General features: G+C 32.2%; 3 protein-coding genes across 7 annotated transcripts in view; 2 read left to right on the plus strand and 1 right to left on the minus strand.

Moving 5' to 3' along the window:
• Positions 1 to 2,133: 2,133 nt before the first annotated feature.
• Positions 2,134 to 76,424, minus strand: LOC129225112 (ATP-dependent RNA helicase DDX1-like). The gene is made up of 31 exons (XM_054859671.1): positions 76,307 to 76,424; positions 69,929 to 69,980; positions 62,483 to 62,546; positions 52,201 to 52,333; positions 50,343 to 50,387; positions 50,097 to 50,183; positions 49,638 to 49,721; positions 47,857 to 47,933; positions 46,518 to 46,590; positions 43,830 to 43,906; positions 43,517 to 43,570; positions 43,346 to 43,406; positions 40,778 to 40,836; positions 39,276 to 39,299; positions 35,335 to 35,387; positions 31,764 to 31,824; positions 25,797 to 25,868; positions 23,181 to 23,207; positions 22,190 to 22,279; positions 22,060 to 22,110; positions 18,254 to 18,328; positions 18,084 to 18,143; positions 17,908 to 17,959; positions 14,614 to 14,760; positions 12,643 to 12,734; positions 12,454 to 12,526; positions 10,114 to 10,186; positions 7,013 to 7,055; positions 6,829 to 6,927; positions 6,060 to 6,180; positions 2,134 to 2,558 (listed from the first exon to the last, which is right to left on the minus strand). Exons 1-31 carry the CDS (start codon positions 76,320 to 76,322, stop codon positions 2,428 to 2,430), a joined length of 2,226 nt encoding a protein of 741 aa, XP_054715646.1. The 5' UTR covers positions 76,323 to 76,424; the 3' UTR covers positions 2,134 to 2,427.
• A 261-nt stretch (positions 76,425 to 76,685) lies between these two features.
• Positions 76,686 to 116,197, plus strand: LOC129225218 (RNA-binding protein 39-like). Of its 5 annotated transcripts, none has more exons than XM_054859791.1 (17): positions 76,686 to 76,837; positions 82,610 to 82,687; positions 86,831 to 87,053; positions 89,642 to 89,697; positions 89,800 to 90,006; positions 91,434 to 91,514; positions 96,192 to 96,218; positions 98,956 to 98,988; positions 99,084 to 99,119; positions 99,985 to 100,102; positions 101,759 to 101,851; positions 105,537 to 105,734; positions 106,755 to 106,820; positions 106,900 to 107,104; positions 111,393 to 111,528; positions 112,362 to 112,546; positions 115,941 to 116,197. In XM_054859791.1, exons 3-17 carry the CDS (start codon positions 87,036 to 87,038, stop codon positions 116,024 to 116,026), a joined length of 1,545 nt encoding a protein of 514 aa, XP_054715766.1. In that variant the 5' UTR covers positions 76,686 to 76,837; positions 82,610 to 82,687; positions 86,831 to 87,035; the 3' UTR covers positions 116,027 to 116,197. The 5 variants fall into 5 exon arrangements, with proteins under 5 accessions (XP_054715766.1, XP_054715763.1, XP_054715765.1 ...); XM_054859788.1 differs by having other exon boundaries at positions 86,831 to 86,894; XM_054859790.1 differs by lacking the exon at positions 82,610 to 82,687 and having other exon boundaries at positions 86,831 to 86,894; positions 87,011 to 87,053.
• A 13,028-nt stretch (positions 116,198 to 129,225) lies between these two features.
• LOC129225254 (histone acetyltransferase KAT5-like) overlaps positions 129,226 to 144,179 on the plus strand; it is a 77,157-nt gene continuing 62,203 nt past the window's right edge. Inside the window, exon 1 of the mRNA XM_054859835.1 lies at positions 129,226 to 129,395. Within this exon, the coding sequence (XP_054715810.1) occupies positions 129,348 to 129,395 (48 nt within the window). The 5' untranslated portion in view covers positions 129,226 to 129,347. The remainder of the gene's footprint in view (positions 129,396 to 144,179) is intronic.

The following is a 144,179-nucleotide window of genomic DNA, read 5'->3' on the forward strand; positions in this document are numbered from 1 at the left end:
ATGACATTAGTCTGAAATAGTTTGTTAAGTAAATAGAAATAGCTCTTAAGTAGATTTAATGTTCAACTAAAATTTAAAGCGATCTATTAAATAATTTATATCACATCAAAAGACCCATTCAGAGAACGTTATCATAACTAACATCTTAATTCAAACTTACTGAATAAGTTATTGCGATAAGTAATGAATAAAATTAAAGATGGAACAGTAAAACACAAAGGAAATTACTTACTTCAAACAAATTCCAAAAAGTATCTCAAGATATGAATAACTAATTTTTGAATCCATAACTTAAAAGGGTGACAAAAAACTTTTGAGAAAATTAAAAATCCTATTCTATGGAATTTAAAAAAAAAAAAAAAAGGATTTATTAAACAAATACATTGCAATTTTGTGTAGAGAACTCTGAAATGGTTGATTGGCCAAACGAATAGCCGAATAATCTTTGCTGTAGGGTTGCCAAAATTGCTCTGTCGCGAAGGTAAGGTAGCAGGTTGCCAGAGTGAAATATTTATCAGCCCGCGACCCGGTTACCGTAATTATACTAGCATTTTTTATTAAGGTTACAAGACAGAAGACCATTTATAATCTTACATGCCAATCTCACTTAGATCATAAACATCCTCAAATTAATGTATATTAGTTCTTTGCTTCTTTGATTTTATGAGTTCTAATAACACACTCAAAATAAAGTTATATGTGTAGTAGTAATATACATATATACATTTTGCGTACGAACTTGCTTTACTTTCACTTTTAAAAGCCTGCTTCAGTTTCAAATCCCGGTTTTTCGATTGCACTATACTTGTATTGAATAAATGGACAGAATTATCGGCGTCCTAGGTCGTAACACAATTTGGACATCTCACATATATGTTTAAGAAAAATGGTTTTGCTTCAAAGATACTGCATAAAAACATATGAAAACACTTTCAAATAATTAAAAATTGACTTTGAGGATCGAAAAATACCTTTAAACATATAAATCATATATTTAGTTCTCAAATAATAGTATTGTCCAGATCGTAACTTTTGGACATTCATCAAACTTCCAACTTCCTTTTTTTCTAAAATCGTTTACAAAGTAAATAATATGTCTTTACTTTTGTAATTTGTGGAAATCATTATCAAAAAAATTATTCAGTTTGAAATTTATACCTTTTTTTTTAATGGTTCATTTGCTCAGTTCACATTTTGAATGTCCAAAAAAAGTGACTTTTACCAGAGGAAAAAATTTTTTTAAGGGTATTTGAAGAGCATTTTTTCCATAATTTATGTCAATTCTTATCTCCGTACAGTATTATAATTTAACTCAAAATTTTTTGAAGAAATTATAATGAAAGTTATTTGGTGCTAAAGCTTCAAAGTTGAGGTCTGTGTTTGCTCCCACCTTTTGAGAACTACCCATCTGTCATAGTAAAAATGGGAACTACTCGTATCATTTCAATAAAAACTTTTAAAATTTTCTTTGAAACTAGTTGTAGATAGTATTCCAAGAAATTCGAGCTAATTTTTAAATTAGTATTTTTAAGTCGAAAAATATTTTTTTAGACAAAAAAAAAATCGTCCCTATTTTCTCAGATCAATTTTAATACTATTTGTAAATTGTCTTCAACTTAGCTAACTGACTTTCATGTTTTGTCATTAGTTTCATACATATTTCTTCATGAGAAACGATAGTTTTAAATTTTAAATTGAATGTTTTTTATTTACATGGTGATTTTTTGAGCTTTCTAAAGTCCCATTCAGGGGAAAATTCTGTCTGTGATAGTCACTCAAGCGATATCCAAAAGGGCATATTACAGGTTCTAGTTCAAACACCCACTGAAATTCAAAAATGAGAGTTTCATTATATTTCAAAACTTTTGAAACCTTTGTGGCATGAATAATAAATTTTGCCTTAAACAAGAATTCAATTAGAAATTTCTGGAGAAGATATTGATAACTTACTTGCTCATGAGATGCAATAACAGATATAAATCTTCACCTATGTATCAAGAGTTCTTGGTTTTCATGGGAACTTCATTTATTATTAGATGTAAATATTAATCACACACAGAAAGTACTTCAATTTAAACATATTATTTATTGAAACTGTTCAAAAATAATACAAAACACTGCATTTATCTTTTTTTTTTCAAATAGTTACATTAAACTAAAATGAAAAATAAGAAAAACTCGTAATAAATAAAAACAATTCTTTTGGCTTTTTTTTTTTACTTAAATACTTCTTGGAATAAATAACAAAATAACATTTTAGCTCATATCAAAAGAAAAATAATTTATATATAATACAAAATAGAATCATTTGTACCTTGCTTCGCTGACCTGTTTTTATTCATAAAATTTTAAACTAATGCAGAAGTCATAAATTTATAGTATCATTTTAAGCAAAATTTCAAACATAGAAATATCCTTTCCAGCTATTTACACTTTTAGAAATGATTTATCCTTCACACAGTATCTCTTGATAAAGTATTCCTGTGCAACCATTTCCATCTGAGAAAGGAGAGAAACAGTTGGAGCCATTTGAGCAGTATGTGTTTGATAATTGCTACCTGCAAATAAGATCATAAATTAGGTTTACAACTATGTATTTTAAAATTTTGTAAAATTTGGTAGAAATAATTAAAAAAAAATAATCAAGTAAACAAGAAAATATTTTCAATTTTTTTTTTCGAAAAGTTACTTTTAACTTTTGTTACTTTTTTTAATTTACAGTTTAACTAGTCGTACCCACAAATAAAGTTAAATAAAAAGCTCTTTGAACAAATGCAAAAGTTTCCTCCCCGCTCTGAAATAAATAGAAAGATTATTTTTTTTTCTCTATTAGCCCCCCCCCCCCCCCAACTCAAGGCATTTTCTCCTATTATACTTAACATAGCAGGGTTGTGGATCACTACAAAATAAAACACAGGGCTGCCACTGAGCTGTCCTCAAAATAGTCATTTTAGTAGCTTCTTAAATGTAAAATAGTCTGCAAAATAGTCGCAAAACAAGGAAAATAGTATCTTAAATAGTATCCCATTATTTGTAAATCGTATTAATTAGAGATGTGCTATTAATCAGGTATAATCGGCTGCTTTGCCAATTATTTATAATCGACTAATTTCTGTCAAATGATCAGCGGAAAAAATATTTTCCAAAATAATTTTTTTAAGCATACCTTCAACAAGAAACTATGATTAATACATTTGTTGACAATAAATACCTAATTTTCTGGAAACATCACTATAGCATGCATTATGAAAGTGTACAGAGTAAAAACAAAGTGCGTAGCACTAAAGGATTATTTAATTAGTGTAAGTGGTTGAGATACCCTCATGCCAGATTTTGTACTCCGTACTGAATACTTTTTTTTTTCTTTAATGATTTGTTTAAAACCTTTATTTTGGCCGTCCTTAGTTAGGTTTTTCCATCGGCCATTTGAAACAGAAAATAATCGGCGGTCTTTGAACCATCATCCAACTCGGTCGAGTCCTAAATCTAATTCAACAGCACATATAAGAGCTTAAGGCGCATTGTGAAAGAAGAATAAATTAATTTCTACCAGCTCAATGTAGCAAAGAAGCCAAGTAGAATTTCCCTGCTCATTCCTAGTGTCGATTGACGTCACCTCCTTTCTACCCGCGTTTGTGTAGGAAGCAACGTCACAGCACTTTAAAAAATACAAATACAAATACAAAAGTGACGACCAGCAACAGGCTCTGGGCCCAGTTAGACTGGTCCTAGTCAATTTACAATCCCCAGTGAAGATCAATGGGCCCTCTTAAAACTGTCTACTCCTTTGCTCATTACCACCTCTTCCGGTAAACTGTTCCAAGGTTCCACTACCCTGCTAAAATAATTTTTCCTAATATCCATGTTAGCCTGAGATTTAAATAGCTTAAAACAATGACCCCTTGTCCTGTTTTCAGTGCTAAACTTTAGCCCCGTAACATCTTTTGTTTTAATAAATTTAAACAGCTGAATCATGTCCCCTCGGTCTCTTCTTTGCTCAAGACTGTACATTTTTAGCCTTCTAAGCCTGGAATCATAATCTAAGTGGGAAAGTCCTACTTATTAGCCTTGTAGCCCGCCTTTGAACCCTTTCCAATACATTAATGTCTTTCTTAAGATAAGGAGACCAAAACTGAACAGCATACTCCAAATGGGGTCTTACCAAACTTCTATATAAGGCCAGAAGAACTTCTTTTAGATTTATTTGAAATAGATCTATTGATAAACCCAAGCATCTTATTGGCTTTGTTGCTAGCAATGCTGCACTGTTGGCTAAACTTTAAATCCTGACTTATTAAGACCCCCAGATCAGTAACTTTGTCTGCCTGACTAATGACTGAACCTTGAAAATAATAACTTGTACACTTATTTCCATGTCTTAAATGTAGCAACTTGACATTTCCCAACATTAACAGCCATACCCCCATTTATCAGCCCACTCCGTAATACGATCTAGATCCTCTTGCAGCTGATTTGCTTGTTCTTCATTTTCTACAGTTCCCATAACTTTGACATCATCAGCAAAACAATTCATGTTCCCAGAAATATTTTTGTGAATATCGTTCATAAAGACAATGAACAAAACAGGCCCTAACACTGATCTGTGAGGAACCTCGCTTAAGACCTCACTCCAATTAGAATAATTTCCCCTTACAACTACTCTTTGTTTCCTTCCGGTCAGCCAGTTTTTTACCCAAATGAAAGTTTTCCCTCCTATTCCTATATCAGCTAATTTGCTAAGTAGAGCAACATGCGGTACCTTATCGAAAGCTTTTTGAAAATCAATGTAAACAACATCTACAGGCTTCTTATTGTCCAAAGCCATGGTAACGTTGTCATAGAAATGTAATAAATTAGTTGCACAAGATTTACATTTCCTGAAACCATACTGAAAACTAGTCAATAGATTATTAGTCTCTAGAAAATTTACTATCTTAATTTTCATCAATGTTTCAAAAATTTTGCAAACCACCGAAGTTAGACTCACAGGTCTATAATTTCCTGCACTCCCTTTACACACCCTTTCTTGAAGAGCGGTGTAATGTTAGCCAGCTTCCAGTCCTCTGGCACTGTCCCCGAATTATAAGAAGCATTGAAAATGTTTGCGATTACATCTGCTAATTCCTCTGCACATTCAACTAAAACTTTCGGATAAATATTATCTGGCCCCGGAGCCTTAGTCTCTTTAATTTTTTTCAAATGAAGTAAAACGTCATCCCTGGAAAATACAAAGTCCTCAAGCTGTACTATACCTTGTGTCTTGTTGGTGTCAACTGTTGAGATACAGTTATCGTTAAAAACACTCGAAAAAAAAGTTATTAAGAACATTAGCAATATCACTATCGTCCTGAATTAAAATTGGGGACTGATTAAAATCATTTAAAAAATAGTTAAAACACCGTTTTTTGGTTTAAAACTGGTACCAATTGACATATTTTTTAATGTTCTTTTAATTTCAGGCAGATTTAGAAATCATGCAACTTTTCTTTTGTGGTCAAGTGTTGATCAATACTTTAAGAAAAGAATGGGGTGTTGCCATTCAAAATTTTGAAGTTCTTTCTTGGTAATTGTATTTGAGCACTGTGTTGTAAAATCATCGCAATATTTACCTTCAAACAAGAATGTCTGAAATTTTGGTTCGATTGGTTAAGCAGATAGGCTGCTAGGGTTTCACATACAGGGGAAGTTTATTTTTTGGGCACTCCAGTATGTCTGTATACATATAAATTACATTTGATTAAATAAGTAATGGAGACAATATTATGTTGCTATATTTTGTTTAAAATATTGTGCAGTTATCAAATTGAAAAAATAAACAAAAGATGCACAACCAATGTTCAGTGGCATAGGGAATAACACGACTCCTCGCCACTGGCAGGTAATTTTTTAAATGTGGAAAACATAATCTGTGAAGGAATCTATTATTTTTTTTATACATTGTATAGTATTGGATGATTAAAAAATATTCTTGGCTGGTAAGATTTCCAACCCCCCCCCCCCCCCCCCGCCCTGGACATTACCATAAGAAAAGAAGAGACAATGTCAAGGAAACAACGTACCCATTTGTGCTTTCTTCTGTCCATAAACAACTTTTCCATCAAATTCATCAGAGGGAACTTTAATATCAGGATCAACTTGTTGAATAGTGCAGTTCAAATGTTCTTCAATATCAGCTAAATACTAGGGAGGAGGAAATCATTACTTACTCATGATTTTATTAAAAAGAATGAAACTTAAAAATATAAAGGAAAAACTCAACAGAAATGAAATTGGAAACAAAATAACAATGCTAAAAATGCAATTCTGTTCTGCAATAAATAAAATGTTAATCTTTTCTGAAACGGTTTTTATTTTGAAAGTAAAACAAATTTTTTCTTCAATAATTCAATTTTCTCTTTTTAACAAGTCGAAAAATAAATAAATTTTGTCTGTAACCATTACTAGGCTTACAGGCAAAACTTGTGAGGCATAGTAACTTCATTTAAAGCCACCAAGCCTTTTACTTCTTTTTGCTTTCAGCTCACTGACAGAGTAGCTTTGATAATAGGCTGAAGAAAAAAAAAAGAGGCTAATTTGCCTCAAACAAAGCCACCATGCATCAAGGGGTCAAAAGAGACGACTAGTTTTCAAGCTCATAGATTCATTTGCATTGGGCACAAAATTTGATATAAAGGTTACAGACAATCAGTCATAAAGCATCAAAAAGTCATTACTTATATAAAATGCAATCATCACAGAGAAAAAAAAGGAGCCCTAGAACACTTCTCAAATTTCTGCTTTATTTTCTTTCAAAATTAGCATTTTCTTACCAAGAAAAAAACACTGTACCTGTGGTTCATTATACCATATGCAACATCCACCTTGATCAGTTAATCTAGTGTTCCAGCAATTTTTACCTCTATTTGCGCAATTAGAGTGATACCAAACCTTAAAAAAAATATAAAAAGATATAACTACATTAAGATAAATAACCATAAGATATAACAAATTTTAATAAAATATCGAATTTTACCTTTTCTGGTACTGCAGAAACAAGAGATATAGCTAATCCCATTCTGGAAGTACAAAAAAAAAAAAAAAAAAAAAAAAAAAAAAAAAAAAAAAAAAAAAAAAAAAAAATTAAAAATAACTACTGATTTGAAAAAAAAAAAAAAAAAGCTAGCATATATACAAATAAATAATTAGCATAAATTCAAAATAATAGAATATCAGAACTGTTTGAACAAAATTTGTCCCTTAGTAGGGAAAAATGAATGCATGCAAATTAAAAAGACTAATACTTGTTATTCCTGAATGGTTAAATCAATTTAAACAACTTTTCAGATAATATTTTAACAATTTATGGATCATTAACACATTGGAAAAATAGATAGAGTTTTTGTATGGGTCAAAAAATTAGAATAATCTATTCATTCAATGTGAATTTTAAAAAGTAGCAAAAATATTTGCATACCTGTTACCCTATGTATATAGCTTGGGGCCCGGATAATTTTACGCTCTTTTAAAAGCCTTTTATTGCTCAAAATGGTCGTCAAGATGATAAATAAGAAAAAATGAAGTTACATACTGTATCATTTCTTAAAGTTAGAAAAAACACCATACAACTCAATTCAAATGAACGCTTTACAATCTATGGTACGCAAGATTTTAAAGAAATATAGAAGGAATGACCAACTAAAACGTAACCGAAGTAAACAAGGTAGAAAAATTGTAACACCTGGCAGAAATGAACCCAAATTAAAGTAAATTGTCCAAAATAATCGTTGAAAAATGCTTCTTACGTCCATAAGTGTTGGAGAGAATGTATAGTTATTTTTTCCACGCTAACCACACTTGGACAGTTGCATAAACTGCAGTTTAATATCGGATCTATGAAGTAAGACCAAAGATAAACATGAAGCAGCAACGTGCACCACTCTCCTGGAGCAAAGAGAAGCTCAAACAGATGCAACACAACATGGTTGGAAAGTACTATATTCAGTGATGAATCTTTTTTTTGAAATATCTCTGAACGAAAAAAGGTGTTCGGGTTTGACGTTTAAAAAGAAAAGCGTATGAGAAATCTTGTGTATGACGTTCTCTCCATTTTGACACATCTTTCTTGGTTTGTGGGTGCATGAGGGCTGCTGGAATTGGGAAGTTATATATATCATAAAGTAAAACAATGGGTGACTTCCGTTGTTTATCAAAAATACTGCATAATACTTCATCTGAGGCACAGCAGTTACACATTTTATCTTTCAACAAGATTCTACTCCGGGTCACATCTCTAAATCGACTCATAGATTCTAAACAGAAAGAGGAATTTTGGTATCAAACTGGTCAAGCAACTCTACCAATCTCAATACAATCAAGAATTTGTTAGTACCGTCAAATCTAAAGAAAGCGGTTCAAGACCTGGTGCCTGCCAACAAAATTGAGCTCGTTGCCGCATTGAAGAGGGTATGGAAACTGTCAGAAACGATTAATGTAAGCAGGTGGTAGAATCCATGTGAGAAAGGATTAAAGCATTGAATACAGCAAAAAATGATGCATTCTAGTATTGACATTGTTTCTTTTGAAAGTATTTTTTCCTTTTAATTTGAATATTCTAATTTTTTGACTCAATATAAATCTTCATCACTATAAACTTTTGGATTATTCTGTCTAAGATTATTTTCAATTGAGTATATTTAAAATGAAATGCACACTTTAAGGTCTAAGAAAGGTGGCACATTCATTTAAATACCTAATTTGCACTTATATTTGGTTAGAATAAACTTTTTTCCAAAAAGTGGGAAGTATTCTATTATTTTGAATTTGGGTTGTATTATATATGTCTAAATGCTTTGTGTGTGTTAGTGTTTATTAACCATTCCAGCATACAGTTGTTTATGTATTCCAACACTGTTTTTCAGCATCATTTTATTTTGATTTATTTAGTTACTTATTTTGCAAATTCTTTTCGGAAAAATATTCCTCTTGGGAAAGAAAATAACTCTAAGTTTGGTGAAACAAAATACTTTTCATTAAAAAGTGCTGTGTTTTGTCTATGCATCTCTATTCAACACTTTTATGCCAACTCACCTTTAAGAGTACACCAACTCCAGATCATGGGGTCCTTGGCATATGGCATAGTAGCAAATGTTCAGGAAAAAGTGCTTCTGATGTTACTAAATCAAGGATTTACTTAATGAGCCTTACAGACTTACAATCAAAAAGTTAAACTATCTTCCACATTTACCAGAATCTCTCCAAGTGTAAGATCAAAAATAGAAAAATCAAAAACCAAAATCTATAACCTATACCAACAAGCCTACCCCTACCCTACCCTAGTACAAAAATCTAACACACCAGTACAATATAATAATAAATGTAAATGCAGAGGTGTCCACCCCCTAAAAGCAAGGGCACCCCCCTCCAAAAAAGCTAGAGCCCCCTAAAATAGGGAAAAATACCCCATAAAACACCCCCCCCCCCCGGTGGGCACCCCTGCAAAATGCCAGAAATTTAAATCATTTGAATCAAAAACAGTACTCAATGCTAAAGCAAGTGGATTGTAAACTAACAGCAATTGTAAACTAACGGTTTTGGAGTTTTTCCCCATGTAATTTTATTTTTTCCTTAACTTAAATACAAAACAATACTCAATTGATTAATCACCTAAAAAAATATTTTTCAATTAAAATGATTTTGCCTATAGCAAGAAAAACATGCGGAATGAATTTGTTACACATGCCAATAGTTTTTAATACTAACCATTGTGCCCCCATTTGATTCAAATTAAGAACTCATTGTGGTAGATAGGTAGGTGATCTGTGAACAACTTGTTTTTAAATTTTTTTATGATGCAAATGGATAAAAGAACACAGAGAAAATTCGTAGTGAAACTGAAATGTTAAAAGGTGAAAGGGGTCAGATTTAAAAAAAAAATTGAACCTTTAGGGACTAGAAACTAAAAAAAAAAAAACGTTTTGGGAAAAAGGGACCAGTTGAGAGTCCTGTGCACACAACAGATGCAACCGATACTTATTTAAGAAAGGAATGTCTTTGTATTGTTTTTTCGTTAGTCCTGTTTGAAATTGTATAAAAGAAAAAGTCATTAAATGATATAATATTTCCTTAACAGCATACCTTTCAGCTCTACCTACTCTTCCGATGCGATGAACGTAGTTATTCTTTTCATCCGGTAATGTAACATTAATCACTAAAAATAAATAGATTTACATCAATAGAATTGCTTATCTTAATATGGAAAAAAAAAAAAAACTTTCATAGCAAACATGTGAATTATGTTTCTAACTTTAAATTATAGCTCAATTTTGAGATGTATTCCAAAGAAAGAGGATTACAGCAAAGTTCATAGATACATTTACTAGAACAGATCTGTTTAAACAAGAAAAACGAAGGAGACCATTAAAACCTTAATTGTAACAGTACCTTCAAAATAAATTTAAACTGACAGATGCATGCAGCATACAGCAATACATTTTTAGATTTTGAATTATATGCACATGCAAAATGATCTAAAACATGGGACAAAACTTAATGTGATGATAAGTACGAATTGAACTAAGCACTTTTCACCACAGTTTACTACGTCTGACAAGAAATGTAAAAGCATGCAATGAACACTCCAAGAAAAAACTAATGAATGAGAATAGATTACAAATTTATTTTTACATTCCAGAAGCTCACAGTTATAACCACAAAACATTGAAGTTTTCAGGTTGTCAATTCAAAATATTTCTTTGTGGTAAAGCTTTTTTCTTTTGCCAGTCTAAAGTCACAAAAACTGTGTGGAAATGCTAGTACATACCTTTTGCAGTCTAGGCAGAGGAAAGCAGATTCATGTTAAGAACATGTTTCAACTGAGAATTTTTTTTAAAAAATGTTTGCTATATATGACAGTTGATGTCTTGAAGTACAGATTTAGAAAAAAACAAAACAATATTTAATGAAGAATAATTATAGCGTTGAGTCGTAGGAGCTGCTACTAATTCCAATTCCCAATTCAGAGTTGTGAAGGAAAGATTACTAAATTCAAACTGATCAGTGCAGCAAAAGTAAATTTCACATAACTTTTTGGTCAAAACAAACTGACTACAGACACTTTAAAAAAAAAATAATAATAATAAATAAACAACAATTGGGATCTCAAGATATGCAGGAATTAAATAAACTACTTCTTGACCCAATCAATGTTTATTCAGAAAAATAATGGGGTAAAACAATATTAAATCCTCCATTAAAACATTTACCTCAATTTACAAACCAATTGTTCTGAAGGAAAAAAAGGGGATGGCATTTGGAATTATACAGTTATTTAGTTTGAAATAAGCTGTGGTTAGACACATCTAAGAAGGTTCTTCTGTCTTTATATAGAAGTTTGGAAAACTTCATTTGAAGTATGCTGTTCAGTTTTGGTCTCATCTCAGGAAAGGTATTTCTTTATTGGAAAGGGTTCAAAGAAGGACTACTAGAATAGTTAAGGGACATTCTAAGTTAGATAGTTAATCCAAACTGAGTTAGTTTAGATTATACCAGACTTAAAAAGCCTAAGCAAAGTCTTTATGTCTAAAGCTGTATATCTAATACTGCGACGATCCATATAGATGTATCTCCAAATGAGACAGTGAGAAGCAAAGGCATGAAAGTGGCAAAATTAAGAATTTTGAGGTTACCAGTAAAAATGGTACGTGAACCTCTCCCCTGTCTTAGGGCAACAGATAGTACTGGTAGCCATGGTAGGTGCTGCTGTAGAGCATGATTTTGAAAAAAAACTCAGTGAAAGCCTACCTAGGAAGTTATTTTTATACGCATTTTACTCAAAACTTGAAAATGTCCACTTACATCCCTTTGCTTCTCACTGCCTTAAATGATCTCTATAAATATTGATAGTTAACAGAGTATCTTTACTAACAATAAAGCTGAAAGTCTGTATGTCTAGACCTTGGGATGTCTGTTAATCGCATAGCGCCTAGACTGTTCGGCCGATTTTCATGAAATTTAGCACAAAATTAGTTCATAGAATAGGGGTGACGACTAGAAGCGATTTTTTGAAAATGAGATTTCGCTCTTCTATTCAAATTTTAAGCCCATTTTACCGAGCTATTTTCATAACATGGAAGAGTAAATTACCATAACATGGACGAGCAAATTACCATAACATGGATGAGCAAATTAACAAGGCATATTGGCGAAAAATTCATCATCCATTATTTGTAAAAATACTGGCAAACTAAATGACCTTTTAATTTTCTACTACCGGCAAAGCTGTGCATGTACCACTAAAATAAAATAATAAGGGCAATCTAAAAAATTTTTATTAACTGAATTTTGAGATAATGAGTGAAATCTCTTCGAGCTTGAATAAAACTTTCCATTTTTGATCACAAGCAATAAAAGATATCTATCACAGATGTATGAACGAATTGCAGTTTTTTTAACACTACAAAGAAAAAAATATTTTACCATAAGGTACACCCGAAACATCAATACCACGAGCAGCAACATCTGTACAAATGAGAAATTTCACATCTCCTCGCTGCAACCAAAACAAATAGAAATACATAAATGAAAAGAATAATAACAATAAAAATTAGTGCACAGAAGAAAAAAAAAAGTCACAAAGAAACTTCATCAATAGCTCTCAGATTATACCTTAAATCTTTCTAAGTTTTCTTTTCTTTCAGGTGGCTTCCTATCTCCATGTAAACACACACATGAATAAATATTATTTTTGTTACGTGCACCTGAAAACGAAACCCATGATTAGTAAAATTTAAACATTAAGAAAATATCTTGAAGCAGAAACAAGGTACATCTGACAGCAATTCAAGGACAAATAACACAAATATAGATTCAAGTATTACATTTTGACTGTAAAAACACAATAAATACACCCTTTGAAATCTTTAAGAAATACAAACACAGATCATTGAAGCGTTTTAGAGCTAGGAGCACATTTAAATGCTGGATGTTATTACATTAAGCTTAAAGTTTAAATTTACAAATATTTAAACATTTTTTACAAAAAATATAAAAAATTGTGTTTGAATATTCTAAACAATGAACCAAGAGCTCTAATACCTATATTATCTATTGATGTCAAAAAAAATTGATTTTTCATAATTACAGTAATTTTTTGAAGGAAAGCCATGGTGTTTATGCATTTAAAAGTTAAATTTTCGGAAGTACATCCTTTCGGTCAATGCAGCGATTACAAGAAACATTTTTTTATTGACCCAACTTTAGACCAATATTTGTACAGATGTAGTTAAATTTCAGATATAGTAAAAACAGATTTAAAAAAAAAACTATAAAAAAACTAGTCATAAATGTGGATTGGGTTGTTTGAAACAGTGAAATAAAATAAATTATAAACTATCTATCACCACTTCAGAGCAACAATAAGCCTGAAAACAGTAAGATATCCTACTTCAGCTCTGAGGCTATGGTATATCTGAAACATTCCAACACCTATGATGTTCCACATTTCAATACCACTGAATCTGCTCATACAGCTACTCGAGTTTTACCTTCTAGTCTGCTCTGAGCAGGTAAACAGCAATATTTGCGGAAAGGAGATGTTTGAAGAAACATGTTTTGAATTAAAGACTAACAATAGGGATATGTTGGAATTGGACTTTTTTTCAGCGGAAACCAAATAAGCAAGTTTGTACAATAAAGTGCAAGTACAACAGATGACAAAAACACAAAAAAAAAGTGAAAAATGTACTATTCTTTACCTGTGTATTTGCTCACGTCAGTAGTGTTCAGAGTGACTACTGCTTCAATTCAAATAATTTTATTAATGTATATAACATTTATTTTTCCAACAAAACTACATTTCTGTAACAGTAAATATTTATTTTATCTTTAATAGACATTGCAACTTGCAGCAAGAATATTTCAGCTCATCACAAAAAATCTATTATAATATAATGATTCATTTTGCTTTGATAATAACTACGATTTAACATTTTTCCACTATGGAACTAAAATCTGATTTCTGAAGAAATATGTTTGTGCCATATCTTGAGTAAATTAAAATACAGTGAAGCACCGTTTATACGTTTCTGAAGGGACTGTATGAAAAAAGCGTACAAATGAAAAAACGTATAATTAATATAGGTTAATGTATATTAGACTATCCAGGGACCAATTTAAAAACGTATAATTGATAAAAACATATAAAAGAGAAACGTATAAACGGTGCTTCACTGTAATTTGCCTTTTTGCAACTTATAAAAGTGTTATTTCAATATATTTCGAATATTTACCTTCAAACATAACAAAAAATAGATTGAAAAAGCGACAAATTAAAAAAAAAAAAAGACAAAGGTGTCTAAATTTTTTTTAAATGGTTAGTAAAATGATAAAAGTAATCTTGATCCTGCTTTTTTTTAGTAGTTCCATTATTAGAAATGGATGTGGCTGCCATTTTTAATTTTATAATTATGCTTTAAATCTTTAGTTTAATGAAATACTTTGATTTTTTTTTTCACACTCTATAAAGAAATATCACAAGATTTTACTACAAAAAAGGGGGGAAGGCTTAAAATATTAATAGAAAAATGATTCAATTTTAGATAACACAATCAAGTCTCGGAGAATAAATATTACACTCACCACCACCTAAAGCATTAAGATGATTTTCCATGTTATCACAGTCAACTTTGGTTCGGCAAAATATTATTCCTTTATCCATTTTATGCTCATTAATTGCAGTAACAACGTACTCTCCTTTCAACAATTTCACAGCTTCTGACAACATTTCTGAAAGAATTTAGATAATACTTTAGCAAACCGCACATTTCCCAAATGTAATCTAAATGCCTGTAAGACCAAAATACATGATTTATGATTTAGAAAGAGATTACGAATTACAAACATACACAGCATCCCTTAATATATTTCAGTTTTTATTATTAGTGAATCCTCAGCCAATGAGATATTCCTGGTAACAAAAGAGCTAACCAATTAGCCAAACAAGGATGTAAACTTACACAGCCTCTCCATGCTTTGCCTTACAGCCAAATTTCGTCTGTCACTATTAAGGTTTCCAGTACTTTTACAAAAACATTATAGGCTTTCAATGCTGTAGGGAAGGTGTTGTGCAGCCTTCTCCACATCCCTGTCCCCATGGATCTTCCTCAGCAAGTTTTTTCTGTTAATTTTAGAATTTCCAATCAACATGTCGATTGGAAACGTCAATTGGGAATGTCGTCATGAACCTTTGAAACCACCTCCACCATATAGGCATCACTGACATACCAGACTGCTCCCTGTGTTCTTTGGGTGAAGCAAGGAGTGCACTCGGAAATTTTTCCTAGGAGGGGCTAGAAACTTTTTGAGGAACTCTAATACATGAAGTGAAAGGCAAAATTTGGGAAATTTCAACAGCCTCTCCTCTCCAAGATTCATGCAGTTTTTTTTTTAATTTTATATTAGTAAAGTTCTATTGCACAGTTTTATTTTAACTATATGCCAACTTTATTTCATTTCAGGGAGGAATAAAATAGTGCTCTTTCCTGCTCTCACACACAGTGCTTTCTCTCTCTCTCTATCTCTCCTGTAAAATCAGTTTAATTTTGTAAATAATAAAAGACATACAGCAATCTAACTATGTTCAAATTAGGAAAAAATTGGAATAAAGAAAGCTGCAGGGTCATTTCACAGTAATTTAGACATTTATGTAGAGTCCATAACGTGACCTTTTTTCGCCATAACTTTTTAATTTACTGTTTGATTAGCATATTATTTTATTTTGAGCTTTTCCTACCGACACACCAACTCAAATTAAAATATTTTGCAAAGCAAACAGTAAATAAAAAAATTATGGCAAAAAATGTACCGTTACGGACTCTACATAAATGTCAAAAATACCCTGAAATGACCCTGCAGCAAATATTTTAAGAAAAAAAGGAACGTCAGTGGTGGATAAGTCTCTTAGGAAAAGATTTTTGCAGCAGCCGTATTTCAAGAAAAGTAATTTTCAACCCTTTTGTAAAACTTCCTAAATTGAGGGCCAAAAAACGCAATTTTAGTCCTTCTTGGTCTAGTCAAGTGTGTAATAGTCTTTTCTGAATTCCTACTTATCAATGGGTAGGGCTTTAGCCCCCTCCTTGGGTGCTCCACTAACTGAAAATGATCTTTTTAAATTCCACAGCTTGCGCCCACAAAGCAAAGATTTTTTCCATTTTACCTTTTTTTGACATTTATCTTTCAAAGGTTGCTTTGCATTGGGCTGCAAGAAGGGAGATGGTCTGCCCAGTCCATTCCCCGATGTAATAAAAACAAAAGTTTTTATTACATGCAAATATGAAAAAACTTAACCTTCTCAACACAATGCTTCAATTATTTATGAATATTTCCTTTTAGTTTTAATTTAGAAGAATAGACAATCAATTATGACAACAAACTAATGAAAAGGTGAACTTCCTGAAATATTTTTTCTTAACTACAGCACTGAGAACATGATTAAAAACCTTTTCATTGCCAAGTAAAGCACTTGAGGAAGTAGCCCAAGAAAGGGCTACGATATTCATTTTGATTATTTACTGATTTACATGCTCATTCAAACTGGATATATTCAATGACATTTATTTCTGAAAGTAACCTTACAGGAAACATGAGAATTCAAATAAAAAAATTATTAGTTTTAGTTTACCATAAAACCATTTTTTAAAAAAAAGTACTGTTTTTCGATCAGTGGTCAAATACGTATGCTAGTATCCAAAGGGTTGTCACAATTAAATATTAAATTGAAGCCTATCAGTTAAATTATAAAACTTTTACAAAAAACAAATATCATGTAAAAATGCTTTTAGAATAATGTGGAAATAAGCATTTCATGCTAATTTTAAATGGCCTAGTATATTTTTACACTCGCTGGTTCTATGGAGCAATCAATTCTGTTTTAGGATTCTTAAAACTGATTATATGTAAGATGTCTTTCTTCTTAACCTGACATGATATGAGCATGGCTGACATAGCAGGGCAAAGTCAAGTGTTAGAAATAATGAAACTTGAGTGAAAATAAAAATGAATTAACGCTACATTTTACCGGTAAGTGAGTCAAAGAAGTGTGCTGTAAAGCAGGGATATTCAACCTTTTACAGTTTGGAGAACCCTCTGATATTACTGTTTTTTTTTTTTGAAGAAACCTCATGAAAGGGAGGGAAATTTTTTTAATGATTTGGCTTTAAGAGCATTTTATTGAAAAGTGTTTTGGTACCTGGAATAATTTTATTCTCTTCATTCAATATTTATTTGTAATTCTGTAAGCAAACTGCCTTCAAGAGTTTGTTCCTTGATAAAAAATTAAAATTTACATAAAATTTTGTACTTTGATTAGCTATCACTTGCAGAACTCATGTCAAAGTGCCAAGGACCAACACTACGGTTCTGTGGAACACAGGTTACAGTCCAAAATTTTTTAGTGTGTAATAATGCTGATTATATGGTAGCTCATTTCATGCTGAAGTAACATATCAATGTCTATTGAAAAATTTCGAACTTATCATTCTTTACAGTGCATTTCTTTGACTCTCATACAAGTAAAATGTTATTGGAAACTAAATGAGTTGCTAATTTGTTTTCACTAAAGCCAGTTATTTGTCCTTGTTTAACGCCAAACTTGCTCATTTGGTGTCAGTTCTCAAGAGGACTTCTCAAGAAATGTTCTCCACTTGTAAATTACACACTATTTTCAGTATCACACTACAAACTTTTTTTTTTCTTCAAAAGTTCAGAAGGTGAGGCTCAGCAGATGCAAACGACTCTGAAATTTTAATCATTCAAAATACCTAATTTACATTTTCAAAAAAAAAAAAAAAGCCAAGTCAAAATTCTTTTACATTGAAATAATATTTGCATTTAAAGCTAAGGATAAAAAGAGTAATAATAAAACATTCAACTAACCAGGAGTATTGCTTCCATATCTAGTATTATCTTTGGCATGTACTTGATCAGTCTAAAATAAAACCATATTTAAAAATTGCATAAGTAATTTTTAAATTTTTAAAAGCCCAATTAAAAATTACCCAGAGCAAGTTCACATTTTTATACATGAAAGAAAATCATCTGGGTAACAGTACCTGGATTGGTCTTTTTAAACTTTTCCAAGATGTATCTGTTCTTGGATCAACTGTGCACACCTAAAATAATTTTTATCTTATGCTTAAAAATCTCTAAAAACATCAATAAAGAGAGTTACATCTACAATGTAAACTTCAACAAACAACAATTAGCAGAAAAATATGCTTACAACATGATGCACAGTTTCAGGCACACTATCCTCACCCTTTAGATCTACCCAAGTAGGAAAATGCATCAATCTCTCCTAGAATAAAATATACTTAGGAGTAAGTTTTATGAAAAAAAAAGTATAAATGATAATTTCATTCATAGCAAACTTCTTTTTTAAAAAGTTCTGAAAGAGCATTACAAGCTTTATATGTAAAAGTTGTCATATGTGACTATCTATCTATATCATCACTACTCCTGGTGAACGACAGAAAACTCAGCATCGAACCAGGTATCGATATATTCATAATTTTGGCACCATGTTTAGCTATGTAGCATAGTTATGAAACTTTAATTAGCGGAGATATTGATTAAAAACAATTAAAACCCTAACTGTTTAACCTGGCGATTCTTCAGAGCAATTTTCCTTTCTTTCAGAACACCTTTCCCCATAATATTCCCTGTCATTCTGGCAAACGGCCATGGGCAAGTCACTTACGGAGCAAAGTTTTTTTTTCTCTCTCTTTTTCTACTTAGAGCAGAAGTTATTGAACAGTTCAGAATCGAATGATTTTAGAGCTGCCTTGCAAAAAAAAATTAATACACTGTTTATTAATTGATGTACTGACGCAGGCGATGTGTTTCTTGATGCGATAATGTTTTCATCTTTTCCTTTGAAAGAATGCAATTTACATACCAAAACTGTCATTTAAATTTCTTTCACTAAGCAAAGCCAAATAAAGTACAGTGCTGAAGGTACTGTACTTGAGTACTTTGATAGAACAGAGTTGTACACCAACCCACCGGGGGCACATTTTGCAAACCGCCATAGAGGCCAGTGCCACAATGGGCTAATCTAGCCACCTTGGTAGCAAGTTAAATTATCTATACTAATATTATAAAGAAAGAGGGTGGATTTTTGTGTGTTTATATGTTCGAGGTAATCTCCCGCACCACTGCACCTATTTGAAAAATTCCTTCACTATATGAAAGGTGCTTTCTTACTGAGGGACATAGGCTATAATTCGAAAAAAATCCATTTTTTTTATTCCAATTTAAGCCCAAATTTCATATAAATTCCCCAATATGGGAGTGAAAAATTACTTGCAGATATTAATATTATATATCGTTGAAAAGGGTAGAATTTTCAGCATTCGAAACAATTTGTTTCAATGCTCTAACTCAATTACGGCAGGAGTAATTTGCATTTTTAGCTCGAACTTTTTTAGGCTTAGCTGAAATTTAAGCACTACTTTCTTTATTAAATTTATCAATAAAAAGAGAAGGAATTGTCCCACAGTTTTCTTTCTTACAAAATTGGAAAAAGCGACATTTTTTACTCCAGATCTCTCTCGACCTATGGTCGAAAAACTTAGCTTCTATCTTCAAAGGAAAAAAAGTTACAAGCGTTTTTAAATCAAGTTCAAAAATCATTTTGATTCAGGTGGTAAACCATTTTATTTTTGCGTTTCCACGGTTACGCTTTTTTAATCCATTGTTTATTTCCTTATTTTGCATTTAATTCCTTACTTATTTTATTTCGTGTTTCCAAAGTTAAGCTTTTAAAATCCATCTTTTGCATTTTAATTTCTTAAAAGTATTTCAATTATTGTTTTAAAGCAACCGTAAACGTAATTCATTGTTTTGGCGATTTATTTTGAAAGAAAAGCAACTTTTGATTTGTTTTTATCAGAGTGAAATTTTTGACATTTTCTTCTTTTTTTCTGATGATGACTTTTGAATGTTCCACGGGATGTTTCTTTTTTGGTTAGATGGATAGATTATGATAGCATGGTTGCTGGGCGAGTTAGTTTGGCGATAAACATAAACAATAGAGAACAATAGAGTGGTGGAGTTATTTTTACATTTGAAAGATATTATTTGATGTCTTTTTTTGTTTATTTGGTGAAATATTTTAAATTGCAGTAAAAACTGCTTCACTCGCTGAAAAGAGTTTAAAGCAACTGTAAATCTAATTTAATGATTTGACAAAAAGTTTTAAATTCCAAAGAAACTTTTTTTTTTGTAAAGGTGTGTAAGCACATTATACAAAGAAATGATCATTTCACATCAGACGGGGAGGGGGCGTCAATTTTTTTTTTATTCAATGGATTTCCATTAAATTTTTAGCATGGACATCACTGTGCGGGTACTGTTAGTAATTTATAAAAATGCCAGACATTTTTCATTGATTGAAATTTTATGATTTCATTAAAATTTTCTTGCACTAAGCAAGGGGGGTTCTTCAAAATAGGTTTTAAATTTATATTAATTAATTTTAAAAAGTCTTTGGTTAAGTATTCAGACAGGTAATTTCTACAAATATTGTGAGAAATTTAGTAGTAATAAAAGAGGTAGTAAAGAAACAAATTCATTATTAAATTTAACATAATGGTGTTTCATATGTTTTTCTGCTTCAGGGTTACTAGCTGAAATAGTGGCACTTTCAGCACTAGTGTGACAGCACATGATGTGTAACCCTCCACATCTTCCAATATTGAATACCATTAAAAATGAATAATTTTGTTTCATTGATTTTTAGTTTTTATTTTGTTTTTCTTGACAAGTTTTAAAACTTCCAATTTTTTGCAAAAAAAAGGGGGGGGGGGTTTCCTTGATGTATTTGGCACAGACTTATTTTCCCTTGGAGAATTTTGCAACACCCCCTCCTCCCCCTTTTTTTGCAAAGCATTGTTTTTATTGTAAGAACAATAGCTTATTGTTATATCACTCTTGGTGAGGGGCAGCAAAGAATGCAATGTATCTGAAAATGCAATGTAAGCAAGATCATTAAAAGTAAGGATTCATCTAATGAACAAGGTAATGGCAGATGCACATCCAAAAAATTTAATTAATGATTATCTTGGGACAACTTTCTGAGTAAAAATAACAAAAGGAAAAATTTACTGAACTTATCAATTGCTATATCCATACTTAAAAAAAGAAAGAAAAAGATTTTTAAAAATTTCTATTGTTTATCGATGACATAAGAACCCTAAGTCATCTGCTGTCTTTTAGTTTTCCAATATTTGTTATTCACCTGATATTAATGACTAAAGATGCACTAATGGCATTGTGATGTGATTCAACTTCAATTGTTCATACGTGAATGATATAAACCCATTGTTGAAAGTCATCTTCACTTTTTTTTCCCTCTTCACTTCACCCAACAACTTCACTTGCTTTACCAAAACATCAACAAATCCCTGTAAACACTACTTTGTTCATTTTTCATCTGTAATTTTTGACTGACTTTTCAAAATAGTCAATGGATTTATTCCTGCACATGCGTCCAGTGATTTATACATGGCAGTATTTCATTTCACATTCTTTAAAGAGGCTGAAAAGCATTCACTGCTGCGCAATAGTTTTTGAAACAATTTGATTTGGCAACTCAATTTAAAAACCATAAAAATGCCTTGGTTTGAATTGGCTAGTAATAAGTAATTTAAAATACATATATATTTTAAATACATTGTCTGATTTTTTTTATCCTAGGATATAAGTTTCTTCTCTTCCACCACTGATCTATTAAATTTAAAGCATTTGTTTGGAGTTTTTGTCTTTTGTTTATTCTAATATTCAGCTTTTTTTTAAAAAAATAACTAAGATCTATTGTTAATAACGAAAACTATTTCGCAAGTTCAAACTATGCACATTTGTTTTAGAACAAAAATGCATTTGTTCTGATTAAAAAATAAAAAAACTTTTGAAAGTAGATACAATTAAATGAGCAAAGATATTTTATTAAACAAAATTATTCTTACTAGCTATCATGAATATGACTTCTACAGGAATTTTTAAAAATAAATAAGAAATATTACTTACAGCTAACTTTTTTACATCAAAAGAATGAAGTGTAGCTGAACAAACTGTCATCTAAAAATATAGGCTGATTTAGAACATGTAGAACTTTAACTGAAACATAGAATTAATATGAAGAACACAAGGAACTTACTTGCAATCGTTTTCCATCAGGTGTAATCTTTGGTATTTGTTGGTGAATTCGATTTATTAATTCTCCATAGCCAGCTTGAAGTAAACCATCCTACAAAAATGTTTCATAATATAGCAGCTTGAAAAATCAACAAGATTTCAAAATATAGAAAAATCCCATTGCAGTGAACTTCAAAGGATTAAAAATTTTGTTTGTTGTAACATGAATTTCATTGTAATAGAATTCAATCAATGAAATAGAGAGTTAAACCAGACTGAACATTCATTTAATTGAAATGCATGTTTCATTGCATTGGGATTTGCTATAATGAGATTTTACTGTGTAGGTTTAACAGTAATGTAGTAATAGCTTTTTAAAAAAAAACATTTTTTTTTTGTTTTCACAAAATGAATCTAAACGGTTGGGTCAATAGTTGTACAAAATTGATGTTGCATTATTTGCAAGTGTAATGGATGTAATTTTGTTGATACAAGAAACAGATAGGCCTTTAAAAAATTAATAAATAAAAACTAGAACTTCAATGAAATGCACTGCTATACAAAGATTAATGAAAAATTGTTTTACAAATAAAAAATACTAGAGAAAATTTAAAAAAAAGAAAAAATCAAACTAAATGAAAAACAAAATATTCAATATAATATTATGTATCACAATAAAAAATAGTACTAAAAAGAAAAATATGACAAATGCACAATTTTCAAAAAAAAAAAAAAAAAAAAAAATGCATAATAACAAACCTTTTTTGCCTAATTTGAAATTCAAAAACAAAATGAAATTTTCAGAACAAAATTGTGTCAAAAATATTACCTTAAAGATGAACTACTATTATTCAAATGAAAGAGGACAGTACAAAGAATTATTCAATATTAAAAATAATTTTCAAATCCTATCTTTACTAAAACTTTAATTAATAAGCAAACGTTTCACAATATCAAATGAAAAGTGACATAGAATAATTTTACAATAATTTAAGAATAAAAAAGGTACTTACAGCTTCATCCAACACAAAAAAACGAACCTGCATTAGAAAAAAAATTGCATTAATGCTTGTATGTATTAAAATATAAATTAGGAAAAAGTTTAGCGTATGCAATGCAATCTATTATAAATAAAACTTACAGTAAATAGAATTGACAAAAATTATGGAGCAAAATAGCCAAGTGTTAAACAAAGTAATAGAAATACATGACAACTAAATCATTTTAAAATCATGAACAAGAAATTTTAAATAAAAATTTTTGGTAATATAATCGACTCAGTAGAATCATCAGAGATTGACACACATTTTTGATATTGATTGAAATATTACAAATTGTTTTTTAAAACATTTTGAGCTGTGTTACAATATTTTATACACATTTTAAATCTTAGCTCGCTAAAAAAAACATTTGCTTTTTCTTTCTTTTTTCAATCTTTTAACTGTCTTTGATAAAACTCTTACGCTTCACATTTTCTTTTAGAAAAAAAGGGAGGGGGAAGAAAGAGATAGAAGGGAAAGGGAAAAAAGAGCTGCAAGAACAAAAAAAAACACTTGATTTAAAAGCAAGAAACATGAGAATTGATCATCAAATTAAAGGAATGCAAGATCAACTCCACATCCCCCCCCCCCTATTCATGTAATTCTCCAGCAGTTTTAAATAACTAATTAATTAAATGCTTTTTAAATAATGCATGCACAAATATACCAAACACATGTAATTGATTTTTAAAATGCTCACTTTAACTATGAAAAAACTTCATTTCATCATTTAAAAAAATAAAATCTCATGCTAGTGCCCTTGATTTAGTTTGGAAAGGGAACTTTTCAATAGCAGATGCTCGTAATATTTGGATAAATCGAACAAAAGACGAAAATTCATATGGGTTCTTAGGAAAGAGGAGTGACATAGAGAATTAAACAGGCATTACTGATTGTAATTTGCTCGCTTATATGCTTCATCTAAATTGCTAGTGATTGAAATTATCATGTGCTTTAAGAAGAAAGGATCAGAATTTTACTTGCAAATATTAAACTAGATTTTGTACCTTAGGTACAAAATCTAGCTTAATATTTGCAAGGTAACCTATTATCACAGCTCTGAAAAACAAATTAGCCCCATTTCTTGAAACTTATTTTTCCAAATTTTTCAATTAGGGGAACGTGGGGCAAAGTGAAATGGTTAAGAAGACTGAGATTTTTCAAAATGAAATAATTGGAAATTTGTTTTTAAAATTACAGTACATAAAGAAAGAGCATTGTATTTTATAATAAAACCTGCATTGAAATAGTACTTTTATTCTTGGCGGTGAATTTTTGCTTTAAAAACAAAAGTGGAAAATTTTCATTTTATTTTCTCATGGGCCTAAGTGAAGTATGAAGTTTTTTTGTAATGAAATGTTTCCTATTTGATTATAAAAAATATTTTTGATCAAATGAATCACAAAAAAAAGGTTGAATGAGTAAATGAAAAGATGCTGGAAAAAATAAACGAATAATTAAATAAATAAATAAATTAGTGTATGAAGAATAATACGAGTGAGAAAATAAGTAAATGAATGAATAAATAAGTGAATTACTATATTAAGGTGTGTTAATAAAGTAACAAAAAAATACACAAGACATTTAATAAATGATTGAATAATTAAACAAAAATTAACTATTTCACTTTGCCCTGCATGTACTTGTCCAATTGTAAAAAATATTCAAAATACAAATAGGCTTAATATTAACTAAATAAATGTTGCATAGAATATTAGAAGGTCTCAATGTTTCAAATGTTAACTACAAGAACTTTATCATTTTATAATAACAAAAATTAACTTACAAAAAATAATTACAATATGAGTATAATTTTTTGAAAATTGCTTATATTATCATATTCTATGATTTTCAGAGTTAATTTCTTCTTGACTGGAATAGGCTACATGTGTTACTACATAGATAAAATATTAATAGATAGGTGGCGCTAAAAGCACAGTAAATATTTCATCATTTCACTTTGCGTTACATTCTCCTACTACATGGTGGATCAGTTAACAAAATATGAAAGTTTCACGAACATTGCTTGTTCCTCGATGCATTGCCTGCTAGCACTTTTGTTCGAAGAATATTCTAAAGTTTCCCATTTGTGCACATTGAATTGAGAAACTGCTTAGATTTTATAAATCACCTTTTCTAAGGAGAAACTGCAGGGTCCAAACAATGTAACATTTGATTTTGAATTGAGATAATATGGTAATTAAATTGTGCTTTGGTTAACAACTAATTATTTTCTCCATGCATTTTCTATTGCATGTCAATAGCTAATTTTTTGTCATTTTATGAGTTTTTGCCAGTTTCTGCCACAAATATAGCAGAAAGTGGTTTTTGCCATTCCGGTTTTAACCGGTTTATACCAGTGGTTTTAAATTACCTCGGCAGAAACTTGCCAACCCTGTTTAGAACACCATCAACTAAGTTTTCACTTTCTTTTCTAAAAAAAAGGATGAAATGTGAATACAGCAAATTACTGTGACTAAATTACAGGTTTCAGAAAGCTAAAAATGAGATGGAACATTAAAGAAAAATAGGTTTTCATGCAATGGATGAAATACATCCTAAAGTGGGTAGAGAGCATGTATTCTTTACCTGAGCAAGTGATAGTTGACCAGTAGAAATCAAATCTTCTAATCTTCCGGGAGTACCCACAACAATATCAATCTATGTATAAAATTTCCGAAACATATAATCTACACATTAAGAAATCCAAATTCTTAAGATTTCAAATAAGTATTAAGAAGTATAGGAACAATGCAGATAAAAGACACTATCACGTTTAGACTAAGAAACTTTTCAGCATCTCATATTTTGAATGAATAATATGAAACACATTTATGTTGCAAAATAGCAGTAAAAAACATCTAGCAGCAGCGCCACTAGGGAGACATGAATTATGTCAGATAGGTAACAGGTAAATATTTTAAAACTCTTTTATTTATTTTATCTCAAACTATTTTCAAATCGAAAACAAATTAAATAATAATAATAATTTGAATTTTGACAACTTAAAATTCAAATTATGTTTTTCACAATCACGAGCGTGTGTGTGTAGGCATGTGTGTTTATGTCTATGTGCAGGCATGAGTGTGTGTGTGCATGGTAGGTGTATGTGTGTGTGCAGGTGTGTAGGTGTGTGTATATGTGTGTGCATGTGTAGGTGTGTGTATGTGTGATGGTGATTATGTATTTGTGTGTGTGTGCAGGTGTGAGTGTGTAGGTGTGTGTATGTAGGATATCGACGTAACCTGGAGACTTAGCTCGCTATAGGAGCAGCATCCAGAGGGGCCGGTCGACGGTGGTGCTGCAGAGGGAGGCGGGGGGGAAATAAAATCATAGGAACGCCATTCAAAGGCCAAGTGAGAACAATAAGCACTGTGATTGCTCAATAAAACATAAAAATTTCAGTTAGTTACCGCCCTATAGCAAGGGCTAATGCAGACATACTGTTTGATATTTTAAACTGCGACCTTCCTCCAATTTGCACATGCGTCAGGTCACTTCTTATTTTATCAAATTAGGGGAGATATTGATAAGAGAGATAACAAATGCGAGAGGATTTTTTTTTTGTTTTCCGTTGGATTGGCTGTTTATTTTAGATGTGTTGGTTTTTTTTTTTAAATTTATTCTCCTTCCTTATCGGTAAAGCAGAAATGCAGCTATGGTGCATTTTCTTAATCAAGCTCTCACCCCTTTTTGAAATAGAATCATTCAACGGTGCTAGTCGTGGCTTTTGCGGTCGGACAGTACATGAAGTACACTGCCAGCTCAGTCATTCCAGCTGAGGACTGCAGTTTCGTGCTTATTAGCACTCATCAGCCCACCATAGGAAGTGACTGAGCTGGAGGGCCTTGCCTGCAATCTTTGAGTTGAACCAAACCATGCTTCGGTCACTCGTCTGGTAAGTGCTAATTCTTATATTAGCTACCAGTTTCTTTGGCACTCTTGGCTTCCTTAAGTGGTCTACCACCTCCAGTTCAGTTACTTCCTATGCTGGGCTGATGAGTGCTAATAAGCACGAAACTGCAGTCCTCGGCTGGAATGACTGAGCTGGCGGTGTACTTCATGTATAAAAATTTACTTATTTATTTTTAAATCTAAAGACTATTTGTATAATCTTGATTGACAATAAAAAAAATGAAAAATTTGAAAGAAATAACATGTGGTGCGTTTAGCCCAATGTTACTCTGTAGTGCATACACTGGAGCTTAAATACTTTAGTTTATAGTTTAATTTTTTGGTCTTTTGACCATACTCATTGAATCATTTACAGCTGATGAGCTATGGATTCAGCCTTTTGACTTTTTCTATTAAATTGCTGCTTGTATTTTCCTTTTTCTCATCATTATTTTTCTTTAAAAATGTTTATTTGGCTTGTATACTTTATATATTTACTTGGCTTTTTAGTTTTGCTGTGTTGAGCATCTATAGGCTTTGGTGTAGTCTTTTCAATATTCTTCACTTATTTTATAATTATTATATATATATATATATACACACACACACACACACACACACATATATATATATATATATATATATATATATATATATATATATATTATACAATTTAATGTCACACTTGTAGGTAGCACAATGGCAAGTGTACTAAACAACAACAAGAAACCCAAAAGAATATTAACAATGTAAATTGAAAACCATGTAAATGGGAAAAGTTGAACAATATGAACATTAAGATAATTAATAGAATGGGCGGTAACTGCTACGTTTTCGAAGAGCTGGAGCAGTTGGCATATTATAATAATTTGCAGGTTTCTATAGAGGTCAGTAAAGCACAAGCCAGCAAGTAATTTCATTTTTATCAAATTAGTAAGAATTTGCTTGCTTATTTCAACTGCGTGGTAGGCTTAGTATTGGCTGACATTAAACGAGTATTATAAAAAGTGACAAGTTTTTGATAATAACTGACATGTACTATCCAACCCCCTGCTCTGACCTGCAAAGAAAGAAAGCAGAAAACTTACCCAATCTATTAGAAAAACACGAAAACGTAAAATATTGGTCATCCAAGTGCAAGAGGTCCAATTTCATGCCAGTTCTAAGAGGTAACCGAAGGCTGTGCATCCAAGTAAATCCCTTGAAGAAGGTTTTGAGCGCCCTTTTATTATTAAAGCCATCCAGTGGGCCTGTTGCCATTCCCAGTTATTTGGGCGGAGACTATAATTGTTGATGTTTTATAAAAGATTTCTTAAATAAATTAAAATAAAAGGTAAAATTGGCGGGATAAAAATTGTGGTAGTACAAATTCGGAGCAAATTTAAAACATTGTTAAATTGAACACTGTTGTTACATATCTTGAAAAATCTACTTAACTGTCGAATTATTATATTAATAAAAACTTTCTTATGCAGATTGCTATACCAATGTTGCATACTTTTATTAAAAAAACTGAAAATTATCCTTTTTATCGTAGATATCAGTGATGAGTCCAGAATTATCGATTTTAAAAGAAATAGCCAAAAACTTAGCAGATTGTATGTAATCATTGGCTTTATTTAATTGTAAGTTTTGTGGGTAAATTAGATTGAATTTCTCTTCCAAGTTACTTTTGAAAATCAGGATGTCGTAGATATATCTAAAAACAATGTGTTTGTTGAACAGTATATTTGAATTCATAGAAAAATATATATAATTTGGCAGCCATGCTAGAGTGATTTGTGCCCATGCCAATTCATGGAAAGATAAGAGGCGCTTAAAACCTTCTTCAATGGAGGCATTTACTTGGATGCACAGCCTTCGGTTGCCTGTTAGAATCTGCATGAAATTGGACCTTGTGCACTTGAATAACAAATATTTTGCGTTTTCATGTTTTTCTAATAGATTGAGTAAGTTTTCTGCTTTCTTTTTTTGCTGGTCAGAGCTGGGGGTTGGATAGTACAAGTCAGCATTATCAAAAAACTTGTCACCTTTTATAATACTCGTAATGTCAACCAATGCTAAGCCTACCATGCAGTTGGAATAAGAAAGCAAATTCTTGCTAATTTCATAAAAATGCAATTACTCACTGACTTGTGCGTCGCCGAACTCTATAGACACCTTTAAATTATTATTATAACATACTAACTGCTCCAGCTCTTTGAAAATGTAGCAGTTACTGCCCATTCTATTAATTATCTTAATGTTCATATTGTTCAACTTTTCCTATTTACATGGTTTTCAATTTACATTGTTAATATTCTTTTGGGTTTCTTGTTGTTGTTTAGTACACTTGCCATTATGCTACCTACGAGTGTGACATTAAATTGTATAATATATGTAGTATACATTTATTACTTTAGCTGCATTTGAGCTGGCTAAATGTAGAATATTTCACTTCAAGTTTTAATAATTACACGTATATGTATGTATGTATGTATGTATATATATATATATATATATATATATATATATATATATATATATATATATATATATATATATATATATAATTAATCTTCAAAGTTTAAACTACTGTTGTGACTTATCATAACAACATCTTACTACTATTATATATGCGAAAGTTTGTCTGTATTGATGTATGGATGTTTGTTACTCTTTCACGCAAAAACTATTGAATGGATTTTGATGAAACTTTACAATAATATAGCTTATGCATCAGAATAACACATAGGGTAGTTTTCGTCCCATTATGGGGGGCAAAACCCGCTTAGGGGGGCAATTAAACACAATTTTCGTATAAATTCTCTAATATGGGGATGAAAAAATGCTTGCACATATTGACATTATATGTCCATCGAAAGCTCTGATTTTTCTGCTGAAGATGGCACCTGTTTGAAATTTCTAAGTAGAATAAAAAACGAGTTATGAGCTTTTTAGTTCCAGGTTCGAAGGCTTTCCGTAACTCATTACAATATTTAGTGTATCATCTCAACTCCCTGTCGATAACGACTATTGTTGCATTGTTGACTATCTTTGCTTTTCGTGACTGTTCAAGGCTTTTCTCAAGTCAAATCTTGAAGTAAGATTTTTGCACAAGATTGGCAAATAATACATGGATTTGGCTGATTTTTTTTCCATTTTAATGCATTTTTGAGGCAATTAATGGTTTTTTTTTATTTATTTGTATTGACTGGGTATTTAATCGATCAGCTGGAATCTAACCAAATTTTTTTTGTGGAATCATTTCAATAGCTAAGGCATTTGGCATTTTTTTCAACTGTCGCTGTTTTTGAAGCTAAAGACTACGCAATACTGTTTCTCGGTTTTCACCATGTCACCATTTCTTTAATATTTCTTTTTTTAAATTTGTTAACACGTAAAATAATTTGCCAACTAATTCGCAAAGTCATAAACAGTGCAAAAACTTCCATTACTTTGTCTTTGCACACAATTTCAAACAATTGCCAAATTTTTACTGTTTATTGGAAACATTTCGGGTAGCATCATTGTTGACCCTATTTTGGGACGATTTCTACGGTAAGAAGTTACACATTATACAATAATTTAGATTGCCGGTGTAGCGCTGGATATTATGTATTTGATGGAAATCGGGAAGGGAACTGTTTCACTTTACTTAAGAATAGTTGACCTCACTCGAATTGGATTTTTTGGGAATTACCCAAACTGACTTCTTTACAACTCCTGAACGTTTTCGTGATTTATTTTTTGTGATTAGGTGATTGGTTTCTTCTCAGTTTTGCCAACATTTCATTTATTCCCTTTCCCCCTAATTTTCAGTTTTAATCATACCTTTTGATACATTTAAGGGGGCAGGTAATTTGAAATGTCGGCAAAACTAGAAACAAACACTGTTTTGGTAACTATTTGACCTCTGCCTGTAATGACCATTAACTTGAATCAATTGAAAAAAAAACTTCATCAACGTGAGCGAAGCCGCGGGCAAAAGCTAGTTTTAAATATATCTCTGCTTTTATTTTTGACTTTCAAAACATACTTCTAGGCTTATGCATTTTTTTCTACTTAGTTGTAACTTTTGTGATGATACGGGAATGCTTTTATTCAGAATATGGATGGTGCTGGCGTTCTTGTATGGAATACAAAAACGCTAGGTCCCATTAGATGGAATTTCTTTCCTTTTTTTTCCTCGGCTAGTCTTACTACCACCACTAGGTCTGTCTGTAAATGATGGGGTTATCATGAAACTGTCAGAAGACATATTTTTAAATGCAGCAAACAATTAAAAGTTGGTTAAAATATCTATGCTTTAAACTGAATGGGGTACACTCTACAACCATTTCATTTAAAGCATCAAAATAATAAAAACTAGAAAAAAAAAAATTAAAATTCAGAAGCTGGGCCCTTCAAGTTGATTTGCTTTGTTTCGGATGGATGTATCTACATACTTTGCATTTGTATTGAAGGAAAATGTACTGAGGAATGATTTTTTGAAAATAAATGATCTTAGGATGAGTAGGGACCAATAACAGTACTTAAAAAGTTGATTGTAATGTCTTTTAGGACTAAAATAGCATGATGGTACCTTTAAAAAAGTATATATATATATTATATATCTGTGTGAGTGTGACAGTGAACATTTATTTTTCATTGAGATCTGAAATGAAAATCAAAGTTACTTACGCCACTTTGAAGCTCCATAATTTGTTCTTTAGCAGATACACCTCCAATAATGAGTAATTCTCTACAAAGTATACATAATGATTAATATAAAATTCATACCATTGTACGATTTGCATTTAATTTCTGATAAATGTTGATAACTTCATAAAATATCCCCCTTTTGTTTTTATAGTGTGCACTACAAGCACACACTATAAAAACAACACACTGCACACACTGCAGTAGGAAAACTGTATTAAAAAAAATATGATAAAAGCTAATTGTCAACATTTAGCAATGTGTTTAGTCTAGAGAGGTAAGTTAAGGGTCTAAATGCATGACGGGTAATAATTATTGACGACTATGTTAGGCAACAGGCTGTCATTTAGAGGGTTAAGCAGAGCCAACTCCCCCTCCCAGACTAGGGTTTGGGAAATTAATGTATTTATATATATGTGGGTGTGGTTTTTCTTGTTTTTCAATATAATATAGAATATATTCTTTTTATCCCCTTGAATATATATGAAATGACAGGCATGTTGGCCTAATTTCCATGAATCTATCACAAAGTTTGAAAACTACTATTGAGATGACATTTGAGTCACGCCAAAAAAGATAATGCCTACAAACTGGTGGCTAAAATTTAGTACACCAGTGAGAGTCTGTAAGCAACAGTAGTCAGTGGGTAATCTCACTGTCAATGAGAGAACATCTAAGTCCAGCTCAGTTATTGGCTAAAACAGACTGCTGTGTCTATAACAAGGACAAAACTGCAGTCTCTGGATGTCATAACCGGGCAGTTGGTATATGTTTGTAGTTCTGCCTTAGCCCTGGCTTGGGCCAGCAAGTTACAGCTAATCAGTTTTATTTGGTTTGCCAAATTTAAAATTTTGAACAATTAATCTATGTTCACTATGTTTTCATCTATATAAGTAAAACAAAGAATATATGTGTATTTATGGGTGTATGTACGTTCCCTATGCAAATTCAGTTTACGTCGGATCTCAACTAAATTTGGCAGGGAGGTACTTGTGCACCTGAGAAGGAATGGAGAGGGGTTTTCAAACATTGAAAAAGTACCGAACCATTCAAATTTTAATTTTAGGATCAGAAAATGGCACTTTTCTATTATAAAAAATGCTTGCAAAAATTAGAATAAAATATCCATGGAAACCCCTGAATTTTCTTTATCAGATAAAACTTGTTGCAAGGTAATTAGAACGTGAAATACAACTGTTTTTAACTAATATCACGCTAAAGTGTAGGTAAGCCATCAATTAGAAATCCATTGTTGATTAGAGTCATTGTTGAACAGTGCTTTAATTAAAATTGATAGTGTGAATAAAATAATTGAGAAGAGAGATCTGTTGCCATTTTTTTTTTCAACTATGAACAAATAAAATTCTGGCTTTTGTTTGGAGGCTTTTCCTGTAATCGGGGGACTTAAATTTTTTCCTTTTTGATTTTTTCCGCAATCAGTCTTCTTTAAGCATATGAAAATATATTCACTTCTTTTTTTAATTAATTTACATCCCTGAAGTTCAAGTTCACAGTGGTGAGAAGTCACAATAGCCACACCTAGTTTTTTAAGCAAAATCCATCTTATTGTTTTTCAACAAAAATTTCACAACTCTTTTATGGCTGAAAATAAACAAGAGGGCTGGCTCCCTTGTACCTTGGAAAATAAAATTTGATGACATAACTGTCACGTGTTTATGACGAATGGCATTTTGTGTTTAGGTAACAGAGGTGAGAATTTATTGTGTGAAATGACTCCTTATCAAACTAAAACACAATATTAAAAAAATAAATATACTTAAACAATTAGTATCTGAGACACTTGTGAAAAGAATAATAAATAAATAAGTACATACTTTTAATTAAACAAGTTATTAAGCAACATTTCCAGTTACACAAGGGATGTGACATGCCACAGAAGTAAGAATTCACATGTTGTGAATATGAACCAAAAATATACTAAAATAAAAATTCTTATTGAAAAATTGTTAGCAGGTTTAAATAGATATATTTTTGATAAAATAAAAAGGTATTATTAAACGAATTGTTCTTCAAAGTTTTTTCTGTAAAAGGCATGTGAAAGAAAAGTTACACTTTTTGAAGAATGGCCCAGCTAATTTTTAATAAAATTGAGCTTTGAATTTCCTCAGCATTAAAAAGTACTTTCAGCAAGAAATTTTAATGCATGCAGGGAAAAAACAATTTCTATGCATGATTAATGGAAGAAAAATGGCCATTCACTAATCAACTTTTTCTGCAATATAAAGCTGTTTTTTTTTCCTTCTTTATTTTTCAATCTTAACAAATTTGCATAATATTTTTAGCACTATTCAGAAATTTAACGGTACTCGTTAATTCCAAGTTAAAACTACATTAAGGAGAGAAATGTAGTACATTGAAACACGTTTCAATGGTAATTCTTGAAATGTAGGAGTACAGAGACACTAAATTAAACTCATATGTTTAGCACTTACTTTTTCATAAAGAAAAAAAAGAAGAAAAAAGCTGCAAGGAACAAGGACCAAAGACTCAGTATCAGGCAAAATAAATGTTTTTAAATGTTATTCCAGATAAGTATGTAGATCTTCTCTACAAATTGCCAGATTGATGCATTACAAGTTTTGCATGTTTATTAACAAAATTGCTCCAAAAATTTCTTGAACTGTGCTAGTACAAGTGATTAATTAAGACTCTAGATAAAATTAAATGCTTTAAAGATGAACAACTTTCTAACAATTATAAATATTCAGTGCAAATTCACTTTAAACAAAAAAAAAATCAATGCAAAAAAAGGGTGTCCCAAAATTAACGCAAGATTTGAATTTGCCATTTTTGCAATAAATAGTTGGCAACCCTGAAAAAAGAACAATTTGACAGCTGAGAGTTTAGGGTAATCAAAAATGGAGCGTTATACGATACAATAATGCGCTTTCATTATTGAACAATTGTTACAAAAATAATGAAAGTTGAGGCTGGTCAAGCAGTTACTGTTATTGGCACTCGGCATCGCAACACGGTAATGCACGGGTGGTTGTGGGCTTGTTGACATAGATCTTTGAATTCAAATAACCCCATAAGAAAAAATTTAAAAATGTTAAATCACACGATCTAGGGTGCCAATTCTGATGACCGAAATGAGAGAGTACACGACTAGGAAATGCCTCATGCAGTAATTGAAATGTTACACTCTCTCTAGCTGTATGGTACAATAACACCCCATTTTTACTAACCCTAAACTCTCAACTGTCAAATTGTTCTTTTTTCATGGCTGGCAACAATTAATGGAAAAAATGGTGGCAAATTCAAATCTTGCGTTAATTTTGGGACACCCTATATAATTAAAAAATTATGTCATTCTTTTAAAAGACTTTTAAACTTATCACATTTGTATAAAATTCAATGGTTATTCATTTTGTATTTTCAATGTCACAGAGATCACATTGAGTTATATATAAATATCACAAAACTTGTTCATCATTACATCATTAGGGGAAAAAATCATGCACATATGTTTTATTAAAAAGTTTTAATATTTAGCTACAACATTTACACTACAGAACTGGTTAAAACTTACTTTACAGTTGGATTATGAAGGAACTTTTTGAAGCTTTGAATGCATTTTAAAGTCTAAAGGGGGAAAAAAGTATTAATTAGTAAAATATTCAACTTTTTTTTAACTGAACAATACAGAAGTAACAATTTGAATTAAAATGCATTGAAAACAACTGATTAAAATTAAATATTATCGCCTAACCATTTGTAATACATCGTTAGTCAAACGTGAATTATCTTTGCTGATGTAGCAAAAGGTAAAAGCAAATATATTTACCTTTCATTCAACTCCTTTTCATTAATTGTAGAGGAAGAAAAAAGTTGCATATTCTATCTACATTCTTTGCATTAAAAATTAAAAAATAATAAGAAATAAAGTAAACCAAAGTAGCTGCAGTAGCAACTGTAAAATGATGCTGGTATATTTTTATGTTCCTGTCGAGAAGCTCATTATATATATATATATATATATATATATATATATATATATATATATATATATATATATATATATATATATATATATATATATAACACTTTTAATGAACAAAAAATAAATGTGCACAACTTTTAACAGTTAACAGAAAAAAAAATTCTCTTTCACTGGAGATCAATGAAACTCAAAAAACATCATTGACAATAATAATGATAACAATTAAATGTTTCGCAAAAAAATCAAAGCATTAAACACATTTTTTAAAAAGGCCGTTTTCTGAAAAAAGTTATTCATCTAACTGGAAATCATGAAGTACGGCAAAAAAAAAAAAAAAAAATCACTTTTGAAAATGATAGCACATTTTATTTTGTATTGATTAATATGCACTTGCTTGCATTAATGATTTTGCACATTTTGAAAATAAAGTTAAATTGAAAAACAGGATGCATAATAGAAATTTCAAAAAGACTCCTTTTCTTTAAGATACATGCTAAATGCGTCTTAATCTACTTTCCTGTCAAAGGCAAAGTCAAATTCGTTTATTACAAGCCTGATTTAATGAGAACCCTGAATCAATAACGAAGTCAGAAAGATTTAGTTGGCACAAAGATTTAGTTGGTTAACTCTGTGGGAGTTCAAATCGTTTTGGATGAGAAAACTCTATATCATCATGAGCAATATTTCAGGAATTATAAAAAATTCTATCAACTGCTGCCCTGCAACTCAGTTAATCTTTTTGAAAAATGTCTTAAACTCTTTAAAGTCAACCATGAAGTTAATGATGAATTGCTAATCCAGCAAACAAGTGAGAAGCGTACTTTTTTGGAAAAAGTTTACTCAGCTAGGAGTTGCAGGGTAGGACACTTGTGTGCAGAGATCTCTACCACCAAATTCTACACGTGTTTTCCAGACTATAAATTCAAGTTATCAAAACTTTTAAATCAAACTTCTGCAAGTATCTGATTTTTATGCTTTTCGACAGAAGAAAAAAATAGGAGCAACCTTACAAACAAATGTAAACATACTCTTAACTTTATTGTACAATGAACAGGGAAAAATTACTAAGTTACATTAAAACATCAGTTGTTTACATAAGGCTTGATTGAACATTTCACATAAGAAGCAAATCACTGAGGAAGAAGTAGATGATTAGGAGAGTTTGGTAAAGTAAATTGAGAAGCAGGAGAAGCATTTGAAAACTTTGCGTACCAACATAATCACTTCAGAGATATCTACTCTTTAGAATATTGTAGCTGAAGTTTTTCAGCTAAAGCAGATGAAAAAAAAAAGAATGAGAGTGATGATAACGACAAATGTGAAGAATTTCAAGTTGAAACATCCCTAAGACATTTAAACGCTTAGGAGTGAACAAAAAAATTGAATTTCTTCCAAGCGAAGGGTGCAAATCTTGATGTTTTTCAAACCATGAGTATATTTTACAAAGAATAATAATCCAAGAAAGAGATAAAATGACAGTTGAAACCAAATTCTTTGGTACTGTACAGAAATGTACAAAGTGGTCTGAAAGTGGGGGTATTTATATTTTTTCAACTTTATGTTCGCTATGAGTTAATGATGGTTATAGAGAATCAGGCCCGGTTCCTAGGGTAGGCGACTGGGGGGGGGGGGATGAGGCCGCCTGGGGCGGCAGATTTTAGAGGCAGCAAATTTTGAAATTGAAACTTCTTTTTTAAAGTATGAATATCTGTTTCAGCGTCATAAAATTCACTACTTCAATGCTAAAAAAATAATAATTTAGAGTGGGTACCAGTATTTGGATACCCAAAACATACTTCAGAATTTAACAAAAAAATTCAATTTAATTTTAGAGGTGGCAAATGGCCTGATTTAAAAGTCTTTTGAAAATATTAAGAGCAAGAATCTGAGAGAGTGTCACACTTGTGATTCATGCTATCTCAGATTTTCTCCAAAAAATTACCAATTGAAATTACCAATCTTATTAAAACCTTAATCCAGAATTTTTTGTTCTGAAGTTGAGTTGTTCAGTTTTTATGGGCTCCTAAAGGTCAACGCGCGACAGCAAAAATTGAGCGGATTTATAAGACATGGAACTTGCTATGAGCCACAATTGTTGCCGAGAACAATTTACCTCCAAATTCTTTTTATGTATGAAGAATAGAAGGTTCAAACATTACAAAATGAAGGCTAAATTTATGGCAAGTTATTACCGCAAATCCAATGAAGGTCACAAAAAAGCTTTTCAGTTGAAACGGCAAAAGTACTGTTGCTTGAAAGGACTACTGATGTTTATGATAAAACTTCAAGATATCTGTATACCAAGCACTAACCCATAACTAACAACATTGAAAATAAAAGGGGGTACACCTACTTTTAGAACACTCTGTATACTTAAAAAATCAAGTATGCATGGGTTTTTATAATTTTTTCACAAATCCGTTTTTAATGAGCATTTGGTTACAATGAGCAAATATCACTGTTTCTTTGAGCTCATTATATCTGCAAATGCGACTGTATACAGTCAGACCTCGATATAAGATCACCCGCATATAAGATCACTTCAGTAAAGTCCCGACTCATTGAATAGGGAATGTGTGTTATGGATTATCGGATATATGGTCAGGTCTCAAATACCGCTATTGCTTATAAGGTCATTTTTGTCTGACTTTCTTTGAGTGATTTCAATGCCTCACTGATTCAGTTCCACAAATTTCCCCTAGTACATGGTCTTTTATCGAAAATATACCATCTGCCCAACGAACCCCTCAAATTCTAGGAAAAAGGCGTGTAGAGACATTAGAATGCTGTAGAGAGAAAACGACTGAACTGAGTAGGAAGGATCATTCACCCCCCCCCCTAACTCAGGTAAAAAGAGAGAGTTTTGTTTCCCCAGGCTGCTTACTGTTGGTTCCTATTCATGCTTTGTGGATTGAGTATAGCAGCTATTAGATAAGGGTCAAGATCAATAGAGATGGCTTTTATCAAGGCGTACAAATTTCGAAGACAGGTCCCCATAGTATCACCTTTTCCATTGTAAACACATGTCCATTCTCGACCAGCAAACCACTGGAAATTATCTCATTCAAACCGTTTTTTCACTTGTATTAATTTCTGAATTAAAATTTTAACAAATAATTTTCTAATTGCCAACTAATTTCATTAATTTTAATCGACTCAACTTAATGAAAACATCATAATTTCATCAAGTGATATAGTATTGAGAACATTATAGTTTAGTATTTGTTTGTTTTTTTTTTTTTTTGATAAAAATTTATGAACCAGTTATAAGGTCACATTCTCAAAGTCCCGAGGGGTGACCGGTGACCTTATATCAAGGTCTGACTGTATTCAAAAAATCATTTAAAAGGTCTAACTCTTCCTTTCAAGTATACAAAACTAAAAAAATAAAGGACAAGCCTCACAAATTAGAAGGTGCTTGTCAAAAATCTTGAAATCTGGGGTACCCTCAAATCATAAACATTTATGATAATACAATAAACAAAACTTATAGAAGAGACAATTCAAAGAAATAATAAACAATCACTTACTTGCTCAGCTAATTCTCTTGAAGGCTAAAAAAAGGGGGGGGGGGGTATTAATAAATACATATTGCAACATTTTTTACTTCAGATTTTTAATTTTGATTTATAATTAGGGTAACAGCACCGACAACCGACAAGAGTCTAGTAACAGACAGTAAGTTTTGACTTAAATAATAAGAATTTTAGGCGAGTAAAACTGATGTTGCTGTGGCCCATGAATATGGTGCAACCATCTAATGTTATCAGAATGAATTTTATGAGCCAGTTGGTTTTTCAAGGCAGTGGTGGAAGGTTAGGAACAGACAGCAGGAGGTCAATTGGTGTTTAATTTTCATTTGAAATAAATAAGGCTTTAGTTTTAAAAACAAATAACTTTCGCATATTTCGAAGAGAAAGAGAATTTTGTCCATTACTCATCCTTTCCTCATCCAATCTGTTACTGGGTATCATCGGATCTTTCCGTGTCTGTTACTGGAAATAGGACATTCTTTCGAAATTAAGCAAATAAAAATAGAATTAGCTAATTCAGAGGATCCAAAAGCAGCCAAACGTTAGATGAGATGTAGTTGCATGAGAGAAAAATAGTCTTAAAAGTCTAAATATATAAAAAGGCTCAGGAAATTGAGTTAACCTGAGAGCGATGTCTTAAGCATGTCTGTTACTGGTGCCGTTACCCTGAATTCTTGGTAAAATTAATGTTAATTAAAATTATGAGTTTTGACAATGTGAGTCAAACATATACATAAGCAGCAATTTTATACCAAAAATAAACATTAAAATTTTTCATGTAAAAAAGAAAACTATACCTAACTGAGAAACAAAAAATGAATAAAAAGATTTGTACTAAAAAGTAAAAGTATAATCACCAATATTAAAAAAAAAGACACAAAATTGCAAAAAAAGAAAAATATATCAGACATGTTAGAGTTTCTCAATGCAAAAAGAAGCAGACTTATGAATGTAAAGACATTTAATATGAGACAATGCTTTTGTCAAATATCTGTACTTCCATTAGCACTTTTTTTTTTTTTACACTGGAAAATGAATTCCTTGTAAACTTGAAACACCTTTCCCCAAAACATGGATCTTGTAGCCATGAAACACGGCACTTTTGAAAATGTGTGCTTTCTTTTTGCTGTTGGCTATATATTTACATAAAACTGGTCTAAATAGAGAACACATACAGGGAATACACAGTTTTCTCAAAAGTAAAATAAAAAATCAATAAAAATTAAAAAAAGAGAGAGAGAGAACACAATCTAGTGCATAAAAATGACTTGTTTTTCTCTGTCCAACTTAACATTAAAGTTAGTTTAAAATCTTTTAAAGCATCCTATAAAAAAGTTAAGTGATTGGTAAGTATTACACAACTTAGGTTGAGAAAAAAAATCAGGCAAACAAATTTCAAACAATAGGGTGAAAGTATGAAATGACTCTTCACTCGAAATTTTATCTCAGCAATTTAATTTTAAGCATAACATCTAATACAATAGTATTTAAAATCCAACCTCAATAATGATTGCTTGAGGAGCATTCTTGATATTTTTCACAGGACCAGATGATTCTCCTAAGTAAACAATATTTTTTTAGGAATGACAACATTTTTGAAATAATTATCTCTCTCAAAATTAATAGAAGACTATTATCTGACCACAGATTGTATGGAAAGACAAGCATCCATTTTACTACCAGAAATGGACAAATCTATTATTTTTTATCGATTCCAGCTTTTGCGGAAGCAGAGTCACATTCAAATGAGCACAGTACCGGCATCAAATTTTTACTTTTCCCCCTCATTCAGATTGATTCGTCTTATCTGGACGTTTGAAAATTCCATACAATCCGTGGTTGGACAGTATTACTAAGAATAATTTTGAAGTTAAGATACATTGCTAAAAATGTATATGAAATTTTGTGAGCACAGATTCTAAGTCTGAAACATCATAAAAACTAATAAGTAGGGGAGGGTGGCCCAAAGCGGGTAGGCTTTTGAAGAACGCTCGAAAATTATAGTTTTTGGAGCGGGTAAGCATAAATAATTGTGATTTGGTACATTTGCCAATCAAATATGAAGTTATAAATGATTAAAATAATTGACTAGCTATCTGCCACTATAAAAAATACATGTAAAAAAGTTGTACTTATCCAATTTAAAGTCAGCACATTTGTTTATAAAAGATAAAGAAATAACTGATTAAATTAAAAGACAAACTAATTGCCATCCTAAAAAATAGCTTTTTAAAGTTATGCTTATCCTATTGAATTAGAAAATCTTAGTTAGATAATTATAACCTTAAATTCAAAAAAGAAACAAACGAAATGACTATCGTAGTTAGTAGGTGGATGGTGTCGGAATATTGTAATATTATTGACAATCAAAAAAATAATCTGGTCTTCGACTAATGACAAGTTACAAAACTTCATTTTTTAAAAGAAATGTATCTTTTTTTTTTTTTTTAAAGCCTGGTCACGCAATGCCGCTTCACTTCTGCTGTGCTGGGACTAATTAAAACTTGGGGGTGTTCATGTAAACACGACATATGTATGCATCGCCGCTTACATACCATAGGGGAAGGGGGGAATGCAAAGGCCTTCCCGCTTTGGGTCACCCTCCCCTAAGGGTATTGTTAAAAATTATGTTTTTTTTCCTTCGAAATTTGAAGCCTTTTTTGGCAATTACAACAGCATGAGAGTGATGGCTAATTGCAAAGGTTCAACACTGAATGTAAATAGCTGGATTAAGAGAAGGAATGACTATTGGAGCAATAAAGAGATAGCTTCACCATTCACCTCCACAACTTAAACACTAGCCAGAAGTGGAGAGAAATTTTATTCAATCTCCTGTACACATAGTAACTACTTATGACAAATAACAGAACTTCTGGGCTCACGAATAAAACAAGTACCATCCTGTATCTATTCAATGGTTCTGTTTATGGATTCATGCATTGAACCCTGGACCCTCTCATCCCATGTAACCACTAAGCTCACCGTGATCCCCAAAATATGAAATTGAGCAGATAAATAACAGGAGGTGGGGAACCTAATGGTTAAAGCATCAGAGAATCTTAGGTTCAATGTCTAAAGCAGATCTCTCAACCTATTTTAGTCAAAGAAAAGGGTAAAAGAGGACCATATGGGGGGAGGGGGGGTCATTTAAACCGAACAAATTATTTTGCAAGTATCAAGATTTTAGAGACTTTTTTGGCACTTTAATAAATTTTGAATTTTGTAAGCCTGAAAATATTATTATTTATTGCAATGAAGCAAGAATAACTAATATAGTCAAACATTTATTTATTTATACATAATTGTTTCCATAAATAATGACTTGCTACGGAATTATAATGGGCATGCCATACCCCATATTATTCTAAAAAATGTCTTTAAGAATGTTTAAGAACTCTTCTTCTGTGCAACTCTAAATAGTATTGCAAGTCCAACTCTTGTAAGTCCACAGTATCTACTTTTGCATCCTAAATGCTTTATACTACAGGAAAACTAACATTATGTGTCTGAATTTCTGATATATTAAGGGTAAAATCAATCCTCTTCTGGGTATATTTTTATTTAAATGCATTTGAACAAAATATTCCATGTTCAGTAACATACAAAGTAATTTTGATAACATTTGTACTAACATTTAATTCAACATCTATCAGCACTGCTACAAATCATTACTGTCATTAAAGTTTGGTAAAAATCAAGTTTTGGAAAAAATCAAGTTTAAAGTTATGGGTATTATGTCCACAACCTCCAAGTTAAAATAGAGGTTCTTCTGCTTCTACAAAAACATTAACTAGAATTACAAACAATTACACATTTAACTACTTTTTTTTTTTTTTTTAAACTTTCTTTCTGCAAACGTTTTAATCAATTGGAAAAAAAAAAAAAAAAACTCATATTTTTAAAGCACATAATTTTAATTTCATACAGAACAGTGATTTTTTTTATTTTAAAATTTTGTTACCTCTTTATAAATTTAAGCGGAATTAGGGTAAAAAAATAAAAATTAAGTAAATTCAAGAAAAAGAAGTTTAACTAAATATACATAATGCAAATACTGGTGTTCATACCAGAGATAGAAGAGTTGACTAGACATTCCTTTGAAGCAGAGCAAACAGCAACATATCCATCCTACAATTTTAAAATTTAATAGTTTTATGACAGTATGAGCATTTAAAATTAAGACTAAAAATTAATTAGATTATAAAATAAATAATAACAAGTAAATAAGTAACCTTTACCTCAGGAGGATACCTGAAACTTGTTTCGCCAAAGTTAAATTCCATTTCAGCATTCTAAAATATCAAAAAATAATAATAATGAATTGTCATATTTCCAAATCAGAAAAAAAGATACTTTTACAGAAATTCAATCAAAAATTCAATTAGTTACAATTAACTATGTGTTTTGTATATTATCTATACAATGTTTTTTATTTGATTGTGGAAGTACATATGCAGAGTTTAAAACAACCATCTTTATTTTAAGAAGTATTTTTCCAAATTTTTGCATCAGTGAACAAAAGAACATCTAATTACATTTATATTTTATTACCTTCAAGACTACTGCAGGAAAGAAAGCAGATTTTCTCAAATTATCAGGCATTTTGAATGCATTTTCAAAAACAGTCCCTGAAAAAAACATAAGTGATTAACAATATGAAAAGCATTTTTAACAAAACTAAGTTAAATAGGAAGAATGTGGGAAGACTCCAAGAAGGGGAAAAAATGAACGTTGGACTGTGTAATAACAATCAATCATCTCATATGTACAATTCTCAATGCAACACCAGCAATCCCCCAGACTTTCTGGTTTCAAGCCAAATTCCATGCTACAGCAGGACATGAGCTCTGAAAGGAAGGGCTAAGGAATGAAGCAGCAATGGGGCTCAAGGTGAAAAAATAAGATTAAAACCTATTTTTACCCGACTGCGCGTGCACGACGCAAAGGAGGGTAATGTGTTTATCAGTCTATGTATGTATGTTCGTATGTGGCGTTCTAGGGGCAAAACACCTTGGTCAATTTAGGTAATTCTTACATCAATCAATTTGTATTAACCTTGGGAGTGTCCCTAAACACATGACAGTAATCAAAATTCACCATATCAACAACCAGTTGCCACATTTTGTCAGTTCGGGATTGGCGCACGTTTGGTGTTGCACACTGTGTCGCACGCTACCTGAGTGCGACAAATGCAGGTAGTTTTCGCTGCCTGAGTTTTTTTATTTACTAAGTCTACTAATTGGGATCTCAGTGGCTGAGTTGTCTAAGCGATTGCTTCTCCCGCTTGAGGCAGTGGGTCAAGACAACCTCGCTCCGGATGTACTTTCCCCTCTTTCTGATCTAAATTGTTTCATGTGTTCTTTATTTGTATTATGTACTGTAATAAAAAGTATATTATGTATAATGAAGGCAAGACACTCAGATTGTAATCCTCATCAAAATAAACCCATGCAATAAGCACCAAAAGAGAGAAAGTCTACTACAGTAGGAGACCGTTATAACGCACACCTTGGGACCAGAGCTTTTGCGTTATACAGGTTTTTGCGTTATATAGATCATGTCACAAATTTCGAAACTAATATTCAGAATATATCTATATACTAGCACTTCAGATTGAGTTTTATCTGCAATGAGTATTAAAGCACCAATATTACAATGAGTTATTCACAAATAAATATGTTTCACAATAAAAATCCTGCACTTCTGCTAGTTTTATGGTTTTCATAACAGCTGCATTTTCAAGAGCCATCTGGTATTTTCTGTTTAAAATAAGTACTCATTTTCAATTTAAAAACTTTGAAATAAGATGGAAAGATGAAAAACTTTCAAAATTTAATTTGCCTAACATTTTTTATGTTTGTAAAGCAAAACAGAGGGATTTTTTAAACTTCAAAACTTATTGTTTACTTCTGAAAAGTAGTGCGGTTTATAGAGAATTGCATTATATAGGTCGGCGTTATAATGGTCTCCTACTGTAATCCGATTTTCATCTCTAACATGTGTTGCATTTGTTTTTGCCTTGATTCAAGGGACTGAGTTTCGCAACGTGTACTTTCTCGACAGGCTTTTTTAGTTTTGCAAGAAAGATTTGACTGACGACGTTTCCGATTTCGCGTCATCATGAGTTATACAGGCTGTTTATATAGCTGTGCTGTGGTTGATTTTAATTCGCGCATTTTTTCCGAAGGTCAAGCACATGTAGCTTTATTTATTGCTATGCTTGATAAAAGCAGAAAAGGTACATGGCCTGATCAAAAAAGAGGACTACACAGCAGAGCCACAAGTCATAAAGGTTTAAAGAATATATCAGCTAAACTTAAAACTATATTGATATTTTTTATGGGGAGCATACAAAATGTGTCTTTGGAGTGGATATAGAGCTCCTCATCAAACGAAATGAGAGATGTGTGATTAGTAACGTGATTTTTTTTTTTGGATGGATCATAATATTGTTGGATGGAGTTTAAAATGAGGACATTTTTTTGCATTGTTCAAGTTCATGTAATGACATACAGTTGTGTATCTGTTTCCTTCTAAATCATGATAAATACAGATATAAATTTTTTAGGGATACTAGATAAGCGTTTCTTTAAACTTCTGACTAATAATCTAAGAGACTAATATTTTTAAAATTTAAAAATATTAGACTCTGGTTTGCAGTGACTTCATAAAAATATCTTACATAGTAATTCATTAGTTTACTACTAAGCATTACTTCTATTAAAGCATTACCAGCAAAAGTACCATTTTACTGGAGAGAAATTTATATAAAGTATCAACGCATCCTGACAATTGCATTTGAGTCAAAGTGTGTACCCAGGAGGATAAAATGAGCAATTTTTCAATAAACAACAAATAGTAACACATCAATTAAAAACTACTAGTTTTATAAGCATTAACAATATAAAAAAGATCATGAGGCAGTGAGAAGCAAAGGGAAGTAAGTGGAAAAATTAAAAATTTGGAGATAACCAGTACAAATGGTAAGTGAACCCCTCCTCTGTCTTGGGGCAAGAGATAGTGCTAGTAGCCTTATTAGATGCTGCTGTACAGCATGATTTAGAAGAAAAAATCAATGAAAGCCTACCTAGGATGTTATCTTTATAGTTGTTTTACTCAAAACTTGAAACTGCCCACTTACATCCCTTTGCTTCTCACTGCCTCATATGCATTTTTAATTATCAAAATCTAATTCCATCACTTCATAAATTTAAATTATGAATTACAATCAGAACTTACCATTTTTTGAAAATTTTATAGTGAAATTATCAAGATTTAGGAAACATCCAATAACATCATGCATTCCAAAGGCCTATTTAAAAAGCAAAATGAAATATATATATATACATATATATATATAGTTAACACTAATTACAAATTAACAAATTAGATAAACTGCAGATTACATAACATAATTACACGCATCAATTTTATCACTTTTGGTACTAACTAGCCAGCAAGGTGGATAGATTAGCTGCCTCCCCCTTTGAACTGCATTAAAAAATCTAGTTTCCATAAAAGATTAGATACATTTGTAAACTTCAAGCAAATAAATGAAGTTTACAATATCCAAAATCCAAAACAGTCCTACAGAGTAAAAACACTTCTCAGTCAAATTGCTAAAAAAATATTTGACTATTTTGCCAATCAGTAATTGAACAGGACATGCGTCATCAAATTCAACAAGTCTTGATTTCATTTAATAACTATACTATTTTTTAAGTTCCTTTTACAAAATTCTGCAATGAAGTGGATTTGGAATGCTGGAAAAATAGCTTTTTTTCGCCCGATAAAACATTACATGACATAAAAGCCAACCATCACACAGATCTAGTTTGCACAGTATTAATTTATGAAATCCTATGTTTATTATGCATAAGATGTTTCAACAAAGGAAGGCTTAACTACTTAATATGATTTTTTTTAAATAGATTAGACAGTTATTATTATTGATACGCCAAGGGTTCAGAGACCTTTTTTTATGAAATGAAGTTGTTATAGAGTAAATTAATCACATTTGGATTATAACAGATTCTTTTTAGAAGAAAAAAAAACTCATCTTTGTGTATGTAAAGTAAAATGATGTAAGAAAATCATATATATGCCAGGCAAACTAATTAACATAAAAGTTATAATATTTAATGTTGTATAAGTTTGATCATTAATATTTAATATTATATAAGTTATACTATTAATATTTGAGATTATATAAGTTATATTAGTATTCTTACATAAATTAACAGTCGGTGACAGATTTGCACATGGGGGCGTGTCATAATGCATGGGCACCTTAGTAAATGTAAAAAAATGTTATGTTAAGTTTCGATTCTTTATGCCCTGGGAATAACTAGCAATTGCAATACTATTTGAGACATGATAAATCCGCCACTGTTAGTAGTTGTAATATTTTGAAATCATGTAATATGAGGTAGAATCTTGATCAAATTTGCATTTTACATGCAGAAGCTCCAAACTGCAAAATTAAAGTATGGGATAAAGATATTCATAAAAGCGTTCACACAATGGATGAATTTGAACAATTCAAACATGAATAAAATGGAACGTAGGAAATAAATACTTCTCCATAAGAATCAAATTGTTTTGCAAATGATTTCTTTCCTGTCCCGCCAAACCCAAATCCTTGTTTATCAGTTCCTAAAAAACACATCATAAAACGTAGATATTTCAATGAATAAATAATAATTTTCATTCATATTAGCAACTCAAATTAGTTTGGTCATCATAAAAGATCAATGTAGAACAGGAAATAGGACATAGAGTGGTATAGAGACATAAAATGTAAAGCAGAGTTTAAAGATTTTAAAAACATTGTGAAAGGATGAAAATTTAATAATATACATTAAATATAAAAGCCCATAAACTTTAAAAACCAATATTTTAACCTTAGAAAAATGCATCACTGCTTTTATGAGATTCACTGGTTTTAATTGAATTAAGAACATACAATAAGATGTAACATCTGCTATTATATATAAAAAAATAAATAAATTTAGACTTGCAACTTCATTAATAAGACAAGTATGCAGCAAAAATGATAAGTTTTATGAACTCATTAAAGGTAAAACAAACTTTGTGTATATCACACAAGCAGTGAAATCTTTTTGTGCTTTCCCCAAACTTGAAAAACTCAAATATTAGTTACCTGTTAATGACCTTCAGGTGACTAGAAATCAATGATATCGTGAAAAAATTATAAAGTTTTAAACTATCAACGGCTTTAGATACTGCATTACCTGTATAAGTTCTCACTAAATCTAAACAATATACATCAGACAGAACATAATCAGCCTATGGATTAAATATCCCAAATCTTATCTGAAGACCTAATTACATACAAGACATATTTCTTGCACTATAGTAACATGGACTTTATCACTGTGTCCCGACATTTGTTTTTAAATTGAATCCAATTTGTCTTTAAAGTTTTATATTGAGTAATAAGAAGTTTTAATGAATTACATTATGTATTATAACATTGCATTTGTGCTGCAAACAAAGCAAAGGAGAGAGACCTGAGAACTAAAAAAGTTCCACTTGAAAAAACATTCAGAAATTTTTTAATGCGTTTTGAGACAATAGGCGGGTACAAGCTTTTTTTTTTTTTTTAATTAAATTGAAGGATATTTTGGAGAATTATTTTGATTTCTGATTTTTATCATCACAGAGAAAATAAACAAAATTGACCAGGGGAAACAAACAAAGAAAAAGAATGATAGTTCAGATTTTACTTTAACTATTATGTGCATGCTTTGCTCATAAATATTAGCTAAATTTTTAAACCCGGGAGATAGAGAAACTAAGCTTATTTTGACTGAGAGTGAGATTATTTTTGCCAGCATTGAGTTGAAATAATAATCTTACATATTGATGTATGAAGCTTACTAAAATTTTGCATTTTCCTCCTGATTGTTTATAATTTATTTAAATTATTTAAAAACTACTTGAGTAACATATCTGACTTTGAAAATTTCCAAAAAATTAACCAAATAAATTCAAAATTTTATTCATTTATTCTGAAATTACTATAAAGATCTTTAAAGGTTGTGTTAGATAACCTATAGTAATGGCAAGGCTAACTTGTTAGCACACATAATGGTGTAATACAGCTCCATTGCAGACTTCACAATGCCGGCAATTTAGCTCTGCCCCAGCTAAGTTTCAAATTCAGAAAGTGGAAAAAAATATCTAGTTATTCAGCAGAAACTATGCTATTCTAAATTAATTTATTCAACTAAAGTTTGAAATAAATACAAAACATCAACCAAAAAATATTTTAAATAAAATGGTTAAAAAATAATTTAAGCTTAATTCAAATCCAAATTGTTAAAACAAATTTACCAAGATCTAAAGAAGCAGATAATGTAGACCATCCAACACGGCAAAGACCTTCATCAGTTACTTTTGCTTCAAAATAATATTTCCCTGGAAGTAGGAATAATATTAAAGTAGAAATCAAGAAAAGTGGTTGTAAACGATGTAGTGAATTCGGAAATGTTAATTGAAGCACTGAAAACAGAATTCATATTTGACGAAAAATCAAAAACATTATAAAGACAGCTGTATGAAGAGATATGTATGGGCAGCAATCAGTGCAAAGTCCACTTCTGTTGTTTGTTAACCAAAACTTATGGTTTTGGAACTAACAAGATTTGATGAACTGATAAATATAGATAGGACACTTCACTGTCAAAGTAAATTTAGTAATAGCATAAAGTTAGGAAAATTTTTAAATCTGAAGAATTGGGTAAAAAGGCAGTAGTTTCCAACAAATAGCTATTTGAGAAATAAAGTACTTACCATGACCTTGAACACCCTTCGTTGCTCGACACCCATGCCATTCTTTAGGTTCACGGCACTGACACATTTTTCCATCTGGACTAACAGCTAAAACAAAAAAAAATGTTTCTGCACACTCCTTTAATAACATAAGTAATGAAATGATAAACTAAATTCAACACTTAAAATTCACATCCTATTCCCAAAGTATTTTTAAAGTACTAGTATCAATCTTATTACTTTAGTTCAAGAAAAAATTATCCATACCTAAGGCATTTCCACGATCATAATAACTCATTCGCCATTTGGCAGCTAAAAAATAACAATAAGAATCAAGCAATCATGCAAATAAAAGCATAAAAGTAAAACATTAATAAAAGTTTAGTTCAACTATACAGACTTTTAGAGCATACAATAGCAAAAAAAATTGAATTTTGTCATCTTGAATTCAAATTACATTTTTCGCAATCACGAGTATGTGTATGTAGGCGTGTGTGTTTGTGTGTGGGGGGGGGGAATGTGTGTTTGTGTGGGGGGGCATGTGTGTTTGTGTGTAGGGTATGTGTATGTGTGTAGGGGTATGTGTATGTGTGTAGGGGTATGTGTACGTGTGTAGGGGGTATGTGTACGTGTGTAGGGGGGTATGTGTATGTGTGCAGGCATGAGTGTGTGGGTAGTTGTGTGTAGGTGTCTGTATGTATGCGTGTGTTTGTGTATGTGTGTAGGTGTATGTATGTGTGTGTGTGTGTGTGTATGTATGTGTGTGTGTGTGTATGTATGTATGTGTGTGTGTGTGTATGTATGTATGTATGTGTGTGTGTGTGTGTATGTATGTATGCGTGTAAGTGTAGGACATGGATGCAACCTGGAGACAGCTTTCGCTAGAGGAGCAGCATCGTGAGGAGCCGGTCGACGGTGGTGCGGCAGAGGGTGCTAGCGGAAAAATAAAATGATAGCACGCCAAGAACAGTCAAATGAAAGCAATAAGCAATCGTGATTGCTCAAAAAAAAATTACAAGAGTAAGTTTTTTCTTTAGTTTTCTAAACAAATACATAATTAATAGTTCTGTTACTTTGATCATATTAAAGGCATGTTTCAGTTCACTTTCCAGTAAAAGTTCAATCCATACACACAATCAGAGGACCAGGAACATATTAAAGAAAAACAAACGGTCTTTAGATCCTCTTGAGTCAGGCTAAGTTAGAGCTTGTAAACAAATTTCAGAAAACAATTTACTATCTAAAAGTGGGGAATTGAAAGTTTACAATTCCAAGAGTAGGAGTCGGTCATTTTCCCTCAAAGTTCCCAATTCTGCAAGTGCTTGTGGAGTCAGAGCTGGACCATGGGCGCCCATATGCAAAGTTGCAAGGGGGGGTTCAAATATTTTCCCCGTGGTTTAGCTGGATATTTTCCCCGTGGAAACTGATTACAGTGGACAGATTCGAGTCAATAAAATTTGACATTTTTAATAACTTGTTCATTAATGGCTGGAGAAGAAATGTTTTTACATTTTTGAAAAGAAAAAAGTACTAAAAGCAAGGAAGTTCTAATTTCAAAGGGGGGGGGGCTCAAGCCCCCCCCCCTTGCCCCCCTATATGGGTGCCCTTGAGCTGGACTGATTTTGAGGTAAAGGAATTGGAGGTTCTAAAATTTTTGGAGTTGGTAATTTTCCCTTCGACTCCACCACCCTGGTCAGTGGTTAGTGTAGTAAGTGTCCGTAGAGTGTTCACATATACAACCAAGAGATAATCTATTAGAAAGCTCCTGGTTAATCACTGGTGAGACAAGGTTAATTGGTTACTTTATTTAAAATACTCATGCAGCATACTCATGAACATAGTCCGCGCTTAATGGGAATGTGGTAATTGTCATCAAGTGCTTAGTATTATCGATAATCAGCAGTGGGTTCAGTTTGCATGATTTTTATTTGGTGGAAAAATAGCACACAAGGCATACCACAAAAGACATTACAGCATCTTTGGAGACAATTAGCTAATGGTGGAGTTAGACATTTCACTACAGAGGGGGAAAGAATTGAACATTGTAACTCAAAAAATTTTGTAGGTTCAAGATAAAACTTAGCTGTTCAAGGAATATATCAGAGCTTCAATACAAATCTCTTACATTGCTGCCCTCCACCTTTGCTGCTGTCAGTTTTCTTTCCTTTACCACTCATTTGATCACTAAGAGTTTCCCAAACCGTCTGCAGTATAGGCAAACAAAAGGCTCCAGTTTTACCACTTCCAGTTTCAGCTGCCTGCATAATAGAATTATTTAAATAAAATGCTGGATGGAATAAAATATGGCAAAAATTAAACATACAAAATACAAGCAAAATTTCATGCATTCAGATGCCTCTGTTTAGAACTGTAAATACTTATTCAAAATTTATAGATTACAATTTCTAATTCAAGTAAGAAAACAATATAAAAGAACATTTTTATTTTGAATTAAAATTTACTAGCCTCAATAACAATTATTTAATTTTTAAAGAACAATTTTCTTCAAAAAAATCATTTTCAGCAAATCAATTTTTTTCAAGAAAGAACTAATTATCTGAAATATTCTGGACCACTGCTATATCCCTGATATCTGAATTCCCCCAGTTTCCCTGATCATTAAAAAACAATTCAAGGATTATAAATACAAATACAAATGCAACGACCAGCAACAGGCTCTGGGCCCAGCTAGGCTGGTCTTAGTCAATTTATTAGTCCCGAATGAAGATCAATGGCCCTCTTAAAGCTATCCACCCCCTTGCTCTTTTTCGGTAAGCTGTTCCAAGTGCCCACAACCCTACTAAAGTAGTAGATTTTCCTTACTTCCAGATTATCCTTAAAATTTGAATAGCTTAAAACAATAACCCCTCGTCCTGCTTTCCCCGCAAAAATTTAATCCATTTACATCTTTCCAGGGTTGGCTTTCTGCCGGCAGAAACTGGTTTTTGCCCTGCCAGTGGCAGAAACTGGTTAAAACTGGTAAAAACCGGCAGAAACTGGTAGAAACTGGCAAAAACTGGAAAATGTTTCTAATAGCTCTAGTAATTACTTAATGACAGGCAATTAAGTTAACAGGGTGGCGACAGGAACTGTGAAAAAAAGTTCCCTGACTTTTCCCTGATTTCCCTGATAAGTTCACCAAATTTCCCTGATTTACGTTACCAATGGTAATGGTTTTCTTTCTTTACTCTACTTGAAATCCATTGTATGTTTGTATAAAATGCAGTATTTTAAACGTTTTAAGTTGTGTAAAGTTGTTGAACTAAAGATATGTTTTTAAAAAATGCTACTTTTTTAATGAAATGGTTAAAAAATAATATCAAGTCAATTTTTTTGGAAAAAAAACCCCTACAAAACAGTATATTCATTTTTTCTACATGGAAAGATTATAGAAAATTTAAAAAAAAAAAATACTTTACTTCCAGAAACCACTTAGCATAAGAATTTTAAGAAACTAATAAAATTACTCTTAAAAACATATGTGTATTTCTGATAGAACTAAAAAGTAATTGAAATTATTTTGAACTAAGTTTTCAAACAGTATAATAATTGTTGCAGGAATAACAAGTAATAGTGAAAGAATAGAAGTAATGTAGTTATTCTTATATAACTAATTGACATATTTATGCAAAACAGATGAAACCATTTAACATCCATTCATAGGGAGCTTTTCTCTAATCAAGAACATAGGTTTTAATGAATGAATACAGCATTTTAACAATAAAAAAATAAAGATATTTACTTAAGTACACAAGTTAACTCTATTTCAAATGATTTCAGTACATAACGAAAAAAAATCTTAGATTGCTTTTGTAACAAACAACTTTGAAATGCAAGAAAAAAAAGAAGAAAAAAAAAGCAATTAGTTAATTTCAAAATATATAAAAGAAGAATACAACTTGGTTATAAAATAAAAGAACCACTTCAGTCTGAAGAAAAGAAAACCTTTATAATTTGCGGCGACAACAAATAGTATAACGGCAAAAAGCAAAGTTTTTTTAATTGGAAGTTCAATTTTAGCAATTAAATTAAAAACGCGAAGAAGTAATAACTTTTAAGCTTTTATAGTATTAATTCAAAAACCAAAGATTTCTTCTTGAAATCGTGATTACAGTACGCTAATTACTTCGAGACAACGGAATAAAGGCAAAGGAGCTAAGGCATTAATGAAGGTTTCCTCTTTGCCTGTATGGTTGCTTATTTTTCGTAGCATTGAAAGCGTAAAAGGAAATTTCAAGCTAGGTAAAATAAACAACCTAACAGACACAGAAGCAATCTTAGGAAGTCATCCTGTGGTTAATAAGTAAGATTCAGTACTTTGATGTGGGGGAAAAAAGATGCACAAATATGCGGCAGTGTATAATCGCACCTCATTAATTTTACTTTTTGTTTGAACAGATAATTGGCGGAAAATGCATAGGGAATTAAAGTACTAAATTTTGTAAAGCAAAAAAAAAATTTTTTTTTTCTTCATAAAATAAATTTTCCGATTTTTTGTTATTTTTTCAAAATTCCCTGATATTTCCCTGACTTTTCCCTGATTCATAAAGTTCCCTGACTTTTCCCTGATCTCACTGATTTCCCTGATCTGTCGCCACCCTGGTTAAATAAAAATATAACTCCAGTTCGTCATTACAAAAACTTAATATAATAGTTATTTAATAATTAGTGTAAAAATATGTTAAATAACAAGACTGACATTTCCAAAGCAAAGTAAAATTTATCATAGTTGAAATTGCTATGTGTCAGTTTGTTCATATAATTATTTTGTTTGCATTTAACATAAAGTGTAATATATCAAATATTTAAATAAATAATGCATGTCATGTACTTAGTGGTATAATATCACAATAAACATTAACTGTTAACACTTATGATTAAATACTGAAAAATAACTTAATGTTTAATCCGTGCTAAATAAAATTCACAATTATTCAAATTTCTAAGTTTATATTATTTTATTAATTAAAATTTAATAAAAAATTTTGTAATGGCAAAGTTTTGTATCATACAGAAATAATTTTTAAGTAATTCATTACATGTATTTGCTTTATGTTATGTAATTTACAATGCAATACTATGTGAATTACAATTTATGTTCAAATTTTTAAAGTTTTATAAGCAAAGCTAATTAGTTGCTGTGCACTCTTCGTCGGCCCTGAACCTTCTTGGATAAATTGATGAGAGGGCAAATTATGCATGTTAATTTCAGCAAGGTTTTTTTTTTTTTTACAATAAATTACTTATTTCCTTCACATATGTTTAAGTCAAACTCACCTCAATTAATTTTTAAAGGAAAAGTGAATCTTGAACTCCAGTAAATTCATTATTTCTTATGCGCTTATACATTATTTCTTGCTTTTTTTTTGTGACTGTCCCTTAAACAGAGTGTCCCTTAATGAGAGGTAAATACATGGAAGTCCCTATTCAAAGGGACTGGGACCAGAAAAAATGTCCCTTAAATAGAGGTGTCCCTTATTCGGAGGTGTCCCTTAATGGAGGTTCTACTGTAATTATATAAGTACTAACAGTCTTCAACTTTGCTGTATGTAAGAAACAATATAATTGGTTAGATTCACTTACTCATAAATGTAAAGAGTTTCATTGGTTGAAACAGTTCTACATATGCATTTCATGTAACCAATCAAGTAAGCAGTTCTGTTTTCGTAAGCTGTTCTTCTATCAACCATAAGTTCTATTTGTACAAAAAGATTTTGTTTTGAATACAGTTTGCTCTATGCTGTGAAGCTTTTTTAATCATGAGTACTAAAGGTGGTAGACCAATGAATCCTATATGGGGATTTTTTAGTCAGAAAGAAATTAATAATAAATTAGTAGTTGAATGTAATAGCTTAAAAAAAAAAAAAAAAACTGGGTGCAAAACCCTACAGAATGAAAGATCATAAAAAGTGTAATGGTGCTACTAGTGATGCATACCAGCAAGCATCTGATTCTTACATACAAGTTACAATAGAATCAAGTGATAAGTGACTTGGTGATTAACCAGATTACTCCTCTTCCTAAAAAAAATCAAGAAAAGAAAATGAGTCTATAGAAGTTGGACCTTCTAGAATCCAAAGTTCTCTGAGTAATTTTATTATGAAAACAAACTCAAAAGAAAAAGATGGTTTAGATGAGGCAATTGCCAAGTTTTTCTACAGCTGTAACATACCTTTTTTGGTGAGTAAAAATCCATCATTTATAAGCATGATTTACTTACTGAGACCAGGTTATAAACCTCCCAAAAGAAAACATTTGGCTGGAGATCTACTGGACAAAATACATAGTCAGTTCCAACCACACCTTGGAAAGAAAATCAGTGGTAAAAAAGTTTCATTGATACAAGACGGATGGAGATCCATAACGAACCCGAAAAAAGAAAAAAAAACTGCAACTTACTGTGCTGATTTAGCGAAAAATTCAATAGCAGAGCTTGAAACGAAATATGACTGCAAAGCATTATCTTTAGTAACTGATAATGAACACAAGATGGAGTTAATGAGGAAAATTATTGAAGAAGAAATGCCATCTGTTACAACTTATGGGTATTCAGTTCGTTACTTAAACCTTTTTGAACTGGATATCACACCAGATTCTCTCATTAAACATGTGGTTTGAGTACAGAAATATTTCAGAAACCATCACAGGCAAGGAGCTTGGCTAAAGGAGCACCCAAAAGCTGTGAAACCATATATACCTTTTAATACACGGTGGAATGCTTAGCGTCGTTTATGAAGAATCGCCCATATTTACAAATACTAGAAGAACATGAAGATGATATTTATGACAAAGGTATTGTTCAGATTATAAATAATCAGATGATTCACAAAGAAGTTAAACACTTGTTGCTGCAGATAAAACCTGTTGCTATTGCTCTGGGTTCAGTTCAAAAAGAGAACTGCTCAATTGCAGATGCTTACAATGTTTGGATTCGTTTAACAAAAGAAGACGCTCTTATGTGGCTTTTGAGAAGGAAGTAATGCACAGATTTAATCAAGCAGTTACTGATAACCATTTACTCGCATATTTGCTCCATCCAATGTATTTGGGAGTAAATTTATCATGCAATCAAGAAGAAAGTGCCTGAACTTTACTCACAAATATTAACCCTGATTATGTACCTTATACCATAGCTTTACAAAACAAATTGGCCCCTTTTCCCGAAACCTATCTTTCCATTCAAGTTGTAACAACTACTCCAACTACCGCATGGTGGTTCAGTTTGAAAAAATGTGCTATAGTTTAAAGTTTTGTGAATCTTGCTTGTTCTTTGATGATAATGCCAGCTAGTTCTGCTGGGATTGAAAGAATCTTCTCAAATTTCTCCTTCGTGCACAAAAAATTGAGAAATTGTTTAGGTTTAGAAACAGCATCTAAACTTGTATTTTGTTACAGGCTGCTGCAGTGTGAAAACAATGTAAAATCTGATTTTGAATAGTGATAGTGTTGTAAATAAATTGTATTTGGGTTAATATTTAATTATTTTTCTTATACATTTTCTATTGTATGTCAGGAAATGCATTTAAGTCATTTTTTGAGTTTCTGCCAGTTTCTGCCATAAATGCGGCAGAAAGGGGTTTTTGCCATGCCGGTTTTAACCGGTTTCTACCAGTGGTTTTTACCACCTTGGCAGAAACCTGCCAACCCTGCATCTTTCATTTTGATAAATTTAAATAACTGAATCATATCGCCTCTGACTCTCATTTACTTCAGGCTATACATGTTAAGTCCATTAAGTCTGGTATCAATCTAAATCTGAAAGTCACCTTACTAATCTAGTTACCCTTTTTTGTCAACCAACCAAATTTTTGTTTTTACCAATACAAAAATACCTTTCTTCAGATAAGGTGACCAAAACTGAACATCGTACTCTAAATGAGGTCTTACTAAACTTCTGTATAAAGGCAGAAGAACCTTCACCGTTAAGAAATAATTATGAATTTGGAAATATTAAAAATCAAAGGAACATTTAAAAGACTTAAATTTATAACAGTCCAAATATAAAAGTGAAAGAAGAAAAAAAAAACAAGTTTTCACTAATGCTTTGAATAGAAAGGTAAATAAAATGTAAGAAATATGTTAATGACTAACCTTCCCCAACCATTCTCATAGAAAGCAACGGCCTGGTCTTACAACTGAATCTCTATGCTTGTCTGATCAAAACTTTTGTCTACCATGTAAGATTTCCATTTGAGCAAAAATATGGTAATGAGAAGAAACAAAGTTTGGATTGAAATGGTAGGACAGCATGCATCATGAAGATCTCTTTGTCCCTCCTCAAGTTTTCAACAACGTTTCTGCATGTTGCGGCTACTCATGAAAAGTTTTCTTGCACACATTACTCATTTATAAACTTATTTTTTCTGCATTACCCTCTCAGCATACAAAAATTGAATGACAGCGTACAGCAAGAAATTCACATATCTGGAGATGTTATGTTTAAGTGTTCAGTGCATGCTCACATGACAATTGTGTCCTGGCATCCGACATGATCAACAGGTGTACTAAAAGTATTGTAGAACAGATTTGCACACAGTGCCATTGAATTTTGTTACAATCCTTATATATAATTTCTGTAGCCTGTTTTTGGTTTCTACGCCAGATTTTCCTCAATTCTTGATCGATTTCTTTGATTTACACCTTATTTTAAAGCTTATTGTGCAGGCTACTGACAAAAAATAGACCCACGGTCTAAAAATTGTTTTTGACGGCAAAAAAACCTGTTTTAAAGAACCAGAATGAGGTTTTCGGTTAAATTTATAACTTTAACTTGCACTGTTACCGACAGAGCTGAATAGCTTGATCGGCAGAGCCTTCGACTGGTAACCAGGAGAAGGCGTGTTCGGGCCCACGTCCGGACAATCTGCATCAAAAAATTAGAAAAATATCGCGCATTACGTGAACAATGAATAACAAATATGAGGGAATACATGAGGTAGAAACGATCCTAGCTGTTATGAAAACTTGATGCAACACGAAGCTAAATTGATACTGAATTGTAAGGTTTTTTTTTTTTTTTTTAAAGCTTTGGCTCCGGAAAGAAAATTAAAGCATAATGTAAGCGAAAATATAAGTATCAGGTTTAAGATTTCAGACTACATTGGAATTGTTTTTTGCTCAGTATCCTTATATATTATTTCTGTAGTCTGTTTTTGGTTTCTACGCCAGATTTTCCTCAATTCTTGATCGATTTCTTTGATTTACACCTTATTTTAAAGCTTATTGTGCAGGCTACTGACGAAAAATAGACCCACGGTCTAAAAATTGTTTTTGACGGCAAAAAAACCTGTTTTAAAGAACCAGAATGAGGTTTTCGGTTAAATTTATAACTTTAACTTGCACTGTTACCGACAGAGCTGAATAGCTTGATCGGCAGAGCCTTCGACTGGTAACCAGGAGAAGGCGTGTTCGGGCCCACGTCTGGACAATCTGCATCAAAAAATTAGAAAAATATCGCACATTACGTGAACAATGAATAACAAATATGAGGGAATACATGAGGTAGAAACAATCCTAGCTGTTATGAAAACTTGATGCAACACGAAGCTAAATTAATACTGAATTGTAAGGTTTTTTTTTTTTTTTTTTTTTTTTTTTAAAGCTTTGGCTCCGGAAAGAAAATTAAAGCATAATGTAAGCGAAAATATAAGTATCAGGTTTAAGATTTCAGACTACATTGGAATTGTTTTTTGCTCAGTATCCTTATATATTATTTCTGTAGTCTGTTTTTGGTTTCTACGCCAGATTTTCCTCAATTCTTGATCGATTTCTTTGATTTACACCTTATTTTAAAGCTTAATGTGCAGGCTACTGACGAAAAATAGACCCACGGTCTAAAAATTGTTTTTGACGGCAAAAAAACCTGTTTTAAAGAACCAGAATGAGGTTTTCGGTTAAATTTATAACTTTAACTTGCACTGTTACCGACAGAGCTGAATAGCTTGATCGGCAGAGCCTTCGACTGGTAACCAGGAGAAGGCGTGTTCGGGCCCACGTCCGGACAATCTGCATCAAAAAATTAGAAAAATATCGCGCATTACGTGAACAATGAATAACAAATATGAGGGAATACATGAGGTAGAAACGATCCTAGCTGTTATGAAAACTTGATGCAACACGAAGCTAAATTGATACTCAATTGTAAGGTTTTTTTTTTTTTTTTAAAGCTTTGGCTCCGGAAAGAAAATTAAAGCATAATGTAAGCGAAAATATAAGTATCAGGTTTAAGATTTCAGACTACATTGGAATTGTTTTTTGCTCAGTATCCTTATATATTATTTCTGTAGTCTGTTTTTGGTTTCTACGCCAGATTTTCCTCAATTCTTGATCGATTTCTTTGATTTACACCTTATTTTAAAGCTTATCGTGCAGGCTACTGACGAAAAATAGACCCACGGTCTAAAAATTGTTTTTGACGGCAAAAAAACCTGTTTAGAACCAGAATGAGGTTTTCGGTTAAATTTATAACTTTAACTTGCACTGTTACCGACAGAGCTGAATAGCTTGATCGGCAGAGCCTTCGACTGGTAATCAGGAGAATGCGTGTTCGGTCCCACGTCCGGACAATCTGCATCAAAAAATTAGAAAAATATCGCGCATTACGTGAACAATGAATAACAAATATGAGGGAATACATGAGGTAGAAACTATCCTAGCTGTTATGAAAACTTGATGCAACATGAAGCTAAATTGATACTCAATTGTAAGGTTTTTTTTTTTTTTTTTTTAAAGCTTTGGCTCCGGAAAGAAAATTAAAGCATAATGTAAGCGAAAATATAAGTATCAGGTTTAAGATTTCAGACTACATTGGAATTGTTTTTTGTTCAGTAAAATATAATAAATCGTATGTTGAAATATAGATTCTTCTAATGAGTTTTTGACTCTTTGTACAAATCAGATAACACACATAATAAAATAAATGCAGTGGGAATGCTAATTGGTGTTTCGACTCCTTTATGCAGGCTACAGTTATCATTCAGATAAGTTGACTGCTAATCGAAGGGTGTTCTTCCCCTTTTTTTTTTAAGTTTTGACTCCGTCCAGACTACTGAGCATAATGTAAGCATAAAAAAAGTATTAGATATACCTCAAGGGAATCCTTTTTGTGCAGAAAAACATTTTCTTTGTAAGCTGAAATGTAGATTTTTCTAATAGCAGTGTTCTAACTTTTGTACAAATGAAAAAATATTACGCCTAAATAAAACTACGAGTTTCAACCAGTAAATCTTTAATTATTTATTCGAATAAGATATAAAACATTAAATTTATTATCAACTTCATTAGTAAGAAATCATTTTCTACACCTCTGCTTTCGGCTGAAAAAAAAACAAATATTTTGTCTACGTTCGAAAAATTACACTTAAAAAACGGACTCAGTTCAACTGGTTTTGGTTTTGAATTTTAAGTGTTCGATTAAAAAAAAAAAACAAATGCGGGCTTTTAAGCCATACAGGTTAAAGAAGCCAGCTATGGGAAATTGTTGAATATTCAAAAATAAAAACACTTATTTTTCCAACCGAATTTATTACTTCTCCTCTAGAATGTTTGTTTCAATCGCTACGTGAGATCTTCCTCATTCTTTAATTAAATTCCATGTTTTACGAATAATTTTAAATCGTATTATGCTGGCAAATGGCAAAACATAGACGCATAATCTTATTATATTTTTTCGGCGAAAAGCTTTTTTACTGTGTTTTATTACGCATTCCTTCAATGAATAGCATTCGAAAACGAAGGCACATTTGCTAGGTTTGTTGGATTGTCGTACTGTTAATCAGAATGGCACCAGTTTGAATCCGTGCCACTAAATATCTCTTTAATGTTTCTTTTTTTTCCGTCGGATGCTCACATGGGCAGGACTGTATTTGCCAAAACCTGTTTTTTCACATGCAAAATTACTGATTTTTCACGTGTCACTCAGCCACACTTTTAATGATATTTATGTTTGCATTGAAAATACGTACAACCAAAAGGGGAGCGATGATCAAATTATCACAACGTTGTATTTAACGAGGTTTTGTTACTGATGTCTTCAAATTACATGCCTTCTCTTGTGCGCTTACTTTTTTCCGTTTACTTTTTTCGGTTTTTCTTCATAATATTCTTTCTTTGAAATTTTTAAAGAGCGAAATGCCTTATGAAACGATTCGAAGTACAGTGCAGAGTTCCGCACGGGTCGACTAGTAAGTTTTATTTCAAGATCATTTGGAGGTTTAGAATTTAAAAAAAAAAGCCCTCATATGTTTCAAGACTTATCTGATTGCAACTCTTTTTTTTTTTTTTTAGTTGTTATATTTATATAAACTTTTTGCTTGAAAAACTATATTAGTACTGTTACCAAATTTCATCTCTCTTTGTTGCATCATAATAAGAATTACACAATGAATAAACTTTCTTTCAAAACTTACCATTAATACATCCCCTCCACCCAATATTAATGGAATTGCCTCTGCTTGAACATCAGTAGGTAAACTAAAATTACAAAAGATCTTACTTAATAGTTAAACACTTCAAATCCACTTTCAACACTATGAGTTTCAACATTATCAGTTTATAATAAAATGAAAATGATTCAAACTGCAAGACTGACTAAGGCTTAGCATACTGGTTATAATATTTTCAAATAATAGTTTTGAAATGCATGAAACCTGAATTCATATGTTTCACTTTGAAAGTGATTACGCATATTGTATTGAGTTTAATTATAAAAATATAAAATCTGCAATATTTTGGGAAATTTTTGAAGGGTTGTCGATGAGACCCCTATCACCAAATTGCATGCAGGTATGAAATGGAAACAAGGAAACATAAAAAATAGCATTGCTTCAACTATTAATTCTTGCAAAAAATTTTAAAGCATATATTGCATATTTAATTAGAAAAATATATTTCTATATAGGTATTAAAAAAACAAGTAACATCAAAGAAATTATGAAAGGAAGTCTGTGGTGGGCCTGCATCCAGGAAGCATATAAGCTACCCTTATTCCTGTTCGGGCATAGGGACATTTCTAGTACTCTGATTGGTTGTTCTGGATTTCAATCAAAGTTTCGAGGCCATTGTACTTTTATTCAGTCTTAAACACTATATTTCTAGCTTAAGACATCCACTGAATACGAATTTGTGTCTAAGAATAAGATCTTTAACTGAATATTCAATGTAGCTAATGAAAATATTGTTGTTATTCCCAAGAAATTCAATCTTTTATAACACAAATTATAATGTACAATTTAACAACAATTTCAATAGCAAAATAAGTGGTGGCACCCCATCTTAGAGAATACAAAAAACTACATTCATGAAATCACTTGAATTTGAATTAGAAAATATTTTTATCGATGTGTCAGTTAAATTACTTTGTAATTTACTAAGTAAACTATTAATTTTTTTTTCCATTCTTCACAATATTCAATTTTATAGTTAAAAATAAGTAATTTAAAGATATTTCTTTGTAATGAAATCATTGACAGTTAAAACAGCAAATATTTAATAATTATTGACGTAAGTCCTTACTTGTCAATTGCTTACGTAATGTAAAATAAGTAGTAATTTAAAATGTTTTCATTTTAATTCCTACAATTTTCATAATCATTCAAATCAGTCTCAAATTACTGTGTATCATTATAATTGAAAACCTTACTGGTAATGAGAAGATTTCTTAGATTAAAAAAACTCTACAGATTTTTAAATTTCTGCACATATTCCATCAGCGTATTTTGTATCATTAATACATATTTTGGTAAAATTAAAAGAAAAAAAATCACGCATATTTTTAAGCTATATCCGGTTGGTTTTTGATCCATCTATAATTTGTGATAAGAATAATCAACTTAATGAACCGTTACATAATTCAAGCCAAAAAAAAAACATAAATCTCTGGTCCTAAGAAAACACATTCTTTTTTTTTTCCCCAAATTTCATTCAATCATTGATGTAAAAAATTATTTAATTACCTTTAGCCCCTCACTTGGTGATGCTCATTTAATTAGAATAAGTAATTTAAAAAGTATTCATTTTCCTTTCTGCAATCTTTAAAATCACATAAATGAGTTTCAAATTACTGGTTATTGTAACCGGAGAGAAATCCTTGATGGTAACGAAGAGATTTTTAGTTGAAAAGATAATTCATAAAAAGACAATATTTTTAAATTCTGCACTTTATTATTCCGTCAGCATATTTCGAGTCATCAATGCACATTTTGATGAAAATCAAAATTTTTAATTTCACAGATATATTTAAGTTATATACGGTTGGTTTTTGACCTAGCTATAATTTGCGGTCAGAAAAATGAACTTATCTGACACAATTCGAGCAAAAAAAAAAGCATGAAACTCTGGTTCCAAAAATCATATAGATTTTTTTATTTCATTCACATATCCATATAAAAAATCATTTGATGTAGTTTAAATCATTTAATCGCTTTAAATAGCTTTTTTTTTCAAAACTGAGAGCTCACGAAGTTTTATTAGTAAAATTTTGACGATCAAGAATTCCTTTTCATCTTTGGTACACCAACTTCCTAATTCCAAAGCCCATTTTCTACAATCTTCGAAATTACGATCATCACCATTGTGTAATAGTATTTCATGACTTATAACTTCATTTATAAATAAAGATGAAAACTTTTATTTTTGAATTCAGATATGGTAATTGTTTTTGCATTGCTTAAGAAAGAGGCCATCATCTAGTATTTTTTTCATAATATGACATGCCAATTTTTAACTTGGTCTTAGAAAGAATGCAATTCATTAAAATCAGAAGAAATATTTTAATCTAAAATTAAGTCAATAAAATTTTCAAATGTCGGGAAAATTGTAAAACTTTGTTTTTACAAAATATTTGTTAATGAAATAAATAAGTACAGAAGTTTAAAAATGTGTTGACTACTTCTTTTTTACATTTAAACACTTTTTTTAACCAGTGGAGATTCCTTTGAAATTATCATCAGTAATAATTTAAAATTAATGTGTATTAATATTACATTTTTGTGCATGAAGTAAAATGAGAACACTTTGAATTATTGAGTTCATGCTACGTAAGCAATCACTAAGTAAGCGAAAGGATAAAGTCAGTAATTATGATATATTCGGTTTGAATAACAGGCTTTTAATTTAAATATCAATTATTTCATTACAAAGATATAAAATTAATAACTTCTTATAACAAAAATTTAAATATCATGAAGAACACGAGAGGGAATTGAAAAATTAACTGCGTAAACTACGAAATATTTTACACTGATGCGTACTAAACATTGATTCAACAACTGATAGGAAAACTTCATTTGCAAATGAAGTTAAGAGTCATGAAATACTATTACACAGTGATGATCGTAGTTTCGAAGATCCTAAAAAATGAGCTTGGAATTAGCAGGGTGATGTACCGAACACAAAAAGGAATTTAAAAGGTAAAATTTTTATTAAGAAAGAATTGTTTGTTCTCAGTTTTTAAGACAAATTTAAAATAAACTAAAAAAGCTATTGAATTCTTACTTAAAATATTTTTTCACATCGATAATTGAATGAAATGAATTTAAAAAAAAAAAAAAAATGACGCGGTTTTTCGGGACCTGAGATTCATGTTTTTTTTTTTTTTGCTTGAATTATGTAACAGTTAATTAAGTTGATTATTCTTATCGCAAATTATAGATGGATCAAAAATCAACTGGATATAGCTTGAAAATATGTTTTTTTTTTAAATTTTACCAAAATATGTATTAATGACACAAAATACGCTGATAGAATATGTGCAGAAATTTAAAAATCTGTAGGGGGTTTTTTATCTAAGAAATCTTCTCGTTACCAGCAGGGTTTTCAATCATAATGATATGTAGTAATTTGAGATTGATTTGCATGATTATGAAAATTGTAGGAATTAAAATGAAAACAACTTAAATTACTACTTATTTTATAATACGTAAGCAATCAACAAGGACTTACATCAATAATTATTAAATATTCACTGTTTTAACTGTCAATAATATCATTACAAAGAAATATCTTTAAATTACTTATTTTCAACAATAAAATTGAATATTGTGAAGAATGAAAAAAAATATATGAATAGTTTACTTAGTAAGTTACAAAGTAATTTACACTGACACATTGCTAAGAATATATTCTAATTCAAATTCCAGTGATTTCTTGAAATGTAGTTTTTCGTACTCTCTAAGAGACGCGCCACTACTTTTTTTGCTATTAAAATCGTTGTTAAAACTTTGAGACCTAACAAAAAATAACAAAACCAATGACGATAACGACATTGATGACACACAACCAAAAGCTTTCTCACTGAAAATTTTGAGCCACTCCTAAACAGTGGCAAATGATTTTTCTGATTTATAGTGAAAGAAGATCCCATCATGGAAATTAAGTGAGTGATCATGGAAGCGTTAATATATATGGTAATACTTGAAACATAATACTTTAACACATTTTTTTAACATCAACTTGAAGTTTAGCAATAGTTGTAACTGCAAACTATTAACTGAAAATTCCAAAGTCCTTCTAAATACATATATAGAGCTGTAAAATTTCCAGAAATTTTGAAGTGGTGGGGAAAAAAAACATTTTTTTACCGAGCTGTTTCGGGGAAAATTGGAAAAAATGGAAAAATTGATTTTCTAATGAATAAAAATAGGGTTTCTTAATAGCTCTGTGTTTCTTGGAACAAGCACTAAAAAATGTGATTACGCACTAAAAAATATATGCTATCTAACCCATCTTATTTTTCTGCTTGACAGAAATACACATAAATAGGCTTGCCATACTTTTGAAATGTTCAACCGGGGCACTAGAATGCCCCCCCCCCTTCCTAGCGTCGCTAGTATTCAAAGGGTTACACACCCCTTGCTGATTTTTGGAGCATTTTATAGGGCAGGCTATTTCAATGCTATGAATAAATGGTTACTAATTATGAACTTTTATAGGAATAGTAAAAAAAGAAATAAGCAGATAAAATTTGAACATTTCACTTCTGAGATGTAAATATTTCTAAATCTTTTTAGTTAGAAAAAACACTTTGAATGAGGAATGAAAAATTGAACAATATTTCGATATACTTTTCATTTCATAGGACTTGATAAGGCAGTCTTTTTTTATTTCAATCTTGTTATAAAAATCCTCACAAGCTAATCCGGTATTAATTTTAGAAGCCAATGTTACAAATTACAAAATAATTATACTAAATAATCTTCACAGTTAATTATTTTTAGACCTTTTTGGTCACTTGTAATCAATTGTTGGTCTCTTGTTATCTGGGAAGAAAAGTAAACCGGCCGGGTCACCAGAATTTTGTTTGAAAACCGGGACTGTCTTGGTGAAACCGAGACATCTGGCCAGCCTACGATATAAAGGCAAGTTTAATTTAAAAAAAAAAAAAAAAAGCCTTTTTGTTTTATAACCAAGAGCTTTCTTTCTCACACAGCAGAAATAAGTCAAATCGTCATTCAACCAACAATATTGGATAAAGTGTGTCTAATCATAACAATTTTAAATTGACTTTGAAACTTGGAATAATAATTGTAATTATTGACTTTCAAACATGATTGATATTGTTTGAAGGAAAAATTAAGTATGATTTCCCTTCCTTGCAATGTAACTTTACTGTCTGAAAATGGTTTTTAAGATAAATAAATAGCTTTCTGCTGAAATGTAAACTAAGGAATAACAACGTCAATAAGCACAAAAGCTAAGCTTTTGTCAAATGTCTTTTCATCCATAAGCTCATTCCTTTTGCATTGAAAAAGGCGCTACCTGTAACACCGAAACATGTGTCTGCAGTAATCTGCAATCTGTGCTTTCTGATGTTGTTATTTCTTACTTTAAATCGAGTTTTCTTTTTCTATCCAACAGAAACCCCAAACCAAAGCTGCGCAATGGTTTCTAAAGCTGAACCAAAACTTAAACTGGAGTTTCAGTTTATTCATGCGGTCTTGCTAAGCACATCAGTAAAAGTAGTCATACCTGCACTTTTAAACAAAAGTGAGTTATTATAACCGAGGTTTTCTCTGTTTCGTATTTTACTTAATAAATAAAATGTTTTAGGGTCATTTAATCAGGAACTATTTTTTTAAAAATTCTGAAAAAAAAAAGATATCTGAATCAAATATATGGAAGAGCCAAACTTTAAAACACAATATCTCAGCTTGAGTTCAACTTCAGATACCACTTTTGTGCTTAGTACGGCAGTATACAGGGTGTAGCAAAAAAAAAAAAAACCTCGGACAAAGATTGCATCATCAAATGGAAGTAAAGTTTATGTATTGTTTCTCACTTTTCTTACAATTTTAAGCAAAAGACCTACTATTTTAAAGTTGTTTAACCAAGTAGAACGACACTTCATTTGCTTGTTGTGCTTCGGGAAACAGTATTTGATGCGGTATGCTGCTTCAAGTGGCTTGGAAATAATAGTAGATGTCGGGAAAGTGTAAAAAAACGAACAGTGAACATTTCAGTTAATCGACCATAAGTGCGACTAAGGGCAAAAACAGCTCAAATAGAAGTTTAACGTGTTCCAAAAAGTTCAGGCATTCGTATGACTCCAAAGATGCCAGAACGTTTGAGACGGGACGCAAGTTCACATTGGAAGAGATACCTTTCATTAATTTACCGTTCAACCAACGCATAACCCCCAGAACAATAGAATTTGGTCTGTAGACACTCAAAGCACCTTAGAAAATGTTAAACATCGCCAGAATCCGAAGTCAGGCTTTGTCTCTGATGGAATCGGCACAAGCGACAAAAAATCTCTGGTTCTTTATGGATGATGGCTGTAAAATGAATCAAAAAGTGTACCAGAAGGACATTTTAGAAACTGTTGGTACTTCTGTGGACGTAAGAGCACTTCAGCACAGCAATGTAGACTGGACATTTCAATTTGACTCCACACCAGTTCATTCGGCCAAAAAGACAAGTGGTGGAGTGGTGCAAGGCGCATTGTTTTTGACATGATATCTTTAGAGCGGACGCTCTACTCATTAGACCTCAATCCCAGTTATTAGATTGTATGGCCTGTTCTAGAGTCAAAGATCTACCTTAAACTACACATAAGTTTGGACTGTCTAAACCTTTGCTTTATAGGGAATAGGATTGATTAAAGGACTTGAGGCCCTTGAATAAAAATTTCAATAAACAGTTGCACCTCTGTATTACTTCAAAAGCGGCCAGTTTGAAACCAATTAATTTATTGATTGCTAAAGTTCTTCTCATATTATTATTTTTTGTGTTCTGTTAATTTATTTATTTCCAATAAAGTTACATTCAAAATTGCTTGCCAGGTTTTTTTTTTTTTTTTGACTCACCCTGTACATTTGGTTCGCAGTCAGCAGAAACAATCCTGTTTCTGCTGACGTAAAGCTTTTTTTTTTTTTTTTTTTTTTTTTTTTAATGAAGAAGGGAAATAAATTCTTCACTAAGGATATTTTTTTCTTTTTGCAAAAAGTATTAAAGTTTTTTTTATCTATATGCAAATTATATTATCATACAGCAACTTGAATTATCAAAGTTAGACAGTATTTTAACATATAACCAGGGGGTGAGGGGGGATTGCATCAGAATTTAAGTTTGGGAAATTTCTAATCACTTTTTGCTGAAAATTTGAATTAAATCTTTCTGAAAAGTAGAAAACATTCATTTTTTCCGAATTAGAAATAAACCCCTTCGGAAAAAAGGTTTTTTTTTTTTCCCAAAATTTTCCGTTTTTTTCTGACTGTTTTCATCTTTATACATATATATGCAAAAAATTCCAATTTAAGTTGAAAAAATCTTGATTTAAATCTAATATATCCTATTTTTTCTTCACTTTCATGATGACTATTACCAATGATTTACAATGAACCACAAAGGCTTCTTACTTCCAATCCATTTCTTCAACTGCCTGAGCAATTTCAGGAAGCACTCCCATTTCTGAAAAAGAAGAAGAACGTAATAACAAACAAAATGGTCAAAATATATGTGCAAAATTATGTGTACAAAAATTTCAAAATACAAAAGTGACAACCAACAACAGGCTCTGGGCCCAGCTATGCTGGTCCTAGTCAATTTACAATCCCCAGTGAAGATCAATGGCCCTCTTAAAACTATCTAGGCAATCCCTTGCTCGTTACCACCTCTTCCAGTAAATTGTTCCAAGATTCCACTACCCTGCCAAAATAATAAATTTTTCTTAATAACCATGTTAGCCTGAGATTTAAATAGCTTAAAACAATGACTCCCTTGTCATGTTTTCAGTGCTAAACTTTAGCCCCGTAACATCTTTTGTTTTAATAAATTTAAACAGCTGAATCATGTCCCCTCGGTCTCTTCTTTGCTCAGGACTGTACATTTTTAGAATTCTAAGCCTGGAATCGTAATCTAAATGAGAAAGTCCATTTGTTAGCCTTGTAGCCCGCCTTTGAACCATTTCCAATACATTAATATCTTTAAGATAAGGAGACCAAAACTGAACAGCATACTCCAAATGAGGTCTTACCTAACTTCTATATAAGGGCAGAAGAACTTCTTTAGATTTGTTTGAAATAAATCTATTGATAAACCCAAGCATCTTATTGGCTTTGTTACTAGCTATGCTGCACTGTTGACTAAACTATGAATCCTGACTTATTAAGATGCCCAGATCAGTAACTTTTTCTGCCTGACTAATGACTGAACCTTGCAAATAACTTGTACACTTCTATGCCCTAAATGTGGCACTTGACATTTCCCAACATTGACAGCCATACCCCATTTATCAGCCCACTCCGTAATATGATCTAGATCCTCTTGCAGCTGATTTGCTTGTTCTTCATTTTCTACAATCCCCATAACTTTGGCATCATCAGCAAAACAATTCATGTTCCCAGAAATATTTTTATGAATATCGTTCATGAAAACTATGAACAAAACAAGCCCTTACACTGATCCCTGAGGAACCCCGCTTAAAACCTCACTCCATTTAGAGTAATGTCCCCTTACACCAACCCTCTGTTTCCTTCTGTGACCTAGTTTTTTACTGAAATGAAAATTTTCCCTCCAATCCTATATCAGCTAATTTGCCAAGTAGAGCAAAATGTGGTACCTTATCCAAAGCTTTTTGAAAATCAATATAAACATCTACAGGCTTATTATTGTCTAAAGCCATGGTAACTTTGTCATAGAAATGTAATAAATTAGTTGCACAAGATTTACCTTTCCTGAAACCGTACTGAAAACTAGTCAATAGATTATTAGTCTCTAAAAAATTTACTAGTTTAATTTTTATTCAAAAATTTTCCAAACCACCGAAGTTAGACTCACAAGTCTATTTCCCACAATCCCTTTAAACCCTTTCTTGAAGAGTGGTGTAATGTTAGCCAGCTTCCAATCCTCTGACACTGTCCCCGAGTTATAAGAAGCATTGAAAATATCTGCAACTACATCTGCTAATTCCTCTGCACATTTAACTAAAATTTTTGAATAAATATTATCTGGTCCCGGAGCCTTAGTCTCTTTAATTTTTTTCAAATGAAGTAAAACGTCATCCATGGAAAATAAAGCCCTCAAGCTGTACTATAGCTAGCGTCTTGCTGGTGTTAACTGTTAAGATACAGTTGTCGTTAAAAACACTCAAAAAAGTTATCAAGAACATTAGCTATATCACTATCGTCCTGAATTAAAATTTCATGCTCATCAACCAGTGGCCCAATATGAATATTTCAAACTTTCCTCAAATTAACGTATGCAAAAAACCTCTTAGGATTCCTGTCTATGTTATCTGCCAGTCTTTGCTCCAACTCTCTTTTCTGAAATCCGTACCGAACACTTAAATTTACGCCCTGTCTTACAATATTGGAGCCTATCTGCACAGTGATCAGTTTCTTTAAACCTATGAAAAGCGGCTTGCTTGTAATTTAGAGCATCTTTAGTTTCCCTGGAGAACCACATTGGTCAAATTTTTGTGTTGACACCCTTTCTCCTAAAGGGAACATGACCCTCAACCGTTTTCACAAGATTTTCCTTAAATTCTGCCCACTGAAGATTCACACCTCTATTGTCCAATCCGGAAGAAAAAGCTGCTTTCAAACTCTGCCTAAGTGCCACAAAATCAATATTTCTGAAATTGGGCACAAACCTAAAATTCTCTGTTCTGTGCATATTAAATTTAATCCCGAACCTAATACTGTTGTAGTCACTTTCTCCAATGTGTTCCCCTACACATAACCCTTGAACAGAACCTTTCATGTCACAGAAAACTAGATCCAAAATCATGTCTTGTCAAGTACCTTGATTTACAATTTGATCTGAGAAACAGTCACCAATTACTTTCAAAAATTCCTCTTCTCTACTATTACTGTGGTAAAAATTATTCCAATCAATTCCTGGAAAATTAAAATCTCCCATTATGATGACTAACCCCTTGCTTAAAATGTCACTAATAATACTAAACATCTGTTCATCTTTATCCTGGCTTAAGTTGGGTGGCCTATAAACATTCCCTAAACGTAATTTTTTGCCCTTATTGCTAATCAACTAAAGCCAAATCATATCAATCTCATTAGATTTATCATTAATTACCAATTCATTGCAAGTTAAAGTATTTCTGACATAAAATAAAACCCCACCATCTCTTTTACCTACTCTATCTTGTCTAGACAAATTATACCCAGAAATAGATAATAAATCAGAATCATTTTCAGTAGATCAAGTTAATGCTTTGAAAACTAATTTCTTCTCCTCTCATTTCCTTCTTAGATATAAATAATACCAGTTTTTTTAAGAAATTCTCATTACTCTATATCAGGCCTGTCATTTTTAACTTTTCCAGAGGGGGAAAAGGTGTATAGACAAAGTAAATTTTATCAGAAAATAATAAAAACCATATGCAATATACCAGACAGCCCGGTTATCACATTTTGAGACTGCAGTTTTGTTCTTATTAGAACTTCTCAGTTTAAGGAGAGGTCTGCGGGCTGTCTGGTATATTGCATTGTGGTGCTTGCTGCCTTAGCCCTGGGGTATGGGCGACAACTTGCTGCTAACAAAACCCATGTCCACCAAATCATAAATTTTTAAGTTGGCGGGAGGGGCTGTTGAAGCCCCCCCCCCTTTTTTTCTCCCTAACTGAAGAGCCTGATATATTTGAAGAATTTTATTAAGAAAAAATATTTTGCTCATTTTAATCAGGTAATAATCAGTGGCGGCTCGTGCCTTGAAAAAGTGAGGGGATCAGATCATGGGTACACTTGCCCCCCCCCCCCCTTCCCTGGTTTTTGAAAAAAAAAAAAAAGAATTAAAAACAAAAAATTAAAATAATTTAAATTCTGACATTTGGAATTTAAATTATGTATTTCGCAATCACGAGTTGCGACAGGGCCCTACTCATTTGAGTTATTATTTCTAGAGTCTGTTCCTGTACCCCCCCCCCTTCCCCAAGCTTGTCTCTCCTCCAGGGTGGTTACATCTGAAAAGTTGTGTGCATGTGTATGTGTAGGCGCGCATGCATGTGTAGGCTTGTGTGTGTGCGGAGACCTATCTGTATGCACGTAGGCATGTGTATATATGTGAGTGTGTATGTGTGTGAGCATGTGTGATATCCCGGACATGGACGGCTCCGACCAGGAAAAGTGGATTCTGCGGCGCCTGCAGAGGCCGGTGGTGCTGCAGAGGCCCCTGGTCCAAGCTGAAAAAGGAACCACAATGCCGAGGATGGTCAAGTGAGAACAATAAGCAATCGTGATTGTTCAAAAAAATATATTTTTTTAACTAGAGGACCCGACAGACGTTGTTCTGTTTAAATTTCGTAAATTGAAAAGTTAAAAAAATTAAGGAAACTATCAAGTGTTTTAACAGTTTTGTTGAAAAAAATAAGAAAAAAGAGAACGTTTTACGCTGCTTGGTGTCAGAATGCGTATATTTATTGCAACTTGATTTATCTAATACCCACTGAGCAGTTGTTTTATTGACTATTTTTTAGCGTGTAACTTGAAAGATCTTCATAGATTGCATGGTTTGCTCATTCAGTCATTCTCAAAGGATAAAAATCGTCCTCAGATATTAAGTGAAAAAAAAACTAATACCCATCTAAAACAAACGGGAAATCCCGCTGCAACATCCCACATACGAAAGAGAATAAAACAATCGAAAGGATATCATTTTTAAAAAAAAGATAAAGGTAAAAAGAGTACTCAGTATAAGCGAAAATCACTCATTCCCCACCCCCCTTCCGATGTTAAATGAACACATTCTTCAACTAAAATGAATAAACCCTCTCTAAAAACGAAAAACAATTCTCTGCAATTTGAAATATTTCTCCAAAAAAACAAAAATTGCAATAAATTACATTAACAGTAACTTTAAAATGCAAAAAAAAAATTATCACGCAACTCTATTGTTTATAGCCAAAGTTGTCAAGCCACCACGTTACTGTAATCCTGCCGATCAGTCAGCGAAGCTAACTCCAACCGATTAGCGGTCCGATCTTTTGAATGAAAAAGTTTTTAAATTTCATACATTGCCTAATTAGTTCTTTCCACCAAAGATAAAGATCTTCCACTGCACTGATCTTTTGTTTACAGAACTGACTACCCTGTTGAAATTTATTTGGACGAAAATATATTTTTTTTTTTTTTTGTTTCTAAATTCCATCATTTTTTCCTTTACTAATGTACTGATTAGTTAGATAATCCTTAAAGTTTTTTGACATTGGGGGCAAAACTCAGATGGATTTCTGCCGAGAAACAAATGTTGCTAGGTTGTTTTCAGGTCATTTGGTTAGGAAAACCTAAAGCACCGATCCGGTCACATGGTTCAACTACGACAACAGAACACAAGTTTTGCGTGAAACTTCCAGTACTTTACTTTAAAATATATCGCGGGACCTAAAATCGTTGTTTTTAAGAAATGAAAAAAGGCTTCACTCTCTCTCTGTCTCTCTACGTTTTATCTATTTTCAATTGAAATATCACAGTAGGAAACTTCATTAGAAAAAGCAGAGCTGTGTTTTTTATAGTCTTTGGCAACGGGATAATTATTTGTTTCAATTCTCGCTCAACAATAGGTTAAAAAAAATATTAATCATTTGGGAGATATAACCATCCAATGTTTAAATTAATTAACAAAAACGTTTCTGATTCGATCCATCGCGCTTTGAAACCATGCTTGCCACAACTTAATTACAGACAAAAAATTTGATCAAAATCGGTCCAGCCGTTTAAAAGCCTTATGGTGACAAACATCCGCACAGAAGATTTTTATATATTAAGATATTTAAACTTTTGTTAAATTAAATTCATTTAAGCAACTAAATTAAAATTGTGAAGAAGTAATAACTTTTAAGGTATATTCAAAACAAATATTAAAATAAATCTAAAAAATAATGATTGCTTCTCTAAATTGTCGCTATAGTACGCTAATTACCTGAAGACAAAGAGTCAAGATTGGGTAAGTGCCAATAGTTAGTACAAAAATTAATTCCATGAATTCAATAATTTGTCTGAGAATGTTTTACGATTACCAGGGCCTCACAAAACTGCATTGCCGCCATCTATTTTCCCCATCCCAAAGAGATTGTTAATTTAAAATAAGTTTTTAAGAAACTTGTTCTTGTCATTTTTAAGCTACAAATTTCAAAAATTTCCCCCGACCCCCCCTTTCTGTCAGGTCATTTTCCCCCTTCAATGTGCAGCCCGCTCCATCCACCACCAAAAAAAATTCTTTTTGATTGCTTTACTAGTCACCAAATGTTTTTGCCCTAGCAATTAAGAAGTGAATTGGGAACATTGGGTGAGTGCCAATAGTTAGTAAAAAAATTAATTCCATGAATTCAATTATTTGTCTGAGAATATTTTATGATTAAAAGGGTCTCGCAAAACTGCATCGCCGACGTCTACTTTCCCCATCCCAAAAAGATTGTTAATTTAAAATCTGTTTTTAAGAAACTTGTTCTTGATTAAAATGTTTGTACTGAACGTAAATGAGATCTTTAAATAGATGCACTGGCTCCCTCAGTGCAACGCTGTAAAGTGTACTTTTTTGTTTTTAATTTATGTATTAAAAAAATGTCAGGAAATCTTTTTAGTTATAATTATCGAAAATGAAAACGCCTTGGAATTAAGGATAAACGGTGCTTTACTCTGCTGGAATGACTCCGACCAGCATTTCATTAGATTTAATATGCCGTGTGAGAAAAATTAAATATCCTGCCAATAGTTTTCAGTTTATGTGTAAACGCAACAACAATAGATAGTTATTTTTTTTTTAAATGAGAAAAATATAACCTTCGAAAGCTGTCATTCTTATGCTGAATTGTAATTCTTCTTATAAAAATAACTAAATTACGTTAACGTCAGCGACAACATGCTCAGTCAAAAACTTTCGAACTCTAATGTAAATAAAAAATTTGCCAAAGCAATAATGTTGCCATATAAAAGTAACAATATTCTCTCGAGGAAATAAAAGAACTCATGTGGGAGTGAAATTAAACTCGTAATAAGATAACAATGAAAGAAGAAAAAAATTCATTTCAATATTTTACTTCTTCAAAAGCTTTAATATTGCTTTAAATACAGCTTTTAAATATGTCTTTCAAAGGTATTAAAGGGACTCTCATGATTTTAACCATGAAAACCCCGTAGCATTGTTTGTACTGAGGCTAGTGCGGCGGCGTTTTTTCGTAAAACTAGCGTTGGAGCTTCTATGTTGTTTCTTGTTTTTATATTGATAAAACACGTCATCTTACATTCACATATATATATTTATGCACCTAATTTGTTAAAGTTGATCGTTTAATCTTTAAGACATTTTTACTGGTTAGTATGTCAAATTGTTAGTAATTTCTAGAACTCCACACTAATTATCGTGATTCTATTTCTATTAGTTTCAAATTTTACATGTGCTAGTTTGTTTTTATTTTTCTCATTTTATAATTTAAAAGATAAGTCCTTCCTCCCCCTTCGTTTTCTTTTTTACCTGTCGTGTTCAAAACATTTTCAGCAAATAGTAATGTGCTTCAATCGGGGTTCGAAATATGCGGTCGTTAGTCGTTTGTGCAACTCATAATTTTAATTTGACTACCACGATTTGAATTCCAGTCGTCGTTTCTGCCGCGAAACTTATTATAAATAAAATGTCTGTAATGTTTTAGGTGACTATTTTCCCCTTAAAACGAACATATAACAATTTTGGGGAAATGCATCTGTATACTAAAAACAAAGTCGCATATATTTTTAGTTCGTGCTTACCACAAAAAAGAACAAATTAACAGTTGAAAGAGAATTGATGTAGTACCTACCTATATTTTTAATGCTAAAATTTCCTTGAGTACACCCCCCCCCCCCCCCCCGTTAGAAATTATAACCTCCTGCCTTTTATTACTTTTTTCTCTGTAAAAGTGTAAAAATATTTCTTTAGCCATCAAAGAGTAATTTATAAAAAAAATGTCAAATCTTTAATTAGTCTAATCTGCACTGAAATCGGTTTCTATGGGGAAAATAACTGAGCCCCCCCCCCCCCGCCTAAAATTATTCATATGGGCGCCTAAACTTGAGTACATTCTGTGCTGACTTCAAATGAGAATGAAATTTTCTTTGCATGATTTTATATTATTTACTTTTACAATCAACATATTTTTAAGAATTATTTTATGCAAGTGCACTTCTTCGATTGCCCCTTATTATTCATATACAATGAATCTACTGATGCGTTAGGAAACAACAATGTCTCCAATAAATATGCAAATGTTCACAAACTATTGACCAAAACAATTCCACCTAATGACTTTTGGTCATGGGTGCAAGACCTTCCGTCTCAGGACGGATTTCCGTCTTGGACAAAATTTCCGAGACGGAGGTCGGGACGGAAAGAAATTCGATGAATTTTCTTTCAGTTTTTACTAAAAAAGAAAAATTGAGTGTTTGAAAAATATGCTTTAACCATTAGATCGTTCCGTAGCCACGAATTTACATCGACATTCTCTCGATTTTCCGCCATGGGCTTGTTTTGTTTGCAACGTGCTTTTGGAGGAGTGGCTTTTTAGACTCTCGCCGTTTGACTTTTTTTTAATGTGTAAACTCTGTTATTTCTAACTCACTGCATTGCAGACCGCGGAGTTGCTCGCTATTCTGCCTGATTTTTCGAAATAATCGTCTCCAATTGAAATTTTAGCCTTTTCTCTTGCTATTTTTGATTATCCTTTCGTTTTTTTATTTTTTTTTCATTAGCAGTTTTTTTTTTGCAAACTTTACACGCCTAAGTGAAAATTATCTGCGCTCTTAAAATGTCTTCAAGTTGAATCTGAATCATCGATTTAAAGTGATTGCTGATGAGATGAAATGTTTACACCACAACAGAGGGCATCCAAAGGGAATTTTAGAAAGAATCGGGGTGAAATTTCAAGCTGGTTTGAAACATCGATGGGCAACCGTTCCTGCAGTTTTAACAATAGGCTTGAGGAATTACAAAATTCCAATGTCATTCAATACAACATTCGCTAGAATGGAAATAGGGGGGGGGGAGAGAAAGGAAACGAGAAAAATAACGGCAGCACGAGTTTGCGAAAAACCCTGCTCGTGTAAAGAGGGTAAGTTCGCAAATTAACCCACGATATTTGAGGTCTTAAAACGTTTATATCTTGGACAATCTAAGAGGGGGGGGGGGGCTACTCAAGGGCTGCAGTATAAAATATTGAAAAACTGAATTGAAAGCCATTTTTGAAGCTAGGAGTGCTTCAAGATTTCTCCTCCGCAAACTCTTAAAAATTTAAAAGTCAAAAATGTTTAGGCTGTCTTTAATGATGTAAAAGTGGGAAGGGGGAGGTTTAAAAAAATAGAAAACTGGAGTATTAAAAATACTAATTTAAGCAATTTTTGGTGAATTTATGAGAGATGGTTTTGGTGTTCTAACATGAAAATGTTGTGGCTGATGTGTTAAAAACTCTTTGAGACTATACTTAAATGGACCTAAGAGAAAGGGAATTTGGGACCCTCTCCCGAAAAGTGTTTGTAATTGAAGTCATAAAACTTTTAGGTTGTCTTTAGTAATGTCAAGAGGGGGGGGTGGCTCTCTTTAGGCGAAATTCTGAAAGTGGAGTCTTAAAAGTGCAACTTTAGACCGTCTTGGGGTTCGGGGTCCACCTTCCTCGAAAATAATTCAAAGCTGAAGTATTCAGAACCATGGGCGCCCATATGCAAAATTTAAAGGGTTTCTCAGATATTTTACCCATGGTTTAGCAGGATATTTTCCCCGTAGAGACCGATTTCAGTACAGATAAGAGTTATTAAAATTTGATATTTTTAATAACCTATTCATTATAGGCTGGAGAAGAAATGTTTTTCAGTTTTACAAAGAAAAAAGTACTAAAAGCAAGAAAGTTCTAATTTTAAAGGGGGGGGATTTGAGCCACCACTTGCCCCCTGTTTGGGTGCCCTTGTTCAGAATTCAGCTTTAGGTCATCTTTGGAAGCCTTAATAAGGGGGAATTCGAAGGCTTTCTCTCAATAAATTTTGGAACTTAAATTCTTAAAACTTCGGTGATGAAAAGGGGGAACCGCAGATTTAAGTCAAATTTAGTGAACTTAGGGGAAAGAGTTCGGGTGCTCTCTCTCCCGAAAATTTCACCATGCTGAAGTATTGAAAGAATTGCCTTTATTAAACACAATGAGAGGAGGAGGGGGGGTATTCCGTCGCCCAGCCCGAAATATTTCCGTTTCTAAAATTTTAAGAACTCTGTTTTGGGCTATCTTTGGATGATTTAAGGGGTAGGGTATAGGAAGCTTCTTTCAAAAAGTTTCCGAAATTAAAGTAGTAAAACTTTTAGGTGGTCATAAGTCATGTTTTAGGTAAGGAAGGGTACTATTCCTTGAAAAAAATTTAGAAACTGCATCCTTAAAAATTCAAATTTAGGACATTTGTGGTTAACTCAGAGGAAGGAGTTCAGGAGTTCTCTTCCGAAAATTTTTTGATGCTGAAATATTTAAAACGCCACTTTATGCTATATTTGAGTGCCTTAAGAGGGATGTGATTCGGGTGCCCTGCCTGGGGTAAGGATTCAGTTACCCTATTTCTTTTTTTAATTAATGAATATTGGAAAGTGTACCTCGTTTAATAAAATATAATCTACTTTACTGAAGCGTTTTTTTTATTGCTAATTTCACCACCTATTTAAAAAAGAATTCTTTTTCAAATGAAGACTGTATGGGGGAATGGTGCAAGTCCATTATCATTAGTCGCCCATACCCTTCCCCCATCTTTCCTTCTTTTCTGGCGCTACCTTGGGAAACTTTCCGATCAGAATTGATTTATGTCGCAAAAAGTGAAAATCTTATGTCCGAAGCGATCTTATTGCTGCGCTGCAATAAAAATGTTTACGATCGGCAAAAAACTAATGGCGGGGAGCTGCGAACGCTTTTACCCCTTCCTTTTAAAACATCGTCTAAAATTGCGTTTTTAGAACTTCAATTTCGAAATATTGCTGAAGAAGTGTTCCTGAACTCCAGCCCTTCGATAATGCATTCAAAAAGCATATAAACGTATGAAAAATGGAGTGCAATTTCGTTTTTGAAGCTTCAATTTCGGGAAGAGCCCAGAGTGCCCCCCCCCCCCCTCTTTCTCTATTATTTTTGAAGGTCGCCCAATATTGATTTTGGGACTATCAGTTTGAAATAATTGATGTAAGAGTCCCTAAGCCTCCTTTCCCTGAACGTTACCAAAATGGCCTACCATTGCGTTTTTTGGAATTCAATTTAAAAAAATTTCTAGGGGAGAGCTCCCAGACCCCCCGTTATTGGCGGTTTTTAGGTTTTTGGAATTACGATATCAAAACGCTTAAATATTACAATTTAAAGACTTAAAATTCAAATTAAACACAGATTCAAAAACTGGCATTGTTAAAATTTACAACATTTATACACATAAATTTTTACTTTAGCATGTATGCCGGGGGGGGGGGGGGGGGGCTGAAAATATTTTCAGTCTTGAACACATTACCAAACTTGCACCCATGCTTTTGGTTGAAACATCCCCAATGCACCTTTTTATCACTTCAAACAACGAGACAATGTCCCCACAATTATACGCAAGAATAACAGGACAAGCGGAATGAAACTAAACGGGATGGTCACTTTAATTCTGTATTTCAGAGCCAGAGGAACGTAAGTCACATTATGATAATTGTACCGCAGAGAGGAAAAACTTTTTTCTAACCCATGCAAAGGATAGGAGGCACGCTCTTTTGCCCCTGGTAAAAAAAAACGAAAAGCATTTTTTTTTTAAAGAATTTCATTCACATGGCTCGATGCGGAATAGACTTCTACATACCATGTAGTAATAAACAGAAAATCACAATTTTTGAATCTATGTCCTTCTGGCTCCGAAGTTCAGAATTGTGCAGAAAACTTTGCTTAAGCTGCCTAAATTATTTTTCAATCATGTCTCAAGCTGAACATTTTGGAGACTCACCAAAAAACTAAATGCAATTGATGCCTTACTCTTACATTCTAATTTTAAACCTTGATTTTATTAAAAATAAACATTAAATAGCTAAAAGTTGTTCTATTCAATGTGGATGCTGTGCATGTTTTACGAACAATGTAGATGCATGTTTTTTTTTTAAATATTTAAGTGTGGGTTTGGGATATTTTTTTCACATTTGCTTGAACTGTATTTATAAGGGGGAAAAGTAGTGCATGGGGTTGTAGATATTTCAAGTAGTATAAATTCTGTTAATTGCTTTTAGTAATGTAAAAAAGGTTATTTTTTCTCATTACTGATCTGAGATTTTTCTCTTATGCAATGAAATTATTTTAATGTTGTAACTTTAACAGTATAGTATGTTTATTCTTACCAGTTCCGAATAACAATAGTGCAATTTCTTCCAAATTAGAGATTTCCATTTCTCTGAGAATTTTCTCGGATTACCTAGAGTTCTCAGTTTTTTTATTTGAGGAATCTCTAAATTTCACTCAGAAAAACTTCAAAATAGCTAGCTGCCAGTCATCCAAAGTGACCATCATTAAAGATTAAAGTTAATACTTTTTGTAATGCAGCATAGCCTGGATAATTAATTCATATTCTTCTCTAATAACAATTGAACATGTTTGTTTTTCAGTGGTAATGCCAAGAAAAAATTTACTTAAGTTTCAGAATACAAATACTGAATAAAATATTAATTTTGGAAGAGGGTTGAGGTGTAACCAGTTTTCTTAGATATGGATAAGGCAGTTTTTGGACTTAAGTCAATTTCATATCTTCTAAAAATAATATGCATCATTTTTAAAAAGCATATCCTTAACATTTTCTAAGTCTGATTTCACAAGAGAGAAAGTAAATTGAGGAATAGCTGCTGGCCCGGACCTGCATACCTGCTGCCGCGTGGAAGGGGGGGGGGGGTCCTTTGAAGGCCCAACGGTCCAAGAGAATGAAAAAAAAAATTACTAAGACCCATTAACGTTGCAAATATACATTGCTGGCCTCTGGGGAGGGGGGCCCTGCAGGTTTTGTTGCAAAAACCCAAAATGTATAAATCCGTGCCTGAATAATTTACACATTTTCATAAATTTCATCATCTGATAACTATTTTTGTTTCAGCTCGCAAGTAAACATTTCAAAGCTCGGTGATGCAGCTGGAGGTTTAACTGATCTGATTAAGAAACCACAAAAAATTAAGTAAAACTAATATTAAATAGACTTTGTTTTTCGACACTTTTTTTGTTTTAAAAGTTCATAATGATATCAATATGAATTATTTTTAAGCAAGTGTTATAAAGTAATTACTTATCTACAGAAATTCTTTGATTTTTTTTATTTATTTATTTATTTTATTCTTTTGAATTTTTTTGCATTATAACTGAATGCAAAAGAAAGAGCAATTTTCAATTTTGAAAATTTTGCCCAGAAAATTCTTTTGGCTGCACCACTCTTAAAACAGTCACCAGAAATGACTTTTAGGGAGGGATTTCTTTGTTCTTTTATCCCTTAACATTTTCATCAAGATTTCCATGTTCATGGATCATGGCAGAACTACCATAGGCGATTGTTGAAACTAAATGGGATTTATGCAATTGCTATGCGGAAAAGAAGGTAAAAGCAAAAAATTGTACTTTATGTTATGTACATCACGACTCTTTTTTAATTTTGCCTCTTATTTTTCATTTTATTTCTTGTTTCCATGTTTGGTCAAAATCACATAAAAATACATATAATTAGCAATTAATTTTTTTTTATGTTTACCGTATATACTCGCGTATAAGTCAAGAAATTTTGTCCAAAAAATGAGATCAAAGGAAGGGGAGTCGACTTATACGCGGGTCAAATTTTCCGAAATTTTTTTTCCGATCAACGAGAGCTGGGAAGCTACGAGAAATGCAGATGTACGGTTACAGGTAGTTGCTGATAAGTTGATCGTGTGAAAAAGTAAACTTATTCAAAAATAATAACTAAAACAACCTAAATAATACACATAAATGAAGATAATTTTATTCCTCTTTATTAAGGATCAAATTAGCAATTAACAAAGATCGTGAAACGTATGAAAATATTTATCGTCAACTGTCACGCCATTCAAATAATTAACTGCTATACTTTTTGTTTTAAGAGTGGCTACATACTTGCTTAATCATATCTTTTCAAAGCACGTGCGTGGCCCACGGCACGTGCGCACTTCTGCCTCCTGTTTTCTTAGTGCCGACAGCGATTCAAACTCTGATATCATTGACGATTCCGCAGCCGCCGATGCATACGATGACGCGGTGATGACGGAAGCGGACTTTAATGAACTTTTTTTTGCATCCGACTCGGAATCCGAGTTTGAAGGCTTTTAGAAATGTTTTCCTATTTAATTCCTATTTTATTTGTAAATAAATGTTTTCATTATTTTGAAATTTCTTTGAAAATAATTCGCGATGTTTTTGGAAAGTATGGGGGTCGACTTATACGCGGGTTTTAGATTTTTTCTGGATTTTTTCTCTGAAAAAGAGGGGGTCGACTTATACGCGAGATCGACCTATACGCGAGTATATACGGTAACTATTTTTTTAATGGACTTTTAAACGCTGCAAGCCTCGAAACAACTTAAAGTTCCATTAAATATGAAAAGTAGTCTGAGTTAATTTAAATAGCCGATTATAAGGAAAGTTATTGGATGAATAAAAAATTAGCTAATAATATGAAAAATCCCATGAAAATATGTCAAATCAACTAGAAATGCTCCATTAATGTATAAAATAATCAGCCAAATAATCTAGTCATAAAGAAATCTTCGAAGTTCCATTAAATTCTAAAATTAGAAAAGGGGAGCAAACATGCTGACGAAATAAATGTAATTTTTCAATTTTTACCAAAGTAGAAAAGAAACAAATCATCAAACCGAGCAAGACACCCATAACGAAAAAGTACCCCAAAAATTATATTAAGTACAGTGAAACCTGTGTAAGTTGACCGCTTGCGGTGCAGTACTTTGGTGGTCAGCTTAGACAGGTTGTCAACTTATAAAGGGGGTAATGATTTTTTTTTTGTCATTTTTTGCTTAATGTATTCCTTTTTTTGACTAATTGGCACTTAGTCTTTCTGTTCAACTCACTTTCATTATTCAACATTACTTTGAAACAATAATTTAAAATGTTATTTAACATATTTTTAGAGATTATTTTCCCAGAATGACATATAATGTGTCATGCAAATTTAAAATTTCAGTTAAAAGATCAAAAAAAAAAAAATCGTTTATGAAAAGTTACTTATTTGATATTAATAGTTCCTAAAAATTCATAGCTAATCAAAAATAACAATTTTTTCGCTTCATTTTTTTTTCTCACATTTGTAACTATAATGATCTACTTTTCAACAAAATAACTCCTTGATTGAAAAGCGATAGCTTTGTGCAAGGTAAATTGGATAAAAATGGAACAACGTTGAAAAGCACAAAAAGGATAAAATGTTTATAAAAATGCAGACATGTTTCGGAGGCAATAGTTTCCTTCCTCAGTGCGAAATGTACAAATGAATGAATCAAGGTCAAGGGAGAGTTTAAAGTGCGTAACCGGAGAAACATTGACCAATCAGCAGTGGCGTGTAGATCAATATTTTTTAGGGGCTAGTTGGTTACGGTAAATTACGATACACAAAAGTAAAAAGATTTATAGATATATTATCTTCCCTATTATTATTAATTTAAGTGTTATGCTTCAAAGTTGATGAGCAACATTGCTCACTAAGATGAAAATCTATTCGAGTTTTACCAAAAGTTTTCAACTGAGTAATGGCTTGGTAGTGTCCTTGGGTTTTCTCGTGACGAATCATTGCCTTGTGGAAATTGCTCATATCTGAAAATCCATTGGCATTCCAGACGCCTTTCTCCTTTTCAAAAAGGACGCAGGGCTAGCAAAATATTTTTTTCTCGACTTACAAGCAGTCGGCCATTTAACAGTCTCAAAGTAATCTTTCTTAAAATGCCGATTTTAATTTTTTAGCTTCGCAGATATTGCTAGGTCAGGAGTAGGCCTGCTGTGCGAAATTATTTGAGCTTTCTCTTGGTCAAATCAAAGTTCCGAACGAACGGTTTGCGAGAACGTCTAGCAGGCAGCAATGCTCTTCCGAGCTCCAGGGCAGTCTGTGCTGTTGCGCATGCTCCTCAACTACGTCCAGTTGTGGACTTGTTTTTTCGACCGAGTCCCTTTCCATTACAAAAGAAAAACACAATGGACGCAGGAAAATAACTTTGACTAGTGAATTTGTTGTTTCCTGAAGCTCACATAGAAACCTGTACACTAGGTACGGAAACAAAAATTTATCCGTTGGTTTAAAAAATGCATGAAATAATCAAATAAGCTTACGAGCGTACGCCAAGGATCTAACAAAGCTATATGAGATCTGGGGAACAGGTTCTTATGAGCTAGTCCCTCGGACAAGTCCATTTAAAACGTCGCACGCAGGGGACAAAAAGGAGGGAGGGGCAGTAAAAGAAGTAGCGCTTTCTAATAAACTTGTTTTTCTGCTCACTTTTTTTCTTAATAAATTATTCTGCAAGGTAATTTTTTTGAAGGGGCAAATATTTAAGGGACCAGCCTAGTCCCTCTGGTACATGGGCGGCACGCCACTGCCAATCAGCTATCAGCGAGTGCTGAGGCAAAATATGACGTATTCTAGCATGTAAGATTGAATAAGATTGGAGAAAAATGCGGAACAGCAAAAGACTCATTGCAAAGATTATTTAAGTTTTTATGAATGTAAAAGGATTCCAGAAAATCTAATTCACCTACTGTTGTAGGTCTGCAAATGATCTTGGCTTCCGAAAAGAGAAAATTGTGCCCTGTGTCCCAACAATGTTTAGCAATTGAAGATTTGTTCAGTTCCTGTTTTTTAACGTGGTTTTCATGTTCTTTCAAACGAAATTTAAGTGAACGCCTTGTCTGGCTCACGTAACCGATATTACATTCACAAGGAATGTGATATGGGGGGAATGTGATATATGGGGATGTTCCCAGTGGGGCATGTGATATATGCCCCACTGAGTGGGGCAATCACATTCCTTGTGAATGTAATATGTCTGTTCCTGATAAAAGCGGTCAACATAGACAGGTGGTCAACTTTACAGATTTTACTATACAAGAGAGAGAGAGAGAGAGAGAGTTGTTTCAAATTTCGGGGTGTGTTTGAATCCCCAAAACCCCCTTGAAGCATTTAATTCGTTCAATACTGTACATGTACATATCAAGAAGATATTTATAGCATTGGAAAATGCATCATAAGCTGATTAATTGAAATTATACATTAAAAGAGTCCACTTGTCACAAACTTGCTATTCTATTATTTTAGGATGGGAAAAATGGCTGAAGATTTGGATGTTGAAGCTTTGCTAGAAGCAGCGTATAAAAAAGAAGTGAGTAGTGTTTTAGGTTTTTAATGATAGTTTTTCAGTTTCTTGTTACTTAATGACCTTTCCATTTTTAATTTTTTTTTACATCTTTAAAATAATGTTCTTACTCTATCTTGTAGAATGAATTGATTGGTCCCTGTTCCTATGGATTACTTAATCAAGGTAGTATGATTTGCCATGGGGTGTCAGAGTTAAGCTTTTGGTTGTATGTCATACAACTGGCTTTTCTGAACTAATCAAGTACTTCATTAGGAAACATAAATTCGCTTTACTTCAACATGTAGGAAGTGGCCTTATTTATGTTTAATTAATTAATGGTAGTAAGAAGAAATAATTTCAAAATGTCCTGTTAATGTTTTTCATCCTTTTACAGAAGTAGTCGATAAATGAAGGTTCTGCAAAAAAGCCACCGTGATTATTTCTCCTGATGCTTTCCCTAATTCAATATATTGCATAGGTGTATTTTTCCGTCTTACCATTTGCTCTTAACTTATTTATTTTATCAAACTTTCAAGAAAGCTTTGGTCACAAAATAGTTTTTCGAAGTTTTAAATGCATTGTTTCTTTTTAGCTATAAAGTTTTCAGTTTTGAAAGAACAAATTAATTTTTAATAATCATGTTAATTTGTCTTTAAATTGTTACTAAACCTGCAACTGGTCAAAATTATAGTTTATTGAACGTTACAAATTTGTTAATGGTCCGTGATATCAATAAAACTAGTCACATTTAAATGAATATTGAAATTGTTATGAACTGATGTTTCAGTTTTTTCAATCTCCCAAGTAGTTTCATCGCAGGAAACTACTTTGAAACTTATATTAACTAACTGTAACTTAAATACGTAGTTCATTCCTTACAGAAAGTAAAACCCAAATAATAAAAAAGATATAATATAAAAAAAAATTAAAAATTTTAAAAAATGGTATTTTATGTATTACATGATTTGATCTTGGTTACATATTTAGTAGCATGTTCATTTATTGTTGAACTGTAGAGAACAAGATTAACATTATTACAATCAATACAAGATCTAATATTTCTTTTGATTATAAAATAGTTTGCAAATCTGCAAAAAAAAAAAATCATAATTTGGCCGAAATCAAAATTTTAATATTTCTTTTATGTAATAAAAAATGAAAAAAAATTAATTTTAAAAGAAAATTTCTATTGTTAAGGTCTACAAAATTGTTACAGTGCAAGAAAATTGCAGAGTATTTTTCTCCCTCAAAAAATAATTGTAATAATAATTTCCATTTTCAATAATTCATTTGAATTTGATTTTTTTTTTACTTATTAGTTCTGTAATACCCTTTTGAAACCTAGTAATTGAAATTAAAGCTTGAAAAATTATCATGAAAGCAATCTATGCTTCAAGTAATACATAAAAGTTAAGTTATTATGATTAAATTAAGATACTGAAGAATTTAAATTTATCAATGAAATTATGACCTAAAAATTTGGATTTAAAAATTTTCACACCTTAGTTGAAGCTGTTTTAAGGATTGTTTCAGCCATTGTTTTTTTTATTTTCACTGGTTAAAATTATATTTTTGTGCAAGTAATCTATATTTTGTTATTAGGTATATTTTTTATTACTGTGGATAAAAATATTTTTATTTTTAAAAATAAAAAAGTTTTTTTAATTATTATTATTAATCTTTTGCCAGTTAAAAAATCAAATTATTTATTTTTCATTTTCTTTTAAAAAATTAATGATTTGTTGTTTTAATTTTTATTTATTTTCCAGAACAAATAAATAATCCAAATCCTAGTTCCCAAAATATAAAATTTGGAAATTAACTCATATTTTCTTTAGGAATTATTCTGCTCAATTTTTTCACTGAATCATTTCATTCCTCCTTTTTTGTAAAAGAAAAAAAAAACTTTGTGTGTGTGTAAAAAAAAAAGATAACTTTTAATGGTACTTAAACATGTTTAATGCAAATACGTCATTGTGGTGATGTATGTAATAGTGAATTTCACATTAGACTTTATGCTAAATTTTTAAGTGAAACTTTCTACTGTGAAATTCACACACATGAACAGAAGATATATTAACTTTTTTAAAAAAAATATCTTTGCATAATGAATTATTCACTCAGGATTTGTTGAAGGTTTGGTGGTCAAAAAGCAAATTCATTGGTTTCTTTTTTATAGATAATATCTGGAATCTCATGTTTGAATTCTTCATACAACCTGATTATAAAGAGCTTGTTTAAACAAAAAGGTTTGTTTTGCACAACACAAAACATTAATATTGTATTCTTTCGGAATTTGTGTGTGCCTTCTATTTTATAGGTTCGGCTTTACAGTCTGCGGCAAAAGAATGATGAAGCTTGATTTTTATCGTCTGTTGCTTTTGTTGTGCTTTTTATAAAAACAATAAATATTGAAAAGGAAAATGTTTTTAAAATATCCAGTTGATTCATTTTATCAGTTATTATAATTATGTTTTCCTTAAGCTATGTTAATCAAGATGTTCAATTTTGCCTTTAAGCAGGAACATTATCCAGTGAGAATTAAATTTAAGTACTTTGCATCAGGTGGTATTTACACCCAATAAAAAGAATTCTGATATACTTTCATTTTGTTAGTTATTGAGGATTGCTTGATGTTTTTATGTTTGTAGACTTTAGCAAAAAAATTAAAGTTGAATAAACTTTATTTAAAACAAACATTTGTGATACTTTATTACATATACCCATTGTTTAATGGTTCAGAATGTGATGGTTTTTGTGTTTTTATATAGGATGACGGTTCAGACAGATACAATGGAAGTCATAATGGAGACAAAGAAAATCGCAGGTAATGTATTATTTTGTAATAGTTAATACTTGCAAAAACAGTATTGAAATAACTAAAATTCCCTCGCTCTTTTGTATATAATTGAAATAATTTGTTGTACAGATCCAGTACAAAAAAGAAAAGAAGAAGTAGAAGTCGAAGCAGAGGCCGTGACATAAAACGCAGTCGTAGCAGAGATCGGCGCAGCCGCAGCAGAGATAGACTTAGCCGAGAAAGGCGGAGAAGCAGAAGTCGTGGCAGACGAAGCAGGAGTAGGGATCGTCGGCGTAGAAGTTATAGTCGGGAAAGAAAAGAACGTCGTAGAACAAGGTGATTTTTAGTTACTGTTAAAACCATATTCATTTTCAAAGTTGCTATTTATTTTCAGTTAGCTAATCCTGTGTTATCTATTTAAAAAGTATGTGGGGCTCACTATGGTAATTTCCCCGCATATATATTAACGAAATTAACTCAACGACATTCATTAGCGAGAGAGAACAAAAACTAACATTATCTTCAAAAACATGCACGCCAGCACTAGCGATTCGAATCCCATAACCATTGCCACTCACTATGAAAACGAAAAGTAATATATATAAATTACGGTTACGGTGAGACGCCACAAGTACAGCCATAAAAATGCTTAATATGACTTGACAAAAAGTTTGATTTAAATGTAGTGTCAGTTTGAATATACAGCATTATGCAGTGCGGGAAATTAACTGGTCCAAGATCACAAAAGTCCGTCAGACCAGCAGAATATAGATTTTAGTGGTCCTTAGGACTAGTGACATTTCATTCATTTTCCTTTCAAAAAAACTCGAGCGGCATCATTTTTTGAAACTGTCAAGAGAAAATTTGCACCTCTATGAGCAGGACTTCCTCCTGGGTAGTATTATCCATGCTCTGCACACACACATACGTCACCACCGAAAAGGTGCTCTTGTTCTAATCTAAGTTTTGATTCTTGGTTCAGTGGTTGATCAATAATTCTAGACTTCAAATTGATGCGATTCTAATAAAACTGAACATTTTTATTGAAAACTATATACATATTTACATTGCTGGTTAAACCGAAACATTTATTCTAGACATAGCAAATTAATCGCTTACACAGGCTTGTGTTCATGCTCGAACTCGATTTTCATCTCTAAGTGTTGCCACTAAATTCTACCATAATATACTTACTTATTTTAACCAATGTTTGCAGCGCTCTTTATTTTACGTATTTCAATCAACGCTTGCAGTGCTCTCTATTGGAATAATAAAGCAGAAAGGAGCATAAAGTTTAGGTTTCTCACCAGAAAGGGACATTCTCATAGAGGTTTTCTTTGTGCTGTATGCTGTTTTTGTCTAAAAAAGATTGTGTAAAATCAAGAGGGTCTGGTCGATATATAATAAATAAAGTCGATTTTAGGAGACAGTAATCATCTATAGAAACAAGAAGCACAATGAGTAGGATCCTATCACAACTCGTAATTGCAAAAAAACGTAATTTGAATTCAAAATGTCAAGATTCAAATTAATTTTTTTTTCTTGCAATGTTCTGTCTCAAGAGACCAAATGTTTCTTATTGAAATTGTGAGTAAACTTAACATCAATAGTTATATTTTCTATACAATGGTATTAAAAGGTAGAAAGTTGAATTTTGAATTTATTTTGTTATTTACTTTCATTCATGATAAAATGCCTGACAAATGTGCCTTGTTTGTCGTGTGGCAACTTTTATTTAAAGTATTAAGACTAAACTGTTTCAGGAGCCGTAGCAGAGATAAAAGACGTCTTAGCCGTGATAGAAGATCCAGATCTAGATCTCCCCCTCGTAGGGATCGTCGAAGGTATGTTTTCTTTTCAACTTATAAAATTATATAAATTCTCTAAGATGTTTGTTCCCTTAATATAAGAAAAGAAGTGGCAATTTTCGTACATGAAATTTTGTAGAAGAAAATTATCAGTTTTTTGTTTTAATTTTTGAAATAGTAGACAAGCATCATAGAATGCATTTTATGCTAAAAATATCTAATTAAAGTCACAAAATTTATTATGAATATTTAAGTGATGATTTGAGAGAGAGAATTCAGCCTTGAACACCTTACTGCACACTTACGCATCATATATATTATTTCTCAAAGGTGTTTTTGTGTGAACATCAGAACTTCTTTATTATTTTATTAAATTTAATAAGTAAGGCATTAATTTGAAACTTTTTTTTCTGCTTTTGTAGAAAAATAAACAGAACTCATAATTTGAGTGTTTTCCAAAAAAAAAAAAAAAAACTATTTACAGTGGAGTCTCAAATATCCGAGGTATCCGGAACATTATTGACAATTACAATTTTACACTATTTAGATAACAAAAAGGCATACGTATCTCTCAGTTCCCTGTACAAAGTATAGGGAATATTGTAGAGATGAAAATATTTGACTTAAATTTCCATTTTAATCTCTAATAAATTTGTTTTCAAAAATGTTTCAAGATGTATACTAAACTTGTGAGCAGCTAAAAAATTAATTAGTCTAACAAGTTCGTTTTGATAGTTTCATTGAATTATTTTGACTCTAGTCAAGATAAAATTTCACTTCTTTTGAAAAGTGCTAGCTGACGACACAGCTGTTGCAATCGTTCTTTATTACTTTACTGTATAAGCAGTTCATATACCCATTGGCCAAAAGAAAATCATTTATTTCTTTCAGTAGAATTCTGATCCAAATTTCCATGAAATTATAATCTTTACTCATTGATAGATTCTGAACTGTAGTTGTGTTATTGCAATAAAATCAGGGGGAGGGGGGTATTTAACATCGTTAAATTGCGGTATCATAAAGAAGATTTCTTAAGGTTTTCTCTTTTGAGTGTGTGTGGGTTGGTGCTAGAGGTGTAGACTGGTATTTTTCTTTGGTAGCCAGTGGCTACCAACACCAAAAACTTTGGTAGCCACTTCAAATTTTTGGTAGCCAAACATACACCCACATATATATATATATATATATATATACAGAAAAGCACCATTTATACATTTCTCTTTGGTACGTTTTTTGGATTGGTCTCTGCAGAATCCAATACATTTTAATGCATACCTATTGTACGTTTTTCCCCTTATTACACTTTTTTCATACAGTCCCTTCAAAAACGTATAAACTCTGCTTCACTGTACATATATTTTATATATCTATGTATTAAAAATCTTAGCACAATAAAAATCAGTACCAGTGAAGATTGGTAAGTATTTTCCTTCTCTCATTGAAGAAATCTGAGAATGATTTGGATTGAAATAGGATGGAGGAACACATTAAGTTAAAAATCTAATATTTGTTTGACCTACTGGTTTCACTTTTCATGGAATCCCTCTAGCCAACATATTTGCAAATTTAAATTTGTAGGACCAAATTTTAAAATTCAAAACCACATAATAAAAAACAAACTAGAAAAATATTTGTAATTTGCGAACAAATGGTTATTTTAAAAGTCTGAATTAGAATTGAACTAATAATAAAGTAGCTATCCACTACTCTAGAAATCTGCCTATCAACATACGACATTTGGTATTGTTTATAGAAATAATACATTTCAAATTCAACAGCAAAAAAAAATATGTTTAGATTTAATATTTTAGGATAAAATTAAATTGATTAAAATAAAGCCTGTAAAAATAAATATATGAACAGGATTTATTACTTTTTAGTTATTAAAATATAACTTTCAATTATCAAAACTTCTGAAGTATTTAAAAAATGCAAAAAGATTAGCAAAACTGGTGTGCAATGTCGGCACGTTTCCCGAAAATAATTGCATTTATTATTTATTAAAATAAAACTTAAAATAAGCTGACAACTTCCGACTGCCAAAAAAATTAAAATATGTTGGTACAAGATGCAAAAGGAAATCTAAAGCACAAGATGCAATTATCCTCAAAGTGCGATTCCAAAGTTAGCATGGCTCCAAAAATAAATTCTTTTATTAAAATGGAACATGAAACAAGCTAATCTAAGGTAGCACACATCAAAATAACTTTTGCTTATCAAAAATATGAAGACATTTGTACAAGGTGCAAAAAGATTGAAAATTCAACCACGAGGTGCAGCTCCCCGTGAAGTGCGGTTACAAAGGAAGCATGGCTTCAAAAATAAATTCTTTTATAAAAATAGAACATAAAACAACTAATATAAGGTTGCATTTGTCTAAATAACTTTCGTCTGTCAAAAATATTAAGATATGTATAAGATGCAAAAGGATTTAAAACTCAACCACTTGGTTATAGTTATCCGCGAAGTACGATTACAAAGAAAGCACGATTCCAAAAATAAATCAAGTCTTTAAAATAAACATAAAAATAAGCTAATTTAAGGCAGCCTGTGCCAAAATAACTTCCGATTATCAAAAATATTAAAATCTGTACAAGATCCAAAGGGATTGAAAACTCAACCACAAGGTGCAATTCCCCGCAAAGTACGATTACAAAGGAAGCGTGGCTTCAAAAATTAATTCTTTTATTAAAATGGAACATAGACCAAAATAACTTTCATTTGTCAAAAATATTAAGAAATGAACAAGATGCAAAACTATTGAAAACTCAACCACGAGGTGCAGTTCCCCGCGAAGTACAATTACAAAGGAAGCATGGATCCAAAAATAAATCCATTCATTAAAATCAAACACGAAATAAGCTAATTAAATTTACCCTGCGCAAAACAACTTCCGATTTTAAAAAATATTTTTAATATTTACAAGGTGTAAAAGGATTGAAATCTAAATCATGAAGTACAATTTTTCGCACGAAGTACGATTTCAAATTTAATATGGCTCCCTAAATAAAAAGTCATGAAAATTAAACATTAAATAAGCTAATTTAACGCTGCATCTGTCAAAATATTTTCAGATTGAAAAAAAAATATTATATTAAAATATTCGCAAGATGTAAAAGGAACAAGGGAAGCAGATTTTCGCGAAGCAAGTCGTGAAAAGTTTCATGACACCGGTGTAAGTCGACCACTTAAAAGTAATTTGGTACTTCTAAAAATTGATTTTTAAATCGATAGCGTATTATGCAGCAGAAAAATAATGTATTTGGTGCCATGTTTAGTTCGTTACACACGTTACAGTAATCTTTCCAAAAAAAAATTTTTTTTTTCTATAATAATGAAAAATGAACTGACTTGATCCTGGTTGTCTTCGTTTTGAAGAACTGAAATAAAAACTTGGAAGATGTGTCCAATTTTATTCTCTTTGAGCTACCTCTACTCGTCATTTTCAACCTTTTAAAAAGTCATCAGAATTAGCTACGCCGCGTATTTACGTTTCCCCTCCTCAGGCACTGCAGATGCTGCGGTGTTGACCTTGATTGGGTTCAGGGATCATGTCTGCTGGACCGTGGGGGGGGGTCAGTTTTCACCCCCCCCCCCTCCCCGAACAATGCTCTAAGCCCCGAACGCAGTGTAGGTGTAGCAAACGGGAAGTGGTCAACGAATCAGCGAGGAGAGGGGCAACATTTCAACTTTTCTTGAATGTCAATAAGTGACGTCGCGTCTAGACGAGTGACTACCACAGCATGAAAAACTGGATCCGAAAGCACAGTGCAATCGATAACTTCAACTTGGGGGGGATTTTTTTCCCCCCTTTAATCACCTGGTGGCGATCGGCGCTGAAATCTTTGGTAGCCATTGAAAACTTTTGGTTGCCAATTGGCGAGTGGCGACCGCTAATCTGCACCTCTAGTTGGTGCATAAATTATTTCATTGATAAGACTAGTCATTGTTGCTTGTGGTAAAGCTAAGGCATATCACTAAGAGCTGAGGTGAGGGGGCAAAAAATAATTTTGCTTTAGTTGTTTTTTAGTCATAACAGTAGCTCAGCTTGTTACATTGATTTTGCTTTGGTTTGAATTTTTTAACATGTGCAAAGCATGTATCAGATAGTTGTAGTGGTGTAAAATACCCGGGTATTTATTTTTATGGGTATAAAAACCCGTATATACCCGGGTAAGTGATGACTGATTAAACTTTTGTCCCATTCATTACTATTCTGCCCTATTTATTAAATATTTATTAGACATTTAAACATGAGTTGTGTTGCATTCAGTATATTTTTATTTTACTTGAATTTATGTGATGAAGACAAATAAGAATAATTTATTACTTTCAGCAGTATGCACTGATATTTTTTCAGTCACAAGTAAGTGCTCCAATGAGGTAGTGGCACTCACATAAAAGTTTTTCTAATGCCCATTTCCGAAAAAATTGGAAAGTTTGACATTAAATAGTACTATTCTCTTCGTGTAACAAGGTCATGAAAATTTTTATGAAGTTATGAAAAAGTCATGGAATTTTTTCATCCAAATAGAGAATGAACCCTGTACAAATTTGTGTAGTTATCTTTTAATTTTCTTTAATTTTGGCTGCCACCCCTTGTAATTAATTTTTCTACTTTTTTCCCCAAAGGGAAGTGGATGTTTTCCTTTTTCAAAAAAAATTTTTTGTTTAATCGTAGTTTGTCACTAATAATTTCATGATTTTTTTCAGGCATAGAACCAGATCCAGAAGCCCTAGGTAATTCAATTTTATTTTTATCCATTTATCACTAATACACGACTATGCTGCTTGTATGAATCACAGTTGTTCTAAGCAGTTTTGATTTCATAAAGCAGCTGATTCAATAAAGCTGGATTATGTTCTGTTTTTGAAAAATTAATTCATCGAGTCGAGTGTACCTTAAATTGTTAAATGCTTAACTGGTAAAGTTGTTTGTCAGAAGTAGTTGGGTGTTTTTGAATGAGAACTCGACTCTTAACTTAGGTACAGCTTGGTAATAATTGTAGTAACAGACTCGGATAAAGGGTACTGGCCGATACAAACTTTCTCTCATGCTTACTTCAATGTTGTGGTGCTTTTACCAGTATATTTCTCGTACTGAAAGTGTTTTGAATGCTATTAGTAAGTGATATAAAGAATAAAGCTTCGGTGGCTGAGTTCTTGTAAATAACATAGTGTCGGAGAAAATAAAGTGGGAAGCAATAAAATGTTATTGTGTAGTAAAGTACTGTATTGTTATATTTAATTGCGTTTATTTTAAATATAACTGAAGCCCAATAGAAGATAGGTTGTTAGTTTTAGACTAAATGCTGTACTTATTTGCACATGTAGTTATAGACAAGTATGCAAGACGACACCATGCTTTGTATATTTAATTTCTAAAAATTTCAATGTTTGAAGATAAGCTGCTCTAAAAAGACATTGTAATGCAACTTGGTAATTTTATTCATGCTGTGATTATTTTTTAATGCAGTAACTGTTTTTGGCTAACATAATTTTGCCTGTATAAATTATATTTGAAAAAATTCAATAGTGAGTAACACAATAAGCATTAAGCATCTCACACGAAGTCTGCTTGGTAATTATAACTTTTTCTTTCTTTTTTTTTTTGTGCATTGATTAATGAACTTGTATGAAAATTATTTAAGGATAATTATTGATAATGTTTTCAACTTTAGCAGTACCAGTTAATGTGACTATTTAACTCCCCCCTCCCCATAAATAATAATTACCATCAGTTATGAAAATAAAAAAATAAATAATACAATACTTTGATTATTTTCAATGTTAATACATTTGTTTTAAATTTAAATGTTCAAATCATTTACATTCAGCTTTTAGATGTTGAGTACTTACTGGTATTTAAAGTCAAGCTTTAAAAAAAAAAATCATATTGCAAAAATTGAGACCCAAAAACTGAATTACAACTGCATTCACAGGAAAATAAAAGTTGATGTAAGCAAAGAAATGTACCATTTGGCGACGCGACATCAATCACATGTTTGGCTGGTAACCTGTTTACTTTCAGTCTATCTTTTCCACGAACATTGTCTAGTTCAGTTTTATTCTATTGAATTGGATAGTAAAATATTAATTCTTGGTAGTTATGAGAGGAAAAAAATCTTTAAAATTTTTCGATGTACCCACAAATCATAATGTATTAAGCAGGGTTGGCAAGGTTTTGGACACTATGGTAAAAACCACAGTTTTTACCCTCCTGTCCAAAACCCTTGTGTCCAAAACTGTCCGAAAGTGTCCAAAACTATATTTTTAGAAAAATTGTATTTTGTGAAAAAACATCAAAAACAGAATAAAATGCATCAAAGTAAAGAATAGATTATATATTGAACATTTATTCAATGTGAACATACAACTTATTTATGCAGCTGATTTTAATCTAGCTACAGAAGTTGAATTCTTGATTTAAATTTAAATTTGTAAGCATGAGTTTATTTCATTTATTTATTATTATTTATTTATTTATTTTTATAATGCTAACCAAATTTACTTATGCTTGTGCATGTGTGCAAATTAAAGCAGGGTTGGCAAGGTTTTTACCATCCGGTTCAAAACCCTTGTGTCCAAAAGTGTCCAAAACTGTTTTTTGAAAAACCATATTCTGTGAGAAAATATCAAAAACAGAACAAAATGTGTCAAAATTATGTTTTTTTTTTTTTTTTTTGAACATTTAATATATTTATTTAATGTGAACATTCAAGTATAAATAAATAAATATATATATATATATAGCTTAAATATACAGCAGATTTTAATCTAGCTACGTAAAAATTAAATTCTTCATTAAATATTTCAATTTGTATGCATGAGTTTTTTCTCTTTTTTGTTTCCATTAACCAAATTTTTCAACATTTATGCATGTGTTGAAAGAAAGTGTTCAAAATATAGTGCAATAATTGACTTAAATGCAATAAATAATATTTTTTTGTAGTTACAGAATGTATTATATTAAAAATATGAACTAAAAAAAGAGTAGCACAAGTTTTAAAATATAAGTTGTAAATGGAACTGAAATTAGTTGTCTTGGTAGCAATGTGAATTTTCTTTCATGACTCTACCAACTGTTACAAAAGGAAGTTTTTATGTGATAGAGTTATTGGCATTTAAAGTAAAATATTTTTTAAATGAGCATTTTGGAGAAAAGTATTATCAAATACTCATTAATTAAACCTCATTAATATTTATATTTATGCATTACAGATATTGTAGTAAATACAAATTGATTAGATTACACCCCTTTAGCTTTAGCATAGTTTTAGACAGTTTAAGACAGTTCCGGACACTTTTGGACGGTAAAAACCACCTGTCCTGTCCTAAACTAGTTTTGGACAGTCCAAAACCCAACTCTGGTATTAAGCCAATTCATTTAATACATTTATGTTTTAGATGAAGTGCCCATAGTAATGTACTATATTAATAGGAAGCAGATTAGTTAAGATTTTTATTCTTATTTCAGACGACATGCTTCTCCACCTCGAAGTCCAATTGGGTAAGTATATTTTAATATATATTGGAAATAAAATACCTGAATGTCTCTGTTCTCCATTAAAGTTTTAAGCACTAATCTTAAAAAATCTTTTATAGGGGCCATACACAGTTTTTTGACAGTCTTCGTAATAAGTAAGTTATAGTTTAATTTTCTAATATTTTATTTGTGTCATTGTCACAAGTACCAATGCGTGTGTTTCTTAATTTATCATTGTTTTCTTGCATAAACCATGGCTTATAAAGTCAGTAATCATTATGCACATTCATTGGTAATTTTGATTATGTGAATGCTACAAATATTATATGAAGTAGATCTACCTAGTTATTTTTCATAAGTATTTCATTTTAAAGAAAAAATATAGTCTTTATTTTATCAATACTGCTTTTAAATGATTGGATTTCGGTAGTGATATCTTAACCTTGTCTTATTAAATAGTCTTTGCTAGCTTAACTTATTACAGTTGATTGCCTGTTACATGTACCAATTTGAATTTTTAATTGGGGGTGAAATAGGCACAAAGTTTTACTCCTTTATTTCAGCCAGCTGAACACTTTAAATTACTTATTTTGTTTATAACTTAATTGGTCAAACTGACTAAAATTTCGCAGTCAATTTGTTTTCCCTTTAGATCTCATTATTTCTGGTATGCAATTAGATTTAAACAATATACTAAGTGTAGAAGAGTTCCCCCCTTTAAAAAAAAAGGAAAGTTGATTTTACATCTGAATGTTTTTTTTTTTTTTTTTTTTGTCTTTTTTATTAAGAAAATAGTTTTCGAAAAAACTATTGTTAACATCCATTTATTTTTTATGTAAACAGCAAATCAATTTTATTTTTATTTATTTTCTTCTTGATTTCTCTTAAGCTAATGTGGCATTTACTTTTCATTTCTTAAATAGTAAAATAAACGTTGAAAGAAAATCTTGCTAAATTTATTTAAGAAAGAATCGAGGGAAATTTTTCCAAATTAACAGCTTTATTATTATTATTTTCTAGATTGCCTAATGATGATATTAGTCCAGAAGATAGAGATTTAAGGACTATATTCTGCATGCGCCTTTCTCAAAGAGTTCGTGCTCGAGATTTAGAAGAATTTTTCTCTTCAGTTGGACCAGTAAGTATTTGTATGCAACAACTGTAATGTTTTTCATTTTTTGTATTCGAACTTTTCTTTAAAGAAGACATGATTAGCTTAATTTCATTATCTTTCTGTAGGACGATGTCGTCTGTGAATAACTATGTCCTAACCTGTAGAAAGATCAAATCACTTGTATTGTTAGATCCAGTGTATTAAAAACTACAGCTGTTCAAAAATGTTTTAGTTATTTTTACAGATGGTAATTTTATTTTCATGTTTTGTATGTGCTAGTGTAAAGCAGAAGAAATTAATATTGCTGGTAGTTTATTGCTTTGTAATCTAGCACTTTTAGAGAGGACCAAGAAAGCATTGCTTTTGTCATCTCGATTTCTTGTTTGGAATTTAGGATTTAATTATTTTGAAATTTTTATCCCAATTTTTAATAAAATGAATATTTCTAAATTTCTTAATGAGCCCTTTTTGTGCAAAAGAATGAGAATCTGACATTTTTTAACATTAGGATGTTCTTTGTTTCATTTTCCCCATTTTTATATGTTTCTGTTTTAAAATCAAGACAAAATGTTCCGTATGTTTTTCAGAAAATATAGGCTCAACCCTTACTCAAATTTTCTGTTTTTCGAAGGGATCAAGTTTAAACTTTTTTTGAGAAAATTAGAAAGGTTTTGTTATATTTTTTGAGTAGAAATGTTATGGAAAAGAAAAGAAAATCTAATATGTTAAAATACGTCCAATTTTTATTCTTTTGCACATAAAGGGTTCATTTTTGCGATTATGGTTTTTGTAAAGAGTTAGATTTTACTGCTACAATTTTTGTTACTTGTTGCTTTTATTTTGAATTCATATCAATATAAGTTTTGAGCTGCAGCCATATTACTTGATGAGCATATACTTGCAACTATCGGTAAAATTCGTGAATACAGCAATTCCCACACTTTTGCGCACAAGTGTATCTTTCATTGTAATTATTTAGTTATTATTTCATAGTCAGACCATGTTAAATAATATCAGAATGTGTAAGTATTTACTTCTTTAGCATCTGTTTAAAAGGGTTGGACTAAAATCAGAAAAATAATCACGTTTTTGAGTGTCTCTCCCCCCCCCCCCCTCCCCCAAGAATTGTTAGGAAAAAGTTTTTGGAAATTCTGCCCCGCCTTAAGTCAGCTCTAGTTTTTAGCCTCCTTTTTTTTTGTACTAAATTTCTCAAATATGCGATTATATATGATAGCTTCCCCCCCCCCCCCCCTATGCAATTGCGACAAAAATATCCCTTGAGATAATCTTATCCGCTGATAGTTTTTTATACATGCTTGATATTATAGTTTTATTTCTACCAAATCTGTAAAATCTGGTGTTGTTTAAATATGGTCAAAAATTTTAACTATCTATTTATGATATGAATTGCTTAATAAAAATATATTCTTAATTTCATTAAACTGCATTAGTTTAAAAAATCATTCCACTATCTTGAACTTCATATTTATAATTTAAATTTGGTGCTTCTAGCTGTATTTTAAAAACTCAAATTATATGTAACTATGACCATAATTAGTTAATTATTGATGTTGAAGCAAAAACATTGATCACATTAATCATTCTAAATTTCTGAAAATATTTCAGTTTTCAAAGAAATAACTTTGAATACTTTCTTATGAACTGTTCTGTGTTTTGTAGGTCAGGGATGTCAAAATCATTATGGACAATAAAACTAGAAGATCAAAAGGAATTGCATATGTCGAGTTTGCGAGTGTCGATTCCATTCCTTTGGTAAGTAAAATAGATTTTTTTTTACTGAAAGTTTTTATTTATTGTTCTGAAAATAGAATAATTTGAAACTCGTTAATAACGATAAAATTATTTCATATGCTGGAAATTCTGTTAGCAAGTTCATTGGCATAGAAATACAAAGTGTTATGTATTACTTCAGGGTTTGAAATAGGGTTCAATTTCTAAAGGGGAATGTCTCCCTTTACTTCAGATTCCAGGGGGGACTTTTTAAATTTGGGGGAGAACTTTTATAAGTACTGAAAATTTGTTTAGAATTTTTCAATTCTTCATTTTTGAGCAATCACGATTGCTTATTGTTCTCATTTGACTGTTTTGTGATGTCCTATCATTTTATTTTCCCACCGCCACCCTCTGCACCCTCACCGTCTCCAAGGTGCATCCATGTCCTACACACACGTGCATACTACACAACTACACACACATGCACACACACACATGCACACACACACAAACACATACACACAACTACCCACACACTTATGACAGCACACAGACACAAACACACATGCCTACACACCCATACCCCTACACACAAACACACATACCCCCCCACACACAAACACACGCGCCTACATACACACACTCGTGATTGCGAAAAACATAATTTGAATTCAAGATGTCAAAATTCAATTTTTTTTTTAAATTTATTTTTTTATTTTATTTTTTATTTATTTATTTTTCTATTTATTCATTTTTAAATTATAATTTTTTTTAGTGTAACATCAACTCTATTTCAAATAATTATTCAGCAATTTTGCAATTTTATTTCATTTTTAATAAAATATTTTACAACTAAGTAGCACACATACACACTTTTTTATAAAAAATAGACCATTTTCTGGATCTAATTAAAAAATTGTTGTGTTAAAGTAAAAAATTGCTTATACCTATTGAAAATGGTCTGTCGTATCCTTGCAGCTTCTGGATCGCTTTTTAACCGGCGTATGGGAAACAATTGATGTCAGTAGATCAGAATCAGTTGATGCAGCGGATTGGAATTCATTGATGTCGGCGGATCAGAATTCTTTGATGCCGGCGGATCGGAATTCGTTGATTCCAGATGCTGGCGAATCAGAATTCTTCGATGTAACTTGAATTGCTTTGAATTGAAAGACGCTATATTAAAAATTTATCCATCTTTCCAAGAAGAAAAAGAGCTATGGAGTTTTGAAATTTTTAAAATACAACATTTAAACTCGCAGAGACAAAATGGCCAAAATGGTTTGATGCATTTCAAAACGAGCCGAGCGCTTAAAAAAACACATTGTAACTTATGCCCTCTCTTATTTATTTGTATGAAAGAATGGATAGCATGGCATTTCCAGTAGGGTTGCTCTCTAAGTTTGATGAGACGGAAAAATCCAGATTGCACCGATTTTTGCTGGTGGAGGTGTTGGGGGGGGGGGTATACTACCTCACAGAGGTTTTTTTTTCTCTCTCTCTCCGCTTTCCCGGTCTGGGGTTCATTATCGAGTTCAAGAATTTATGAGGGGGGGGAGGGATCTCACGCAGACCTTTGTCTTGCATGGGATTTACAGATTTTGTGCGCGTTTTGCGCAATCCCGTGCTCTATTTCAAACCCTGTTATTTACTGCTCCTGTTTTTTTAACTAAAATGTTTCAAACTAAAGATCAAAAGAGTAATAAAACAAAAGATGCGTAATTGTGAAAGCGAAACTTCTATATCGAAAAAATTAGTACAGAAATTTTATTCTTAATTGTAACTGTTGCTAACTGGCGACTCATTAGTATATAGTTCAGAATGGGCTAAATGGAATAAAACGTCCTCTGAACAGTCACTGCAGTTGCTTCACAATCTGTTTAACATTTTGTATAGCCCTTTCAAAGAGCAAAATTTTCTTTCAGTCCTCTTTTGTTGAATGTGAATCAAAAGAATTACATAAATGTTCATCTCAAGCTCATTTAGTATTCCAAAAAATTTTTGGAAGTTACTTCCCCCAAGATTCTCAGTTCACATTGATTGAAACGCAGGTTTATTACAGGCACTTTAGAAATGCAGCAAAAAAAAAAATCCCTAAAAAAAGGGAAAACAGGTACATCATTGCAGGTAGAATTTTGACCCTTCTTGTAATCAGTTGCAAACTGGGATAATTTAAAGAAGTTATTGTTCAACTGCAGCGTTTAATATAAACAGCTGATGCTGTCAAAAATCTTTACTCATGGTAATAAAACTGGTTAGTGCATTTCCTTTAGAAACATGTCCTTAAAGTAACCATAATGGACAAGATTGAGCATGTAATCTGAATTGCATGAATCTATTCCTGAAATATTCCTTCAAAAAGTCCAAAATGCATTTGTTGCTTTGTAATTAGGCCCTTTTCCCTAGCCAACATAAAGTATGAAGTGCTCAATATATCCTTCAATGTTTATAATATTGTCAAATTGTTCCAAAAATTGTACAAAGTCAGCAAATAAAATGCTTATAAAAACTTCTTATTTTGATGAAAATAGTTCGTGATCAAAATTTGATATAGGAAATGTAGGGCCAGTTGCAGATCTGAAAGAAAAATTTGCACTCACAAAGAATCATTCATGAAAATACTAACTTAAAGTGTGCTTGCTTCTATTATCTTTGCATAAAAACTTGAAAATTCTTTTTTAAAAATTGTACCCTTAAAATGTATTGTAAAAATATTTCAATTTAAGTAAACAGTTATGATGAATTGCTCATGAAGCAGAATACTACTAAATTTGCAACATACATCGCAGAACAGATGCCTGAACAGCAGAACAATTCCGTTAAACTGTGAGGGGAAAATCAGACTAATTTTATATGCAAATTCTAGAGATTTATGCAGAAAATCTGCAGATTTCTTCATTTTATAAGTAAATCTAAAACTCCTGCAGATTACCCATGTTCTGCTAAAAACTTTCAAATGTCGAGTTATATGTGTCATTTGCAAGAATTTTAGATTTACTTTGATTTAGAAGAAATCTGCAAAGTTTCTGCAAAATTACACCTTTTGTTGCAGTTACTTTCTTTAGATTTTTGCAGAACATGTTGTCTTTGACTGCCTGCACTTGCTTTATGTCCCTTCAGGGGAATAAAACCCTGGAAGACTGATCCTTAAATTATTGGTTATGTGAGAGGAAAAAATTTGTTCATCTTTGTGTAACCATTTAATGGCCATGTGCTACTATTCTGAGGGAACACACTGCTTTTTAAGCAAGGCTAAATTGCTCAGAGCTATGATGTTTAGAGGTACTGAAACAGCTCTTTTAGGCACCGAGAATGGAGGCATAGTACAGGGCTTTGCATTTTCTGTCGAGAATGACTGCCAAAAATTTTAATTTCATGCTTTTTTCTGCAGTAAGACTGATTAGTAAACTAACAAATAAATAAAATGTTTGTTCATCCAGTATGAAATGGTTTTGATTTTTTTATTAGTTTTCGAAAAAAATCAAGTTTCTACCTGTTCTATTACATTTTTCGTTAATTGTTGGTTTGAAAATGTTCTAAAGGTAAGTTTATAATGTATGAATTTATTTATCTTGCAGAACAGTTTTGGTCAAATGATTTTTCGTTGCAGAATATTACTAAGTATTCTGCTTTGGTGCATTCTTGAAGTACATTATAGTTAATTTTATCAGTGTTATTATTTGCTCCAATTTTTACTTTAACCTTTATTTGTTATTTAATATAGGCATTAGCTCTGAATGATACTGAATTGATGGGATATAAAATCCATGTTCAACTGTCTCAAGCTGAGAAGAATAGAGTTGCTGCAAGTTCAAGTGTTATGGCAAAAGGAAACCCTGGTCCAATGCGATTATATGTAGGCTCCTTGCATTTTAACATCACAGAAGAAATGCTGCGGGGAATTTTTGAACCGTTTGGAAAAGTAAGGCATTTAAAATTTAAAAATTTCATTTAAATTACAAAAAAATGTCACAGGAAAAAAAACTTTAGTTCATAAATCAAACCATTATTACTATTGCATTGTTTATTAAGAACTATTTTGAAGATTGATGATCATTTACTGTGCAAAAGATGAGGGGATCTAGAATTAGCCAGTTGGAAAATGTTACTGTAAGAAAAGATAACTCAATAAGATCATCAGTTCAATCATGCATTTGTTTTCCGTCTAAATTGGTTTCAGTGGGCAAAAGTGATTCTTCCTCCTGAACCCTTTAAATGGACTATGTGTTCAGTGTAAAACAAAAATAGGTTACAGAAGTTTTGCTGTACTAGATGATACCCTTTTTAAATTGTAATTTTTTTATATTTTTTATTTAAATTTATTAATTTCAACTGAAGAATCATTAGTTATAATAGGGAAAAAAATATGATTAATAAATGCAGTTTTTAGGTGATCATATGTATAATATTTAAATTATAAATTTTGCCCTTTAGTTGGGTAGTGTACAGTAGCTGTCCTTTTTTGCTGTTCTCTGCCTGAGTGATTTCATTTTCTTTAATGTTTTTGCATTCATATGCCTACAATTTAAAATTGATTTGAAAGCTCTTGAGTTTTAAGTGTTTTATATTTCTGATAACATTCACTCCCTTTTTTATGCTTTTTCATTAATAAATTAATCAAAATAAGATTAAAAGAGTTGATGTTTCATAGTTTTCAACCACATATTTTTATTACTTACACAGAAAATAGTTCTGTAAAATTGTATAAAACTAAAACTTACAAACAAAAAAAGGGGGGGGGGGGATCATAGTTGTGCTATAAATAATGAGGGAAGTAAACATTTCTTTCAAGCAAACTTTATTTAGCATAATAAAAAAATTACCTTAAACCTCGCTACTTCATTTAAGTATTTCCCTGTTTTCTTGCTTGTTGTAGCATTGAAAAAAAAAAAAAAAACTTTTTTCATTTACTGTTTAATATATGTATATATATATTTTTTAGATTGAAAGGATAGAACTTATAAAAGATACAGAAACTGGAAGATCTAAAGGATATGGTTTTATCAGTGTAAGTATTTTTTATACATGTTTATAGTGCATTGATTTTAATCTTCTCGTAAAATAACAGCATGTTTTTTATGTTTTAGTTTTATGATTCTGAAGATGCCAAAAAAGCATTAGAGCAATTAAATGGATTTGAATTGGCTGGTAGACCTATGAAAGTTGGTCATGTTACAGAAAGAACAGACATTGCTCAAGGTCCATCATTTCTTGACAGTGATGAATTAGATCGAACTGGAATAGATTTGGGTGCTACTGGGAGGCTTCAGCTCATGGCAAAACTTGCTGAAGGTATTTTTATTAGTCTAAATCAGTGGTGAATAAAGCATGTGATTCAAAAACGTAATTTTGTGTGTATGTGTGGCTGATGAGAAAGCTAAAGGAAAAATCATCTAGTTCAAAAGACAATAAAAGTTTTGAAGTTGCATGATATTTGGATTACAGTGGACTCTCTCTATTCTGAAAACTCAAGGGACCGAACAAAAGTGTTCAGATTATGAGGATATGCATTATAGAGGGAGGCTAGATAATGCGTGTACGTAGGCTGTTTAATAAGTAATAAGACTAATTTTACTGCCGCAAAACCACTCATCAGTATATTAACTCCTGTGGCATGAAAAATGTCTGTTTTCTGTATTAACTCTTAGATTTTTAATTTAAACTTTTACAGAAAGTGAAAGAATCGTTTAATTTGAAAAAGAATCATTAAAAATACGTTTTTGCATTATGCATAATCAATCGTTTTTCGATGTAAACATTGCATCATGTTGTGACGTCATACGTGTGATCAGGCGCAATAACTCAGTCAAATGAATGAACTTTTGGGTGAACCGAGTCACCGGTTCATTGTATCTTATAACCGCGAGAGTTTTTTTAGATTGAGTTACTTTTTGATTGGCAACACGTCTTTAACTTTCTTGCATTGGCAACACATCTTGTGTTTTGCATATTCTTGATTCAAAAGCCATGTGAAGACTTTAAATACTTTGGGCTATCTTTTTCCCTCTCTCTCTCTCTTTACCTCTCGTTGTCGATATGTGTTGCATGTTGTAATTTGTCGTAATTTGTGATGTCTGCCAGTGCTCTTTACTCCTGGCAGGTTGTGATAGTCTACAATGTGATGTTAATTATAAAGTTCTGAAATGCCTTTAGGCCTATTTTGTATGTATGAAGATGCTTTATATTCCATGGAACCAGCATGCTCGTAAATTGAACTTTGTTTCGTTGTATACTAGCGGCAGATATACTTATTTTCAAAAAAAAATTTTTAAATACTAATAAGGATGTTGTACTACAACTTCAGCAATCTCTAAAGATAATAAATACAGATTTTCCATTGAGGAAAACAGCTTCTCGTGTTTTTATTTTCTTCAACTTCGGGTTGTGGACATGTTTTGCAGGTTCTCTTCTACTAGCGGTGTAGTCATTCTAATTCCACTACACTTAATGCTCACATTAACAAAAGCTACTGATAGTTGGCACAGGCAGACTCATTTTCTGAGTATCACGTGATTGAATCGAAGCCTGTTGGCGGGTGCCTATGAGAAATAAGACTAATTTTACTGCCGCGAAACCAGTCATCGAAATGTTAATTTCTGGCGTCTGTTGTCTGTATTAACAAAATCTACTGTTAGTTAGCTCATAGTTACTCATGTTTCTGAGTATCACGTGATTGAATTGAAGCCTGTTAGCGGGTGCCTACAATATGCAGCCAGTTGTCAAAATGGAAACTTTGTTGGAACATAGTTATGCAATTAAAATTTGTTTTCGTCTGCAAAAATCGGCATCAGAGATCTTTGATATGATGTGTGAACTTTTCAACAATGAAACAATGTTTAGAGTGAGTATGTACTTTTTGCTGGCAAAAAGCTTTTGAGAGTGTTCAGATAGTCCCTTGTATATTTTAAAAGAAGAGAAAGAAAGAAATAGAAGCAGTATAGAAAGCTGTATACTGCCTGTTTCTTTTTCTCTCACATTTTTCATTCATATTTTATTGGCTGCTTTAGAATAACCCTAATATAAAAATACCAAGATCAACTGCAATTTTTTTAGTATTTAATTAAGAAATCATAATTCATTTTATACTTTTTCGTGCAAACCAAGCGTATAGAAATCATCTTTACATTTAAAAAACATTTTTATATTTTATTTTAAAGCTTTTACGTTTTGAAATTTATTAGACATGTGTCTTTTTGAAATTTAAAACATATTTACTTTTTACCTATCCTTTGTTGAAAAAAAAAACTGTATTGACTTTCATTTTAATATACGAGGGGTCGTTTTTAAGTTCGCGGAATGGAGGACAAGGATAGTAAATAAAAATGCAATATTATTTTTCTTTTTCAATATGTTCACCTGCAACTCTAATACACTTCTCAGATCTATCAATTAGTTTGTTTATACTTTCATTAAAAAATGTTGAATCTTTCTCTGAAAAATACGCTGAAACTGCTTCTTTCACTTCTTCATCGCTTGTAAATTTCTTCCCACGAAGTTCCTTTTTCATTTTGGGGAACAGGTAATAATCGCTCGGGGCCAGGTCTGGACTACAAGTTGGATGATTTATAATATCAAAGCCTACTTTGTGAAGGGCAGCCAACACAAGACTACTCTTGTGAACTGGAGCATTGTCATGCAAGAGCAACACACCTTTCGTCAATTTTCCTCTTCTTTTTTCTTTGATTACATCTTTTAACTGTTTTAATATTGAAGCATAATATTCTCCCGTTATAGAGACACTTTTATCTTCATAATCAATCTATATAATATTCCTTCTGAATCCCGAAAGATCATCGCCATGAGCTTTCCAGCTGATTGTATCACCTTAAACTTCTTGGGTGATGCTGTGCCTTTTTTATGCCACTGCATGGAGTCTTGCTTAGACACCATGCAGTGGCATAAAAAAGGTACAGCACCACCCAAGTTCATAATGATGTACCCAAGTTTCATCCCCAGTAAAAATCCAAGCCAATACACAATCCTTATTCTCGTTACAGAGGTCCAAAAACGCACGTGAACATTCAACGCGCTGTTTTTGAGGCGACATTAGCATTCTCGGCACCCATTTTGCACTGACTTTTGTCATGCCTAGATGATCATGTAGGATTTCAAAAATGGTTGTGTCGGCATGGGTGCAAGATCTTCCATCTCAGGACGGATTTCCGTCTTGGAATAAACTTCCGAGACTGAAGTCGGGACGGAAAGAAATTAGAGGACCTACTTTTAGTTTTTACTGAAAAAAAGAAAAATATAGTGTTTGAATAAAAATGATTTGATATGGCTGGACGTTCCATAACCACGAATTTTCATTGACATTCTCTCGATTTTTTTTTCCCCATGAGCTTGTTTTGTTTGTAACGTGCTTTTGGAGGAGTGGCTTTTAGATTCTCGCCGTTCGACTTATTTTAGGTATAGCTCTGTTATTTCCAACTCACTGCATTGCGGACTGCGGAATTGCTCGCTATTCTCGATGAATTTTCGAAATAATCGTCTCAAATTGAAAATTTAGCCTTTACTCTTGCTATCTTTTTTTTCCCCATTTGCGTTTTTTTTTTGCTAACTTTACATGCATAAATGAAAATTATGTGCGCTCTTAAAATGTCTTAGAGTTGAATCTGAATCACTGATTGAGAGTGATTGCTGACGAGTTGAAATATTTACGCCACAGCAAAGGATGTCCACATACTAGGTAAGACGGAAACTATTAGGAATTTTGATTAGTTTAATGAAAATGGAAATTTTGGAAAGAATCGGGGGGACATTTCGAGCTGGTTTGAAGCACCGTTGGACAACCGTTCCTGCATTTTTGACAAAGACTTGATGAATCACTAAATTACAATGTCATTCAATCTAACATTGGTTAGAATGGAAATATGGGGGTGTGGGGGAGAGAAAGAAAACGAGAAAAATAACGGCAGCACAAGTTAGCGAAAAAACGCTGCTCTAGCAAGATACTGTGTTCTTAAAATGTTTATATATCGGACAATCTAAGAGGGGGGGGCTACTCAAGGGCTCTAGTATAAAATATTGAAAAACTGAATTGCAAGCCACTGAAAATATTTTACGTCTTGAACGCATCACCAAACTTGCACCCATGTGTATCGAATACTCCAACCATTTCTGCGATTTATTTCTTCTTCAGACGAGCATCTTCCAGTACAATTTTTTCTACTTTTCAAACAAATTCCGGAGTGGTCACATCGATAGGCCACCCCAGCCGTGGCTCATCTTCAAATTATCTTCAAGTGACTCTGCCTTGCTTAAAAAGGCCACGCCACTTTTAAATCATGGTTTTCCCAGGAAAAAAGTCCCTGTCAACAAATGATATCTCTTCCATAATGTTTTGAAAAGACTTTCCTTATTTTTGACTTTGTGTTCAGTTTTTAAAAAAAATGTATTTTCTGTTGTAAAGTTAGTAAAAATTTCTCAAACAATTAATTCTATGGACTGGTAGTGGCAACATTTTTTTACATAATGAAAATATTTGTAACATGTTGTTTTTGTACAGTTTAGCCATTTGACGCAATTATGTCATAAAGCATGTTAAAACTGATTAAAGTATAACTGATTATTCTTTTAGGTACTGATTTAAATATTCCAGCTGCTGCTGTGTCAGCATTACAAATGTCTCAAGGGATGGTGACACCTCAACAAACTATTACACCACCTATTGCCACTCAGTGCTTTTTACTTTCGAACATGTTTGAACCAACAAGGTAAGTACTTTTCTTTGTCTTGACATTTTTAACTTATTAAAAGTTTTTTTATTATTTAAATGCTACTAAGAACAGTTGGACCATGTTTGACATATAAATTTGTAGAAATCTTAAAATATTTACAGCAGTTCTCTTTCTGCATTGTTGCATTAGTTTTTATTTCAGAGATAAGTAATGCTCCCCTCTCGCTTTTCTTAATGTGCAATGTATGTTGCAGGTTCTTATAAGAGTCTGTAGACTATTCCTTAATTGAGGGAGAAATTAAAAAATTAAAAGGAAAAAAACTAAACAGCTAAAGCAGTGGTTCCTAACCTCAACCTGAAGAGTGCAATGGGATTTTGTCTCCCTTTTTCATAACAAAATTGAGCTTTGTTGAAAGACTAGTAGATGAAATTAATGTTCTTTTCCATTAATACCTTAATTTGAAAATGTTTAATCAAAATTTAGTAATATTTTGAGTTTGATTTTCAGTTACAGTTGGTTCTTCAATTTAACAATGCTCTATTTAACGATTCTCTCTATTTAAAGAAGACTTTTCACAGTCCCGGATGCTCCACTGTAGTTTTAGAAGTATTCTACTTAAGGACAAGTTTTCTATGGTCCCTTAAAAGTCGTTCAATAGAGAATCAATCAACTGTACAATAAAGTTAAATGCTTGCCTATTAATTTTTTATAAAAATGATCAAAACTTGACAAATATGGGTTATAAAAAAAGTTTACAAAACAATTTTCTTAAAAAATGCAAATCATTTGTGTAAAATTGTAATTTGAAAAATCAATCTTTGTATATAGAAATTATAGGAATTCTAATTTTCGAATACTTACTCTTGCAGTGAAACCAATCCGACTTGGGATGAAGAAATACGAAATGATGTAATTGAAGAATGCAAGAAGCATGGAGGTGCTATGCATGTATTTGTAGACAAATTATCTCCTCAAGGAAATGTTTATGTTAAATGTCCTACAATAGCTGCTGCAGTTGCTTCTGTAACTGCCCTACATGGCAGATGGTTTGCAGGTAAGAATAATGCATATGAGTTTTATTTTCATATGCTTCTGCAATCCTAAATATTTGTATCTTATATCTTGGTAAATGTAGTTTTTGATTTACACTGGTGGACAATTGCTAAGGACGGATTCCAATGGGTTATGTAGCGCGTAAAAACGTAAGTGTAATTCGATGCCAAGTGAAATAAACTGATGCCAGAACTCTAGAACATTTCAAGGATGATAATTTATTACACTTGGAAATCCAGAAGTCATTGAAAAGTGTTCAAATGACGAAACTCATTTTGGGCTGAATACGTAAAAGTGAATAAATGTAATTACCGCTCCCAGACATTCAGGCGTAAGATGTCAATGTGAAATATGGCTACCATGGAGAGTGATGCAAGCTTCCACATGTCATGTGATGCTTTACACACATTATCCAGCAGCTGTTGTGGTAATTTATCCCACTCTTCTGTCAGTCACAGATAAGGGTGTCCTTGCTTATTGGAGGGCGTTGTCGACCAGCGAGATTGCTCCCCAAAGCATCCCAAACATTTTCAATATGAGTCGGATCTATAGAACTTGCTGGCCATCCGATGGGTTGAATATTTTGAGTGAGCTAGACACTCTAGACGGCGATTGTTAATTACATATTACATTGCCATCCATGAAAACGAATTTATCGCCCACAGCACCACAGAACACGTGAGCATGAAGCAGTAGAACAACATTAATGTATCACTAGCTCTCATAGTCTTATTTAGAAGCACACAAGCGACATACGGCCATTGATCATAATCCTACCCATACCATGACACAACTTGTAGGATACTCCTTTTCTTTTGTGTTAGCCGGCTTGTATGCTGTACCACACTCGTGACAGGTTAGTTGTCCTCCACAATTAGACGACAGACTGAAACTGATTTCATCTGAGAATAGTACACAAGCCCAGCCGACTTCTCTCTTAATGCAATGCTGAAGACATCATTACAAACGAGCAAAACACTGACTTGTAGGCAATGGGATGTACAAAACAAGCTGATGGGCGTATAGTCTTACTGCTTTCAAACGTCTAGCTACAGTTTTTCGAGATATTTGCTTGCTAGTAGACACAGGAAACTGCTTTGCTACCTCAGTAGCTGCGTTGCGCTCAGGGACGGCAAATAGGGGGAGGGTTAGAGATAGGGTGGTTGTTCCCCCGAATTTTTCACTAAGAATAATAAAAAATGGGTAAATTCAATTTAACTTAGAAAATCATTTGTCTGCATTTTCAGAACAAAAAAAAAACTAACTGAGAATAATTGTTTGCCGTAACCAAAAAACTCTTCGTATAGGCTAAATATTTCAAAATTGTGTACTGTCTGTTATGATGGTAAATCTTGAATGAGATGCCTGTACATTGTCGAGACTGCACAATTTTTACGCTTGAACTCCATGTCATTTTACATAAATTTTTATCCTCATATCATAACAATGTTTAGCTGGTAAGTGATCATTGATTCTTTGTACTAGAAACATTTTAGCAACTCGTACTATATGCTTTCATAGAAACTTTTTTATAGATATGCTATTTTTGAAAAACGTCCCACATCAAAACATACTTTCATATCAACAAATACATTTTGAGTCTCTTTACTTGACAATCTCTGAATAACACAAGATGGTATTGAAGAGTTAAATCTGTAAAAGCCCCCCCCCCTGGAAGCATTACTGGAAAGCAACCTTTTCAATGATAGTAAATCTGATGCCATTTTAATATGTATGACTTTGTTTGAGTTTTTGTTCATTTTATTCATACTGCAGAGCATTTTTTTAACAGTGCTACACTCTATCATAAAAATTTCAATCCGCTAATCTTAATTCTTGGATTGACATTCGAAACTCTTAGTAATTTTTGAACTAATGCAAACTGTAACCAATAGTGGAACTTTGTGACAAAACTTTCCATAACAGTTTTTACAGTATGCCAATGTAGAAAAGGTAACAAAACCGACACGCAGTTGTCGTCAAAATATTAATTCAATGTTTTGAATAAAATGAACAATTCAGTTTTTCTAGAAATTGAGAACAAAAAAGAAAATATTACACTTATAGGAGTAAAATTTATAGCATGAGGGAAGAGAAATTGATTTGTGAATTGCGACTATACTTTCTAATGACGCAAAATAAATATTAGCCAAATTTAAAAAGCTTTCTTGGTTATTTTAAAGAGAGGAATTAGATGGAAATGTTTTCTAACATAGCTTTCTTGCTTCCATTGTTTTTTGACTGTTTCAATCAGGTCACCATTTGAAAGATGACTTTTGTGATTTAATTGAAAAACCAATGTAAATAAAGCACAAATTAACATGAAAATACAGCATATAGCTATTTCAAGACTACAATGTTGCCTCTTCATCAGTGCAAAAAACTCAGCACACAACCAGTGGGAGAACTGAACATCAACCACTTTTGACTTTGGTGTCTCAGGAGGTTAGAAAATTACCTTCGAAGAGCAATGAGGCAAGCAAAACCTTCATCGTCAGCTGTACTGCAATAAAGCAAAACACTGGATATTGCTAAAATATACAGTTACAAAATTTTCTATTCTTCCTGACTCCAAAAATGACAGATTAAAACTGTACGAAAAAATAAAAGCTAGTACCGAGGTATTTTCTGAGATAACTTATTAAAAAATAAATTTGAAGGTTTGGTCGCAAAAATTTTAATTGTTCTTATTAAACCTAATTATTCTTGACATTAAAACCATTTTATTATCACTTCTTGCAAACCAATATGTATTTTTACCGTACTGAGGAAATTCATGTTAAAGAAACTTAACGCCCTAAACAAAATGCTGAAACTTTGCCCCTGGTTGCGCTTGTACCTTTTCGTTGCTAGCACTAAGTACCAATATTCTGCTGACGTTGTATTGCGTACACGACCTTTCTCGTGAAATTTGCTACACATTTCATTTGTTTTAAATGATTTCCAAACTCTAGAAACAATCCTGTGACTGACGTTGAACTCTCTCGCAACATCTAAATTTTTCTGCCCTTTTTCAATGTTGCCAACCACACGACCACCCTTAAAATCATCTAAGAGATATCGGGAAGACATACCGAAAAAGGCAATTTCATTTCGTCAATTGAATCTTTCCTTGTAAAACTTTGCTTTTTAATAACAATGGTCATCACGCCCTCAATCCTTTATATCGCTTATAAGCGCTATCACGTAACTAGCAACGTCGTGAGTCTAAAATTTGCATACTCACCAAACTTATGCTAATTTCCATATTTCCTTGCCTTCCATTTTGTGGTTGCTAATGCTGCTATTACCATCTGTCTTTAGCAATTGTCTACCAGTGTATTATTATCATGTAATACTTATCTTTTTGTTTTTTTTTCCCTTATATTAACGTTGCATTTTCAATTATTTTTCAGGAAGAGTCATTACTGCAGCATATGTTCCAGTTGTTAATTATCACAGTCTTTTCCCTGATTCAATAGTTGCTCCCATATTGGGGTGATGAGTTCGATTAGTGTTCATTTGTAAGCCTGTGAAACCTTTGGAGTTAGAACTTTGTTATTGTGTGGACCTGCACAGTATTTGCGCATGTGTGTATGTGTATAATTGTCAGCAGAACAAAATACATTCTGTACTTTCATTGTATATATTTTGCATAAAATTTTTGATGCTATGCTGTTTTCTCTCATTGTTTTTGCTTTATTGAACTGAACTCTTAAATGTACAGACTTTATTTAAGCAGTATTTTCGTAGGGTCAGTGGTAGTAAAAGGAAACATAATTTCATGGTTCGCACGCTCCTTCAAAACTCCTCCAATACTCCTTCATTTAGGAAATTTTTTGAAGGGCCCTTCAAACTCCTTCGAAACTCCTTCTTTTTTAGTTCAAGACCACATAATCTTCCTCTATGACAGTAACTTGAAATACTTTGATCGACAACTAAGGTTATCACAAGGGCAATTTTCATGTAGTAATTTCGTGCATTTATTTTTTTCAGAAAAATGTAATTTACAAATTGATCATAGTTAAATCATGAAATTTGAAGGTGAAAATTTTATTAGAAGACTAAGACATTTCGTAAGTGAAGTAAAACATGTTGGTGATTGGCTTTCCCCCCGCCCCCCCCAAGTTTTATGATTACTGTTTTTTTTTCTTCACACTCTCAGCAACAAAAGTCAGGTTGTGTTATTATTATTTAAATATTTAAAATATAAGTAGATGTACTATATTAAATGATTGTGTTAAAAAAACAATTGTTTAGTAAATCAAAGTTATGATATTGTAAAATAAAAAGGGTCATCCACTAGTGATGTCATGCCTTGAGGAGGAGACGGGCTCATAAAATTGTGACAAGGGGAAGAGAGAGGGTGACAAAAAGTGACATCACAGTTATTGTAACAATATGTTTATGAAAAATTTGACTTGTGACAACAGGAGTTAGCTGAAGTTTGACACTTTGTGATAAATGGGAAGGGGTCAAATTTGTTGAAAAAAAGTGTGACATCATTTGATGACAGTTAGTACTCCTCCAAAATCTCATTTTACTCCTTCAAAACTCCTTCATTTTCTTTCTGAAATTGAGTACGAACCCTGAATTTTAATGTTAGTTTGCAAGGTTTTTCCTTTTCTCAGAGATGAAAATCTTTCGTGGATCCGCGGTTTTCCGCTTTTTGCATTTTTTTCATTTCCCGGCTGCCGAGCATTTTCAAGCGATCGGTCGCTATCGCGGTATTCCCGTCTGGATTTTTGCTGACTCGCGTGTTCTTTCCAAGGTAGAAAGAAGAAAGGAAATTCGTTTCGTGGGTAGGGAGGGAAAAAGGCTCGAGAATGACGTAGAAAGCGTCAGCGTTTGTGAATTTTGAAATCCGATCGCATCCGCTTCCATAACACTTGCTCATTTTGGTCTACTATGCCATCCTATCACATAAACCTTTAAAACTTTTTGTAAGCTATTATTTTCAATCCTTCTTGTATGTATTTTATTTTTTGTAGAAGACTTGTACGCTCATTGTTTTGACACGCCCATTTCAGTCATTTTCCAGCGATCGCGCAAATACCCCCTCACCTCACTTCTGGCACGACCTTCCCATCAGGATTCTTGCTGAGGCACACGTTCTTTCTTGAGTTGAAAGAAGTAAGGAACTTTTTGTTATTGCTGAAGAGGGTGAATGCAATCGTTATATGTAGGTTTTGAAATCCGATTGCATCCGCTTTTGTAACACTCTCTCATTTTTATCTGCTATGCCCTTCTACTGCTTAGACATTAATACCTTTTGTAGAGTAATATTTTCAACCCTTCTTATACTTTTTTTTTTTTTTTTATAAAGACTGCAACGCCCATTCAAAAATGTTTTATCCTATTCCATCCGAGTTAATTTAAGCCAACATTGTTCTTCAAATCTAGTTTTAATGCTTGTCAGGCTTACCAGAGATAATAGCTCTTGAAGATTTAATAAATTCAAATTTATTTTAATTATACTGTACTATTTTATTATGACAGACATATTAATATAGCAAATTAAAGATGCTTATATACTCAAATCATAACAGTGTTTAAAAAAATTATCAATTTAAAAATAATCATTTTTATGCTAGTGCTTAAAATGACCATCTAAGCTCAAAAAGTTTTAGATTTTGTTTAGTTTTTTAATGATTTTTATAGAATATACCCAGCTGCTCCACAAACATTCAAAATGCTCCTTAGATTGTTTCTCCAAGGTTAGCTACACTGATAGTGTCATTTTGTAATTATGGTTTCCAATGATTCAGCTTGTATTAAGTGTTTAATTATATGGAAGTTTTATACCATTAGATGTCACATTATAAAGTTTTAAATTCACCTGATTTGCGGGCTATCGGAAATAGAAAGTGGTAAATGGAATCGATATATCTGTTGAAATCTTAAATAAATGCAAGCTTATTTGATTTATTCATTTGTTAGCATTTCTACTGGTAAAAAAAAAAAAAAAAAAAAAAAAAAAACATTTTTCTATTAATATTTAAAAGACAGTATAGTATCTATAATTTCGCGTATAATGTAAAATATATATATATTCAAAAGTCTCGCTATTTTTCCTCTTTTTTGACTTCGGGCTGTTTTCATCCCTGTTTCTTCTTGATAAAGTGGAAAATTTGTGCTTTGTATCCAAGACTGTACTTATTGAGAGTGCATTAGGAATAGAAAGAAAACTGCAAATCGAAAATTCTCGAATAAATTAAACACAACCTACTAAAATCCTTTTTTAAAAAAATGAAAAGAGATAAATCACCAAATAATAATCAAAAGGGGATATTTTTACCTCAAAACAACAACAAAATTTTATTTAGTCACAGCCGAGAAAAAAATATGGCAACCTTCTGAACGCTACTTTAAAATGAGATCGCACAAATAGTAATTTTCCGATATGAAAATAGAGTTCCATTAGGCATAAAAGTGCTTTTTAATTTTTCCCGGTGATTTTACAGCTTCTTTTGTTTTTGGGGAATTCGAAGAAAATGAATTAACTCTGGGTATTTTTCGCGGGCTTTCGAATGGCACCAAAATCGAACTGGTCGGATAATTATTTTGGGTAGAAAAAGCAATTTAATGCCATTTTTGGGTCCTAAAATTAAAATTCGAACGGTTCGGTTATTCTTTGGCGTTTGAAAACCCCCCTACGTTCCTTCTCGGGTGCCCAATTACCTCCAGTGGCGTAACTGGGGGGGGGGGGTTCGGTCCACCCTGGGCGGCAAATTGGACCTTTTGATGCGGGAAATTAAATGTGCCTCCCCCCCCCCCCCCCCAAAAAAAGGAAATTTTGGTTTTAATCTATTACTGCAGGCAAGAAAATCTCTTCTTAAAGCACTCAAAAGGACTAAACTTTTCTGGGGCATAATGGACAATTTAAGTATTCCTGTAGTTTTCAATTATTCCAAGAAACAAACGAAGAAAAGTGCGGCTTAAGTCATTTCAAACCAAACTTTCCCAGAAAAATATGCGTGTTTCAACATTCTTAATTTATGATTGAAAGCTCTACAATAATAAGAAATTCTCTACCTGATTTGAGCCGCTTTTTTCTTCGTTTGCAGTGTTATTTTATTGGAATAATTGAAAACTAAAGTAATACTTAAATATTCCATTCTGACCTAGAACAGTTATTTTGTCTTTTTGAGTAATTATGAAAAGTGCATAATATTTTTTAAAAAATATGTTATTTAGACTCTAGAGGTTAACTTTAGGAAGACGAAAACAATGAACTTTTCCAATTTTTGTTATAAGAACAAGCTAATACAGGATTTGAAGTTTAGAGTTCCTTGAAAACCTGTTCGTGAAACAAAAATTTCCCCTTTTTTTACTTCAGGAAAATTGTGACAAGAGTAAGAAAAAGAAGGGGGAGTTGTAAATTGTTACACGAAACAATTTATTGCTCATCAGACTTCATATGTTTCAGAGTTTGCTTTGATTTCCCACTCTTGACAAGAGTTTTCTTCCTCAAACGAAGTATAAGGGATTTCCATTTTCTCGCTTTTGAGAGTAAATAAATCTATCCGACAATTTTAAATTACATGTTAATCTATTCCTTATGGAAGGTAAGCGAATTTCATTTCTCAACATTTGGGTTGGACTCCCAACTTATATCCAAACATAGTCTAAAATGCGTTTTAAAGTATTCAGTTCCAAGTAAGTCCAGTTGGAGTTCGGAACCTCTCCCACCCCCAATCTGTTGTCGAACAGTGTGAAACAGTTTTTAGGTGGGAGAGTGCTTTAATATCTTATCCCTTTTCCTGATATCACCAAAGTAGTTTAGAAATACGTTTTCAGACTTCAACGTTGGAAAATTTCTGGGCAGAGCCCCTAACCCTACCGTTTCCTCTAACGTAGCAAACACAGCCAAAAAGTATATATTTAGGACTTTAATTCTGAAAACTTTCTTGGAGAAAACTCCCACCCTCTCTTCTAAAGTCTCAACATCTAGCTTAAAATTACGTTTTCAATGCTTCGGTATTTCAATACGATTTGTGAACAGCATTTGAACCCTGACCGTCCTTGATCTCCTAAAGTGATCAAATGTAGCCTAAAATAAGTTTTTAGGGCTTCAATTTTGGAATTTTTACCGAGACAGATATCTTGGCGCCCTCCCCTTTTCTCCTAACGTCTCCAAAGATTAAAACTGCGTTTTTGAAACTTCAATTAAAAAAAATTTCCGTGGGAAGAACTCTTCGCCCCTTTTCCTTACGTCCCCAAAGAAAGCCCAAAATTTTCTTTCTTAGAAACCTCCTCCTAACATTATAAAACAAAGCCCAAAGTCGGACGTTAATTACGGAAATTTTTCAGGAGAGAACCGCTTGGCTTCACAACATTTTTTAAGCCATTAGGAAACCTCTTAACGTCACCAAAGACAGCCTAGAAATGCGTTTTTGAGACTTCGGTGCCGAAAAAGTTCCAAAGAAAGAACCCGAACCTTCCCCTTTCAACCAAACCACCAAAGATACTCTTAAAATTGATTTCAATTTAAAAAACATTTCAATAAGAGACCTCAGCGCCCCATCTCTCTCTCCTAATAACGCCTACAACTGCAATAAGCATGCAATTGCGTTGCCAAAGATAGCCTAAAATAACATATTTCAGAGCTTAAAATTTTCGCATTGAGTATCCGACCATTCCCGATTACCTTCACTTCTTCTAAGTAGCTTTTAAGCTGCATTTTAAAATTTCCTTTTGTTGCTGACAGATCCCGTAACGTGAACAAAGAAACACTAAAAGAGACAAATTTTGGAAAAAAAATCGGGAGCAAACTCACCTTGCCCTTTCTAATAACTTTACTAAAATTGCGGTTTTTGACTTAAATTTAGCAATTTTCTCCAAGTGTGGACCCTTAACCCCCCCCCCTTTTTTTTTTCTTTTGAAGGTATGTAGAGAATAATAGGGTCATATTTTTTCTTCAATTAAATTTCTAGTTTTAGTTTAAACACGCATGACAGTTTTGTGTATTAGCTATTTCACAACAAAAGGGCGGCAAATTGAGGAACCGCCCCGGGCGGCAAACACTTGCTACGCCACTGTACATTTATAGAAACTAAGAAAACTAGTAATGGCCTGATATTCATTACCACTCGCTCATACTCTCAAAATAATTGCATAGCTAAAATGCTTTAAAAAAGCACCATGCAGAGATGCAAAGATTTTTAACAGTGCAAAGAAAAAAAAAATACTTGTAATGAAATGATATTTTTAATTTATTCTTTTTGAGTTTTAACTTTAGCACAATAAATAAAGTGAAAAAATAAATAAATAAATAAACAGTCTTTGAAAACGGACAACAGTTTCAAACGTGATGTGCACCTCTTTTCAATTTTGAATTGCAGAAGCATTTGTCGAAAATGACAAACTAGCATACGCACGAAAAATACTAAAAAAAAAAAAAAAAAACATGGGCATGAATATCGATCGCACAGAGAAAACCTCGTCAGTTAAGGAATCGACAAATTCAAGTAATAAAATGACAGTATCATGTTTGAAATGTCAATCGACAACACACACACATACACACACAAAAAAAGGTATCACGGCAAGAGGTGTTGTTTCCTAATACTGTTAACTAGTAAACGATCGATGCATTTCTGAAGAAAGACGAACAAACAATGAATTTTCGGAAGAAGTGCCTATTGAGAAACATTTAGCAAAACTTATTCTCATTCTTCAAAACTAGAAAATATTTCTCATTTCACAACCACCGCTTCCCGGCTTTCTTCAAATTTTCAGTGGGTATTTTGGTGGTCTTTCCTCTCTTTTTTGTTTTGGGACTTTTTCTATGGATAATCAGTAATATTTAAGGGTATATGCCAACACTCTTGGGGGGGGGGAGAGGTCTCTCCTACTATTTTTGAACTTGCAAAAAATATGACTTCTCGTTTGGACATTTTCTGTAACAAAAAAATTTCTTTATTTACTTCTCAGTGATTTTTTATTCCCTTAACCCCCCCCCCCCCCACACACACACTAAATGTTAATTTCTTTGATATTATGGAGGCTAAATCGGCGCCCTTCAATTCAACCTTCCCCGCGCCCTGTTGACCACCCAGTCCGGCCCTGCATACACCTACACACACACAAACATACCCACACACTCATGCCTGCACACAGACACAAACACATACGCATACATACACACACACTCACGCCTACAACTCGTGATTGCGAAAAACATAACTTCAATTGAAGATGTCAAAATACAAATTACGTTTTTTAAAATTTTATTTATTTTTGCCCCTTATAACTTGTGCGCCTTTATCATTATTTTTTTCTTTTGTGTTTTCGAACGTGTACGCCTTTATTATTATTTTTTTTCCTTTTGTACCCTGCTCGAACCTGTGTGTTTTTAGTTTCTCTTCTTTTTTTTGAGCAATCACGATTGCTTATTGCTTTCATTTGACTGTTTTTGGCGTTGCTATCATTTTTCCCACTGGCGCGGCGCCACCCTCTGCCAGGACCACCCGTCGCGTCGGCCGGCCTCACGAAGCTGCTCCTCTAGCGAAATCCGTCTCCATGTTGCGTCCATATCCTACACACACACGCATAGATACACACACGCACACACTAACGCACATACACAAACACCACCATACACACACATACACACACGCATGCATACAGACACCTACACATACACACAACTGCCCACACATTCATGCCTGCACACAGACACAAACACATATGCTTACACACACACATACACATACCCCGCCCCCACGCACACAAACACTCATACACACAACTACCCACACACACTCATGACTGCACACAGACACAAACACACATGCCTACACACATACCCCCCCCCCCCACACACACATACAAACACACTCTCGTGATTGCGAAAAACATAATTTGAATTCAAGATGACAAAATTCAAATTATTTTTTTTTTTTTTTTTGTGCCCTCATTATTAAGCAGGGTGCGTTCAAGGATTTTGTTTCTGCACGCCTTCGTTTTTTTTATTTATTTATTTTGCACTATCAAACATATGCGCTTTCGTTTTTTTTCTTTTTTTTTTTTTTGAGCAATTACAGTGCTTATTGTTCTCATTTGACTGTTTTGAATTCTTATGATTTTATTTTCTTCCCCCGTCTTCCTCTGTTAGTACCATCGTCGACCGGGCCGCTCCTGATGCTGCTCCTCTATCGAAAACCGTCTCCAGGTTGCGTCCATACCCTACACACACATATCATGCATTACACACACGCACACATACCCATACACACATACCTTGTACGCAGACACAAACACACACGCCTGAATTTGAATTCAAGATGTCAAAATTCAAATTAGTTATCTTTTTTTTTTTTTTTTTTTCCGCCCTTCAAGGTTGGCGCCTTTTTGAGGGACCCAGTCCGCCCCTGGGTTAGGGGGCTATGTGTATAGGGGGTCCGTCCCTATACGCACAGAAAAATCAAGTTAGTAACATCAATGCATAATACATGCTTTTTTTTTTTACATATAAATGAACAGAACAATCAGAAGGCTATGCATAGTACAAATTAAAACACAAGCAAAATAAATCTGTTTCGAATATTTGTGGAACATTTTAATGCCCTAAAAACTTTTCGAAAAATAAAAATGCTGAAAATCCAATTATCTAGTAAAATGTTATCTCACTAGATTTTAAAAAAAAAAATTAAAAAAAAAATTAAAATTGAGTTATTCATATTGATCAAACTAAGAACACGAATAAATATTTAGCTGATTATAAATAGAAAAATGTATTCATCGAAGTAAATTAGCAAAATTAAGTTTCGATCTAGACTCATCCAATGATTCTTTTCAAGAGTTTTTTTGGTTTTACTTGTACCAACTTATGCAACATTTACACTACGTCCGCACATCCGTCACCGACGTATGCTTTTCTCCCTAAAACCAGTTTTCGACCGGCGTTGCCACGACAGCAAGCCGTATTGTACAGGACCTGTCGACGGGACGAGAAGCCAGATTTCTGACGGCTCTGACGTCCGTAGAGTTGGGCGTCGCATTGCATTGGTCTATACGAGATGAGCCCGCTCTCTCTATTGGATGAGAGACTGACATGTGACCTTTTCGCGTTCCGCAAAGTATGAATGCTTCTCCCTTTTCGGAAAACGTTACTCTGTCCGCTTTACGTGGAACGTGATGTGCGGCCGCTATTTGAATGTTGCATTAATATCAGCTTTCATATATGTTATTAACAAAGATGTTCTTCTTTCACATCAAATATTTGTAAGTATTGAAGCCCATAAATACTCAACAACATCGAAACTCGCTCAGAATAGCGTTTTTGGAGCTAAAACGCTAATTTTGAAGAACGCGCAAAGTTTGTCTAAAGTTCGGTTTTTAAACTTCAATTTCGAAAACTTGCAGGGGGAGAAGGAATTGATTACAAAATCTATTTAAAAAAATAATTGATCGGAAACAGTCTCTGAGCTCCCTCCCTCCGTAACGTCAATAAACATGACCTGCAATCGAATTTTTAAGGCTAAAATTTCGTTTTTAAAACTAAAAGTTCCAAAATTTTGACCGGACAGCTTTAGACCCTTTTTTCTATATCCTATAAAAAAGATTTTTTTTTTGAGCAATCACGATTGCTTATTGTTCTCATTTGACAGTCCTTGACGTTGTGGTTCCTTTTCAGCTTGGACCAGCAGGCTGCAGCACCACCGTCCACCGGCGGCGGTGCTGCTAATCCTGAGCACTGTCCACCGGAATCCACTTTTGCTGGGCGGCGGCGTTCATGTCCTACACACGCATGCTCATACACACTCCACTACGCGCGCACGCCTTTACACACATACACACGCCTACGTGCACACACATAAGCCTACACACACACGCACACAACTATATACACGTAAGCACCCAGGAGGATGGACATGCTTGGGCGCCGGGAACTTTGGGCGCCGAGCATATTGTGCCCAGTATTCCCGGGGCCTAAAATGCTCGGCGCCCAATGTTTCCGGCGTCCAAAATGCTCGGCACCCAATGTTCCCGGCGGCGAATTTTGAAACGCTCTCAATGCTTACGTTACGGTAGCTACCGGTTAGTTAACCACGTGACAGCTAATGATCACGTGCTCCAATCAACTGCTTATAATGGTAACCGGTTGATCATAGAACGCCGGGGTTAGTAACCGGTCGACCGGCGAGGTTCGTCGAACGCAAGGAATGCTTGCGTTCGCCGAGCTCAACTGGTAGCTAACGGTTAATCGATTACGTGACATCTAATGATCACGTGCTTCATATTAATACGGTAACCGGTTGATGGTAGAACGCAGCGGTTAGCAACCAGCGCGTTCTATTAAACAGCATGGTAACCTGGATACATTAAAGCAACCCCGAGTAAAATGTAAACAGAGTAGCCCCTTTAAATTGTGAGGTAGAAATTGCAATGCGAAATATTGCTGTTTAAAGTTTTAGTTCGTTTTAATTTCACGATTTACTGTTTTTTGTGTTGTGAAATATTTCCGTTTTCGTAGGGTTTCTTCTGAATCTTAATTTACGTCTGTATTGTTGTTATGTTTGGAAAATTCTGCTTGCTGTAAACATTCGCAATAAACTCACATTGAAAGAGACGCAGAACAGATTTTAACATGGTAGATAATACATGCTGTTTCAAAATGAGTTTCTTTGACTGTTGATTTTTTTTTTTTTTATTCTTGAGAATAGTAACTGAAATATAATCTGAGTGCGCTTCTCGTATGTTGTTGATGTTTTAATTTATTGGTTTTCTCTGAACAATATATGTTGAAGATTTTGGTTATTTCATAAAGTTTTTTAACAATAAAAATGTCGTGAGAAAATCTGTAAAAAATACTACTATTTAATGATCTAAGAAATACATTTTATCTCAGGAAAGAATATAATCCTTTTCATTTAATTTAATTTCACCTATTTAATTTCACCTTCATCTGTCTCAGTTTTTAGTTTTATAAAAAAAAAAAATAAATAAAAAGGGGAAAGGATGGGTGGGAAGATGTTGAGTCACTGCTCCTATGCTCTGTGGGGCTCGTGAGAATTTGAGCGACCAGTGTCAGCCTTTGCACACTCCCCCCCCCCCTTTCCTAGAAAAAATTAAAATGACACTTTTGGCTACCACCAACTACTCGCAATCAGTAGTCATTGACCCCAGCAGGAACTGTAAGCTTTTCCATTTCGCTTGTTTTATGCTCCGAGCTTGTGTCACTCCTTAAATGTACTAAATCATTATAGTCTAATAGGTGTGAGTTCATTTGTATGCTAATGATAATAATATATTCAGAGCTCTAAAAAAAATTTTTTTTTTTTGGCCTTGTTCATTTTGTGCCTGAATGAACTGATAATTGATAACAATTTGCAGATTGCACCAAAATCTTAATTACATTAAAATGTTCTCTATCAAAGAAGTTTACAGCAAATATTGTATAATTGACTTTGAATTCATAGCACCTGTGATAGTTAAGTTAGAGAGGGGGGCCAAAGTCAGTGCCCTTGGCTAGTGCATTCTTGCACCCATTGAACTTGTTCGTTTCCGTTTTTTCCCTTACATTCATGAATAAATGCGAAAAATCCGGAAAACTTGCAGAAGGGGTTGCTTTTCATATTGTATTGTAATTAACTCTGAATTTGGAGCACTTCAGAAGTGATTGGTAGTTGGGGGAAAGGGTTCCAAACATAACAACAATACAGACGTAAATTAAGATTCAGAAGAAACCCTACGAAAACGGAAATATTTCACAACACAAAAAACAGTAAATCGTGAAATTAAAACCGGTTACTAACCGCAGCGTTCTATGATCAACCGGTTACCGTTCTGAACAGTTGATTGGAGCACGTGATCATTAGCTGTCACGTGGTTAACTAACTGGTAGCTACCGTAATGTAAGCATTGAGGGCGTTTCAAAATTCGCTGCCGGGAACATTGGGCGCCGAGCATTTTAGGCCCCGGGAATACTGGGCACAATATGCTCGGCGCCCAAAGTTCACGGCGCCCAATCTTCGGCGCCCAATCTTCCCATTTCGACGCGCGGTCGCCTTTTCACACACACACGCCTACGTGCACACACATAAGCCTACACACACAACTATACACACGTAACCACCCAGAAGGGTCAACTCGGCGTTAAATCCCGGTTATCACAAATTTGCCATTTCAATTGCGCTTGCGCGCGAACTTAGCTGATTTCAAAAATTTTGCTAAAATTAATTACAAACATTTTAAATTTGGTTTTAAATATGAGATAGCAACAGATTAAAATTAGAAATCACAAAATTTTCTTTGATTTAGTTTTTAGGCCTCGATAAAGATTGAATTTTGCTTCTTAATTATTAATGGATTCGGTGTTTGATTTTTCTGTCCGTTTTCAGGACCAAATTTTTAACCTCAGAAGAGTGTACAAGAATTGCAGCATCACTTCTAATACAAAGCCGTACCCTCAACCTAAATAAAAATGTATAACACTAAGTTGTTTACGCCAAACGTAAAATATCCGCAAAAGACGAATTTCTGTCTAATCATTTTTGAAGTACACAACGTGTTTTACATTTATGTTAAATAAATATTTCCAAACCAATAAATATTCAAGTGTCATTTTTCTCTTAAGATTATCAGTTAGTCATATCCGTAGTTTCATATAATATATCACGAAATCGCCGTGAAAATGTTCTAGGCATTGGACTTGGGGCCATAGGGTCTCGGGTTCGATCCTCGCTGGTCGAAGATCCGCCATCGTCATTAATGGTGACTGGGCGACGTTAAATATACTCGTGGTCACAATGTCCTCCAAGTGAAACGATACTTCTGGAGGTGTTAGCCCAAAAAGTATACACAAGCAACACGAAATATTAAAACAGAAAGCCCAAAAAGCTAAGTCCGCACGCAAACGCAGTTGAAATGGCAAATTTGTGATAACCGGGATTTAACGTCTAGTGGAGGGTCATGCTTGGGGGGGGGGGGGGAGCCATTTCTAGAAACAATAACTCTAATCAGTAGGGTCTTGTCGCAACTCGTGATTGCGAAAAACATATCATTTGAATTTCGGAATTCAAATTAGAGTTAAGTGGGGGAAGTGGGTCACAGATTTTTTTTTTTTGTTTTTTTTGAATGTGTTCCCTTAAAACGTTTCTATGGTTACGTCACTGCACGCAGGGCAGAATTCAAGCAGGAGAATGGAGAAGTGCCTTTTGTTTGATTCTCAGAAATTGTATCTGCTTTTTAATGATACAAAGGAAACGAATGTTTTGGAGACTTTAGAGAGAGGAATATTTTCGTGCCCTAGATAAAATAGAGCATCATTGCAACGATTCTCTATTTTGTGTGTTTATGACTGTCTATGATATACAAAATGAGGGACACAGATTCACACGAAAATATCGTTTTCGTGTGAATGTTGTCGTATTCCGTCAAAACGAGGGGCGCCTTGCGGCGCCCCCTCATTTTATGGCACCCGGGGTGATTGCCCCGCTCGCCCCCTCCCTTTGGGATGGCCCTGTTCTTAAACTCAAAAGCAAAATTTTTAAAACGGTTAATCTTGGAAACGTTTTAAAAACAATATTCAACCGATGTACTTTGACGTCAATCAGTATACTTTAACACAACGGGAGTTGCCTAATATTGCTACTTTATCGTTCTTTGGCTTCTTATATTTCGCCAAGGCGCATGCGCGTAGAGGCATAGACTGCTGAAGAATCGCGCTCTGTATCGAATAGATATTTCGCTTTTTGATGTTTACTTCATGTTTTGTTTGGAATTAAGCATAAAAACGATGAAATTATAAATGTATTACGTGGAGAACATCTTGCGTAGTATATATACGTATCTTTTATATTTATTGTATATCAAGAATGAGTGAGGAGTTTACAACTATTAGTAATAATACTGACGATATTCCGGTAAGATTTCACTTTTTTTTTCACAATTTGCTTTTTCTTAAGTGTGGTTTGTTTTCCTGAAGAATTAAATGTGAAATAACTTTTCAGCAAGTATTATTTTCAAATTTAGTTTTATCATTTGACCAAAAGCGTTCTTTGATTTCGATGTCGGTAGCCTAAAACTTATTTTGGTTTTACCGTAGAGAAAAATTGGTAGACATTCGTTGCTATTTCAATGTTAAATTTCTTTAAAATTTAATAAATTAAAACAATTGAACATTAAAACAACGAATTTAAATAATCGTCTGGCGTAGTGTAGCTCTTGCGCCAAAAAACCCAATCGGAGAAAAATCGACAACTTTCTAAAAGTTATCATTTTGCATCAAATTTAGAATCTTTTTTTCCATTTTTTTTCATTCAGACTAAATATTTTTAATAAACGTTAATCTTAGGGGGAATCTTAGTATAATCTCATTCAATTAATCGAATTAATTGAGATTGTAAAAAATATATGAATAAAATGAAATCACTACTTTTAGTTAACTAATCAATCGATTGAAAAATTTAATTGATATTTATAGTTGATACCCAACACTGCTATATATGACTAGGCACAAAAGAACATTCAATTTAAAATCAATGAAGATGTTAAAGCATAACTTTTACTTAAGTATGAATGATTTAGGGATAATTAATATGAGTTAGAAAACTTAATGCGTCTTCAAAATTTTTTTTTTGAAAGTAATAATAATAAAAAATTTAAATTTTAAAATTGGAATCATTTTTAAATATTTAAACCAATTTTTAAAATACATATGTATATTTAAAAATTTCGGTTTTTTCTTTTTCAACAGACTTTTGAGAATTTAGACTGACACTTTTAAAAAACTTCATGATTTTTATTCTATATGACAAAACGTGTTTTAAACTATTTTTATGGCAATAACTGTCATGTGATACAGCTTTTCTTAATTTCTTTCATAAGCGGAACTCTTTTTTAGTGTAAATTTTTTCTATGGAACCCCTGGTTGTCTTCACTTGCATAGATTCGATGCAACATCCTGAAAATGGTTTACTTGTCATGAAAATGAAAGTTATTTCAAATAATATTTCTAGGCTTCAAAAGTTAATGCAAAATGTTGAAAATACCAATAAGCAACTTGTTTGAAACATTATTTTAAAGTTTAAATTTTAATGAGATGAAAGGTCCTTATTTTCAGGGTTGGCAAAGTTTTGGACACTACTACGGTAAAAACCCTAGTTTTTACTGTCCTGTCCAAAACGGTCCTAAAGTGTTCATAACTATATTTTTAGAGAAATCGTATTTTGTAAGAAAACATTAAAAACAGAATAAAATGTATCAAAGTAATGTTTTATATTGAACTATTCAATGTATGTGAGCATTCAACTTATTTATGCAGCATATTTTAATAGTTAAAAAGAAGTTGAATTCTTGATTAAAATTTGCAATTTATATGAATGAGTTTATTATTTTTTTAAATTTATCTACTTATTATTATTATTATTTTTATTTTTTATAATTGTTATCAAATTTCCCTATATGTATGCATGTTTACAGGGTTGGCATGGTTTTCACCGTCCCGTTCAAAACCCTTGTATCAAAAAAAAAAAAAAAAAAATGAAGAACATTAGTTCACAAACAGAGGAGGAATCGGTACTTAAAGAAAACGGCGGAACTGATGTGATATACCCCACCCTTGGCGACTTTTTCCTGTTGGCGCCAAGAAAGCGTCGCCAAGAAAACGATGTATGACGACATATGTCATACATCGTTCTTAGCGTTGCTTTTTTAGCGCCAACAGGAAAAAATCAGATAAAAAAACATGATCAAAGCACTTCAGAACACAATATATATAAAAACAACATAAAAGCACAACAAAAAACATCACTAATATATGCTTCAAAAATGTACAGGGCCGGGGTTTTTTGTAAACATATTAAAATACAATGAAATAAATTATTGTATTAATTACAAGTCGAAACTAATGCATTAATTTTTTTCCATCGTTTCTCCGGGATACGAGCCCTCGGTCTCATAGTACTTTCGTAATGAGACCTCGGCTCGCCGGCCCTGCCTCGGTCTCATTACGAAAGTACTATGAGACCTCTGGCTCGCCAGGACCTCGCTCAGCTCGGTCCGTTATCCTTCCGACTGTTAATATACATTACAGTTGGAGTATGGTCACAGTTATGTATATTTTCATGGAGACACCCAAGGGTGGCTCCTTCCGTTCAGTGTACAATAATGACACAGTTTTAAGTGTGAAATTATGCACCATTATTGTGCAGATTTATTAATAAAATTCAGCATTTTTAAGAGTAGGACTGAGCAACAAATACATTAAGAAGACAATCATTAAAAGAACATAAAACAACAATAAACATCGCGATATATGTAACAAAGATATCAAAAACTAACTATCTAAGAACACAATACTTAAAAGTAAGTGCACTTACCTCTTTTTTAAATTCTTTTCCATCCACCCCCGCAAAAATACTTCAAATTAAAATCCCCCTAAGAGCGGAACATATGTGCACCTACCTCCACGGACACACGTGCGAAAAGAATTAGTTCACATCTGTACTTCCCAGGTATATTCTGCAGGGTTACTAGAGCTACCGGAAAAAGTTTTATCGCCAAAGTTGGCGATTTTCGAAATGAGCTAAAAATTGTATCCTCTCCAAGGGGGGCTATATCACATCTGTACCAAAACGGCTTGCCTTATATTAATACTAGCAGTACCCGCACAGCGATGCCCATGTTAAAAATTTAATGGAAATCCGTTGAATAAAAAAAATTGACGCTCCCCTCCCCCTCTGATGTGAAATGATTGTTTTTCTTTGTATAAAATGCATACACACCTTTTCAAAAAAAAAGAACTATTTAAGTTTTTTTTGGAATTTAAAACTTTTCGTCAAATCATTAAATTAGATTTACAGTTGCTTTAAAACTCTGTTTAGCTAGGCAAGCGGTTTTTACTGCAATTTAAAATATTTCGCCAAATAAATAAAAAAAGACATCAAATAATATCTTTCAAATGTAAAAATAATTCCGCAGCCCTATTGGTTATCGCCAAACTTGCCCATCAACCACGCTATCATAATTCATCCGACGAATGAAAAAAAAACATCTCGTGGAACATTCAAAAATCATCGTCAGAAAAAAAGAAGAAAATGTCGTACATTTCACTGAGATAAAAACAAATCAAAAGTTTCTTTTCTTTCAAAACAAATTGCCAAAACAATGATTTAAATTAACGGTTGCCTTAAAACAATAATCCTAGATTGAACTGCTCAGCACCTAACGTGCCAAGCGACCATGCTACCGGAACTCAGCCCTTTTGCGCGTGAAGCGGATGTTTTTTGTTTGGCAACTATAAATGTTTCGTCAAACAAACTAAAAGGTATAAAATCACATTAACAGTAGTTTTCAAATCTTTATATATTGAGAGCTGCGTTGCCCGGCTTTGCCCGGTCTCCTTGAGAACAAAAATTGTGTCAAGTGACATATATTCAACAATTAATTAAAAGAATAACTTAGTAACTTAAAGAACAACTTAAATAAAAGAAAAAAAAACACCATGCAAAATTACTCTTCCAAACAATGGCGACAGATATTAAAATACTTTTAAGAAATTAAAATGCGAAAGATGGATTTTAAAAGCGTAACCATGGAAACATGACATAAAATAAGTTCAAGAAATGCAAAATAAGGAAATAAACAATGGATTCAAAAAGCGTAACCATGGAAAAGCGAAAATAAAATGATTGACAACCTGAATCAAAATGATATTTCGAAATTGATTTAAAAACGCTTGTAACTTTTTTTCCTTTGACGATAGAAGCAAATTTTTTTGACCATAGGTCAAGAGAGATCTGGAGTAAAAAATTTTGCTTTTTCCAATGCTGTCAAAAAAAAAACTGTGAAACAATTCCTTCACTTTTTATTGATAGATATAATGAAGAAATTAGTGCCTAAATTTCTGCTAAGCCTAAAAAAGTTCGAGCTAAGAACGCAAATAACTCCCGCCGTATTTAAGTTAGAGCATTGTAACAAATTGTATAGAACGAGGAAAATTCTACCCTTTCCAACGATATATAATATTAATATGTGCAAGTAATTTTTGACCTCTTTAATAGCCAATAATAGGCAATTTACGTGAAATTTGGGCCTAAATTTGAATAAAAAAACTATTTATCGGATTTTTTTCGAATTACAGCCTATGTTGCTCAATAAGAAAGCACCTTTCATATCGTGAAAGAATTTTTCAAATAGGTGCACTGGTTCCAGAGATTACCTCGAACATATAAACACACAAAAATCCGCCCTCTCTCTTTATAATCTTAGTAAAGATATAAAGACATTTTAAAGCACATAAGTAGATGCACTATATTAAGTGACTGTGTTAAAGAAAAAAAAAACAATTGTTTAGTAAATTTCAGTTATGATATTTTAAAAAGGGTCATCCACAAGTGATGTCATAAGCCTTGAGGGGGAGACGGATTCATGAAATTGTGACTGGAGGAAGAGACAGGGTGAGAAAAAGTGACATCACATAGTTATTGTTACAATATGTTTATAAAAAATTACAAAGGGGGGAAGGGTCAAAAGTGTTGAAAAAAAGTGCAACATCATTTAATGACAGCCTATTTGTACTAATTCAAAGTCTCGTTTTATTCCTTCAAAAATCCTTCATTTTATTTCTAAAATTGAGTATAAACCCTGCTTTAGTACGGTTGTGGGCTCTTTAAATAGCTTACTGGAAGAGGCAGTAATGAGCAGAGGGGTGAGCTTTAATAGGGCTATTGATCTTCATTGAGGACTAATAAACTTATTAGGACCAACGCACATGGGTGCAAGACCTTCCGTCTCAGGACGGATTTCCGTCTTGGACAAAATTTGCGAGACGGAAGTCAGGACGGAAAGAAACTCGATGACTTTCTTTCAGTTTTTACTTAAAAAAGAAAATTGAGTATTTGAAAAATATGCATTAATTACTGGATCGTTCCATAAGCACGAATTTACATCGTCATTCTCTCGGTTTCCCGCCATGGGCTTGTTTTGTTTGCAACGTGCTTTAGGAGGAATGGCTTTTCGACTTGCGCCGTTTGACTTTTTTTAGGTATAACTCTGTTATTTCCAACTCACTGCATTGCAGACCGAGGAGTTGCTCGCTATTCTCCCTGATTTTTCGAAATACTCGGCTCTAATTGAAAATTTAGCCTTTACCATGCTATTTTCGATCATCCTATCGTTTTTTTCATTTCCGGGTGTTTTTTTTTTTTTTTTGTGCAAACTTTACACGCATAAATGAAAATTATGTACGCTCTTAAAATGTCTTAAGAGTTGAATCTGAATCATCGATTGAGAGTGATTGCTGACAAGATGAAATGTTTTCTCCACAGCAAAGGGCGTCCACATACCAGGGAAAACGGAAACTATCTGGGATTTTGAAGATTTCAATGAAAATGCGAATTTTTAGAAATAATTGAGGGAAAATTTCAAGCTGGTTGGAAACTCCGATGGGCAACCGTTCCTGCATTTTTTTTTAAAGACTTGAGGAATCACTAAATTACAATGTCATTGAATCTAACGCTCGCTAGAATGGAAATATGGGGGGTGTGGGGGGGGGAGAGAAAGGAAAGGAGAAAAATAACGGCAGCACGAGTTTGCGAAAAAACGCTGCTCTTGCAAAGAAGGTAATCAGTCTAGGGATGCAACGAATAGTAATTTGGCCGAATACCGAATACCGAATATTCGGCCATAGTCAAGGCCGAATATTCGGCCGCCGAATAGTTAACTTGTTTTTGTCTAAAAACAAAGCACAGTTTGTATTGAAAGCACATTTGTGTGTATTAAACAGCTTAAAATACTATATCACACTAGAAAAAAAATGTTTTGGAGTGAATTAATTATTTTTTGAAAGCATTAGTATTATCTTTAACAATATTCGGCCGAATAATTACTAATAGCAGGCACTAAGAGCAATCCTATTCATCTTATGTAAACCTATTTAATTTTCTTTTTAAACTGGTAATCTAAAAAATAAAGAATCTATTCAAATAAACTTCTTTTTTACCTCCCTTTCATAAGAACTTCCTTTTTCAACATTCCTCTTTTACTTTCAAAATCTGTTCTTTTGACTCCCTACCAAAGCTTGTTCTGTATCCTTTCCCCCGTAACCCCTTCTAACTAATGGACTGGTTCTAACTGATAAGGGTTGTAAATGGCAAGAAGGCAGTAGCTCTGTGCAGATCCAGGTTTTGGTTTAATCTGGTATTACATTTTTTTTTACTTAACAAACCTGTTCTTTCAATAGGCTCAATAGTTGTTCTGTCACTACCCTAACCCCTTTCAAAAGAGTGGACTAGTTCTAACTGATAAGAACCCCTTTCAAAAGAGTGGAATAGCTCTAACTGATAAGGGTCAGTAATATTAGTTGCTCTAAGCAAGTATTTTATTCTGTTCTGAGTTCAAAGAAAGCAAAATGGATTTTTCTGTCAATAAAAGAAGTATTGTTTGGAGCATTTTTGAACCTATACCAAATGATTGCACAAAAACAAGATGTAAATTGTGCAAAAGTATTCTGTCAAGAGGAGGAGTTGGAAAAAAAGCAACTACAAGCTCACTGATGAACCATTTGGCTAAATAGCATCCAGAAGAATATAATGAAAAAAAGCAAAAACCAAACTTGTGATGCAGTTGTGGAAGCAAATATACCATCTACATCTACACCCAGTACAAGTCAAGGCGTAAAAAGGAAGCAAGAAACCATTGATTCACTTTTTGAAAAGAAAAAAAAATGGGACATTAATGACAACCGATCAGTAGAACTGTACACTTTAATTGCGGAAATGATAGCATGCGACAATCAACCATTTAGTTTTGTCGAAGATGAAGGCTTCATTAATTTAATGAAAAAAAGCTCAGCCACAGTATAAAATTCCCAGCCGGGAATATTTTAAACAGAAAGTTATTCCTTCTCTTTATGAAGATTGCAAAAAAAAAATTGTAACATTAATATCAGATGCAGAATTCATATCACTAACATCGGATATTTGGACTAGTTCTGTCAGCAATGAAAGTTTCATGAGCTTTACTGCCCACTGGATATCAAGAGGATTTTATTTATCATCACGCTGCCCTGGAAGCGAAGCATTTTCCGGGAAGCCATACTGGTGAAGCTATCTGTGATATGGTCAAAACAGTGGTTGACGATTGGAAAAATGAATGACAAAATCCACATAGTATTACGTGATGAAGGATCAAATATCAAGAAAAGAGTACGTATTTCAAACTTGAAAAATGAATCCTGCTTTTTACACCTCCTTGCATTTGACTGTATGCGATGGTTTAGCATCACAAAGATCAATAAGCGATTTAATTGCTCAAGGAAAAAAGATTGTTAAACATTTCAGTCATTCTCCCTTAGCATGTTCAAGATTGAGAAGCATTCAAGCGAATGAGTTAAAAGTTCCTGAGAAAAAACTAATACAAAGCGTGTCTACTCGATGGAACAGCACATATTACATGCTGGAAAGATTATTAGATCAAAAAAACGCAGTTTCTCTATATACCTCTAAATTTGGGGATATAAGCAACTTAGGTTCAAATCAGTGGACAGTTTTGGAAAAGGTGCTCCATCTTCTGAAACCATTCGAAGAAATAACAAAACAAATTTCACTATCAAAATCATTTATTTCTGAAGTCATCCCAATACTTACAACATTAAAATTATATTTGGATAAATTCAGCGACTTTTCTGGAGTTGGTACAATGAAGGATACTCTTAGCCAAAGTTTAGAGAAGAGATTTTCATCAATTCAAAACAATGAACACTACTGCATTGCTACAGTGTTAGATCCGAGATTTAAATTATTTTTTTTTCAACAAAATTGAAGCAAAAGACACTGAAGTTAAGTCAAAACTTATAGCTATTATGAAAAGTACCAGCACTAAACCAGCTGAATTACTGGAGAAAAATATTTCAAGTTCATTCCTTCCAACATCTGAAGCACAAAATTCTTTGTGGGCGTGTTTCAATGAAATTGCAACGCAACCACTAAGTGAAGCCCCGGAAGAAACCTCCACTCAAAATGAAATTGACCGATATCTTTCCCAACCACTTTTGCGAAGAACTGACTGTCCCTTAAAATGGTGGGCGCAAAACACTGAAGCTTATCCTAATCTATCTCAGTTAACCAGGAAATACCTTTCAGCACCAGGAAGCACTGTTTATAGTGAACGATTGTTCTCAGAAGCTGGAAACATTTATGAGAAAAAGAGAAATAGACTTTCTCCTGAAAATGCTGAAAAATTATTGTTCTTACATCATAATTTGCGTGCGTATAAAAATAAGTAACTGTTTTATGATAACATATGATAAAATTATGATTTGTTCCCAAGTCCCCAAAATTATTTTTTTCAAGTTTCAATTCATTTTTTCCCGCATTTCTTTTTTCTAAGTAATTGTGTAATATTTATGTTTATCATTTTAACCACTTCTCTATCTCTAGTTGTTGTGTCCATTCAATTATTTTTGAAGAAGCCAATCTACACTAATAGTTATTGCTTAATGCCAAGAGGGGCAGTTTTCACCCCCCCCCCTTTTTTTTTGTTTAGTGCAAAAAATTCCATTTTTAAGTGATAGAATACTAGGTTAGATTAGAAATACTTGTACTCTAAATGATTTTTATTTTTCTCTCTGCCTTTCTAATTAAAATAATGATGCATTTTGAGATTTCGTAAAGTTTCACGACACTGAATATTTTTGCAATATTTTTTAATTTTTTATTTTCGTTTGTTCTAAAACATCCAAAAAAAAAAAACAGTTCCACTTTTGCAATCATAATTTTTTTTTATTTAGCTGAAATGTAATTTTTCATATGGTGTTTATAAATCAGTGTACTTCTGTTTTTGTATTGATATTTTTTCCCAAAATATGTTTATACCAAAATTTCTGAATCCTTTAGTTAGTTGTATTTTAAAACTTGATAAGTCTTATTTCCTTTATTTTGTAAATATCACATTCACAATTGACCATTACACCTATTCTTGGTCCCTTGATTTAAATTTTTATTTTTAAAATAATGATTTTGTCCCTCTATAATCATGCAATGTTTCTTTTTCCCTTGTGAAGGCTTTATAAAAATGTTCATTATTTGGTTAAAACAATTGAATCTAATTTTTAAACAATCATATCCTATTTTAATATGAAACAGAACTTCATTATCTTTGAAAAAAAAAAAAAAAAAAAAAACTTATTGCTTTGTCAGGATCAGGATTATGCATATGCAATATTTACTGCTAATGAACCAATTGCTCTATGTTATTCAAAATGAAAATTTATTATTTACAATTACTTTTTTTTTCTCATTCATAATCTATTACTTGAAAAATAGCATTGTCACACTGTATATATATTTTTAATGTTTTAGTTGGATTAGTATATAAAAAGTGGATTAAAAGACTTTTTTAATTTTTATGTATTAAGTTTAGCTATTATACAAAGTACTAGTAGTTTTAGACTTCAGGTCCCTTTTTTCCCTTGCGGCTAATTAAAAAATCTGGTTTGAACCTGGACATATCATACTACTGCAGACATTACAAAGGTGGTTTCTTTTCAAAATGTTGTAAAAGGAATCTTAATAGTTTATGTCTGGACGAAATTTTGTATTTTAAAGAATAAGAAAAATAAAAGTTTTTTGAGTCTTTTTATTTAAGTTATTCTTAAAGTATGGTTTATCAGTACATTATAATTACTTTAATAAGAAGTATCAACCCTTCCTAATATGTCAGGGGAAAACTATTTTGTGTGGTTTTTTCAGAGGTAATTTTGTAGATATATCTTAGTAACCATTCATTAATGTCCACCATTAAATATGACAATGCACTGGATAATGAACCTGACAATGTGCTAGAGGCTGACTTCCATTGAAAATATTCAACAAACATGATGAATACAAATTAAAGATGTAAAATTTTCACGAAAAAGTGACAAACAAGCTTTTTTTCAAGTATTCGGCCAAGGCCGAATAGTAAACTAGGTATTCGGCCGAAGCCGAATATTCGCCTGACAGGCCAAATAGGCCGAATATTCGTTGCATCTCTAGTACGAACCCTGATAAATGTAAGTCAGACTAACTACGTTTTCTAAAATTAGATAGAGAAAAAATCCATGTAGTTTGTTTTGCGTATGTGTGTGTTTAGTTATTCATTTTTCTTTTACATTTCAAAATAGCCAAAAAGCATATTTCGGCCTAAATTTAATTTTTTCTTACCTAATTTGCTTAATTACTTAAGATTTATAGAGATAATTTATGTATCATTGAAGCAATCTGTAGTGTATATGAATCTTAACTCTCTAGAATATTTAAATGACAAGAGGGAAAAAATACTGCACACTTTATGACACCTACGATAGATGATGCAGTCAGAGTAAGAAAAAAATATATGAAATTTTGAAAAAGAAAACATTCATGTAACTCTGCTCTTATAACAAAATTCAATGACAATTTTTTCACCTTTGCAAGAACTTTTTTTTAATGCCAAAAAGTAAAAAAATGATGTATGAATGGTAGAAGAATAAATAAACATTAATTTTCTATAGTACAATGTCTTTATTATTGAGAAGAGTTATAAGAATTATTTGAATTTGGAAAACAATGATTTTCCTAAAGCCTATTTGTATGTCTTCTCGAAGACACATTACGTAAATTATTACATGATCTGTAACTTTTTTTTAATCTTTAAACAAAATAGATGTTGGTCTTTTAATTTTAAAAACAATGACGTACACCAGACTCGTGATTCATTTGTAGAAATTGCAAACCATGCAAAAAATATTTGATTTAACTGACAAGATTTTACTTTTCATTGTTTAATTAATCATCAACAGGGTGGCGTCAGGAACTGTGAAAAAAAGTTCCCTGTCTTTTCCCTGATTAAGTTCATCAATTTCCCCTGATTTACGTTACCAATTATAATGGTTTTTTTTCTTTGCTCTACTTGAAATCCATTGTATGTTTGTATAAAATGCAGTATTTTAAACGTTTTAAGTTGTGTAAAGTTGAACTAAAGATATATTTTTAAAAGATGCTACTTTTTAAATAGAATGGTTAAAAAAAAACATATCAAGTCAATTTTTTGGGAACAAAAACCTACAAAACAGTATATCAAACTCTTCTACATGGAAAGATTAGAGAAAATTAAAAAAAAAAAAAAAAAAAAAAAAATTCTTCCAGAAACCACTTAGCATAAAAATTTTAAGAAACTATTAAAATTACTCTTAAAAACATATGTGTATTTATGATACAACTAAAAAGTAATTGAAATTATTTTAAACGAAGTTTCAAACAGTATAATAATTGTTGCAAGAATAACAAGTAATAGTGAAAGAATAGAAGCAATGTAATTAATCTTATATAACTAATTGACATATTTATGCAAAACAGATGAAACCATTTGACATCCATTCATAGGGAGCTTTTCTCTATATCAAGAACATAGGTTTTAATGAATATATACAGCATTTTAACAATAAAAAAATTAAGATATTTACTTAAGTACACAAGTTAACTCTAATTTCAAATGATTTCAGTATGTAACGAAAAAAAATCTTAGATTGCTTTTGCAACAAACAACTTTGAAATGCAAAAAAAAAAAAAATTAGTTAATTTCAAAATATATAAAAGAAGAATACAACTTGGTTATAAAATAAAAGAATCATTTAAGTCTAAAGAAAAGAAAAACCTTTATAATCTGCGGTGACACAAATAGTATAACGGAAAAAACATTTTTTTTTAAATTGAAAGTTCAATTTTAGCAATTAAATTAAAAACGCGAAGAAGTAATAACTTTTAAGCTTTTATAGTATTAATTCAAAAACCAAAGATTTCTTCTTGAAATCGTGGTTACAGAACGCTAATTACTTCGAGACAATGGAATAAAGGCAAAGGAGCTAAGGCATTAATGAAGGCTTCCTCTTTGCCTGTATGGTTGTTAATTTTACGTAGCATTTAAAGCGTAAAGGGAAATTTCAAGCTAGGTAAAATAAAAAAACCTAACAGACACAGAAGCAATTTTAGGAATTTCATCCTGTGGTTAATAAGTAAGATTCAATACTTTAACGTTGAGGAAAAAAGATGCACAAATATGCGGCAGTGTATAATCGCACCTCATTAATTTTACTTTTTTTTTTTTTTGAACAGACAATTGGCGAAAAATGCGTAGGGAATTAGAGTACTTAATTTTGTAAAGCAAAAAAAAAAAAAAATTTTTTTCTTCATAAAATCCATTTTCCCTGATTTTTTGTAATTTTTTCAAAATTCCCTGATATTTCCCTGACTTTTCCCTGATTAATAAAGTTCCCTGACTTTTCCATGATCTCCCTGATTTCCCTGATCTGTCACCACCCTGATCAAGTAATTACAGGTTTATCAATTAATTCATTAAATATTCACGACTTTCCAAAAAAGTTGTACTTCTTACAAATTGAGTTTAAACAAAATAAACGTGGTATATCCCCCCCCCCGCGCCCTGGGATTTTATACCAACCCTGATTATTGGTTTACCGAAAAGTTGCCATAAAAGGGTGAAACCTTTTATATATCTACTGCAAAACATAGCACAAAAATAGTTATCATAATGTTAATTTAAATGTTAGTTTATGTAAACCTTAAAATAAAGCTAAAACTGTTAGTTCCTTCTCTTTCTAACATTAGATCTTCATAATGCTATTTCCATCTTAATTCCAGCTTAGCATTTGATTGTAAAGTTCATCGTTTACATTTGAAATTTGGAAAATAATCTGCTGATTGAAGGTCAGCTGATTTAAGAGAGTCGACTGTAAAACTCTTGATACCTAAAATTTGATGGTCATTTCAAGACAAAATAAATAAATAAAATAATAACTAACAATTTGCATAAAAGGAACACTTAAGTATCAGAGCTTTTTTTAAAAAACAATTCCAAAATTAAGGTGCACTTACCATGTCCACTTCCTGCTTCAATTCATCTAGGTCGGGCTTGCCCTTCTTACCCGCCTTTTCTTTACCCCCCATGGCCTTTTTTACTATTTTTGGTTTACCATCCGGGGTCTTGCCATCATCTGGGATACTTGGCGTGACAGCCAGACGAAAACTGTCTGATCGCGCCAGCTGAAATAAAATTCAAAATTTTAACTAACATTGCCCAGCATTTATATTTTTTTGCATAAATATAAGCTATATTAAAAACCTTTTTACACATAGAAACAAATGACACATTTATTTATTATTTTTACACATTTTGAACTTATCAATGACATTTTTAAGTTCAAAAGTATTTTTGAATCAACAGTAGCTTTCTGCTGCATTATTAAAAGAGAACCAACCCAGCAGTTTTCCTCTACTCCTTTTCTTAGAAAAATAAATGATAAATTATTGAAGGATTAAACAGGAATGCGGAAACACAACCATATCTTTCTTCACCATAACCATGTTTTCAAATTTCAATGAAAATAAAGCATACTCTTAAAAAGTATTATAAAAACAGGTTTTGTAAATTTAAATATATTTTCTACCCGGCAGTACACAATTCGAGGAGAAGAGATCAGATAAACCAGAAACATAAAAGAGGCAATTCAAAATTTAAGCTATTATGTAAATAAATAATTCAAAATTTACAAGAATAAGCAAAAATGAATGCCCCCCCCCCCCCCCCGCTCCCTCAGTGGGCACCCCTGTTTCAAACTAAAGTTTCAGTGAAAAAGACAGATTTACAAGTATTTCAATAAAGCTTAATAAACATAGAAATAAAGATACAATTCCCACAGCAAATGTAAAAGGATTGCATTCTTCAAAATGTTTGAAACGATTTTTAGCAGTGCAAAAACGAAAATTAATGAACTTTTTAAAGCAAAAGGCCTAACATTATCAATATCGGTTACTAACATGATCATTAGAACTGAACTTAAAAAAAAAACTTGATTAAGGGTTATTATTTATTTTAAGTTTTTTAATTATTTTTCTCACGCTCCATCTGATGCAGGTTTGTAGCTTTTTCTAAAATTTACTTCAATTAAAATTTATTTTGAAAAGCAAAATAAAATCAAACTTAATGGGAGAAGTCTGAAGTCAAGCTGAAAAAAGCTTCACACACAATGCGCGATTCCATAAGCATGTTAAAATATTCATGTGAGTTCGGAAAAACATGCAGACTAAACAAAACACAAGAGGATACAATGAGGTCGTTTCCAAAATTTTAAAAGTACTTTTTTCTGAAAGAGCATGCTTAAAAACATATGATATAAAAATTTTTTAAATAATTTGACAAAGTTTAATATTTAAAAAAAAATTTAATCGGTGCGCTTTCATTATTTACTTCTGCTCATGACATCACAAATGATGAAATGCCATTCACTGTTGCCATTCACAGAGTGAAATATTTAATTCGTATCTTTACTAATTCGTGTTGGCAACGCTACGGTTGATAGCAAGCATAGAGTGCAATACTTAATTCGCTTCTAGATTATCATAACGTGGAATTGCGGGTAGAAAGATGCGGCAAAATACATAATTTGTGAGGTCATAAAGACCACGCCTTATTTTCAAATCGGACATTTTAAAAAATGAATTAACAATTAAGCGTTGGGAAAATGAAAGTTTTTTCTCGTTCCATGTTATATTTTTTGCTTATTCTATCAATTTCAGTGACTATAAATAGTACTTTTGACTGAAGGAAACAACCCCATTGGTGAGTTATCATCCAAAAAAGGTTGTCAAAAAAAAAAAAAAAAAAAAACT

This window comes from Uloborus diversus, chromosome 6 (assembly GCF_026930045.1).
Source record: "Uloborus diversus isolate 005 chromosome 6, Udiv.v.3.1, whole genome shotgun sequence".
NCBI lineage: Eukaryota > Metazoa > Arthropoda > Arachnida > Araneae > Uloboridae > Uloborus > Uloborus diversus.

Coding starts and splice junctions, on each gene's coding strand:
- LOC129225112 (XM_054859671.1), bottom strand. Junction 50,388..52,200: donor CAAAGGTGGAGGGCAGCAAT/GTAAGAGATTTG, acceptor GTTATTTTTTAG/CTGCCAAATGGCGAATGAGT. Junction 22,280..23,180: donor TTTTTGTGTTGGATGAAGCT/GTAAGTACCTTT, acceptor ACATTTTTGTAG/GATGGTTTACTTCAAGCTGG.
- LOC129225218 (XM_054859788.1), top strand. CDS start 86,832: ATGGGAAAAATGGCTGAAGATTTGGATGTTGAAGCTTTGCTAGAAGCA. Junction 99,120..99,984: donor TTTGACAGTCTTCGTAATAA/GTAAGTTATAGT, acceptor ATTATTTTCTAG/ATTGCCTAATGATGATATTA. Junction 111,529..112,361: donor AACATGTTTGAACCAACAAG/GTAAGTACTTTT, acceptor TTACTCTTGCAG/TGAAACCAATCCGACTTGGG.